Source organism: Chlamydotis macqueenii, chromosome 26 (assembly GCF_036417535.1).
Source record: "Chlamydotis macqueenii isolate bChlMac1 chromosome 26, bChlMac1.mat, whole genome shotgun sequence".
NCBI lineage: Eukaryota > Metazoa > Chordata > Aves > Otidiformes > Otididae > Chlamydotis > Chlamydotis macqueenii.
Window position 1 is genome coordinate 3998525 of NC_141581.1, and position 114558 is coordinate 4113082.

At 62.4% G+C, this 114558-nt stretch overlaps 10 protein-coding genes across 16 annotated transcripts; 3 read left to right on the forward strand and 7 right to left on the reverse strand.

Annotated features, from left to right (window-relative positions):
- Positions 1-2008: 2008 nt before the first annotated feature.
- Positions 2009-6103, reverse strand: FGF22 (fibroblast growth factor 22). 4 transcript variants are annotated; one of them, XM_086767143.1, is made up of 3 exons: positions 5794-6103; positions 2882-2981; positions 2009-2619 (listed from the first exon to the last, which is right to left on the reverse strand). In XM_086767143.1, the coding sequence occupies exons 1-3, from the start codon at positions 6035-6037 to the stop codon at positions 2397-2399; spliced, it is 567 nt and encodes a 188-aa protein (XP_086623269.1). In that variant the 5' UTR covers positions 6038-6103; the 3' UTR covers positions 2009-2396. The 4 variants fall into 4 exon arrangements, with proteins under 4 accessions (XP_086623269.1, XP_086623268.1, XP_086623271.1 ...); XM_086767142.1 differs by having other exon boundaries at positions 2009-2622; XM_086767145.1 differs by having other exon boundaries at positions 2878-2981.
- A 567-nt stretch (positions 6104-6670) lies between these two features.
- On the forward strand, positions 6671-24572 carry POLRMT (RNA polymerase mitochondrial). Its single transcript, XM_086767141.1, has 21 exons — positions 6671-6755; positions 7358-7450; positions 7968-8653; positions 8981-9111; positions 12387-12573; positions 13078-13227; positions 13386-13553; positions 13870-14040; positions 14502-14741; positions 14973-15752; positions 15981-16103; positions 18056-18178; positions 19101-19280; positions 20001-20087; positions 20367-20480; positions 21151-21200; positions 21494-21592; positions 21918-21990; positions 22491-22573; positions 23150-23220; positions 23974-24572. Exons 1-21 carry the CDS (start codon positions 6698-6700, stop codon positions 24021-24023), a joined length of 3717 nt encoding a protein of 1238 aa, XP_086623267.1. The 5' UTR covers positions 6671-6697; the 3' UTR covers positions 24024-24572.
- A 698-nt stretch (positions 24573-25270) lies between these two features.
- Positions 25271-37463, reverse strand: HCN2 (hyperpolarization activated cyclic nucleotide gated potassium and sodium channel 2). Its single transcript, XM_086767183.1, has 8 exons — positions 37000-37463; positions 31681-32104; positions 29648-29809; positions 28425-28643; positions 28079-28225; positions 27578-27818; positions 27234-27398; positions 25271-27117 (listed from the first exon to the last, which is right to left on the reverse strand). The coding sequence occupies exons 1-8, from the start codon at positions 37461-37463 to the stop codon at positions 26171-26173; spliced, it is 2769 nt and encodes a 922-aa protein (XP_086623309.1). The 3' UTR covers positions 25271-26170.
- Positions 37464-40100: 2637 nt separating this feature from the next.
- On the reverse strand, positions 40101-53702 carry BSG (basigin (Ok blood group)). Of its 2 annotated transcripts, XM_086767205.1 has the most exons (9): positions 53552-53648; positions 48893-49240; positions 47164-47320; positions 45533-45621; positions 44920-45047; positions 44419-44692; positions 42089-42113; positions 41602-41672; positions 40101-41120 (listed from the first exon to the last, which is right to left on the reverse strand). In XM_086767205.1, the coding sequence occupies exons 1-8, from the start codon at positions 53631-53633 to the stop codon at positions 41615-41617; spliced, it is 1161 nt and encodes a 386-aa protein (XP_086623331.1). In that variant the 5' UTR covers positions 53634-53648; the 3' UTR covers positions 40101-41120; positions 41602-41614. The 2 variants fall into 2 exon arrangements, with proteins under 2 accessions (XP_086623331.1, XP_086623330.1); XM_086767204.1 differs by lacking the exon at positions 48893-49240 and having other exon boundaries at positions 53552-53702.
- A 2427-nt stretch (positions 53703-56129) lies between these two features.
- Positions 56130-62067, reverse strand: CDC34 (cell division cycle 34, ubiquitin conjugating enzyme). The gene is made up of 5 exons (XM_086767207.1): positions 61759-62067; positions 58481-58567; positions 58083-58180; positions 57578-57712; positions 56130-57030 (listed from the first exon to the last, which is right to left on the reverse strand). The coding sequence occupies exons 1-5, from the start codon at positions 61933-61935 to the stop codon at positions 56820-56822; spliced, it is 708 nt and encodes a 235-aa protein (XP_086623333.1). The 5' UTR covers positions 61936-62067; the 3' UTR covers positions 56130-56819.
- Positions 62068-63043: 976 nt separating this feature from the next.
- TPGS1 (tubulin polyglutamylase complex subunit 1) lies at positions 63044-64997 on the reverse strand. The gene is made up of 2 exons (XM_086767203.1): positions 64708-64997; positions 63044-64534 (listed from the first exon to the last, which is right to left on the reverse strand). Exons 1-2 carry the CDS (start codon positions 64995-64997, stop codon positions 64003-64005), a joined length of 822 nt encoding a protein of 273 aa, XP_086623329.1. The 3' UTR covers positions 63044-64002.
- Positions 64998-65937: 940 nt separating this feature from the next.
- MADCAM1 (mucosal vascular addressin cell adhesion molecule 1) lies at positions 65938-68634 on the reverse strand. Its single transcript, XM_086767194.1, has 5 exons — positions 68586-68634; positions 67639-67905; positions 67211-67525; positions 66217-66885; positions 65938-66062 (listed from the first exon to the last, which is right to left on the reverse strand). Exons 1-5 carry the CDS (start codon positions 68632-68634, stop codon positions 65938-65940), a joined length of 1425 nt encoding a protein of 474 aa, XP_086623320.1.
- A 4015-nt stretch (positions 68635-72649) lies between these two features.
- On the reverse strand, positions 72650-87020 carry LOC104481113 (solute carrier family 71 member 1). The gene is made up of 12 exons (XM_086767193.1): positions 86807-87020; positions 84179-84274; positions 82385-82447; positions 81276-81403; positions 80202-80316; positions 79606-79824; positions 78794-78907; positions 78257-78328; positions 77726-77838; positions 77461-77558; positions 76731-76897; positions 72650-76642 (listed from the first exon to the last, which is right to left on the reverse strand). The coding sequence occupies exons 1-12, from the start codon at positions 86888-86890 to the stop codon at positions 76433-76435; spliced, it is 1479 nt and encodes a 492-aa protein (XP_086623319.1). The 5' UTR covers positions 86891-87020; the 3' UTR covers positions 72650-76432.
- Positions 87021-91352: 4332 nt separating this feature from the next.
- SHC2 (SHC adaptor protein 2) lies at positions 91353-96619 on the forward strand. Of its 2 annotated transcripts, none has more exons than XM_086767186.1 (13): positions 91353-91928; positions 92865-92935; positions 93290-93350; positions 93490-93609; positions 93701-93754; positions 93916-93967; positions 94134-94260; positions 94414-94594; positions 94680-94746; positions 94837-95001; positions 95323-95624; positions 95743-95878; positions 96306-96619. In XM_086767186.1, exons 1-12 carry the CDS (start codon positions 91353-91355, stop codon positions 95869-95871), a joined length of 1905 nt encoding a protein of 634 aa, XP_086623312.1. In that variant the 3' UTR covers positions 95872-95878; positions 96306-96619. The 2 variants fall into 2 exon arrangements, with proteins under 2 accessions (XP_086623312.1, XP_086623313.1); XM_086767187.1 differs by having other exon boundaries at positions 96321-96619.
- A 2738-nt stretch (positions 96620-99357) lies between these two features.
- On the forward strand, positions 99358-101165 carry C2CD4C (C2 calcium dependent domain containing 4C). Of its 2 annotated transcripts, none has more exons than XM_086767195.1 (2): positions 99358-99435; positions 99874-101165. In XM_086767195.1, the coding sequence occupies exon 2, from the start codon at positions 99890-99892 to the stop codon at positions 101147-101149; it is 1260 nt and encodes a 419-aa protein (XP_086623321.1). In that variant the 5' UTR covers positions 99358-99435; positions 99874-99889; the 3' UTR covers positions 101150-101165. The 2 variants fall into 2 exon arrangements, with proteins under 2 accessions (XP_086623321.1, XP_086623322.1); XM_086767196.1 differs by having other exon boundaries at positions 99379-99421.
- Positions 101166-114558: the final 13393 nt, after the last annotated feature.

The following is a 114558-nucleotide window of genomic DNA, read 5'->3' on the forward strand; positions in this document are numbered from 1 at the left end:
GGCTGGGCGCGGGGGCAGGCGGTGTCCTTGGAGCAGCACGCGTGGGTGGCTGCTGTGCTGGGGCTTTGGCAGCGCGGAGCTGGCAGGAGGAGCAGGGCGGCGGCGAGTGGCTCCGAATCGCTGGCCCGGGTGGCGTGGGACAGATGTCGTATGCTGGCCTGTTCTCTCGCAGGGACTTGGGGCCGTTGGTGGGTCTCCCTGAGGTGCGGAGCGGGTGTTTGTGACGGCGCTGTGCGCTGTGGAAGCCTGCTGTGGCACGCACCAGAGCAGGAGATGGGAACCTGCCCCTGTGGGGGCTGCCGGGTGGGACAGACGGAGGGTTCCTGCATCTCCTCCGGCCTTTTGGGCCCTGGAGGTGGCTGGGGAAGGTGGCCTCCTTCCCCAGGCGCTCGAGGTCCTGGCACCAGCAGAGTTTTGGTGCCATTTTCAACGCAGCCTTACCCAAGGACCTGGCCCTTCCTCCCGAGAGCTTTCTGGGAAGGGACCTGTCTCCCACCGGAGGGGAAGGCAGGCGGCTTGTTTGGCATTTCTTGAGCCGTTTCAGAATATGAGAAGGGAAGTTCTGTTGGAGAAAAATGTCCTCAGCGTGGATGGCAAGCAGCCTTTGCCAAGCCTGCCGGGGCTGCGCGGCCGGCACTGAGCAACTCTCCTGGAATGTTTTTCCTCCTTGGCTTTGCCAGCGTGGCCGGGGCATCCCGGCGGCACCTTTCATCTCGGCAGGCAGATGCCTGCGGGACGAGGGTTTATCTCAGGACTGGTATATCAGGGTTAATAGCTCATCCTCCCTCCGCCGGAGGTTGAGCCAGAAGCTTCTGCCACCGGGATCCTGGGCTTGGCAGGTGGGTGGCAGCCGGAAGGTTCCCGGCTGAGCCTGTGTGTGCCCATCGGTTGGGCCGGCGCGGAGGGAAGGCTTTGCTGTTTAGTCACCGAAATGCAGCCCAAGAGACCAGGACAAACCTTCCTTCTCCCACCTTTCAGCTGCAGCGTGGGGTTCCCAGCTCCCCCGGAGCTCGGGGGGGCAATTTCTCACGTGTGAGCCGTGATTGGGATGGGTTTTGAGGGGGCAAAGTGAAGCCTGCGGTGGGCGCGTGGCTGCTGCCGCCTGCCTGGCAGGGGTCCTGGCCGGGGCCCGCCGTCAACGCGGTGGCTGTTCCCTCTCAGACTTGTTTGGAGCTGGTTGGGTAAGAAATGGAACGAGTTGGGTGGTTTTTGCTGGGGCCATCGCTCACGTCTGACGTGACAAAGTGACCAGGCCGCAATGCCTCGCCGTGGCGGGGTGGTGCAGGAACGTGCCCTGGCCGCGGGGCTGAGGCACGGGTGCTATTTCTGGCCGTGCTTCCCCTCCGGGCAAGGGGCTGGTCCTTGCCACCGGCCGCCTTCCAGCTCCATCTCTGCTGGGAAGGATGGAGCGGAGCTGGGCTGAGGGGCTGCAGGACCAGCCTGGGCTCTCAGGCTCAGGGTCTGCACACGGGTGGGGAGCAGCATCCCAGCTCCCCCGAGACAGGCCCAGCCCCGTGGCCGTGTCTGCCCGAGGGTCCAAGCCAGCTCCTCCCGTGCCGCCTGGCTCCTGGTCCCGTAGAGCCCACTGCAACGCCGCAGCGGGATGCTCGGCTGCGGCCAGGCTCTTGCTCCAGCACCGGAGACCCTCTCGCCCTCCTCGCCCCCTCTGCTTTGTCCCTGGGGGTCCCCAGGGCTGCATCCCTTGCACAGAGCCTGGCACCTCCCGGGTGACGCTCCCCTCCGGAGCTGTGCCGCTCTGGCTGCGGGTCACGCGTGTCAGCGCTTTCCTGTGCAGGGTCCGGGCTTTTCCCTGCCGGCAGCCGCCTTTCCCTGCTGCCTCCTTTGCGCTGCTGAACAACCGTCGCTGTGTTTTCCCGCGGGATGGGCTTCGGGCTGGGCGCGTCTCCCACCGCACGCTCAGGTGAGGAGCGGGACGCGGCAGGGGACCCCAGGGGAGCCAACCCCACCCGGCCGAGCTCCAAGACTCCAAGACTCTTTCCCCGTTCCGTACCACGAACACAGCTTTAATCGCCGCGGGCGCTTGGACACAAAACAAATACAACCCACCAGCACGCCCCAGCCCCGCAGCCTCTGTCCCAGTCCCTCCAGAGACACCGTTAGCGGAGCGACAGCCGCCTGGTCCGGGCTGCGCAGGCAGGGGCGCGACGTCAGCAGCCCCGGCACGTGGTGGCCGCGCTCCCCGGGCTGCGCCGCGCTGGCTCTGCCTCGGCGGGACGGTGGGGAGAGCCGCGACCCTGCGCGGCTGTGGGCTGCGGCGTCTGGAGCATCTGCCTTCTGCCTCCGTCCTCCGCCGTGCGTTTAAAAATAAAACAATAAATAGCAAAAAAATAGATCTGTACATAAATAAAATAACCCTTTTTTCCATTTTTTTTTTCCTACAGGATGGTCCGGAGATGCCCGCGGGGCTCAGCTGACGAGCATGGGGAGGAAGTGCGTGGAGAGGTGCTGCCGGCGCGTCTTGCCCCCGCGCTGCGGCCTGCCCTTGCTATTGAGCGAGAGGAACATGGGGCGGCCGCGGTGCCGCCAGCGCAGCGACGCGTAGGTGTTGTAGCCGTTCTCCTCGATGCGCTCCGTGAACTTGCAGTTGGGGCTGAACTCCTTCTGGCAGGAGAGGGAAGAGGGTGAGGGGCGGCTGCGCTCGGCCGGGGCCGTCGTCGCCCTGCTCCGGCCGGGTCGGACCCCAAGAGCCGGGCAGGGCAGGACCCCGGTTCCTCCTCGGTCCCCGGAGGGCAGAGGGGCTCTGTGGGTGCACCTGGGCACCGGTCTGGCGGGTTTGGGACCCCCCACCCTGTTCCAGCTCTGCCCTGAGCCTCTGACCCCGGTGCGGTCCCTCCCACGCGGCAGCGTCCGACCTACCGACCCGTAGAGCCTCCCCCGCTTGTTCATGGCCAGGTAGAAGCCGGTGTGCACCGCCCGGATGGCCACCACGCCGACACGCACTGACCGGATCTCCACGATGCCTGCGGGACGGGGAAGCGCGGCGGTGAGCCGGGGAGGGACGGGCGACCTCCCCGAGGGGCCCTGCCCCGACGCCGGGTCTGTGGCCGCAAAGTGCCCCCCCTCCTCTGAAGAGACGGGGCCGCTGACCCTCGCCGGGAGCGGGATGGGGAACCTCTTCTCCGGGGAGGATTTGATCTTTACTCCTCTCCCGGGGCCCAGCTGCTTCCCAGGAGCCGGGCTGCGCTAAGCGATGCCAAGCGCGACCTCCGCTTGACCGGAACAAATCTCTGCCCGGTGCCGACCTCGCGTTTATCCTCCCCTCCTTGGCAGCTCTGCCCACCCATCTGTCCGGAACGCGCCTGCGGTGCCCCGGGGACCCGACCCGCCTCTCGCGCTCGGGGCACCAAGGCCAGCGCGGCCCTTGGAGGGGCAAAGTGTGCGCGGGGGTGGCAGCGGTGGCGCGCAGCCGCGGGATGGTGGACGGAGGTGCCCGGGTCGAGGACTGTGGGGGCAGGAATGGGGCTGGGACAGCGCTGCCCGCAGACATTGGTACCGATCGCCCGGCTGGCACAAGCGCGGACATGCGGCCCTGCGTTGAGCACGGTGGGCAGGAGGGACGTGGCAGCGCTGCAGGACGTGGGGACGAGGCCGGGAGGCAGCTGCAGCCGGGCTGCGGAGTCACAGCTGGGCTCGGCCGAGCCGTGCTAGCGAGCGCGTGCCCGGCCGTCGAGCTCCCGGCACAGCCGCTAATGGGAAAGGCATGCGGTCGGACCAGCGGCTCTGACGGGGGAAACACCCAGAGCACCGTCAGGGCTCCCGGATTCCTGCACCGCCTCATGCCCGCTGGCCCGCAGCACCGCTGCCAGCCCCGCTGCCCGCCGGGCCCTCGGTGCTGCGGGAAGGGGAGAAGGAATCTCCAGCGGGCAGAGATGCGGGCAGAGATGCGGGCAGGGCGCGAGCCACAGCGGGAGCTGCCCGTGGGCACCGCTGCCCGGGGCTGCCCTGGCCGGCCGGGGCGGGAGGACGCACCGAGGCTTTGGCTGGCGGCAGCACGCGCAGCACAGGGTGCTGCTGCCCCCGCAGCCCTCAACCCGGGCACCCCTGTCTACCGTACCGCGGCCGCGCGCCACCTGTGAAAGCCGGTGCGTGCCCGGTGGAAGCCCCTGCCCGGCATCACCCTGGCATCAGGGCGGATGGGGTGGGCATGGCACCGGGGCGGCGTGAGGGGTCCCGAGCGTTCAGCTCTTCGGGGGCGACGCATAAGAGGGGCTTCTCAGCCCAGCCGCCCCGGTGCTACCCCCAGCACCCACCGGCACCCGCAGGGCCTGGCCCAGGGAAGCCTTTGACGAGCGGCAGCCGTGGGGCAGGGCTGAGCGAATGCCTGCGAATCCATCCCACTTGATCACCGTCTGGAGATGCTGCTATTTATAACAAAGAACTGCTTTTCTAAAAATAACCCCCCGACGCCGTTCCCGCCGCCCCGGCCGGCTCTGCCGTGCTTTGCTCGCAGGTGCCCGGCCAGCGCCCAGCTGCGCGCAGTGGGGACGGGTCCCTGCAGACGCGGGGCGGCAGCCCAGGGGCAGCTCCCAGTGCTCCCAGTCTCACACCCTCAGCCCCAGCGGGGTCCCACTGAGCCCCTGCTGAGGAGCAGAGCGCGAGCCCAGGCCAAGCTCCAGTCTGCAGCACCCTTCTCGCCCCACACCCCGCCGGGGACCCCGGTGTCCCCACCCAGTCCAGCCCGGCACCCCCCTCCCCGTCACGGGGGCCACGACCCAGCGCCCGAAATGGCCGACACCACCGGCTCTGGCCGCAGCCGTTCTGCAGGTGCCACGTCCCCTCGGGACCTGTGACGCCGTCACTTGGAGGGGTCCGGGTGGGAGCGGGTGGTGGCAGAGCCGAGGCAGGACCCCAGTGCCGGAGCAGCCTCTCGGCCCCCACAGCACGGCTACCGCGCCCCACGCAGCCGAGGGCCGCGCCCCACTGTGCTGCAGCGGGGGCTGCCAGCCCACCCGTGTCCCCGCGGTTGACGCTCGCCCCGTGCCGAGCCCCAGCTCGCTCCGCAGGCAGCGGACGGGCTGCGCTCCCCTCCGCTCTCCCACCCCTCTGCTCTCCCACCCCTCCGCTCTCCCACCCCTCTGCTCTCCCACCCCTCCGCTCTCCCACCCCTCCGCTCTCCCACCCCTCCGCTCTCCCACCCCTCCGCTCTCCCACCCCTCCGCTCTCCCACCCCTCCGCTCTCCCACCCCTCCGCTCTCCCACCCCTCCGCTCTCCCACCCTGGCCTCACGGACGCTCGGTTCTCAGACCAGCATCGCCCCGAAGCTTCCTCCGTCCCTCCTCCTCCTCCTCCTCAGCCTTTACCCCTTGACAGGGAGCGATCCGATCGCCCCCAGCCCACGTCGGGCAGGGAGGCAGCACCCCTGACTGCGCCGGCAGGACGGGACGGGACGAGGGACCCCCAGGTCACCCCCGGCACTGGGCAGAGCTGGTGAAGCGACGCCGGCTCCCCGGCCAGAGCACGCCGGTGCCCGCGCACCCCTCGCCGCTCCCGCAGCGCAGCGGGCAGCCAGACCCCGGGAAAGGGGCTCCGGGGGCTCGGGCACCGAGGGAGCTGCGGGCCCCGGCCAGCCGCGCACGGGACAGCGGGGACAGCGGGGTCCCGCGGCTCCGCCCGACCGGAGGAGAGGCATCGGCGGAGGATTTTGCCGGGCCGTCCAGCCTCGCCCCCCGCCCCGTGCCCGCCTCTGCCGCAGCCCCGGCGGCCCTGGCTTCTCCCCCCCCGGGTGGGCGCGCGGCGGGACCCCTGGCTCTGCCCGGCCCCGGCCCCACTCACTGCCCGGCCGTTCCCTCCAGCGCGTCCCCTCCACGCCGCCGCCGCCGTCGATGAGCAGGAAGAAGCGGGTGGCGGAGAAGAGCCGCCGCCAGCGCACGTCGCCTTCCAGGTGCCCGTAGCTGCGGGGGGGCCGCCGGCCGCCCCAGGCGCCGCTGCCCGCCCCCGGCCCCGGCCCCGGCCCCGCCAGCACGGCGAGCGCCCCGGCGAGGCAGGCGGCCAGGGCGGCGGGGCCCCCGCGCCTCATGGCGGCGGGCGGCGGGCGGGCGGCGGGGCGCGGCGGGGCGGCGGGCGATGGGCCATGGCCGCGGAGGCGACCGGCCCCGACGGCGCGGGCGGCCCGTGCGAGGGGCGAGCGGGCGGGTGGGGCGAGGCGGGGACGGTGGCGGCCAATGGGCGAGGCGGGGCGGGGGGGGCGGGGCCGGGCTTCCCATTCATAAATCGGCGCCCCGACGGCTGTCACCGGTCGCTGGCCCCGGTTACTCGGCTACGCTCGTAGGGTGCCGGCCTGGGGGACCGCACGTCCCGGGCCTGCAGCGGGCGGAGGCCGGGCTGCGCTCCTCGGGCAGGGTTGGGGGAGAGGCGGCGGGGACAAGTGGGGATGTGTGGAGCTGCCGTGGCCCCGGGGGAGGTGACCGTGTGCGGCCCGGCCCGAGACGCGACGAGCTCGGGGCCGAGAGGGGCGCAGGGCAGCGCCGAGACCCCCGGGCTCCGCGACCCCCGGTCCCCGCTCCCGTCCCGTCCCGTCGGGGCCGCCGCGGCCGCCAGGGGGCGCGGGGGGGGGGGGGGAGCCGCCGCCGCGCTGCATCATGGGGGTTGTAGTCGGAGCGCTCGCTTCCCGGCGTGCATGGCGCGGCGCCTGCGCAGTGAGGCGGCGCGGCCCGGCATGGCGGCGTAGAGCGGGGCCATGGCGCTGCTGCGGCTGCGGGCGGCGCTGCTGGGCCCGGGCGGTCTGCGGGGCGCCGGTGAGGGGCCGGGCCGGGCTGGGGGGCTTGGGAGGGGGGGGGCCGAGGGAGCGGAGTCGGGGGTCCCTGGGGTCCTGCCCGTCTCCTCGCGGCGGAGCTGGGGCTGTGCGGTTCCGGAGGCCTCACCCCGCCCTGCGGTGCTGGGCACCCCCCCGCCCCTCCGGCGGTGGGGCTCCCCGACGTCCCAAACCCGCCACTGAGACAGAGCTGGGGGCTGTGAGGGTCGAGATCCCCCCCCCGCCCCCCCCCCCCAGCGATAGAGATGGGGCTGTGGGTGTCCTGGGGCATTGTCGTTCTCTGAGGGCAGAGCTGGGGCTCTCTGGGCTCCTGTCCCTGCTAGGGGACAGAGTTTACCCGTCCTGGGGTCTTGTCACCCCATACAGCAGCGCTGGGTTCACGGTGTTCCTGGGGTGGCGTTCCCTCCAACAGATTAGAGCCGAGGGGTGAGGGGGGTGTCCCTGTCCCTTGCTGGCCCCCGCGCCCTTCCGTGGCACCGCTGTAAACTGAGCTGAGAAACGCCGCTTGCCGGGGCGGGGGGCAGTGAGCTGCGTAAGGGGTGAAGCCTCCTCTCAGCTCCTGGGTTTTGGGTCTTCCTGCTGCAGGGATCCCGTGGAGCGTTCTCAGGAGCTACTCCTCGGCCAGCGCCAAGGAGAAGGCGAGGAATGCCGTCTGCGAGAGGACAGAGCTGCTGGAAGGTGAGTCGGAGAAGGCTGGGAGAGCTGCAGGGGCTTCCCTTGTTCAGTGTCCTGGGAGGTTTTTGAGGAGTCTTCCCGTTCTTTGTAGACATAGAGAAGATGTTTGGGACTGGAAATACCCACAGCCAAGGATGCGAGGCTTCCCTTGGGCTTACTGGCCTCCCTGGGCAAGTTCTGTCCCGTCCCAAGGACCTGGAGGCCCACCCCACCCTGAGCCCAGCGAGCGTTGGGGTGCTGTAAAACGCAGGCTGGTCCCGAGGGATGGCAGAAGAGTCCTCGCGGTGCCATTGTTGTGTTCCTTGGGATGCTGGGGGGGCCCAGAGCGTATGGGTGGCTCCCAGCCAGACAGTGGTGAAAGCAGCGGGTTGCTGGGAGGGGGGCTGGCCAAGGAGGGGCAGTGTCCTTGTGTGGACCCTCTTTTCCTGGGCGCTCTGAGGACGAGGCCCTGGGGTAGGACACAACCTTCTGCTGTGCCTTGCATCCCTTCACTTCTCCCTGGCGGTGTCTTTCCCGGCAGTGCTGAAAGCTCGCGTGAAGCAGCTCCAAGCCAGTAACGTCCCGGAGGTGACGGCCAACAAGGCGGAGCTGGCCCCGCTGGGGAATGACAAGAACCAGGACCCGCTGCGGAAAGAGGTGGCTCCCGGCCCCGCAGAGGAGCAGCCTGCGCCCAGGGGAAGGGATGAGAGCGCGGCCCGGCCCAGCAGCTGGGTCGAGAAGTTGAAGAAGGAGATGCACATCCGGCAGCTGAAGGTGGAGCGGAGGTTGTCCATGGCTGCCTCCCAGCTGGCTCTGGAGGGCCAGGCCAAGGCCAAACCGAAGGGCAAGGCCAAGGCCAAGGCGAAAGCGAAAGCCAAGAAGAGCCTGAAGACCTCAAAGGCTAAAGTGGCCGCAGCCTGGAGCCAGAGCCACGCTGGGCCCCGCGGTGTCTACACCCGCCGTGTCTACGCCCACGGCAAGCCCAGGGTGGCAGCGGTGAAGGAGCGTGCGAAGGCACAGAAGCCTCAGAGGGTGCTGGAGGACAAGGACGGCAGCCAGTACAAGATCCTGCAGCAGACCATCCAGTCCAACCTCGAATGCTTCCTCTTCTTGCAGCAGCCGGAGGAGGCCGAGAGGTTCCTTCTCTTGTACCACAGCTCCCCCGTGAAGAGAAGGCTTTTGGACGTCAACGCGTACAACGCCGTGATGCGTGGCTGGGCGAGAAAGGTACCGAGCCGGGGGCTGCTGCCCTCCTCCCGCTGTCGGGGGGGAGAGGGGAGGGCTGGCTCAGGAGGAAGAGCCCTCCGCTTGTGGTTTTATCCGTGTTTGTCACATCTGCCTTCGGCAAGTGTTCAAGGAGAGCTTGGCTTCTGCTCAGAGCGACGGAGCTGATAGGAGGTCGCTGAATCGGGCCGCTGATCCCTGTGAGGTGGCTTTGAGGGGAAGAAGGAGGTGGGCAGGACAGCCTAAATTTAACGGGAGCAGAGGGGCGTGAAGCTGTGATTTAGGGCTACCAGTGTCTGTGTCCACAGCCCCTTCCCATCTCCTCTGCAGGGCTGCTTGCAGCGCATCAAGCGGCTGTTTTCCATGCTGGAATCCGTCGGCCTCCGGCCCAACCTGGACTCCTATGCGACGGTGCTGGAGTGCATGGGTCGGAACCAGTCGTCCACCAAAGCCATCTGGAGGTAACGCGCTTCGCCTGCTGCAGGGCGCCGCCGAGCCTCGGCGCAGCGTCTGCGCAGCCTGCTGCTTCGCCGGGAGCTCGCGATGGGGAGGAGGAGGCGTGCAGGCCCGGCGTCGGGAAGACCTGCGCCCGCCGCGTGCGTGTTCAGATGCTCCGACCCATTTCTTGTGGCTGGAGTCCTGCAGTGGGCCCTCCTTGCCGCCCCCACCTGCTGGGGAGTTTCGAGGGAGTTTGTCTGAGATCTTAGAATCATGGAATCACAGGATGGGTTGGGTGGGGAGGGACTGTTAAAGCCCACCCAGTCCAACCCCCCTGCCAGGAGCAGGGACATCTCCAACCACATCAGGTTGCTCACAGTCCCGTCCAACCTGGCCTTTCCAGGGATGGGGCATCCACCGCCTCTGGGCAACCTGGGCCAGTGCTCCACCACCCTCAGTGTGAGAAATTTTTTCCTAATATCTGATCTGAATGTACCTCCCTCTATTTTGAAACCATCACCCCTCGTCCTGTCACACCAGGCCCTGCTGAAGTCTCTCCCCACCTTTCCTGCAGCCCCCTTTGGGCACTGGGAGCCGCTCTCAGGTCTCCCCGGAGCCTCCTCTTCTCCAGGCTGAACAGCCCCAGCTCTCTCAGCCCGGCCTCACAGCAGAGCTGCTCCAGCCCTCTCAGCATCTGCGTGGCCTCCTCTGGACCCTCTCCAACTGGTCCATGTCCTTCTGATGTTGGGGTCTCCAGAGCTGGACGCAGTACTCCAGGTGGGGTCTCACCAGGGCAGAGCAGAGGGCAGAATCCCCTCCCTCGACCTGCTGGCCACACTCCTCTTGATGCAGCCCAGGATGCGGTTGGCCTTCTGGGCTGCAAGCACACACTGCTGGCTCATGCTGAGTTTCTCATCCACCAGCACTCCCAAGTCCTTCTCCTCAGGGCTGCTCTCAATCCATCCCCCGCCCAGCCTGGATTTGTGCCTGGGATTGCCATGACCCAGGTGCAGGACCCTGCCCTTGGCCTGGTTGAACTCCATGAGGTTGGCACGGGCCCACCTCTCCAGTCTGTCCAGGTCCCTCTGGATGGCATCCCTCCCCTCCAGCGTGTCGACGGCACCACGCAGCTTGGTGCCATCTTGCAGGGACAGGAGGTGAGAACAACCTTGCTCCTGGACAGAGCTGTGTCTCCTCCTTGCAGAGCAGCTCCCTGGGCTGGGAGCAGCCTCTCTCCGGTCAGGTGCTCCTTGGTTCTGCACCCATCCCAGGCGTCTCTTTCCCACCGGCCTCTCCGTCACTGCCCAGTAGGAATGGCTTCTCCATTTCTTTTTACAGCACCTCTGTGGAGTTTGGTAGGCTCAGCCAAACGGCTGGTTTTACTGGGTGCCAGCTCTCTGGAGGAGCGTGATGAGGAGGTTCAGGTGGATTTTGTGGAGCCCAACGGGCAGAACAGGTGTCAGCCCCAACGTGAGGGGCTGAAGGAGCCTTGTGAGATCCCAGCGGGTCTGGCAGCACAGCCAGCTGCCTTGCCAGAGGATGGAGAAAGCTTTCTGGTGATGGGCTCATGCTGCACAAACACCCTCGGGTGGCTCGGGGGTTTTTCACCGCCCTGTGCGTCCCTCGGCTGGCTGACAGGCTGTGGGTGCCCCTGAGTGGGTGTTTTCTAGCCAGCTGGCGTTGACTTTCCTGCCTGGGTGTGCGGGCGTTGTGTCAATGCAGCAGTACACCTGTAGGGCTGTCTGTAGGCAGATGTTCATAGCACATCTGGATGGATTTGTCAACCCCAAGTCTTGCTGGAGCGTCTATGTTTCCCCACAACTGTTTCTGTTTGCTGGTGCTGGGAGGGGGCTTGTGAGCTCTCCCAGTGCTCTCCCAGTTAGCTGTGGCAGCGGAGTGGCCCGGAGCATGCGAGGTGGAAGTTGTTTCTCGCTCTGCTCGCAGGCTGCAGGGTCGCTTGGGGGGCGTAAGGTGGGGGTTGCTTGTTTTAACTGGGCTGCTGTGGAGTCGTTTTTGGGGAGAGCGGCTCTGCAGAGAGGTAGAGCTGTTCAGCACCTGCAGTTCTGGCTCAGGGCACTGTTTGCCACCCCTTGGGCTCTTCATGCTTTCCCAAAGCTGCCGGGGGCTCTCTCCTGTCTGTTTAGCTTTCTGTGGCTGACGGGGGCCTGGGCTGGGGCCTTGCTGGTGCCACTGTCACCCTGTCCTCCTTCCAGTGTCACCCAGTGCAGGCCAGGCCAGTCGGCAGGTGGGGCTCTGGGCTCTGCTGCGCGCAGGATCCTGACTCCAGCGCGGCAGAGCCAGGAGGATGCGGTCCCGCAGCATTGCCTGTGGGGCCGGGGAGCGGGAGATGTTGATGCGTGCGGGAGATGCTGGTCTCTGGCAGCTGCAGAGAAGAAAGCTTCCTCACAGGCGCTGCAGCCACTCCTGCTGCTCAGGCTGTTCCTCCTGCAGCTGCGCGAGCAGCGGTCCTGTGCCGGGGCCGCAGGCTCGGTGCGTGAACTGCAGTTCTCTGCCCTTTCGCTCAAGCTGTGACCAGCCCCCCGCGTTCCCTTCCCATGGCTCGGGCTGGAGGGGAGAGCGGGGTTATTGGAGGGGGAGGGAACCTGCGTGCTTTTGCTCAGTCTCACAACGGCAGCGGAGCTCGCTCTCCCCGCCCGGTGTGAAGGTGAAAGCCACCCGCTCAGCAGAGGTGCGGGTGAAGGGGTGGAGAATTGATCGCAGTAACCTGAGGCGGGTGACCTTGTCGGGACGGGTGCTGTGCTCTGGAGGCGGCTCCCACCCCAGTAGCTCCTGCAGCCCTGAAAGCTCCCGAGAGCTCCCGTGTTCCCGCAGGACGGCGTCCTGCTGCCAGGCTGCCTGACAGTCGTGCTCTTGGAAGACTGAGGCATCTGCCTTCTGTGGGTTTCCCAGTTATTCCTGTTTCTGTGCCATTCTTCCCCCTCTGGGGCTGGGCAGGCGTATCTGTGGTCAGGCACAAGTTGCTGCCCTGTGCCAGCCTCCAAGCCCTGCTTTGGGGGAGAGATTTGCTTTTGTGGCTGCCAGGGATTCGGGAGGGGTGGCTTTTTCTCCTGTGGCGTCTCACGTGAGGCTGGGTGACGCTGTTGAGGGCACGAGTGAGGAAGGAAATCCTGATACAGTCAAGGCTCTTGGATCCTCAAAAGGAGTCACCCCCATCTGTCTCCTCTCCGCTTAGTCTTCTGTTTAAAAACCTTGTTCCCTGCCTTGTTATATGCTGATTTTTGTCCAATGTGCACACTCCCCTGTGAAAGATTAAGCCTATCTTATCTGCTCTCCTCAGATATGTGCAGCAGCTGAAGAACGATGGCTTCCACCTGGATGAGCTCTTCCAAAAGTGCCTGTTTGAGGAAGATGAGAAGGAGAAAGTGCTGAGGGCCATCAGGGTTGTCCATCCCAACTACCAGCTGCCCCCTCCGCCTGTCCCCCAGACCTGCAAGTCTTCTCTGCTCCAGGACTTCTACTCCAAAGTAAGCCACAGAGCTCAGGGACGTCTTTGCGGCTCGGGGAGGTGTTGGAGCTGGCCAAACGGTATTCCCAGGTGTCCTCAGGTTCAGCCCAGGGCTGTAATGTGGGAAGAACTCTTGAGCCTGAGCTTTGCTCAACAGCCCGTGCAAATCATCAGGCAGCTCCTTGTTCTGAGGACGTGAGTAGCCTTACCAACAGCCTTACAGAGGAACGGAGACGCTGAGGACTGGCGGGGGGGGCTGGGGATGACCTCCGTACGCTGGAGAAAGAGGCCAAGGCCACTGATCTGGGCAGCTTGACCACGACAAGGGAACAGAGCAGCCTCTGGAGAGGCCTGCTACTCCAGACTCCTGAGGTTTGACATCTAAAGACCTCAGACCTCAGAGGCCCCAGAAAGGTGATTCAGCAGGGACTCAGACCGCGTGCCCCTTGCAGACAAGCTGGGAGAACGAGCACACCTTCTCTTCCTCTGGCTTTTGGCACATAATGTCTCGCTCTTCTTGCAGGAGAAGATGGTGTCGTACCCCAAGCTGGATTTCTCTGTGCAGGAGTTGAAGGAGCTCTTTCAGCAGCAGCTGGAGATGGAACTGGACAACACTGTCACCATCGAGTCCGTGGAGTCAACCAAACCTCTGACCCCGCAAGCCATTAAAGCGGTAAAGCTCAGGGAGTCTGGGGGCTGCACGTCCAGGGGGAAGGGAGGCAGTTCAGCCCTCGGGGCCTGTGGGAGAGGTGTCAGTGGCCTAAAGAGGGGGGCAGCTCCCTGGTGACACTCTCACGACAGCGTTACTGTTTTCTTTCTATTTCTGCACAGCGCAAACTGCTGGACACCCTTCGTTCCCGGTGGCATGACTCCATCCTCCAAGCCCTGCAGAAGTCGAAGCACAGCATGTCCAAGCTCAAGACGGTGTCGGGGTACAACATTCTCTACCCCTACCTGTGCCTGCTGCCGGACGAGGAGTACGTGGCCATCATGCTGCAGGTAGGACCCTGCCCTCGCAGGGCCACGGCAGTGGGGCTGCCTGAGCGGCCGTAGGGCTGCTACGAAGCACTGGTGTCCTACTGGGGCCAGATGAGCCTCAAGGTTTGCCCAGGTTATTAGCTGTAGGCTCTGCTCCCTGCGCTGAGCAGCCAGAGAAGCCCCTGCTCTGTCCTGGCAGAGCATCATCTGCTTGGCGTCACAGGAATTAGCATCTTCCTGTGCTCCGCACATGGAGCGTTTAACTCCTGCTTTGTCTCTCTGCTCTGTCTTTCTGTTCCTCCCTTCTGAAGACCCTCTTTGCCTTCCCCTTTCTCAGATCCTCAACACCCTCTCTCCGCAAGGAGAATCCCTGGCTGTCTTGGCCAGGGAGCTGGGCTCCAAAGTCTACAACAGATACGTCACCCAGAGGAAGCTGCGCAGCCTCCAGCTGGAGAAGGTGCGGGAGATCTATGAGGACTACATCCACCTGCTGGCAAAGGACAGCCAGGTAGGGTCCTGGGGGTTGCAGAGGAGCAGAGGAGGGGGTGCTTTGCAGAGCAGGATGGGAGGGGAGAAAGGGGCCAGGGCCGCTGATCTGGGCAGCTTGAGAGCCGGACGAGCCGGTCGTTCCCAGAGCCGCGTGACGTAGCAGGGGGAGACAGTCTGGGAGGGAGGGTCGGGATGGTGGGGACGCAGGGTGTCGGCACAGGAACGTGTTGAGAGGAAGGGCTTTGCGGCACCACTGTCCTGGCCTGCAGTGGAGGCAGATTCTTGCTGTTGGGCTTGCCCCAGCCACATCAGCAGTCCTTCCCCAAATCCCCCTGGGAGGGAGGACCTCGCGGGGAGACAGAGACAGGAGGGTCCTTCTCAGAGCCATGTTCCAGGTACCTAGGTCCCATCCGGCAAACCCCCTGGGACCAGCGCGGCTGGCCCCTCCAGCTGACCCAATTTTCTCCTTCCACCTTCCAGCCTGATGAGTACTTGCCGCGGGAATACTGGGAGAAGCTGGTGGCAGAAGCAGGCTTTGGGCCTTCCCTGAACTTGAAGGACTGCAGCTGGCCGTACATGCTTCTCATGCGCTTGGGCATGCACATGCTGGAACTGCTGGTGCAGGCTGTCAAGGTGCCCAGGAACATCCTGAATCCCCGCCTGGAGCCCAAGCTTATCCCCGTCCTCTACCACATCTACTCCTTCCAAAGCAGCTGGCAGGTGAGCCTCGTCCTGTGAGTTCTGGGACTGTGCAGGTCACCTCTTCCTTGGAACCTCTCCTTCCTTTTCCACCCTTGCTGCCTTTGGGACACACAGGGGAGCCTCTGGTTCTGTGGGGACAGTGTCAGCACCTAGCATGATTTTTATGCCATGGCTGATTGGCCCCATGCTCTCCCAGACGCCAACCTTCATCTTCTGCTGCTGACTTTCACCTCTCATTCTCCTCCTCAGGTTGGGCTGATAAAGCCCCATCCCATCTTCTCCCAGATTGTGTCAGATGCTGCAGAGACCTTGCTGACCTTTAACTCCTCCGCCATACCTATGCTGTGCCCCCCGGTGCCCTGGACCTCCCCCCACTTTGGTGCCTTTGTCCTGAATGACACCAAGCTGATGCGCTTCGTGGATGGGGCCATCCAGCACCAGCTGCTCCTGGAGCAGTGTTCTCCAGTGAACCTCCACCCCGTGCTGGATGCCCTGAACCAGCTGGGCAACTGCGCCTGGAAGATCAACCAGCCGGTGCTGGATATCATCATCTCCATCTTCAATGACAAAGGCAATGAGAAGCTGGACATCCCACCGCCCATCTCTGAGGTCCCCAAGCCCCCTGCTGCTCCTGGCAATTCCTCCACCTGGAACAAGTCCCAGAAGAAAGAGTTGTTGCTGTACAAGAAGAAGATAGCTGAAATGCACAGCTTGCGCATGGATGCGCTCTATAAGCTCTCCATTGCCAATTATGTCAGGGACAAGGTGTTCTGGTTTCCTCACAACATGGACTTCCGGGGCAGGACTTACCCTTGCCCGCCTTATTTCAACCACCTCGGTAACGATGTCACCCGGGCCATCCTGCTCTTTGCAGAGGGACGGCCGCTGGGTCCCAAGGGCCTTGACTGGTTGAAGATCCACCTCATCAACCTCACGGGGCTGAAGAAGAAGAACGCCTTGCAGGAGCGGCTGGAGTACGCCAATGAAATCATGGACGAGATCCTGGACTCTGCCGACCACCCGCTCACGGTAGGTAGGGAGAGGCTGGCAGGGCTCTGCTTGCTTTTGGGGTGGAATGGTGGGACCCTGAAACACGGGGAAACAGCATGGGTTCATCTGAAACCACGAGGAAGTGGCAGTACGGTGGAGGAGGTGCCTTGCCCAGTAGATCCCGAGAGTGCAGGGGCTCCTGCCATTGCTCTGGGGTGCCACAGGAGCACTGCCTACTCCTACCAGCCTGTCTTTTTGTTTTCCCAGGGCAGGAAGTGGTGGATGAACACCGATGAGCCCTGGCAAGCCTTGGCATGCTGTATGGAAATTGCCAAAGCCTCGCGCTCCCCGGATCCCGCAGCCTACATCTCTCACTTCCCGGTTCACCAGGTAGGAGCCCGATGGATCCGCGTGGGGAAGCAGGGGGAGGAAAATGAGCAGGGCAGAAGCGTCCACGGCTCCAGTGCTGCGTCTACTAAGCCACGTGGCCAGGCTTTCTTAAGAATGGGAGTGCAGTCTGCAGGCATCTTGGCTTGAGAACTCCAGTAATTTGCTGTTGTATGCAGCCATTAACGAGCCAGGATAGTTAAGTGCTGCTTTGCTTCCTTGGCTGGAGCAGAGCCCGTCTGGGAGACGGCCATCAGCCATCAGCTGCCCGCGTGAGAGAGCTGGGCCAATCTTACCTTCTCCAGCCCAAAATCAGCCCGACCCTGGCTGGGTGGGACGTGGTGTGGGTGCATAGCAGCATGTGCCCATCTGAAGTGCTTGGGGCTGTGCTGCTGCCTTGGGGCCTTTTTTTTTCTGCTCCTGTTCTGAGGCTGCGGCCAAGCAGCTCTGCAGGAGCGGAAGATGGGAGGTCTGGACCTCTGAAGCAATGGGTCAGAGCTGTTCTGTCCCTGCATTCAGTGACACGGCTGTCATTCACCGTGTGCGCTGTCCCTGCTCAGTCCCAGACGTGCCCACGCTCTGAGCAGGGCCAGTGCGATTGCTGGGGTGCTGCTCAGCTCTCCGAAGGCATCCGTCCTTCCCGGCCAGAGAGAGGAGCCCGGCAGCCGCTCCCGTTAGCCAGCACTCAGCCCTTTCTCCCTGCTGCGTCCCAGCAGATCTCCAGCTCTCTGCCCAGCCAGCTATCTGTCCGCACTGATAAATCCCCTTGCTGCGTGGGAGACAGTGATTAATTGTTTTCCTGGTGAGAGGGGGTTGCTCATTTATCTCGTTAGAAGATCAGATGGCACTAATGGTGGCGGGGGGAGAAGGGGGTGTATTCCGCCAGTAGCAGCGGTCTGGAATATGTATGAGACCGTCTAAACTGATCTTGTTATGACAACAAAAGATGGGGAGAGCAGCTGGGGGTGTGTGGAGGGTGCTGTTAATGAAATTCAAGCAAGGACTTCTTCTGGAGGGCACCAGAGTCTCCTTCTACCTGAGTCATCAGCGCCTGGTTAACAGAGGCAGCTCCGCTGCTGCGGCGGCTGCCGGAGCCCTGTCAATTCTCAGCGCTGCGCCTTGCTGCACTGCAGGCTGTGGGGAGGAGGGGGAAAGGAGAGGAGGGCTGATCCTGCCGGCAGCTGCAGACTGTGTTTGACCAGGCAAGGCGCAGGGATGGTCCAAAGCAGCCACACAGCTGCGAGAAGCGTTTCTGCTGGCACTGTTTGTGGAACAGCAGGACCTTCCCTTCGGTCCTGCCTGTCTCCTCCGGGCTGATCTTGGTCCTGGGGGGGCTGTCAGGGCAGCTGCTGTGACAGACCACTCGGTGTGCCTCTGGAACCGCAGCTTTGGGAAGGGCTGGGTCGGACTGGTTTCTGTCAGAAGGATGTTTTCCTCGGGAGCAGAGGCAGCGCGGCTAGCTGGAGCCCCCGTCAGCTGCAGCGTGCCGAGCAATCTTCGGCTTGGCCTGCCTCTCCCTGCCTCTGCTCCAGCTCCTGGGCTTTCAGAGGTTGTTTTGACTGCTGGCTCTTGGGGCTTCTGTGAGCATCCCAGACAGATTTGTTGTTTTCAGAATTTTCAGTGTTTCCGCAGAGCTCTGATATCTTTGAAAATTCATGGAGAGGGCAGTGTGATGTGAGGTTTTTTTTTTTGGTTTTTTTTTGGTTTTTTTAACCTCAGAGGCAGCAGTTGTTATTGATGAGACCCAGACAGGAAAACTGGCCAGAAGGGAAGTGGAAACTGATGCAGCCCTGGCTACTGCTGGGAAATCAGCTGCAAACCTGTCCAAAGAGAGATGGGAGAATGGCAATGTCCTTCTGAGCCCAGGGCGTCTGCCCTGTTGAGTGGGGTGGGTGGGCAGGGCTCCATCCACACACTAACACCTTGTTTCCACCCTGCTCTCTTCCCACGCGCAGGACGGCTCTTGCAATGGTCTGCAGCACTACGCAGCTCTTGGCCGGGACCTTATTGGTGCCATCTCTGTCAATCTGATGCCCTGCAATGTCCCCCAGGATGTCTACAGTGTGGTGGCCCAGCAGGTGAGGCACAGCGGGGACGTGGGGAGGTGTCCTCTTGGATCTGCCTCCCCCCGCTGTCAGTGTGTTGTACAAGGTCGCTCCAGCTCCCATGGAAAAAGGTCAAGGTGAGACCAGCATACAGAGGGCTGGGAAAACATGAGCTGGTCAAAGGCAGAGCCTCTCCCTCCCTGAATGGGAACCGCTGCAGCCACTGCGGTGGGGACATCTGTCCTGACAGAGGTAGCTATGAGAAATCCACTGGGATTTCTGCTGTCCTCACTTCTCCTGAGTGAAGTCTGGGAGAAGTAGGGTAGAGAGGTGTAAGAGAGCAGAGAGCGTTCCTCATCTCTTGGTCACAGCTGGCTGGCCTGCGGGTTATGGGATTTTCTTTGAGCTGGGTAGGAGGGAGGCAGGAGAGATTCAGCCTTTGGCTCTGCTGCTAAGTCTTCAGTTTTCTTGGCAAGACATGATGTGAAATAAGCCTGCTGGGAAGCGTGCTGAGATCTACCAGAACTCATTCCACTGGCATTGAGCCCCTTGCTCTCCCTTCTTAGGTCTGAGCGTGTTTTATCCAGGCAGAGGGCGGGAGGAGCACACGGAGGGTGCGTGGGTTGCTCAGAGTTATCACTGGGGGTGGCAGAGGTGGGAGAACCTGAGTCCAGTGCCATGTCCTTGTGATGTCCAGCACCACCCAGCTGCCAAGCGACGCTGCTCGGCTGCAGGCATGGTTATGAGATGTGGATGCCCCTTGATTCCTTCAGCAGACGATCTCTGTTAACCAGGGCGCCTGAAAATGGGCTGCAGGGTTGCTGATGGGAGCTCAAGCCAGACAGCGCAAAGGGAGGGAGGATCTCACATGGTTCCCCGGACTCCCCCAGCCATGGAGGGGGCTTGGGTCAGCGTGGCTCGCGGTGGGGCTGACCCCCTGGGGTGCTCTTCTCAGGTGGAGGAGTTTCGGAAGAAGGATGCTGAACAGGGGGTGAAGATTGCCCAGGTGCTGCAAGGCTTTGTCAGCCGCAAGGTGGTGAAGCAGACGGTGATGACGGTGGTGTACGGTGTCACGCGCTATGGCGGGCGGCTGCAGATGGAGAAGCGTCTCAAGGAGATTGACGACTTCCCTGAGGTAGCCTGCCTGCCCTGGCCTCTCCCAGCAGCGTTTTGCTCAGCTCTCAGGCCCTGCGGGGAGAGATCCCTTGCTTTCCTTCCTACCTTGCTCTCTCCTTACCCCCAAGTCTCAGCTAGCAGAGGGACGTGCAGGACCGAGCTTGTCCAGCCTGCGGAGAGCTGTCTGCCAGCACTTGTGGGTGGGGAGGGCTTCTTCAGGTGGGGCTGCTTCTCATCCTTCCTGGGCCCAGCTTGGTGGCACGACAGCCTCAGCTGGTGTTTCGGATGCGAAACAAAGTTTGTGGCTGTGGCCCTTGTCTCTAGCAGAGCTCTCGGAGGCTTGCTCCTCCTGATGCCTCTTTCTTCTTCTGTGACCCCCGCTGTGAGCCAGCCCTTGCTGAGTGGGTGACTTGCTGTGGCAGATTGGTGCTGGGAATGTTTCTGCTGTGCGTTACGTTCCTGAGGCAGCAAGAGCCTCCTGTTCATCCAGGGACGTTACGCATGGATCAGCCTGTCCTCGGACAAGGAGCCGTCGGAAATGCTGATCTCAGCCTCCCTCCATCACAAGGCCCAGCCATCTGCAACAGCTCAAGACGTAGCACAGTCTGTGATGGAGGCAATTCTGCGGCACTAGAGAGCAAGGAGATGCTCTGGCAGCTTATCCCAGCTCCCGTCGCTTTGCTTAGCATCTTCTGCTGCCTGTTTGCCTCACCCCTTGCTCTGCCTGTGGTCTGTGCAGGAATATGTGTGGGAAGCGTCTCACTACCTTGTGAAGCAGGTGTTCAGTGGCATCAAGGAGATGTTCTCAGCAACTCGAGATATCCAGGTGAGGTGCCTGTTTCCTCTGTCTCTCTCCGCTTTTTCTTCCCTGGCCCACACATACATAGACCAGGGGATGCTATGTGGGGAGAGATGGTTCCTCTGGGCCCTGGCCCAGGGAGGATCCTCCTCTCCCAGCCCAGAGGTGTGGGATTGTACCTGCTGCAGGACCAAACTCTCCTGTAAACACTGGAAGCCCCTCCTCTGTTGTGCTGGGAGGGGATGGGGTCTCCCAGCTGCCCAGACTAACTCCAGCCGCTTTCTTCTCCACTTGCCTCTGCTGAAGAACTGGCTGACAGAGAGCGCCAAGCTCATTGCCCAGTCGGGACGGACGGTGGAGTGGGTCACGCCTCTGGGTCTCCCCATCGTGCAGCCCTACTATCGGTCTAGGTCCACCGTGGTGAGTATCTGGTGTACGGGACCCACCTACCCCTCCCTCTGGTGGGGAGCAGGGAGAGGGCAGCTGGGCATCGAGGCAGCATGCGAAGTCCCCGCAGGTTGGCATTGCCCGTGGGTGAGCCCGCAGAGCAGGTAGGATTTCTGTGTGAAGGCACATTCTCCAGCATCGGTGCTCCCTGCAGAGACTGGAGTGTGTGGGTGGGCTGCTGAGGAAGCTCTGCTGCTCTCGTCCCACTCAGGCAGCTGGGGCACAGGCCCGTTCCCTGTGCTGAGGAGCCTTCCTCGGGGCTCGCGTGATTCAGTCTCGCTGCTCTCGCCTCCCACACGCCGCTGCACTGACTCACGTCTCCCCAGCCTGTCTCGTCCTCGCAGGCACTCACCTCCAGGCGCCCTTCTCTTAGCTTGTGTGGGGGTGAATCAGTGTACTGCTGGGAAGGGGTGGGGGAGCCCTGCCAGCATCCTCGGGAGGGGAAGCAGGCAAGGTACCGTGGTGACTGGGATGCCCTGGAAAGGTCCCTGCCCAGGCCCCTCATTGCAGCCAGAGGCGTTTCCTGCAGAGTAGCTTGTGGTCGGCACGATCCCCCTCTCCAGAAGTACGGGGCAGTGCTGAGGGCCTTGTGCTGGCTGGGCGGTGCGGTGTGACAGCTGATCCCTCTTCTCTCTCCCCGCAGCTGAGTTGTGGCATGCAGAACTTGAGTGTGAAAAGCTCCAACAGCAACCAGTAAGTATGAAACCACAGTCTTTACTGAGCGCCTGCTGTCCCTGGTCTGTGCTTTGGGGACAAAGCCTTCCCATCAGTGGAACCTGCCATTGAGTGCCAAAGCTCCTGGTATCCCCCTGAGCTGCAGAAAGCCAGCTGGAGGAGTGGAGCCTTGTGCTTCAGCAGGGCCTTGGGGCTCTCCAGGGCCACCCCCATCAATCCCGGGTCTTGGCTGGCACTGTCTCTGTGCTGGTGCTCTCATCTTTGTCCCTGGAAGTGCCCCAGCTCCTCCTGTCTCCCGCTCTGTGCTGCAGGAAGCCTGATACAGTGAAGCAGAAGAACGCCTTCCCACCCAACTTCATCCACTCCCTGGACTCCACACACATGATGCTTACAGCTCTGCACTGTCTCAGGTAGGGACCGGGCAGCCTGGGCTCTTTGTGGCTCCAGGACTCACTTTTCACTGAGAGAGCATCACCAGGGCAAGGCGTGCGATGTGGGAAGAGGTTTTTCCCTGGAGGGTGGGTGTTTGGGCCTTCTGGCAGAGAAGGGATGAGAGGAGGCAGCAGGGCAAGGACAGGGTGATCGCAGGGTCAGCCATCTCTGGACGTCTGCAGGGAGCCCCCCTCCTTGTGCAGTCCCTGCTCATGTCCCAGCAGGAAGATCTACATGGGGTGGGAGACACCGTAGAGAGGGGGCTCTCAGCACTGCTTCATGGCACCTTCTGCTCCTTCCCAGGCAGGGTCTGACCTTCGTTTCAGTCCATGACTGCTACTGGACTCACGCGCTCACCGTGGACATCATGAACCAGGTAGAAGTGTCCTTCTGCGTCCCGTGTGAGCAAGGATCTTGCTGACCTGTTCCCTGGGTGCTTGCCAGCCCTTGCTTCCCCTGGGCTTCGCTCCATGGGCTGATTTACTCACCCGGGCAAGGTGTTTGCTGGCAGTTGCAGCTGATTTCCCGGTGCCATAGCCCCATTTCCTCCCACCCTTCAGGGAGTGTGTAGGGGAGAATCTGTGCCCCTAAATCAGCAGTACACAGCGTCTAGCGGAGTCAGCGCCTCTGTCCTGCCCTGGGCTGTTTGCCCTGGAGTGCTGCGAGGGCTGTTGTACGGTGGATTGATAAATGGGGATCAGGCTCTGCTTCCCACCTCCCTAAGCTTATTCCCATCACCCTTGTCTGGCAGTGCCCCCCATTCCCACTCTTGCCCGCTGCCTTCCCTGCGCCTCGCCTCTGACCTGTCTTGGCTGAGAAGCGCTGAGGGGAAGGAGGGCAAAACGCTTGTTAACTCACCATTGCTCCCTGGATCAGATCTGTCGGCAGCAATTCGTGGCTCTGCACAGTGAGAAGATCCTGCAGGATCTGTCCGAGTTCATGCTGGAGAAGTACTGCAGGTATGCCTTGCCTGTTGGCGAACCCTCACCACGCTTCTTCCTACCAGCACCGATTCCGTCTCCCAGGGGTGGTTGTGCCCAGGTGCTCATCTGCCTGGGGATTGCTCTGGGGGGAAGTTGTGCTTCCTTCTTGACTGGCACCCCGGTTGCCTTAGACCTCACTGTAAAAACCCCCAAGGTGTCTGCATCCTTTTTGCTGTCGAACTGAAGTAGAGTTTGGTGCTTGAATCTCTGGGTGGGCCCGGGGTGGGCTGTAGTATCTGTGCCTTGAGTTCCCCGCTGTGAACGAGGCAGAAAGGAGCGGTGAAGACGTGTGTTGGGTCGTCCCAGTGTGCAGCCCTCGGTTACCACCGCAGAGCCAGACAGCACAGACCAGCCCAGCGCTGGGCAGGTGCTGGAGGAGCCTCAGGACCTGCCTAGAGCTGCTGTGGCAGGGGCTGAGCTCCTGCTGCAGGGTGTGTGATGTGTTTTGGAAGAGCTCAGCCCTGTTGTCAGGGGCTTGCACTGGGGAGCGGAGGAGGGCGCACCTTCTCCCAGAGCTCCCGCGCTGATTTGCTTTCCTTCTGGTTCTCCCAGCCCCGGCAGAGAGACTAGAGCCCTCTGGCAGAAGAAACTGATGGAACAGCTGTCCAACGTCCCCAAGACAGGTAGGAGCACGGGACAGGAACTGCAAAGCTCAGCAGCAGTTTGGGGATGAGGGCAGCGAGATGGAGAGTGGCCCCCAAAATCACTGGGCTCGTGTGACGTGGTGGGGGTCTGGCCCAAGATCAGGTTTCCTGCCTGTGCCGCGCTGCGGAGCCACGGGGTGGTGCCTGGAGATGTTCCCGTGTAGCCTCCCTGGGAGCAATCCCTGCCTTCTCCGGAGCTGAGCCCCTGGGATTTCCTCCAGGCTGACCCAGCTCATCCCGTCCCCTGTCGTCTTGTTCCTCTCCCATCTGTTTCCAGAGACATTTGCCTGGAGCTCGGCGTGGTAATTGCCGGGATCTAGATGATACACATGCAATGGGATTAAGGCAATTAGTTTAACTCCTCCTAATCTCTTAGCCCTGCCTCTGCCAGCCCATCTGCCCAACCTCTGCTCTGCCTGCGCAGAACGGAGCAGGCCAGCGCTGCGTTGCTGTTGAGCGGCCACCACGGCCGGCCCCAGCAGCAGCACGAGCCCTGAGGCCTCTTCCTTCCCTGCCTTGCTGCTCTTACGCTCTGCTGTCTTGCTCTTCCTACTGCTGTCCCAGATAAATTTGGGGGGACGTCAGGATCAAGACCCCTGAGATCCCCGCTGTCTTCACCCACCCTGAGCTGACGTAGTTCTCTGCAGGAAGCTGAGGCAGGGCTCGGGGCAGCTTCTCTCCCAGTTGCCCCATCTCCCTGCTCTCCTCTGACCTTTCCCTTGCTTCCCCCAGGCGAATTCAACCTGAAGAAGGTGATGGATTCCACCTACTTCTTCAGCTGAGCCCCAGCAGCCAGCGGGGCTCTGGACTACCTCCGGACTGCCGTCTGCCTCCGAGGCTGCGGTAGGCGCTTGCCCTGTGTCTCATGGGGAAAGTGGGTAGGGCTGCCAGCCCAGCAAAAGGTACCTGTCCAACACTGAGATGCTGGGGCAAACTGGGACTTCTCGGAGCGCGGGAGCAGCCACGAGGGGCTGGTGAGGGACGGGGTGTCTGCGCTGTTTGCTGCTGTTACTGCCTGCGTCCCAGGCAAGGGGAGATGGTATCGAGCCCCAGGGAGGGCCACGTCTCTCTGGTGTGGGGTCGCAGGGGTGATGGTAGATGTCCTCACCCTGGAGCCTCCTGCCCCGCTCTGGGCCGCAGGGTGGGTGCTGCTCTCCATGCCTTGCTCCAGCTGCAGCGCGCCGTCACCACTTTCCTGCAGCGCAGCCTCTGCAGCTCCCAACTCTCATCTCCAGGGATCGACTTCACTTCTGCTCACTGGGTCTCAGGCAGGGGAAAAACCACTACCACAGGGGTGGAGGTGTACGATACTGTAAATAAAACGTTTTTTTTTTTTTTTTTTTTTTTGAAATATTGAGACTGAGAACCCCATCCTCCTCGGCATCTTTGCCTGAAGCCTGTGGGGGGCTAGGCTCTTGTTTTGTCTTCCTGGGGAGGTGGGACTGGTGCCTCCGCAGGCTGCTGCTGTTTGGCTGACTGGTTTCAGTTATTCAGAGGTGTCACATTCTGGAAATGCTTTTGTCGCAGAAACAGAGACAAAACTTTCCTGCTGCAGGGGGAGCAGGGCTGTCACAGGGGCTCGTGCCTGCTGCCCAGCCCTTGCATTTCAAGCTGGGAGCCTCTTGTCTTGTGGAGACTGTGCCTTTGCACCCCTCCTCACCCAAGGGCCGCGTGTTCGTGTGCTGCTCCTGCAGCAAGTGCTGCCTGGAGATCTTGCAGCGGGAGCTGCTTGCAGCTGAGCTCTCTAGACACAAGCTCCACTTTGCAGCTTGCTCCCAGCTCCTTCCTCCCTGACGCTGGATTAGGGACACAGCCCTGCCAGCAAGGGGCAAGGTTCCAGGAGGAGACTTTTCACCTTCTCATGTTTCTGGCAGGGAAGCAGCTCTTCAAAGGCCAAAGCTGCCTCCTGCAGCCCAGCCTGGGGCTGTGCCCCGTGGCAGGGCTCCTAGTGCTGGGCGAGGGGAGCGGGAGCAGCCGGAGCCGCGGCGGGGAGCGGCGGCGAAGGAGAAGCAGAGCCCGGAGTCGTGCGTAGCTGTGTCAGTTGCTGACGTTTATTGCACAGGATGGGCTGGATGGGAAGGTGGATGCTTGGAGCGGGGCCCTGGCCCACAGGCCGTGCAGCTACACGGCACTGGGCTTCGCACGGCCCCTCGCTCGCGGTGGCTGCGTACATTCAACATGGAAGTCGTGCTAGGCAGAGGCGTACGTGCGCACACACACACACAAGGCACGCTGCTACGCGCAGTGTGTGTCTCCCCCAGCCTTAAACCCGGGACTGCCTGTGGGGCAGCACCTGCCCCCTGTGGGGCAGCCCCAGGCCTCAGGGCTCCGGCGTCTGCCTCTGTCCCAACGCCGATTACGCGGCAGCGAGGCTGCGTTTGCCCCCCAGCCCCAGGGTCAGGCTGGGGGACAGCGTGTGCAGGGGTGCTCGTGAGCCTCGGGGTGACCCTCCATCAGACCCTCTTCCCTTGCCCCCCAACTTACCTCCAGTCCTGGACCATCGCCCCCCCGCCTTGCGGCTGTGGGAGGGGAGGCAGGGACGCGTGGCCAGGGTGCCTAAACCCCCAGGGGGGGTGTCCTGCAGGTGCACACCTACAGATAACGTATTCAGGTCATAAATATCATATACAGGGTTGGTCACGGGGATGGTGCAGCTGTGGCTTCTATGGGGCAGCCGGGTGCAGCGGGGCTTCGCCACGGGGAACGGGAGATGGGGCCAGACTTTGGTCGGAAGCGACGCAGCCGGGGGCTCAGCCCGGCTCCCTGCCGTGCCCCCCCGCGGTGGGTGGGTGCGTGGGGGGCACAGCGGCCCCGTGCCCACCTCCGGCAACTGCCTCGTTCAGCGGCGTGGGACGGGCGCGGGGTGAGACCGGACTCGCTGCTGCAACCCCCCCCTCCAGCGCGCTCGTCCCCGTCCCCGGCGTGAAGGTCACAAGTTGGAAGACAGCCTGGACTTGGCCGGGTCCATGTCAGGCGTGCTGGCCACTGAATCCTTGCGGGCCGCTGCGGAGTCCTGCGGCAGGGCGGGCGGCCCTGCGTGTGCCGCACCCGCGGCTGTCGGGTGGGCTGGGGCCCCCCGTGTGGGTGCCTGACCCCGCAGCCCGGCCGGGGGGCCGGGGCCTGGTGAGGCGGCGGCTGGGCCCCCGCCGATGGAGGTGCAGGACTCGCGGGCCGAGGCCGGGGGGCTCTGGGTGCTGCTGGCCGCCAGCCCGTGGGGCAGGGAGGGCTGCGAGGCCGACAGGGGCCGCGAATCCTGGCTGAGGCTGCTGGTGTGCAGCGCCTGTGTGCTTTTGTGGGCGGCCAGGCGCTGCGGTGAGCCAGGCGCCTGCTGCTGGCTGAGGGAGAGCTGGGAGCCCAGCTGCCCCGGGGCACCTCCGTAGGCGAACGTCCGGCCGGCCAGGGGGCTTTGGGACGGCGGGCTGGCCGCGGCGAAGGCGCTGGTGGAGGCGGGCAGGGTCGCGGGCTGCGCCTGGTCCTGCGAGGGCGAGGGGTTGGCGTGGGGCGCGGGGGGCTGCGGCTGCTGCGGGGAGCTCTGCTGCAACAAGACGGGGGAGACGGCGAAGGGGCTGGGCACGGCCTGGGCGTACTGCAAGCGGCGCATCATGTGGGGCGAGCCCAGGGCCATGGAGCCCACCAGCGGGCTGGCCATCTGCGGGCAGAAGCTCATGGCGACGGCTTGCTGGAGGGTGGCGATGGCGGAGGTGACCTGGGGCTGGACGGGGCTGTACATGGCCGTGTGCTGCTGCAGCTCCGCCTGCTGCACCATCTCCCGGTCGTACTTGACGATCTCTTGGATGATCTCGTTCTCCTGGTTGTTGAAGACGCCCGAGTTGAGGTCGTGCTGCACTTTGTGGAGGAGGATCGAGTTCTTCTTCCCTGCGGGGAGGAGGCCAGGACGGGGAGCACCGTGAGACCCTGCGCTGGGGCTACCCTGGCAACGGCCGTCACACGCTACCAGGACAGCCCCCCACCCCAAGGTCCCCGTGCCCTACCGATGCGGTCGAGGCGGTCGATGGCCACGGTCTCGAAGGCCCGTCTCATCATGGGGTACTCCTCCAGCACCTCGTTGAAGTTGTCCACCGAGAGCGAGTAGAGGCGGCAGTAGGTGTCCGCCCGGACGCTGGCCGTGCGCCGGCCACGGGTCAGCAGGCAGATTTCTGCAGGGGAATACAACGGTGCCAAAAATCAAACCATGGCCAGCGAGGATGGGAAGGTCAGGAGCAAGGGGTGAGAACCATTGAGAGGTGGGTGCCCCGGGACAGCACGGGCGCCCCCGTGGCTCTCACAGAGCCCAGGAGGGGAGCTGGGCTCAGCCCCCCGCCCCCACAGCGCTCACCTCCAAAGTAGGAGCCGTCGGAGAGTTTCATCTCCTTGTTGCCCTTGGTGAGGATGCTGACCACCCCGTGCTGGATGAAGTACATCTTCTTGCCGATGGTGCCCTCGCGGATGATGTAGTCGCCCGGCTGAAACACCTCGAACTTCAGTTTGGTCAGCATGGCCGTGACAAAGTTGGGGTCCGCGTTGGCGAACAGCGGCATCGAGGCCACCAGCTTGCGGCAGTTGAAGTTCACGATTTCCTGCAGGAGAAGAAGGTGAGAGACCAGGAGGCAGGGACGTGGCTCACGAACGCGGAGCTGTCAGCGCGCGCACTCGATTGCGCACGGACACGCTCACACCTGGAGCTGCAACATCGGCGCAAGAGGTGCTCGCCACCGTGCAGCAGCCGCCGCGACCCGCAGCCTCCCAGGGAGCAGAAGGGACCTCACTGTGGGTGGGACGGTCCCTGTTCCTCACCGCAGCGTCCCGTGGCCGGCTCTCCAGCCCCCGGGGTCCTTACCTCGCGCAGGGGCTCGTTGAGCTCCCCCAGGATGCTGTCCTCGTCGAACATCTTGCCCTGGTAGCGGTGCTCGTAGTAGTCGTGGATCTTCTGGCGGAAGTCGGCGGGCAGCTTGTGGAAGGACATGTACTGCTCCACCTGCTTGTACTGCGGGGAGAGGCGGCGTCAGCACCCAGCCGGGCTGGGGGGCCCGGACCCCCACCCCCATCTCCACTCCGTGAAGCGGATCCTGCCTGGGTGGGGTGGTGTCGATACGCAGCCCTCGCCCCGCCCGGCAGCACCCACCTGCAGCTCCAGGAGGGGATGCGATGGCCGGAGCCGCGGTCCCCGTCCAGCCCAGTCCTACCTTCTCCTGGTACTGGCGCCGGGAGGAGTCCAGCGACTGGATGAGGGCGGTGGCGTGGCCGATGAACATGGCGTAGCAGGTGGCCCCCACGATCATGCTCAGCATGGTCAGCCAGATATCCGTCATGCTCTCGGGCGCCTGCTTCCCGTAGCCGATGCAGAGCATGTGGCTCATCGACTTGAAGAGGGCGAAGGAGTACAGCTCGCTCCAGGAGTCGTTCTGCAGCGACAGGGACGGCAGCGGCGCTCAGCCCTGGCCGGCGCGCGGCTGCTCGCACACGCGTGTGTAAATGCACACGTGTGTGCACAGGCACGCGTGAGCACAACGCCCTGCATGGGGCCTGGCAGACGAGCTGGATTCTCTGCCTGCATCTCCCGCCAGCACACAGCAATGGGATTTTTTTTTTTTTTTTTTTTTTTGTGTGTGTGTGTTTCTTTGACAGTCTCAGGGTGCAGGTGAGATCCAAACAAACCCAAACACTGGCACGGCTGGGGGCTGCGGCAGTCCCGCAGCACGCCGCTCCTTCCCCACAGGTTTCTGCCCATCTGCCTTCGCTTTAGGTACTCAGTTTTGGTTTTGTTGTTGGGTTTTTTTTTTAAATCTGATACAGAAAAGTGCAGCCAGCCGCCGGGAAATGCTGTGACAGGAATGAACCCTGCGTTTGCGGAAGCCACCGAATTATTGCACCACTTGTGCTCCGGAGCCTGCGGACACGGCCGGGACGGTGGTCACCGGGCTTGGTGGCTCCTGGGGCAGGAATCCCCCGGCCCAGCCTCAGCGAAGCCCCAATTTCCCCCGGGACTGACGGAGCTGGGGAAGGAGAAATGGAGACGGGGAGGAGAGGAAGCCAAGCAGGAGCAGAGATGGAAACATTGGCAGAACAGGACGAGACGGAGAGAGGGAGAAGAGCCATTTGTAGGAGGCTGCAGGGCTGAGGGAGCAATTAGAAGTGTGGCCCATTATTTATTAATAATGGCTTTCTTGCTAATGAGCAGGAGAAGGCGGCAGGGGATGGGGCAGAGCGCCGTGTCAGCATCTCCCTCCCGCCCGCATCGATCGGCCGCCCCACGTCCCGCGAGACCTCGCCAGGGAGGCCGCCCGCAGCAGGAGTGGGGTGCCCGGCACGCCCCCCCCGCGCTCGCACCGTGGGGTGGCATCTCCTGGGGTGGGTGGAGAGAGGCCAGACGACACGGGGATGGACGGGGAGCGGGGCCGGCACTCACCACCATCCCGTTGATGGAGACCCAGCAGTTCTGGGGGAAATCCTGCAGCATGGGCACGAGGAACTGGAGGCAGCCGTCCCAGTGGCAGAGCAGCAGCATCATGCCGATGAGGTTGATGATCCTCATCACCGCGCTGGCCAGGTCGTAGGTCATGTGGAAAATCTGCGAGTGGAGAGGCGCCGGTGTGGGATGGCAGAGGGTGAGCGCAGGGACTGTCCCCCCTACTCGGGACATCGACCCCCCCGGCCAAGGTGGCACTCACGGCTGTCCCGTCCTCGACCCTCGCCGAGGCGGCTGCGCTCCACCTGCCTATTTATAGCCGGCAGGATGCCGCCACACTGCCGCCCCGGAAAGCGCTAATGGCTGCGAGCTTTGACGAGGATAAACCAGCGCTGGCGAAGGCGCAGGGGAAGCCAAAAGCTGTGGGCACAGGGCAGCCTCCCCCGGGACAGCGGCTGCAGGGGGCCGGGCAGCCACCGGGCAGCTTTTGGGAATCAGGGTCCCAGGTGCCCGCGTTGGGGTGGGGGCTGAAGGGAGACCCTGACCGGTCTCTCTGCTGGAGATCCCACCGCAACGGGGACAGGGCTGTGTCCCCCCCTCCAGGGCAGGTGGCTACCGGAGCACTGACCACCATCAGAGCCACCCTGGGAGAGCCCCCGGCGAGCCGTAACTGTGGGGACCCCCACAGCTCCCGTGAGAGCGGGGCTTCCCCTGGCCGTGTCCCCGGTCCGGCCTGGCCTTGGCATCCATCACCCCGTTCCGCACGGGGAAACCCCGGGGGCAGAATCCCGCGCTCCTGGCTGCAAACGGAGCCACGGAGGGCTCGTTCCTTTTCCTTTAATATTTTCAGGGTCCAGAAAAGGTAAATTTGAGGAGGGGGGGAAAAAAAGGAAAAAAAATAAGAAAATAACCCCCTTGCAATGAAACCTCCAATCTTCACCCCGCACCACGGAGCGACGCCTGGAGCCCCGCAGCATCGCACGGAGCAGGCGCAAGGCAAAGGCCGGGCATGGGCACAGGCAAGGACACGGGCACGGCGTCCCCGTCCTCTGCGCCCAGCGCTGGGCTCCGAAGCTGCCGGCCCAGGCAGGGCACGCGGCGCGGGCCGGACGAGGCAGAGCGATGAGGTGTGATGGGGAGGGAAGCGGGCGGAGCGCGAGGGGCTGCGGAAGGAGCAGCGCGAGGCCAGGCCAGGCAGGAGCAGCCCCCAGCCCCATCTCTGCTGGCCCCAGGTACGTCCCTTCCCCGCTCCGGCCGCGGTGACGGCCGCACGCCGCAGCCCCTCGCTGCCCGCCGAGGCTGCTGGGGGTGAAGCCAGGCGCGCGCAGCCCCCCGAAACGCTCCCGCAGTGTCCGCCAGCGCGGGCGAGGTGCCGGCGGGGATCGGGGCCGTGCTCCCCTCCCGTCCCCTGTGAGCGGATGCGATTACCGGGATAATCTGCACGGATTAACGCGTCCCCGGGGCTCGCCCTGCTAAGCCCCCTCCGAAAGGGAAAAGGGCGCGGAGCCAGGGCCCTGGTGGGGGACGGACAGACACGCTTTGGGACGGGGGTTCGCAGGAGGTGCCCCGCGTCTCTGTGGGCCCAGGAGGGTCCGGTGTGGTCCTCACGGCCACTGGAGCCCACGTCACAGCGCAGGTCCCCGGGGGGCTCTTGCCCACCGGAGCCCACACGGAGGGGACACCCGCACGCGCCCTCGCCCGGCCTGGGGACAGGCGGTGGCAGAGGAGCAGGAGGAGGGGGAGGAGGAGGCAGCGAAGGCACCGGCGCCACAGCAATCACCCGCACAGCCCCAGCCAGCGGAGCTGCCGGAAGGCACCGGCCCACGCGGCAAAGCCGAGCAGCACCCTGCCTCCCGCCCTGGGGACCCAGGGGTCCCACACACCACCCCGTCCGACCCACCCGCTCCTCAGTGAGCCCCCAGCCCCACCGCCCTCGCACGGGCCCCTCCTGGCTCCCACGCTCTCCGACCAGTCCCACCGCTGCCGGAGTGGGGACCCACGGGGGGCTGCGTCCCGTGGGACCCCCCCCTTACCTCCTCCCACTGGTGGATGTAGCGGATGAGCCGGGAGAGGCGGAGGAGCCGCAGGAGGCTGAGGATCTTGGTGAAGCGGACGATGCGGAGGGCGCGAGCTGTCTTGTACACCTCCGAGTCGATGCCCTTCTCCACAATGAGGAAGACATAGTCCACAGGGATGGAGGAGACGAAGTCCACCACAAACCAGGTCTTGAGGTACTTCTTCTTGATCCTCTCAGGATCCAGGATGATTTCCGTGTTGTCCTCAATGACAATCCCCGTCCGGAAGTTCAGCACCAGGTCCATCAGGAAGAAGGTGTCGGAGACCACGTTGAACACGATCCAGGGCGCCGTGGTCTCCTCCTTGAAGAAGGTGATGCCCACGGGAATGATGATCAGGTTGCCCACCATGAAGAGCAGCATCGTGAAGTCCCAGTAAAACCTGGGGAGCGAGAGGACGGAGGAGGAGGGCGTCACTGGCGCCCCGCAGCCACCTCCCGTGTCGAGGGGACCCCCACGGGACCCGTGCTGCCGGGGTGCCGTCACCCCAATGCCACCTCGGCCCCAGGCATCCCTCTCCTCTCCCCACATCCAGCTCCCCCCGAGCCCGCAGGCCAGCGCAGCCCCCAGCTCAGGCAGGGCTGTGCCAGCGCGGAGGGGGTGCGGGGCTGGGGGCTGCTCGCGGCGGGGGGGACTCTTCCTGCTGCACTGGTGTGGCCGGGGGTCTGCCCTGAACATCCAAATCTGGGCAGGTCCCAGGGTGAGGGGACAACAATGCCACCAAACGCTGCGGGGGGGCGGGGGAGACCCTCCTGCACCCCCGTGGGCTAGGGAGCACCCGCACCCCGAAACACACGGAGGCAGGACCGGCTCCCCCCCCGCCACCGCTGCCCTGGGAGCAGCCCCCCCACCCCTCCCCGCTCCCAGAGCAGGGGGACCCGAGGATGGGGGATGGGGACAGCCAGGGCCAGCCCACCCCAGCGCGTGCCTGGACCAGGCTGCGGTCGTGTTTTTGGGTGTGCAGGGCAGGGGGCCGCACGTCGGACCCTGGCAGCGCGGCCGCGGTGGAAGGAGCTGCGGCGGCTGCCGGTGCAGGTCACGTACAGCTGCAGCTGCAGCCGGCATCGCCCGCAGCCCCGCGCAGGCAGCGGAAGGGCCGGCGGCCGCCTCTGCCCCCTCCTGCTTCTCCCTTCTCTCCTTTCTCCTTCTCCCCATCGTCCGGGCCACCCGTGACCTTTCCGAGCGCCTGCAAGGTCACAGCAGCCCCATCCCGGCGGGTCTGTGGGGAGGGGACCCCGGCGCCCTGGCACGGGGAGGGCAGGAGGGGAGGACGCCCCTCAGCGCCAGGCGCACGGACACACGGGACCCCTGCCCACGCGGGACCCCTGCCCACGCACGTCCCCTCGGCCCGACCCTGCCCCGGGCAGGAGCCCCCCGGCCGCAGGCTGACGGGCAGGGGGGGCCCAGACCACGCTGCCAGGGGTGGGGGGAGAGGGGGGAGACCTCCCGCACGCGGGAACGGGAGACGGGCAGGATCCATCCCCCCAGCGCGGATTAGCGCAGGACCAGAAGGAGCCGAGCATCCCAGCTCCTGACCTTTCTCCAATGACACCTTCCCCATGTGAGACGTTGCCGTGGCAACCGGGAGTGATGTCACCGCTGCACAAGGATGACTTCACACCCAGGGCCGTCTCCAGGGTACCCTCGCTCCTCCGCACCCCACCACCCCCCACGGCCCAGCTCCGGCCACCGGCACCGAGCAGCTCCAGCGCCCGGTGACCACCCCCGCGGGCGGCAAGGCCACGGCGGGCCCCGCCGGACCCCCGGGCTCCAGCCGCACGGCACAACCCGCCGGGGCCACCGGTACCGGCAGAGCTGCTGCTGGGGCTGGGGGCATCCCGCGGCGGGGGCGTGGGGCTGGGTCTGTCCCGCAAACCCCCGGCAGGTCTGGCTGCGAGGAACGAGAGCCGTGAGGAACAAAGATTAAACAACCACGGCAGCTGGGCAAAACTCTCCAGCGGCACAAATCCCTCCGCAATCTGGCCCAGCCAGGGCAGACTTTGGCCCTGCTGAGAGGGAGAAACGGCTCCCGATCGCCCCAGCGGAACCGACCGGGCGATCTCTCTGCGGACCCGGGTGCGACGCCAACGCTTTCTTCCTTGGAGGGCGGTGTGTGCAGAGAAAATGGGGGGAAAAAAAAAAAAAAAAAAAAAAAAAAAAAAGATCCCATCCAGGCTACTAAAAATATCTGAAACAAATTAATTAGGATCCTCGGCACCCTCTCCCGTGCTTCTGACCCAGTTGAGCGACAGCGACAACGACAGAAGATGCCAAAAGCCCTGACAGCGGGGGCTGCCGCCTGCCTTCTCCATCGCCTGTGCCCAGGTCCTGGGCAGGACCCCAGTGGGAGCCGAGCGAGCCCACCCAGTCCCAGCCGAACCCACCGCACTCGAGACCCCGGAGCACGTCCCTGCAGCCTCCCCTGCGCCTCCAAAAACCCCAACGGAGCCCCCGAGGCCGGCGAGCGAGTGAAGGAGCCGACAGCAGAAGTTTGCCCGAGCTGAGCGAGCAGCGAGGTTCAGCGCCCAACGCCGCCCGTGCCCCCGCGTCCCAGCATGGCCAGTTGTGACGCTCGGCTGGTGCCGCTCTCTCTCCCCGACCCCCCCACCAGCGGGAACGGCAGCGAAAACCCGCGGCTCGGCCCCAGCCCCAGGCCTCCCCAGGTGGAGAGGATGCCGGTGTAGCCCCGCGGTGACAGAAACCACCGCCACCGCCGAACCATCCCCATGATGGTGCCTGGGCCAAATCCTCCTCCCGCGCTCACGCCAGCCTCTCACCGCGGGAAGGGATCGGCTGTGGAGCCGGAGCACCCGCCGCCTGCGCTCCCGCACCCCCAGCGAGCACCCGCTGCCCCGGGAACACCACCGGCCTCCTCCTCAGCCCCTGGCCCACGCACGCCCCTGCCCGGCTCCCAGCCGTGGTTGGGGTGTAAAGATGGGAGCCGGCCCAGCGCCGCGCCCCGGGTCACCGCTGAACGAGGGCTGGACGCGGCCCCCGGCTCCCAGTCCCGCTCCGAGAGCGATACCCCAGCTGCAGAAACACCAAAAGAAATAACAAAACAGGCGACGCCAGCTGGGGTTTTTTTTTCCTCCTACCAGTAAAGACCAGAAGCGGCGAAGACGGAGGAGACAACTGAGCACAGCACCCAAAAGGAGGTGGGTCTGCGCGGCGCCGTCCACCTCAGCACGCGACGTACGAGGTCTCCTTCGCCAGATTTGCCAGCTCCTGACCTCCAGCAGCCACCCAGGCTGCTTCCTAATAATTCAATATTTATGTCAATAGCAAGTTTCCTTCCCGGAGCACGCCTGCCCCTGAATCGGGCACGAATAATCGCAGCGCCGTGTCCGTGAGGCAGGATCTCTAAACGACCCCGATTATGAAATGATGTCACATATGCAGATGGGTAACGACTTTATCTTACGCCCGGGTTCATGCTCCATTATCATTACTAGATAAAAACAGTTGTTTTGGTTTTTTTTTTAAGGCAGGGCAATGTGGAAGAGACGGACGCAGATCCTCGACGCGCGCTAGCGGCACGGGCTCCGGGCTTTCGGCCCTGTTTACGTGCGCGTTTGCGGACCCGGACGATGCCGCGGCTCTGCCTGCAGCTCCTCCCCGCTGGGCAGGGAACTCCCCTACGCCGCTCGCAGCATCAAAACGCAGGCGGCGGCTCTTCCCCAATGGGTTTCAAGACTTGATAGCGACTCCAGGAGGGATGGAGCCAGCGCGGGGCAGGCCGGCCAGGGTGACTTCCCAAGGTCACCCTGGCACAGACGGGCGCCCGCGCCAGCCTGGGGAGCGACGCTGCTGCGCCCCGGGGAAGCCGCCGAGGCCTCGCTCCCGCTGCGGAGCAGGGAGACCCTGCTCTTGGCAGCACCGCAGGACCGCGGCTCGGAGTCGGCCGCAGGAGCGGGGCAAGTTCTAGCCCCGTGCCATCGTGGTGGGGGACGGCGGGCCCAGGCCATCGCCCCGCTCCCAGCCTCCCCCGATGGCCCTGCAGCTGCGGAGCACGGGCGGCACGGAGGGGCAGAGCCCCCCGGGTGCCAGCGGTCCGCCTGGCACCGTCACACCTGCCCAGTCACCCCAGTCACGGCGGGGACGACAGGGCTCCCTCTGCCACTGGACTGGCGACGGGTGCGTGGTGCGGCCGCCGCTCAGCCTGGCCCTGCAGCAGATCCGGTGCCGAAAAGCCAAGGAGCGGCTCCGACGGATACCTTCAGCAGGCTCCCAACGGGAACAGCTGCCACGAGGGTGCGAGACCCCGTGCCCAGCCCCGCGAGGAGGCCGAGGCCTCCGGCTGCTCCTCTGGAAGATGCCAGATCAATCAGGAGCAGCGCACGAGGGCGGGAGCAGGAGGTGCGGGTGCTGATCCTTGCTCCGAGCCCAGCTGGCCGGGGCAGACGCCACCGCCCACGGCCACCTCCACCTGCCCCGGGGACCCCCGCGCCAGTGGGGACCAGATCCCGGGGTCTGGCTCGGTGGCGCTCCAGCAAACCCTCCCCTCGAGCTTCCCCAAACCACGCACCGCAGCAGCAGCAGGAGGACTCAGAGCTGAGCCCCTCGCTGCCCCCAGCCCCTTCAGGGTCGCTGGACCGGGGGTCTCCCGACGGCTGGCTCGCCATCGAGGCTTCGGCCGCCTGCAAGGCGCCGCGCTGCCCGCCCCAGCCCGTCGAGCCGCACGTCCCCCCGGGGTCCAGGGGTGGAAGGGAGATGGGGAGCTGGGGCGGCAGAGCCCCCCTTCCCAGTTTTGCCATTCCTCGTCTGGAAGCCGCAGGGGCTGCATGTCGGGGACTCCGGTCCTCCTGGGAGCGAGATGCGTCCCTCCTCAAACTCCCAGGATCCCAGAGACAGGATCGGGCCTCCTTGGTTAGGGGGATGGGGGGGTGCGTTCTGCAGCCCAGCCCCCCGGCCTCCTTCCCCCGGCGCGGCTGCGGGGCCGAGCCAAAGCCCGGTGCGGGCTCCGGAGGGTCCGTGCGGGGCTGAGCCGCCTGAGGCCCCGGGAAGGAGGAGGAGAGGCCCTCGCCCGGGCACCTCCCTGCCACAGCGGGGGCTCTCGGCCCCCCCGGTGGGGGGGTGCCCGGCCGCCAGCCCCTCCCTGCGCACGGGCGAGCGGCAGCGCGGTTCAAGGTGCCCTCTTCTCCCACGGCCCGGCCCCGGCCCCGGCCCCACCCGGCGCCCGCCAGCGCCCGGCCGGGTGCTGCATCCCCGGGGATGCTCGGGCCCCGGCCCCACGCAGGACCGCGCAGCCTGCCCCGCCCCCCGGCGCCCCCCCCGCACCTGAAGTCGCTGTAGGGGTGGATGATCCAGGCCCCCGCCGATTTGACCCGCTCCTGCTCCCGCTCCACCGCCTTCTGCGAGCCGAACATCCGCAGCGAGAACTTGTTGACGCCGGGCTGGAGCATGGCCCCGAACTGGCGCTGCATGAAGCTGGCCTGGCTCCCGCGGGCCTCCTCGCCCGCATCCTCTCCCGCACCTTCCTCGGCCGCCTTGGCCCCGCCGGGGGACGCGGCCCCGCCGCCCCCGCAGGAGAAGGAGACTTTGGGTTCGCGGGGCGGCTCCGGGCCGGGGCTCCGCGGTGGATCCCCGCGTCGGCATTCGCCGTTCGGGGATCCCTTCCCGCCGCGGCCCCGCACCCGCCCCGCCGCCGCCGCCGCCGCCCCGCCGCGCTTGGCCGCCTCGGCCGCCGCCTCCTCCTCGGCGGCCGCCGCCTCCCCGCCCGCCGCGCCGCGGCCCGCCCGCATCCTGTCGCTGTCCCCGTCCCCGTCCCCCGCCGCTACCGAGGCCACCGGCGGCCGAGTGGCGCCCGCCGCCGGGGCGGGGGCGGGTTGGGGGCGGGCGGCGGGGCCGGGCCGGGGGCCGGGCGGCTCGGCAGCTCCCCCCACCGGCACGGCCCTTGGCCGGCCCCCGCTCCGCCCCGCTCCGCCCGACGGCGCATCCGCCCCCCCAACGCCGGGGCGGGGAGCGATTCGGCCGCTGCCCCGTGAAACGCCCCTTCGAATCCCTGCCCCGCTGCTGGGCGGCCCGAGCCCACCCCCGGGCCGGGGATGGACCCCAGAGCCCAGCCGGGCGGGGGGTTTTGCTCTCCCACAGCCCCGGGACCCGCCGCCCCCCCCTTGCCAGCCCCAGCCCATCCCCTCGCCCCCAGGGCTGAGCCCCCCGGGGTGGGCGGCAGGGACTCAGGACCCACACCCCGGGACAGGGCGGCTCCTGCGCGTCCCAGAAACATCACGGGCCAGCAAACCGCAGCCGGCCACCAGCGAGGCGGACACCCGCACCTACGCAGCCGGGTGCGATGCTCCGGGTGCCGGGAACAGGCCAGAGGGACCAGCACCCCCTGCCCTCCTCCCCACGAACGTGCTCTTTCCCCCTGCGGCTTCCCCGGGCTGCGAGGCGTCGGAGCACACCGGAGCGAGGAGGCCGGGGGAACCCCGAGCACCCCGAAACAGCCGGACACGGGAACAGCGCTGCCCCGGTGCGGGGTCATGGCTCTCGCAGCCTCCGGCTCCAAGGGCCACAGGCCCAGGGCAGGGCACGGCCCCTCGAGGTGACAGGGCCCCTCGGGGTGACGGTGCCCCTCGAGGTGACGGTGCCCCTCGAGGTGACGGGGCCGCATGGGAGACGTGGCCGCGGCGGGTGGCACCATCTGCTGCCCACGGTGCAGAAACACAGAAAGAGTTTGTGCGCACATCCTGCTCCCACGCCAGCCACGGCCGGAGCCCGAGCCAGCCCCGCTCCGTGCCGGGGTGGGGAGTGGGCAGCCGCAGCCCCTCGGAAGAGGACGCCCCGACAGCCGCCCTCCGGGCCGGAGCAGGCTCGCTCTGCAGCAAATCACCCCCGTGGGTTTGTGTCAGTGTCTGCAAGCTCATTTCTCCAAACCGCCCCCGCCAGCCAGCCCCCAGCCCACGGAGGAGCCCCCGATGAGGAGGCATCGCAGCTTAACCTGAGCGGGATGCTGAAGACCCCGGAGCGAACAAGCGCGGTGGCCGCTCAGGGCAAGAGGCCTGGCAGAGAGCAGCACGATGCGGCTCCATCCCCTCCTCAGCTCCCCGGGGCCGTTTCCCCCCTGTGCCAGCCGGGTCAGACAAAAGACACAAGCGATGCTTTGTGCCGCGGCCCGGCAGCCGGGCCAGGCAGGACCCATAATCCTCATCAAGGAAATTAAGCCACGCATTGATTTTTTTCACCAGGACGGCACCCGCAAGCACGAGGCCGGCTGAAAGGCTTGCATAACCCCCCCGACGTGCCGCAGAGCCACGCTGCCCCGGGCCAGCCCGGCTGACGGCACAGCGAGGCAGCAGGAACTCTTACCAGGAGCGACCCGGCCACAAAGGCTCCGGGCTGCCAGCGCCGCTGCCGGACCTGCCTGCCACCACACCACACCGCAGCCAGCAGCTCTGCCATTAGAGCTGTGCTCCCTCATCACCCCGTCCCGGGCAGGGAGAAGTGTTTGGGTAGAGGGCGAGGCCGCAGCGCAGGCGCTCGCCAGGACCGCGGCAGGCACTTGGGGTTAGTCAGGAGCGTGCGAGGGCTCCTCACCAACCCACCACTGCCTTGCTCCAAGGGCAGGAGCTCTGGCAGCGGGAAAGGGACCCCCTGCCCCATAGAATCATAGAATGGTTAGGGTTGGAAGGGACCTTCAACGGTCATCTAGTCCAACCCCCCTGCCAGGAGCAGGGGCATCTCCAACCAGATCAGGTTGCTCAGAGCCTCATCCAGCCTGGCCTTGAACGTTTCCAGGGATGGGGCATCCACCGCCTCTCTGGGCAACCTGGGACAGTGTTCTACAACTCGCATCGTAAAAAATTTTTTTCTAATCTAAATCTAACCCCCTCTATTTTAAAACCATCACCCCTCGTCCTATCGCAACAGGCCCTACTGAACAGCCTCTCCCCATCTTTCTTGTAGGCCCCCCTGAGGTACTGGAAGACCATTATCAGGTCTCCCCAGAGCCTCCATCCTCTGTCCTCTCCCCACAAAGGCTTCATGCCTTAGCTCTCCCCCAGAGGAAGAGCAGGAAGAAAAACAACTGCTTAGAGAAACGCCAGACACGCAGGCAGCACGTCCTGCAAGGGCTGCGGCTGATCCTTGACCCCGCAGCCACCAGACGCTGAGGAACGGTGCAGCAGGGTGAGGCGACTTGTCCCCAAACAGGCAAGCACAGCCCCACCAGCGGCGCTCCTCCGGGCTCTGCCGTCTCTTCACGAAGGCTCAAACACCTCACGGGCTGCAAATACTCGGTGATCAGAGCCAGCACTGAGCTGTGAGCGTTGGGTTTTACAGCCAGAAATGAGTCAGCAGGTCAGGCAGCCCCAGGGTCCAGGGAAGAGAGACCAGAGTCCAAACGAAGCCGGGGAGAAAAAAAAAAAAAAAAAAAAAAAAAAAAGAAAGGAATCATCTTTATTTGTGAAGTGTGTTAACAGAGGGGACAGTTCAGCGCTACCCCGCGATAAAGGTATTAGAGCACGTGGCTGCTCTCAGGCTCTTACGTCACACAAACACCACGATGGCTCAAGCACAAGAACACATGCCGTTAAACTGCCCCCCGCCCCCTCCCCCCAGCCCCTCTTCACTCTGCCCCTGTCCCCCACAGTAGCAGCTTGAGAAGAGACGCTAACAACCCTTGAAATAAGTTAACAGTGATCATTTCTCCAGTGTCCAGCTCCGACGCTGCCTCCTGGGCGTCTGTTTGCAGAGGGTGAGTAAAGCAGCTTCGGAGGAGCCGACTGAGGGGTCCTGGTGGTGTGGCACACGCGGAGGAACGAGGATTTGGCTCGTTTCCCCCCAGCAGCCGCACCAGCGGATGTGCCTGGAGGCCCTGGCCGAGGGGCTTACAGGACACGCGGCGCTCCCACGCTTGGGAAAGGCGCAGCCTTGCTCCGGGTGATGCAGTGGGAAGGACACAGAACTGCCTCCCTGAACCCTTCGGCCAGGTGGGGTTGTCTCCAGGCGGTCACCAAAGCAGCTCCTCCTCAACCCACACCACGAGGGCAGGGCGGCAGACCCGCTGGGAACGCGGGCCGTGCCAGCCACGTCCAGCGGAGCAGCAGGGCGTTTCAGCACGGACCTACTCCACACACCCTTGCTCTTCCCAGAGGTGAGCGAGACTTAAATTTTACTCCAACCCACCCACTCTGTACCCACATGAAGAAACCTAGGACAGAGACAGCCAGTGATCTAGACTACCAGCAACAAGGGATTTACATTTACAGGTAGAAAAACCCTCCCACAACTCTTTTTTTTTTTAAAAAAAAGTGTATTTTAGATTCTACAACTTAAGTTTCCTTAGAAAGTGAAGTAACTTAATCGCAAGGACACACTAGAATATTTCATGGTGCTATTTTACCGAAAAATTAAAAGAAAACAAAATTGTTCAGAGGAGTTCTTCATCTGCAGGTCACCTGGCAGGAGAGAAAGAGAAGCCAGTCAGATAACCCAGTTGTACCAGTAAGGCTGCATGGTGCTAGAGGGAGCAGTACAGGACAAGGGCTGCCCTCCAGTAAAGCTGTGTGCTAGGACTCCTCTCCCGCTCCAGTCCAGAGCAGGAGTTATCCAGCAGTCCTGACCTTCCCCATGCTTTAGAGCCCCACAGCAGAGTCCAACACTTTCTTCTCCCTCTGCCCTCGCCTGCCTGTTCCCCGCTGCAGCTCTGGCGGGTTCCTACCGAGCTTCTAACGGCCCGTGCCTGAGCTTCCCAGCAACGCTTCCCCTCGCTCTCCCCAGATCCCGCAAGCAGGATGTCGGGCCAGGAGAGTCTCTGCCTGCATGGATGTTTCTGCTTCTTCCAGAAACCCTTTGCAGCTGCAGGCACCTCCAGGCCACTGCTGTGATGAGCCTGGCGCAGCAGCCGTTCTCAGCTCTGCCCTCGGAAATGGCACTCACCTGGCCCCTGCTCTCAGTTAGCGTTTCTCTGGCGGACGTTCTTGTCCTTGTGGTTTGTGGCATTGCTTTTCCTGTAAAAGAGGAAAAGGGGCAGTGAGGAAAGGAAAAGCACAAGGCCCCACCCTACCCACTAATGGCATTCAGGTCCAAACAGACGGTCAAGATAAGGAGAGATTAGTTATCAGGAGAGCATCGGTGCTGGAGACACTGGTGCCATCCCCAGTTCTGTGTGGTTTGTAGGCAGGAGACACTGGTGCCATCCCCAGTTCTGTGTGGTTTGTAGGCAGGAGACACTGGTGCCATCCCCAGTTCTATGCGGTTTGTATGCAGGCCACATTAAATGAACCATGGGGAGAAAGCCTCCTGCTCAGCAAGCTAGCGTGTTCCTCCCACACGAGCTAGCTTTTCTATTCAGAGCAGATTCCCCGGATGGGTGGCACCTGCCAGTACAAATCTGGCTAAAGAGAAAAAAAAGCAAGGTACTTACAGTGGTGCAGAACCTCCATCATCATCTTCACATTCAGGACAGCGCAGAAAGAAAAAGAAGGAATAGCATTAGGAAAAAGCATGCAAGAAGTAATCTCTGCCACCTCTTTAAACCCTGGGGACCGGCATTCCAGACAGGTTCCTGGATGCTCTGGATACTGCTGCCTGCACAGAACTGAACCCAAAATGCCACCTCGCCCCCAGGACTCCTGTTTTTCCAGGGCCTGGCAGAGCAGGGGGCTATTTCTGCCATCCCCTGCACGAGTTAAGCTGCTTCTTGTCTAAGCTTAGACAAGGCATAAACTTAGACATAAGCTCCCATTACGCAGTTGATTCTGTTGGCATGGGGCAGGCTTGGCTCCCAGGATAACCCAGTCACCACCACCACCACCGAGGTCAGGCGTGGCACCTCATCAACCCTGAGGCACAACTGCGACCACCCCAGGAGGCCACAGAAGTGGAATCACACAGGGAAGCATCGCGCAGCCTCTGAAGCAGCACTGCTGACTGGTAATGTCCGTTTAACATTCGCACCCTGTGCATCCTCAGCACACCGGCCAGCCTTCCCACCTCCAGCACTTGAACTGGAAGAGAGCCACAGATCCACCCGGTGAGCCAGCTCCTGCTGCTCTCCTTCAGGTGGCTCCCAAATCTGACGACAGACTTCAACAGCAAATGAAGGGAAATCCAAGGAGGATGTTTCAGGAAGGAGGCTTTGCATACCAGCAGCAGCACGGTGTTCTTCCTTCCCACACGTTTTGTGAAACCAAAATAAACACACTGCACACCACATTCTTGCTACACGGAGAAGCACAGCTAAGAAAACATCTTTGCCAACACATGCCAAGCCCTGGGGCCTTTCACCAGCTCCTTGCAATCTGCCACCTTCCAACAGAAGGCTCCTCATCATCTCTTCCAGCCCAGGCTCCCCTCAAACCAGTGAGGGGACCACACTCTAAGCGCTGGGACTACCTTGGGCACCAAGATCTGCATACAGCTGGTGAGAGGACAGACGCAGAAACATGGCTGGAATCATCTTCTACTTACCATGTGAGGTGGCACCCAGCAGCAGAGAAGGGAAGAGTGGAAAGATAACACCAGCAAGGACAACACGCCATACACGAGCCAGACTCTCCCCATCCCAGGTAACAGGAGCAGCCAGTTCACAACCACGTACGCAAGGAAAGCATCTGTCTGAGCTGGCCCAGCAATGCCTTTACCTCCTCTCAAGAGGCGCAAAGCTACAAAGCTTTTTTTTTTGGGGGGGGAAAGACAACTACTTTACACCAGGAAAGTGTAAAGCTGTGCATGTCTGTTGAACAGACACTAATCTCACCCAGAAGCACTCGGGAACCTGAGCGCAAGAGCTCTGGCCAAGGAGAAGCAGGGCACCTCAGTACACACACCCTGTCTTCATCTGTCCAAGCATCTGCTGCAGCTCTGACAGGTCAGCACTCGACATCATCTGGACCAGGCTGATGCCGTCAGAAGCCAGAACACTCCACACAGGCTATAGGGGTTTTTTTTTCCTGCTGGAAGATGCAGCTTCAACATTAAGACATCTGCCTTCCAGCCAAGAGTGTCAGACCACAGAGCACCTGCTTGTAAAAATGCCCTGAGCAGAATTCCCCAAGCCCTGTAGCCAGGGGAGGGAGATTTCTTCAGTCCCTCTGCTTCAACTCGCACCGCTGGTGCTACCCGACGTGCTGTTCCCTAGCAGAGGGCTGACCCAGCCCGCAGGAAGGATACAACATTTACACTTCATTGTTAACTGCATCAGATAAGGGAGGGGCGGCTGGGCTAACACAATGCAGATCCTTACTGATATGGAAAGGGCGGAGCTGGTAATTCCAGAACAGATTACAGATAGCAGCCTTGAGGAAGTCAGAGCCAGGATGTGTGGATCTGAGGACCCAAAACAGATCCACGAACTGAATCTGAATTAAGCTAATCCTGGCTTTCTGGAGCCACTGACACAGGTCCCTGCTTTTGCAGCACAAGAAGAGCTCCACTAGTTATTCAGAAATCAGCTTCTCCAGGATGGTAACTGCCAAAGAAAAGCCAGTCCTGGAGACACTCACGTGAAAGCACTTGGGCAAAGTGCAGAGGAACTGGGAGACAAAGGGTCAGGCTAACCTGCAGGGAATCTTATCTCGCTCCAGAAACGGTGCAATTACACCTTCATGGCTAAAGTGGCCTGGTGAAGAGTCCTCTGGTTTTACAAGTGCCCCAGAAGCAGCCCTCAAATTAACATCCACCTGACAAAGGGAACTCTGCACCCCACAAGTTACTTTGTCTCATCAAAAAGATTTAACCCCTGACGTCTCTTACCATCAAGAACCTCATCTGGCTTCCTCCTCTTCTCATAGATGAAGATGATGGTGACGAGAACGAGGACTTCCGCCACAATACCCAGGAAGGGCCAGAGCGCTGCCAGCCGGCTGCGTACACGCAGGTTTACCACGGCACCACCGAAGCCCTTAGGGTTGGAGGCATTGCAGTGGTAGTCACCTGTGTCCTCCTCAATGTTCAGTTTAAGGATGCGTAACTCTGTCTTGTTGCCGCTGGATTTGATAATGTATCGACCAGAACCATTGACGATGGGCTGGAGGGAGGGAGAAAGAGAAGACAGCTCTCAGGGCAGCGCTGACAGGAGGGGAGCTGCTCACTTACCGTGCAAGGTTCTACCACTACAGAAATCCTCCTCACCATGGCACTGAGGAGGCTACTCCGAAATAAACAGCTAATTCTCCAGGGACGAGGTCCTCCAGCTCTTTGCTGGGAAGGAGGGCAGGCAGGAGGGGAGAAAGAGCACCAAACCACAGCACCTACCTCTTGACCATTTTTGTACCAGAACCAGGAGCTGACAGGGGGGAAAGAGGGATTCTTGCAGGTCAACACTCCTGTGTCGCCCTCATTCCCATGCTCAGACTTCTTGTACGGCATCACTTGGGGTGAAACTACAGCAAGTGAAAAAGAAAATCAGACATCTCATTAGAGAAAACATGGAGAAGATGTGTACTCCCTGCTGTCCACCCAGCCAGAATCAAAGTTACCCATAAAGATTGACTTCAGTTTAAGAAATGTGCGAGTCTGTTCCCCTCACTTGCCCACTGTTTGGCATTTTTTGAGAGGAAAGCACATCAAGCTCCTTCAAGAAAGGCTCAGATTTGTCCAACAGGTATTATCCCTCTCCCGCTATTCTTGTGGGAACATGCTTGCAGCAGAAGGCTGATTTAAGGTCTAAGAGCTGACCCCGCAGACACTTTAGCTGCCTGATAAAATTGAGCAAGTCTGGCAGCACGCAGGTAGAGTCCTGCAGCCTTACTAGTAAGGGCTAGACGGAGCTTTTCCAGAAGCTGAAAAGATACAAAAGCAAAGTGTTCAGGAGATCACAGCTTCCCCACTCTGGTCCTCAGACTCGGAATCAAGCATGTGAAGTTACCTGAAATATTGACTTCTCCTTTTATCACGGGGTTTGTTTTGTAGACACAGTCATATAAGCCAGAATGCTCTTCCATCTTCCCCTCGATTCTACCAAAAACAGGATGTCAGACAGGATTCAGCACAACTGACTTATCCACAAAGATAAGCAAACCCCAGACTCACAGAAACAGACGTCTGTAAGGGTCAGCAATCTCCTCCACAGGCCATTTCCCCCATTCCAGTGCCGATATTTACGCTGCATCGTGTACCCACAGCAACCCAACTCTCCATCCTTCACCCCACACACTGAGGATGTCAGAGGAGGACTTCATGTACACACAGGTCTGACACGGGTCTATCGAGGCAGCGATCACCAAGATCTCCCGATCTTGTGTCCTGAACCCTGAAAACCAGCAGCTTTCACTCCCTACCACAACACAATCTTGCCGTCAGGGCCTCCACAAAGGGAGAAAACTGAAGACCTAGACTGCTAGCCAGTACAGATGAAGAAAACCAGAAGCACCAGGACAACACTACACCATCACTTCAGAAGTGGCCAACTCCCATGCTCTTCCCTCTTCCATACAGACCCCAGGCTCATGAAAAAAAAAACAAACCAAACCCATCACACTCTACTGAGCAAAGCCAACTGGATCTGAAGCGCAAGAGAGTCCTCTAGCACAACCCAGGAGCTTAGGACAACAGATTTGGAGGAAGGCTGTTCTTCCCATGCAGAAAAGCCCACCAAAACACGGGGCAAAGAATCACCCAGGCTGGGTTACTCTGGATCGATCCAAGCGTAGGGAGAAAACTCTCCCATTTTCCTTTTCGTAAAGCTGCTGCAATGAGATCTAGTGGATTACGCTGCGCTGCAACAAACACCTCGTTCTGCAGCTCAGTAATACCCGCGCGAGGGAAGGGGCAGGCAAAGTTTCAGTCCTGCGGCTGCACCAGGACAACAGGCCGTTTGTTAGTTCTGCTGCGCGCGGCGCTTCCCACTTCCAAAAACCACTCAGCTAAGGAATTGAGGTCACGCGAGGGAGGCTGGGTTATAAATACTTTAATCCTTGTTCAGCTCCCTGTTGCTATGGGGAGGCAGGCACGTCGGCACTGCCACACAAAAGGACGCGATGCCTCTCCAGCCGCTGGGTGGGTGCCAGCCAGGCCTGACCGTAATCAAAAAGGAAAGCTCACTGCACTGTTACAATACGGCTGCTATTCCCACTTCTGCTCTGCAAACGGTTTCTCAGCGTTGAGCAGAAATTGCAGGCAGGTTCCCAGCTCATTCTGCCAGACTTCAGACAGGTACAGAAAACCCAAAGGCAGAGAAAACTACACCGAGTCGCTCACTCCACACGCGGCCTCAGGGGAGCAGGGGTCCCTCAAAGCTCTCTCTCACCAAGAGGGTATTTGTGGCATATCCTCCCCCTCCTCCTTTTTGCCCCCTCCTCCCCATAAACAAGAAAATGTTGGGCCTTACCACAACTTTGTTTCGCCCATCTTACATTCTAAAGTTTAAATGCCTGTATTTTCAGACTGCGAGCGCCTAGCTTTGGGTTCAGCTGATAGGAAACGTTAACTGCCTCTGGTAAAAAAAAACAACGCATCCCCTGTGTTCAGATTCTTATCTGGCCTGGCCCCAACACTCACGTATAACTGGTGAAAGCGCTGGAGTCGGGGTCTGTTTGGAGTATCTTGTCGCCACGCATCCACTCGTGACCCTTGATGGCAGGGTAAGGCGCAGTCATGTTACAGGTCAGGATCAGCTTGCCAGCATCTTCTCTTACATGAGTTTTGATCTCTGGACCTGCATTCGTAAAGAATTTGATGGCTGTTAACACGTGGCACTGCAGAGGTCACACACGCCTGCCCGAGAACCTTTCAAGGCAAACCCCACAGCTCCTTGTCTCTAGCATCGCTTTCACTTACCTTTGCAAACAAGTTTCCTACCAGAACTGACCACGCCAGCGCAGGAGAGACTCAAAAACCAGGCAGCTAGGGCCTGACTGCACCTAGCGAGAACCGATGCTGACCCCCGGGATCGCTGCCACGTGCTCTGGGTACTTTTGGGTCCCCGCTGTCCCCACAGCGGGTGCAGCTCCTGCAGAGCCGAGTGCTCAATAAGCAGTGGAAAGGGTCACGCTGTGAAGGGCAGAGTACGGCGCTCTGCTTTTGCGAGCCACTACAGCACTCGCTGCCCAAGCCGCGACCAGAATTTGAGATTTGGACACCTCCAGGTAACGTAACTGACGGCAGCCGAGCCCCTGTGTCGTGAGGGCCCCAAACAAGGCCTCAGGCGAGCAATAAGTGCCTCACCTGACGCAGCCCAAGAGGTTCCAGTCGGATTTATTCATGGAGAACACACAGAACCACGACTCCAAAAGGTCCTGGGCCTCCACATGCCGAGCAGCAGCAAATTCTGCACGGTAAGATGACTCAGGCGTTTCTACTCATAGGAGGCAGCCCAAAAAACCATTAGCCGCCATTAGCAGCACCATCACACAGCACTGGTGGGACTGCGGTTCCTCCCCCTCCACCCCGTCTCCGTCTCTTGGAAGGAACAATGTTTGCAGAGGCGTTTTGCTTTTTCTCCTACCCAACTTCCACTGGAAGAAGGTTCTCCTGGAATTCTGTATTCCCCAGTAGGTTTATACTGAAACGACCGCTACGCTACTCTGCTAGCTTCAGGACTCTGGCTAAGACCTTAGCAGGACGTTAAATTCCCCTCACGCTCGCCCAGGTTCCTATCACCCAAAGCAGCTGCCCGTTAGCTCCAGAGCTCGACCGCCAGCCCGGCAAGTAGAGGGAATCTGGCCACTTCCACGGGACAAGCAACGACATCACACTCAGCGTCGCACACAAACACGGCCATTTCAAAAACGGTTGCATCTCGGGAAACTCAAAAGCGGGTTTTGTTCCCCACAGCTTGTATCACCAGCAAGAGGGCGAGCTCAAAGCAAGGCTGTTCACGGGAGCAGGAGCCGTACGAGCTGTAGGGAAGGGCCGGTTTGTCAGTGGTGGTTAGGGCAGAGTCTACCGCAGAATCAAGGCTCTCAATTCTGCAAGCCAGCACCAGGACTCAGAGGCACTCAGGAATAAGCGGTAGGTTCCAAGTCTTTGGCTCCAGAAAAAGGCGCGGGATTGCCGGAGGGTGTTTTGGTTGGGAAGCCACAACCCTTTTTGAGCAGGGCCATTTCGGGTGAAGTCACAGGTGGTGAGGGAGATGACAGAGGGTGGGAGTCTCTCGGTTCTACGGCTGGGGTGGGAGGGTAAGGGGAGCTTTCGGGAGCCACAGGACACAGGTGCGGGGGTGAGCATGGCAGGAGACTCAAGACACCGGTGTCCGAGCAAGTGCCAAGGCCTCAGCGTGGCCACTCACGTTCGATGACAAAAACGTTCGCCTGGGAACGGATCCACTTGATTTTGGGGCTCTTCGACAAGTGGTTGCGGTCAGGGTCGTTGCTAGCGCGGCACTCGTACATGCCCGAGTCGTCGCTCGTGAGGTTTGCGATGTGGATGGTACTGGTAGAGTGTAGGTTGTAGGTGGCGTTGATTTTGACACGGTCCTGCCGTGCACCATCCCAGAGCTGAGCATAGGTCTCGTTTGGCTCGTTGCCCTCAAACCACCACTGGATCTCGGGGATAGGATTGCCAATCGCTTCGCAGTACAACTCGACGCTGTCCTGAGTCAGTCTCTTTTGAGACAGCGGTGACTTTATAAAACCAGCTACGAGTTGAAGAGGTATTAGTGCAAAGTGTTAGTGCAAAGCAAGAATTCACCCTCTACAAGCCAAAAAAAAAAAAAAATTCAGCCATTGAGAAGAGGCCATGCACAATCTTCAGATCAGGGTACTCCCCCCTGTCCCCCCGCCACGCTCTCCAAACTCTGCCCAGCTCGGACAGGGCTGTTACGTGGAACCGCCGCACCTCCAGCCGACAACGCTTCCTGCGACTCCACTGCGAAACCAGAGCGCACAGACCAGCACGCGGCGTTTGCCGCTGGCCAAACAAGAAACCCGCAGCAGCCACAGCATCGCCCGACTCCTGAGGGATGGCATTCCAGCAGGATGCTCATCGGGGCAGATCAGGAGCCCAACACTTCCCTGGTCTCCAAGCACCTCCAGTTCACAACGAAGACAGCAACAGATTTTTCTCGCAAAAAAAAAAAAAAATCAAATTCTTTTTATTTTCTTACCCAGCCTCGTAACTGGGAGCTGGCCAGGTCCCAGCTGTGCGGTGACCGGAGGACACGGCGCACCGCTACAAGTACCGTACCCTTCGCTGGCCCCCTCTGCCCCGCTGCTACGCACTTGTTTCATCGCTCTGCTCACCAAGATGCCCAGCTGATAATTTTAAGCACAGAATTAAGATACCAGCTTGTTTTGGGGGAAGGAAGGCCTTGTAGTCTGCAAGGTATTGCCAGCCAGGTGAGGAAACGCGTAGCACTCATCATACAAACAGTGAAATCAGCCTTTTCACCTCAGAAAATATAATTTTGCCAAGCTAAATGAGTAATAAATAGATTAAGAGCAAGAAAAGCTGCTGCAGGACAGAACTACAGTATTTTTCGAACTGCTCCTGCGGCGAGAGGCTGGGGGTTCAGCTTTTGAAAACAGCCAGTCCAAAGGTTAAGCCCGTGAGCCACCGGCCTGCGGAAAGCTGAGCTGCCAAACGTCAACAGGCTACCAGCCAGGCGCAGCGCGGCCAGGGCCACCAGCGGTCCCCAGGAGCAAAGCGCCGGAGTCCCCGCGAGGCGGCCGGGAGCAGGGCCGGGGCCCAGGGGAGCCGTGCCTGGAAGGGGCAGGAAGGGCGGCTCCAGCAACAGCGCCTCAGGAGAAGCCATCACGCCTGGGTCAGGGTTACTTAGGTGACTCAAGCTCAGTCAGACTTAAGAAGAACTAGTTAAGCTTGCGACACGTCCTTCCCGCAGGCTGACGGCGTTTCGGATGTGCCAACAGCAGGCTCACGGGCATCCCGCGCACCAGGGCCGCTTCCAGGAGCGTTAATTTACTCTGTTATTAAGCACTTAAAGTTCATCATTACATACAACCCCCCATCCACGTCCCATGACCTACAGGCACAAAGGAGGGGGGTTTGGGAGCAAATTTTGAGGGTGGTTGTTTTTTTTTTTTGAATGCCTGAAGATGTTGTAATAAGAAATGCTATGACTATTTTTTGTGAGCATCGAAATAAATCAGTGTCACAAAACCAAGTCTGCCCAAGCTCAAGAAAAATACAAGTAAGTCTGCAAGGTAAGTTTCAGAGTCCTAAATAAATCAATTCCACATTTCTCAAAGGAAAAAATTAGGTCTGAGTAACTCAAGAGCTGAAAAACTCCATCCTGTTTCATACACCCACCGCAGTACTGCTGCTTAAATTCAAAAAAGCACCATTCAGCAACATTTCTGCAGAGGATTCAAGGTTTCCAAGGGACTCCGGGTGACAGAATTTTACCGGAGACACCAGAATAATCTTGAACCGATTTTTAAAAAGCTGTAGGTGATGGGGGTCCCAAAAGATGTATGGGGTATCAGCTGTAAGCAACCTCCTGATCAGAGTTTCACTTCTAGAAGAACTGACCTGTGTGCCAAACGGGTTTGCTTTTTTTTTTTTTAAACACCACAGCCCTGTGATTAAACACTCCGAACCACCTCATTTTGAAAAGTCAGACTGCAGCACTTGTAGAAGCCTGTCCCATTTAACCAGAGCCTGATTTAAAATGGGAGCTAGTAAAGATCAAGGGTTTTATTTACAGATACAAGGTGATTACTGTATGCTGACAAAATAAGCTCCTGCAAGGTTATTCGCTCGGAGTTAGAGGGCACTTCACGCAGTTCAGACAGGCTAAAAAGCTCTGGCGGGCAGTAACAACAGCAAGCACCCTTTGTATTCACACGGGATTATATCTCCTCTCCTCCCAACAGGAAAGCAGAGCAGGCAAAATCCTGGGCACTCAGGGCTGGGGAAAGCGCTCGCCAAGCCCAGGGCCAGCATCAACCGGCTGGGATTGATCGGAGCTACTCAAACATTTTCCAACTGGTGATGGGCTGCAAGTCGAAAGCAGCTCAGAGAAAAAAAATAAAGTTGTTCTTCGCAGAACTGAGCCGGCCGCTTCTCTCGGGCGCAGCGCGGTATCTGATCGGGCTGGACGGTGGAGAAGGCAGACGAGACCAGATAACCTTCTCCCGAGTCACCTTCAAACTAAAAACAACCTCTCCCCCCCCCGCCCACCCGAGCAGAGGGAGGAGTCCTCGCGGTGTAAACAGTGTCTGCGCCCAGCGCAGCCCAGCCTGGCTGGAACCAGCACCCTCCCGCGGGGCACGCTCTGCTCCCCGGTGTGACCTTTGTTTCTTGGCCTTGGAAGGGGGGCATATGAGGCTCTGATGCTTTTTGCCATTTCCACTAACAGCTGTAAAAATCTGCTCTCCCCTTAAGGTTCACATAAGCAGGCAGGCAGTACGCGAGCAGATCAGAGGCTTTCAGTCAGGATACCTCCTCCCGAGGGCACGGAGTCCAAGCAAACGCCTACCTCCGCTCCAGCCAGTTGTTCTGCACGCTGAGCTACCAAAAGCTGAGACACGGCAGCTTAAAACGACCGCCTCTCACGCAGTCTGCTCCATAAAGTCAAATCAAAACACTCCTGAGAGGTAAAAGCCCTCACTTCCCAGCCCCCTACGCTGAAGAATCGGCATCGTTGCACACCAAGCCCAAGAGCCCCGCAGCCGGGGCAGGGCACGCGCGTTACACAACCCACACGCCTGCGGAGCTGCTCTTCCTTCCGAGGCTTTTCGGACGGAGGACAGAAACAGCCTCCTCCACACCTCATCCGTGTCAATCCCTCGGAGAGATTGCTCATGGCAGGCCCCCGCCAGCGAGGGAGCGGGAAGCAGCGGACACCAGCAGCTGCAGGTTTAGTTTATGAAATTCACCTTCCACGCCAAGCGTGAAGTTCGGCGGGCTCTCCCGTGCCCTCCCGCTTCCGCGGGACTGAAACGCGACTCCTGTCGCTACCCCTGGATTTTTCAGAATCCTCCCACTCTTTCACCTTCAATCCTCGAGTTTTGGCTCTCCTACACTGAAGTAAGTCCGGTACCACAAACAGGCTGCAATTTTTTTTTTTTTTCAGTAGTTGACACGCTGAACGGCCAGAAACGGCAGCCTAGCGCTCGCAATCAGGAGAAGCCTTTACCACCAGCACCTCTGCGCCAGGTCCGAACCAGAGACCGCGGAGTCCTCCAGGCAAAACGCGCCGGCGTTCGCCAAGGCAGCCTGCTCACGCCGACGGGCCAGGCTCGGCTGCCAGCTCCAGAAGCGAGGGAAAAAAAAACCAAATCAAAAAAAACCCCGAAACGTCAGAGCAACAGCGCACGGCAAATCCCGGCTCGTTCGGGATCGCGCTTTTCCAGACCCAGCCAAGTCCCGGCGCCGCGCGCAGCTCCCAGCCGCCCCTCGTTAGCGGGCATTGTTCCCTCATTAGCGGATTATCAACTTAGGCATCACGTGAACATCTTTAAGGTTTTACAGCCCGGAGATCTCTTACCCACCCCCCCCCCCCGCCGTAAGCCTCGGAAAGGGGCTGCGAAGGGGGAAACTTTCTCATTTCAGGGGAGAACCGGGCCAGCCCCGCGGGAGCCCCCGCCGCCCCGCGGCTGAAGGGCACCGGCCTGCGCCACGTGCGAGAGCCCCCGGCCGGGGCGGACCCCGGGCCCAGTCCCCCCCCGGCTGCAGCGCGGGTTTGCTCCCCGCCCGCCCCCCCCCCCCCCCCCCCCCCGCGCCCGGCCCCGCCCGCCGTGCGACGTGCGGGTCCGCAGGGCGCCCGCGCCGCCGCCCCACTTCCCCCCCCCCGCCACCCCCGGCTGCGCGCCCCCGAGCCCCCGCCGCTGAGCCCGGCCAGGTCCCGACTGAGAGCCGCCTGCGGAACCGGCCCCCCTCCATCACAGCCCCCCCCCATTCCCACTCCAGCCGCTTCAGGGCCCCCCCCGGTGCCCCCCGGCCGCCTCCCCCCGCGGCCTAAAGCCCGCCCCCCGCCGTCCCGTACTTGTCCCCGCGACGCCAGCGGCCAGCCCGCCGAGGAGGAGCAGCGCCAGGAAGCCGCGTGGCCCCACCGCGCCCGCCGCCATCTCCGCCCGCGCTGCGCGCCGCACCGCGCCGCCCGCTATAAGCACCGCGCCGGGTCACGGAGGCGGGGGCGGGGCCTAGGGCGGGCCGCGCCCCCTCGGGGCCTCCCGAAGGCCAATCGCGCTACCACTCCGGAGAGCTGGCCCGCCCACCCAGGCCGGCGCGGCCAATCAGAGGGGCGGAGTGACAGAGCGCCCTTCTCCCCCCCCCCCCCGCCTTCCCGTCCCCCTGCGGGGAGAGCCGGTTCGGGCCGGTCCCGCCGAGGCCACGCCCACCAGCCGCAGGGCAGCCAATGGGGAGGCGCGGCGGGGACAGGCGGACGGCGGGCGGCGGGGGCCAAGCGGCGGAAGCGCTTGGGGACGCGCACGCGGTGTCCGGGGGGGGTCCCGGCCGCCTTGGCACCGGACGGCCCCCCCCGCCCCCCCTTCCTTCCCCAGCCACGGAGGCTCTTGGCCGCGGGGGTCCCTTGGCCACGGGGCCGCGGCCCCGCAGCGGGACGTGCGGGAAGGGAAGGGACGCGGGCGGCGCTTCCTCGGGCCGAGACAATAGCTCCTGCGAACAACGGCGGGGCCCGCGCCAAGGCAAACCGGCAGCCCCTGCGTGGCCGAGCCCCCTCGGGACAAAACCACTCGCGCTCAGCCCGGGCGGAATTTTCCGTGAGGCCAAGGGGATGCTGGGCCCCAAGGCCCCGGCGCTCAGCCCGGCTGAGGCCGCCCGATAACCCCGCGGGGCTGGGGCGAGCGATAACCGAGCGGGGCCGGGCGCCCCGGCCCCCATCGCTGAGGCAGCCGGGGCGAAGGGGCCTCCGCGCGGCAGCGGCTCTGGCCCCAGCTCTTCCCCGTCCTGGGAGCTGACCCTCGACTGACCCGGCCCTGGGAGCCAGGTGGAAGCTCGCGGCCGAGCGGGTCAGGAAGAGCCGAAACAATGGGGCCGGTGGCTCCCCGCCACGCTCTCCGTGGGGATCCGCCGGCTCTTGTAAACTCCTGAATCCTCCTGGAACGTGTCTTCCCCCAAGTTCTGCGTCTGTCCCCGGCAGGTCCTGCCCGGCCGCCCCCGGAGGGATTTTGCAGACGCGGCTCCTGCGGCGCAGAAACGGGGCAGAGCATGGCAGCCCACGGCGTTCTCTGCCCAAGGAACCGGCTCCGCTCCGGGCAGCCTGCGGCACGTCGCGTGGCTGGCGCTGCTGGGAGCTCTCAGCCATCCAGGTTTGCAGGAGAGGGGCCGTGCAGTACCCCAGTGCCTTCCTGTTACGGGGGGCCAGCGAGCAGCAGGGAAACCACCCCTCTCTGAGCTGCCCGGTTCTTTTGGGGCGCTCCCGATGCCCCAGGGCCTGGGGGGCAGTGCTGGGAGCACAACCCCATCACCTGCAGCAGCATGCGAGTGCAGCGGGGTGCCAACTGCCTGCGAGGAGCCAGCGAAGGCAAGGGGCACACGGGCACGGCCATTCATGGCCAGGGATGAGCCAGGGTGCGGGAAGCTGCTGGGGGCACGTGGAGCAGCTCCCTGGGAAGAGGAAGGGGAGCTGGCTTCGAGCCAGCAGCCAGGGCTGCCGACTGAGTGACCTTGGAAGCCGTTTGCCAGGCCTGAAGAAAACGACAATAATCCTGTTCACCTTTTAGCCTCATTTCCTCAGGCAACCAAGCACGTGCATTCGCCGCGTGCAGTCGCAGGTGTCACTCCAACCCTGATCCCATTTGCACCACTCCAGGCAGGGGAAGTTTTCCTCGTCACCACTCCGACCAGCCCTGCCCGGGGGGGCTGGGAGGCTCGCAGAGAGCCCCAGGGTTGGGTTTGCCAGGGATGCATCCCCGCCATGTCCCGGAGGTGCTGGCGGCAGAGCTGACCCCCCCCCAGCCCAGGAGGACGAGGCGCCGGCAATGCCCCTCGGCTGCGCAGCTGGGAGCTCACCGCAGCCCAGCAGCTCGCACGTCCCAGCCCGTCCTGGCCTGTGGGCTCGGGGCGCACCCAGTTGCGCCCAGATCAGAGCAGGCACGAGGGCCCTGGGCACCCGTTGGCCCCCGCTCTGCGCAGCCAGGCGCTGCCCGGGCACGTCTGCTGCCTGCGCCGCACGGCTGGTCTTGGAGGAGCAGGAGGGGAAAAAAACCACCATCCCAGTGCAGTGCTGGAGGATTGCGAGGGCTCAGCGGAGCCTGCTTCTCTGCCCAGACAGAGACCAAGCGTTGGCCATGGCTCCGGGGCAGAGACGGTGAATGCTGCACCCTCCTCTCCCCAGGAAGGGCAGAAACGCTCTCCAGGCCAAAGGCAACCCCGCCCACACTCCTGCCCGCTCCGCGAGGTCGGGGAGGGAGGGAAGACAGTTGCTGCAAGCCCCCCAAGGCCACCCTGCAGCCCCCACCCACAGCCCTGGGAGAGCAGCTAGCCCACCCACCCCTCCCTGCCGGGGCTGTGGGGGCAGGAGCCGGTCGAGAGCTGACACAGAAACCCCCGCAGCCTGGGCACAGAGCAGGGCTGAGCCTCACCCACACACCACAGCACCATTCCCTTGGAGTACTTTATTAAATAGTTTCCAAAAAAAACCAGAAGCAGAAAGACTCAGAACTACCCCGTCCCTCCCAGCCAGTTAAAAACTACAAACAGCCCATCCCCACGCCTCACCGGTGCCAGGCAGCCGCCGGGCACGTCCTGCCCGATGCCCCGGCCCTTCCCAACGCGCTCACTGCGAACACGGCTCCGGCGTTTTCGGGAAGGGTCCCGCTGGGGATGGCCCCACCGGGGGCAGAGGGCAGCAGTGCCCGTGCTGCAGCCCTTCCTGCTCAGACACCTCAAAGGCTGGCAAAAGCTACGCAACGCTCACACGCTTCTCAGCCAAAGCGCCACTTACCGGCGCCACAGCCTCCCCAAACGACGGGCAGCCAGCACCAGGTTTTGCCATCGCTCCTCATCCAGCCAGAGCCACCAGCTCCCCGGTTTCTGCGGATTCACGAACGCCCCAGTACGACTTCTCCCTCCCCACCCGCCCGCACCCAGCAAGTTTATAAAATAGGGCTTGTTTTTGTGGGTTGTTTTCTACAAAGACAGTGGTGGGATTTCCCTTGCAAGAGCAGAACAGTCTCCCTGCGAGGTAGAGAGTTAATTTCAGGGCTGACAGATCCTAAATGCAAACCAGCTTGTCCTAGTTGAGGTAAAATTCTGTAGTTCATAGCAAGTTTTGCAATGCCAGAGGGCCATCAAGATTCCTCATTGCCAGAGTCATCCTCATCACCGTAACAGCTGTCTGCTTCCTCCTCCATCTCATCATCCTCGTAATAGTCATCATAGAAGAGGTCTGAGCCCTCATCGGGGGCCGGAGTCTTGGTCTTCACACAGTACTCCGCCAGCGTGGTGGGGACCTTCACGCCATCCCGCTCAGCGTCCACCTTCGTGCCCAAGACTTGTTTCCTGGAGGGTGAGAAGCTGGGGGTGAGGACAGAGCTTTGCACGGCGCACGCACGTCACCATGCGCGGCTCGCCCCGCGGAGACTTCCCCTCTCACAGCCCAGCTCGCGGGTCGCTCACCCGCACAAGCCTGGTGAAAGGGCAGGGAGAGAGCGCGCCACGGAGCAAACGCGGCTGCGCTGTGACGTGCTCTGAGGGTCCCCCTTGCCACGCCAGGTCTGCGGGTCAGGAGCTTCACGTGCTGGTCCCATGAGACAGCCCTGAGAGCAAGGCTGTGCTGGCACCACCTCTGCTGTGAACCCAGATCCTCAGCTCTGGAGCCAAAAAGGTCCAGGACTCAGGCTGAGAGCAAAGCTGGGCACGTTACCCAGCCACGCTTCTCCCGAAAGCCACAGTCACAGCAGGACCCTTTCCTCCTACCAGCCTGCAGAGGGGACTCAACAGGGCAGGACATGCCCTCAAGATCTTGACATGCTTTGTGTCCTACAAGGTCGCAGCTTAGCGAGTCTTCTCCACAGAACCACAGCGCTGGGCTCAGCTTAGCACACACCTGATGATGTCCGTGTACTCCCGGTCCTTCCCTTTGCTCTCCTTCCACTTGCGGTACATCACCGAGGCGTCCACGTTGGCTGGCGAAAACGTGTTGGGTTCATTCAGCAGCGAGATCACGCTCAGGAGAATGGTCCTGGCGATCGAGAAACACGAGCAGGTAAGAGCTGAGGCGGGTCGGCAACTGCCCACGTCCCAGCAACGCCAGCAGCCTCAGTGTCACAGTGCCGCCCCGTCCCGTGGGTCAGGGGGAGAGCCTGGTGCTGGCCCGCCAGCGAGGGTGTTCCTCAGCGAGGTCATGCATGTTCCCATGCAAGTTTTTGGGTTTTTTTTTTTTGCTGTTTCCAGCAAAGCACACAGCTTGAATGCCAGATACTGCCTTTCAACAACCTCCAGGCATCTCCCGCTGGCGTTGGGAGCAGAAGGCAGCCCCCATCTCCCCGTTTCCCCACCCCTGCCCTCGGACGAGCCTCCTGCCCGCGGCTCCCTCCTCACGCAGCCCTTACCGCACGTTCTGGGTGGGGTTCCACCGCTCAGACGGGAGCTCCCCGCTCTGCGGGTCGTCCACCGGCGGGTGGAGGATGGAGATGCAGACGTCACCGGTCTGAAAGCACAGGTGAAACGGGATCCTTCTGTGCCCACCCGACACAGTCCGACCCACAAGCAGGAATCCACCGTCCCCTTCAAGCCTGGAAAGCCTGGCTGACCTGGATCCAGCTCCAGGACAAGAGACTGGCTGTCGTAAGCTCGTTAGCTGTGTTTCCAGTGCCAGGCACTAAATGCCAAAGGCACTGAGGTTCCAATGCCAGACAAAGACCGGTGTTTTCATCCAGTACCGCTGCGACAGACGGACACGTGCCCCCCTGCCTGTCCAAGACGCCCCACGCTGTCCCAGGCGACCTACCTCGTAGATGTTGGGGTGCCACATTTTGGTTAAGAACCTGAAGGCAGGAGGAGAATAGGGGTAGTCGATGGGAAACCGGAGACGAGCCTGCAGGGAAACAATAAGGAGAAGCGAGCGTCAGCTTGTGATAAGGAAGGGAAGGAAACCACAGCACTAGGAAAAAGGAACCTCCGCCAAGTCCAGCTGCGCTCCCGCAGAGACAGAGCCTCCGTGCCAGCCGGCTCCACAGGCAGAACGCCATCAGCGTGACCGCTCTGCCACCACGCAGAGGAAGGCGAGCGGATGGGCCCATGAGCTGCGGCAGCACCAGCTACTGCTTCCCAGCCGTCCCGCCCCGGAACCCCTTCTCCACTGGGGCCCGCTCCTGCTAACCCGGGGCTCTCCGCCGGCTGTCAGGACCACGGGACGCAGCTGACGACTCCTGGCCAGCGCTGCCTTGAGAAGGGGCACGTCCCCAGCGTGGCACCGCCCAGTGACCGCTGCCACACCGCCACATTGGCTTCCGATGCTCTAGGAAGAGCGGTGTGCTGGTGTTTGGCCAGAGCAGGAGGAAAACACCACTAAAGCGGGGAGGAAACCTTCAGGACCGGCAGGTTTGCCTCGATGGCAAAGCACGACAACGGCCAGAAAGAGTCTTCAGACAAAGGGACAGCGGAGCTGCTCGATGGCGCTGGCAGGGCCACGCGTCCCCGGCGGGCAGCTCCACTGCTGCTGGGAAAGCAGATGGGGCTGGGGGCACAGCTCGGGCCGCACGCCCAAACAAACCGAGCGGCGTTTGGAGCCAAGACTGCGAGTCCGGGGTCATCCCCGGTCCTGCTGTAGGGACACGAGAGCCGTGCCACCAGAGAAAAGGCTGTTTACCCTTCAGAGCTCGCAGGGAAGGAAGCATCAGGTGCTCAGTGCTCCGATTAACGCACTGAATCGCTAAAAATAACCCGGCACTGTTAAAAAAAAAAAAAAGAAAAAAAAAGACCAAGTCAAAAGTGGCCACAGCGTGTAACTCAGGTGCTAAAAATAAAAGCACATGAAGATCACGCCGCAGCCCATGACTCCAGCGCCAGAGACAACCGTCCCACCACCGGCTTCTCCTGCGGGCAACAGCCACAAAAACTGAGGGAGCAGGGCAGGCCAAAAAGACAGGCCCGATGTCGGCAAAGCCTGAGGAGGCACGGAGACGTACAGCAGCATCCTCATCCTCCCCGGAGAGCTGCTGCCCAGGCATCCCAGGAGGACGGGGGCAGGTTCTCCCCGCGTTGCTGCGCAGCCTGCGGTGATTGTTGGGGCTCGCAGGTGTTGCCAGGCTCTGGAAGCGAAGTTCAGGTGCCGCTCCCAAAAAAGCCAAAAGTTTGCGTATGCGAGAACTGAGACGCTGGCTCCGTGCAGGGACAGCGTGAACTAGCCCGGCTCTGCCCAGCAGCAGGGGACAGTGACCCGGGATCGCTATCCACCTGCGGAACAAGCGCGGCGCAAGCCCGATTCAGGAGGGAAACTGCAAACGGGGCTTCGGACGCTTCTGGAATTCAGCCTCGACAATCGGTGACTCTGCCAGACTCAGTGGTCAGCTTACAGCCGTTAAAAAATTCGCGTAGAAGGCAGGGAGGCATCTGCCCTGACCAACATCAACTCCACCCCAGGGTCAAACGCCTCCGCTCTCCGACCCCTTCCCACCCTGCCAGGCTCTGTCCCTGACCCAAGTCGATCTTCCGGCGAGTCCGAGGCGCCCAGGACGGCGGCAGGTCCGTCCTCACGCACGTTGCCACCTCGTCTCCCAGGCTGGCCCTTTGTCTGACGGCTCCGCGGCGCGGGACGAGGGGTGGAACGAAGGAAAAGCACGGCAGCAGCTGGGGCTGGATGCGTTTTGTGCGTGCATGGAGCTTCAGGCCGCTCAGGGCGGCACGCGCACGCAGAGTGACACGCAGCCCCGTGCTGGGCTCCGGCCAAACAGCTGAACTTCGCAGAATAATCCCCTTTGTTGTGCCAGAGGGGATCAGAACAAAACCGGCCACAGGCAAAGCGTTCCAGAAGGGGGCTTGGAAAGCAACCCGGCTTTGCCGTACACAAACAGGCCGATGTCACCACGGGCTGGACGAGGACTCGGCCCCCTCCCTGTTATGCAGAAAGTCTCATCTACTGCCACTCAGCAGTGAGTCTGGAAGCTCTCAGGCGCAAAACAGGAGCATGAGCTGCCGAAAGGGTGAGTTCAAAGGGCCTAGTGCCAAAAGAGGCTAAGGGAAAAAAAAAACAACTCCATTTAAGCGAAGAAATAAAACCTGACTCTGAAGCATCAGACTTGCCTGCCACTGCTCCACAGGAAAAACAAACCTGCCAGCTTCTCAGGCACAGCTGACCCTCAGGCTGAGTCACCCCCGGTGCATCCCCACCCTGCCAGCAACAGGATGAAGATAGAAGAGCTCGTAGCGGAGGAGGGAGGATGAGAAAGAGGAAGAAAACAGCTACGCAGGTTGCACAACACCCAGGAAGAGCACATACCCATCCTCCCGACAGGGACTGCACAGCCAGGCCGCGCACGCCATGTCCCCCATCTCAAACCCCAAACACAACCACGACGTTCGCTCCCCACCCAGCTCGAGCTGCTGCGCACTCAGCCCGAGCCGCCTGTGCCCGCACAGGAGAGTCCTTTGTCTCTTTCCTCTGGTTTGGTGGCGATGACCTCGATCCCCTCCAAGAGCAGGAACACCAGCGAGCCCGAGCTCTCCAGGAGGATGGAGGGGGCAGGAAGGAGAAATAACCCTTGGAGGCTGAGTGCCGGGGGGCCAAATCTCCCTTCAGATTGAAGGAATCCTTGCCCAGTTTGGCAGCAGCCACCTGCAGGCAGGCTCCCTTCCTCATGCTGGCTTCTCCTTGCAGGAACCCCAGGGCCACCCCAGCTCCCAAAGCCTCAACACCCCCAAGGTGTCAACATGCAGACTCGGGTCTCCCTGACCCTCAGCATCCCCTCGAGCCCAGGAGCACCCCTATTATGCCCCCTCAGTACCCAACTCAACCTCCCAAGACCCCCTCCCAGGGTCTCCCCACTCTCCTGCAGTCTCTCTCCCTTCCAAAATCCCTTCCCAAGGCATCCTCCCCCCAGTGCGTGCCCCAACACCACCTACTCTGCCCTCGCCCCTCCTCGGCCCCATGTCCTACCGCACACCCCTGCCCCCCAGGTCTCCCTATCCACACACCAAGCCCCCCCCACGCCCCCAGAGCTTCTTCACCTCCTCGAGAACTCGGTCCTCCCGACACCGCACGCCCCTCTGCGGCCCCCAACCCCTCACCTTGAAGTACCCGCCTTCGTAGTAGGTATTCGGGGGACCGAAGATGGCCACCTCCCAGTTGTAGAGGTCCCCCTCGTCCACCAAGTTGACCCGGAACCCTTCCACGGGCTCCTCCTGCAGCCCTTTGAGCTCCAGCAGCAGCGCCTTCTGCGAGCTGGGCACAAGGGGCCGCGCCATACCGAAGAAGCTGGGGTAGGCCGCGAGCGAAGCCGGGAACCGGCGTAGACGCGACAGCCGCTGCGGGGAGGGGGGCGGCGGACACGGGTCCTGCTGCTCCGCGGCCGCTCCGAGCGCAGCCGCGCGGGGCACGGCGGGAGCTGTAGTCCGCTCGCGCGGGGCGGGGTCGGCGCAGGCCCCTCCCACTCGGACGATGTCCGCCTATCAGCGCGCTCCGCCGGCGCAGGGGGCGGGGCGGGGAGCTGGCTCCTCCCCCGAGCGCTGTCCGCCTATCACAGCGCAGCGCTGTCCCGGGGCGGGCGCTGGTTCCCGGCAGGCCGTGCGGCGCGGCGGGCGCTCGTTCCCTCGGGCCGCGCCGCCGCCCCGCAGTTGCGGGGGCCGGGATGGCGGCGACCCCCGCTTTGGCAGCGCGCATCGATGCTCCCGGCCTCCCCCACCCGCGCAGCCAGCTTTCCCGCCGCGCAAACCCTCAGAGAGCAGCCGTGCAGGCCGGAGCGCAGGCCTCGGGCTCCCCGGTGCCCCCCCACCGGGGCCAAGACACCCTCAGCACACGGGCCAACGCTAAATCCCACCCCGGGCCGCAGCCCCGGTGCTCGCAATGCAGCCGCGCCGCTTCAGGTCAGCGCTGAGTGGGAGCAAAGTGGTTTGCACTGCAGCGGCCCATCGCACCCGCCAGCCAGGAGGAAGCACTTGGCACAATTACTACACCTAGGTCGTACCTCGCAGCATTTCACAAAGCAGCGTCTGGAATTCAAGCTGCTCCTGGCACAGCCCCAGCAGAGAAGATTTCTCCCACCTCCCCCCACGTCATAGCCTGTCACCTGCGCTTTCCTCAGGAGCCGCTGCCCGCAGCCTCACCCGGAACTGGCTCCAGGCAGCGCCCCTCCTGCCCGCAGGGATCAAAACATCCGCTCAGCAAAACAACACAAACAGCCCAGAGCGTGAAGGGCATCCTCCCAGCTTCTCTCTTTTTTTTTTTGGTAGCAACTCCAAGTGCTTTGTCCTCCCATCGCAGGTTGCTACGGGCTGCTGACGTCGACCCCCGAAGACAGAGACTGCCTCAAGGATCCAAGCGCTGCTGCAGGCAGTAAAGAAATTGGCCACTAAAAAAATAATAAAAAGCTTTAATGTCTTACAGTAAACCAATAATTGCAGAGTATAAATAATTAACACAGACAAGTTCGAATAAATAACACACGGTTCAACACATCTCTGTTCAAAAGCCAGCTGTGACCTCAGGGAACCGGCTTTGGCGCTGACCCGGCGTGCCACGTCCCAGATCCGCAGCGCTCGGCAGCTTCGCTTGAGGCGTCATCGCTCCGGTATGAGCGTCGATCTTCAAGAGTCCAGACCACAGCGGCCAGAGGCGGCGGGGTAAGCGGCGAGCGAGGAGGCAGCAGGGACAGCTCGTCGCCTCGCAGCCCGGCTGCCGGCAGAGGCAGCCCTTCCCAGCGAGGTTTGCTTCCCAGCCGGCCGTTCCTCACCCGCTGCGCGTTTAAAACATTTTGCTTAATAGAACGCGTTGTCTCGCACTTTGTACCAGCCCTGTATTTACGTGCGAATCCACACAGGTGAAACAAACTCAAAAGCAGAAACCAAGTTCCCCGCGGAAGCTGCAAAACGTGACATTGCCAGGGCTAGGCGGAAACCGCAGGAAATCTGGAGGTCCAGCCCCATGTTTACTTTATTCTGCCTCATTTTTAATGACTAACGCCGCCCTACAGTTTACAGGTCCCCTTGCAAGCCCCCAGTTAACGGCTAATAAAGATTTACTAACACCGGCCAGACCGGAGGAGCCGCGGCTGGGAGAGGCACAGCCCCATGGGGACGCATCCGGCGCTGGGGGTGGCTGGGCGCCTGTCCCGCTCAAATGAAAAAGAAGGGAGCACGGAAATGGGGAATCTCTTGTCGGGCAGACCCGGGCTCTCCGGGAAGCGCCTGACCAGTCGCCGGTGCTCGCCGTCCAGGTTAGCGCCGGGGTCCAGAGCCCGCTTCGCGTAAATGGTTCTGCGCGGAGCACTTGCAGAGGCCGAAGCGGCCGCAGTCAGCGTTGCTCCCAGCCGGGCGTTACTCAACGGGCTTCACTTTTGCGATGAACAAGGCGGTGGCTTTTTTCAGGAACTCCTCCCTGCTCATGGAGGTGCCCAGCTTCCTCTCCTGCAGCGCCCGGTCCATGGCCAAGGCCAGGCCGTCCGGCCCCAGCTTGGAGCCCGCCTCCAGGTAGCGGCTGGGGACAGAGCAGTGCCCGGCACCCAGCGCGTCCTCCAGCGCCCGCAGCACGGCCTGGCAGACCCTCCCGTCGGCGGCGCCGGAGCCGCCGTCCAGGACGCCGAAGAGCGCGTCTGCCTTGGCGGCGAACTCCAGCAGGACGAAGCAGGTGAGGACGCCATAGCGGAAGACGTCGAAAGGCACGGCTTCGTGGTCGCGGCAGCGGACCCGCCCCAGCAGCGCCGCCGCCGCCTCCGTGGGCGCTCCCCCGTGCTGGCAGATGCGCCGCAGCAGCTCGCTGTACAGCCGCCCGTCCACGCCCGCTTTCCGCCGCCGGCCGCCGGCGCCCAGCACCTCGTAGGCCGCGCCGGCGTTGCTGTCGAAGGCCGTCCTGTCGCGACACGGCACAGACACACACACGCGGCCTCAGCCCCGCCCACCCCGAACTACAGCTCCCAGCGTGCCCCGGGCGCCCGCCCGCCGGCGCGGAGATGGCGAAGCCGCGGGGCACGCCGGGAGCTGTAGTCCGCCGCCCCCTCGCCCCCCGCCGCCGGCCGTCCGCACCTGTGGGAGTGGTGAGCCAGCCGCACGTACCACAGCGCCCGGGCCAGGCGCTGCGGCGGCCCCGGGAGCTCCGCGGCGGCCTCGCCCGCCGCGCCGGGGCTGCCCAGCACCAGCCGCTCGAAGTAGTCGGCCAGGAAGGAGACGGGCTCCTCGGGCCGCGCCTCCAGCACCTTCAGCAGCGCCTCCCGCACCATGGCGGTGACCCCGGCCCGCAGCAGGAACTCCGCCTCGCTCTCCAGCCCGCTGCCCGCCGCCGGGGCAGCCGCCCGCCGCTTCTCGTACGCCGCCATCTTGGCTGCGGGCGGGCAAGGCGGGTTCCGGCCATCTTGGCCCGCTCTTCCGCGGGGGGCGGGAAGTTCCCGCGCCGCCATCTTACACACTGGCAGCCAATCGGCGGGCGCGAAGGCAGGCCAGGGCGCCGCCATTGGGTGAGGCCGCGGGCCGCCATCTTAGGTATGGGCAAAGGAGCCGCTCTGCCGCGGGGCGCCCCGGCCGCCATGACTACTCCGGGCAGGTGCCCCGCCCTTAGCAACCGGGCGCGCTGCGGGCGCTGCGCGGGGCCTCCCGCAGGCCCGGTGCCGCCGCGGGGCCGCCCCCGTCCCGGCCGAACAGACACTTGCTCAGGGTTGGGACGGTGTTTCCGCCTTTTATTGGAGCTCCGCGCCCCGCCCCGCCCGGGCCCTGCTCTCCTCCAACCGGCCATGGGCTCTCCCGCCCATCTCTGTGGCTACCGGGAGCCCCCGGGCCCCCTCAGCACCGACCCAACGTGATCCAGCCCCAGGACTGTCCCCGTCCCCCTCCTCTGCCTTCCCCCCGTACCCTTTCGCGGGGTCGCAGGGGCAGCCCCCAGCCTCTCCTCTCCCGCAGGACTCGCGCCAGCTCCTCCGAGCAGCGGGCTACGGGCCCCGGGGGCCGAGAGTTCCCAGGACAGCGCAGCCGTTGCCCTCACAACGCCCTCAGCGTCCCGGGCGGCAGCAGCCTGCGGCAGGGATGAAGCTTCCAGAAGCAGCGGCAGCTTGGAGGCCTCTGGGTCGCAGATCGCTTCCCGTGGGGCGGGGGCTGCTCTTCTCTCAGGTCTCACAGCAGCATCCCACACCCCACCAGTCCCCGCCGTGAGCACGGCAACTGGGGTCCATCCTCGTCCCAGGGGCTGGGTGAGGCCAGCAGCAGAACGGGCGACGGCAGGGACTGGTCCGGAGGGCTGTGGGTGTCTGTAGGCAGCTCCCGCTCCTAGGGCAGCTCGTACTGAGATCTGAATCGCTTCCACAGGCGATGAGATATGACACTGGTCACAATCAGTCCCAAGAGTGAGACCGTTGTCCCCGAAGCGATGGCAGGGCCTGCGCTAGACGGATCTGCAAAGACACAAGAAGGACCGAGAGTTGCAGGCAGACTCTGCCCACGGCAGCGAACACCCCCCAGCACCAGACAGAGCACTAACACAACTCGCTGCAGCCCAAGCCCAAGCAATGGGGGGTACAGGAGAGGGGGCTGCAGCCCACCACTCACCATCTGAGACCGTCAGCTGCAGACTAACCACCTGGGAGCGGTGGCCGAGCAGAACGCACTGGTAGTGGCCCTGGTGCCGGGGCTCGGCGCGGTCCAGCTGCAGCGTGGAGCTGCTGCCCGCCACCTCTTCCCGGTACTGCGAGAGAGCCACGGGGGTCCGCAGCCAGCGGACGGTGGCGTTCCCGGCGCACCACGCCCGGCATTCGATGCGCAGGGCCCTGCCTTGAGTCACGTTGGGAGGCAGCGACCAGATCTGCAGGCTGCAGGCGGGCGACGTCCCCACGGACGGCCCTGTCCCCGTCGCAGAGCTCCAGCTGATGCTGTCCCCAGCCGTCCCCTGCGCCTCAGCTGGGGGGCTCGCGGTGCCGGAGCCAGGGAGCGTGGTGGTGGCTGGCTGTGCCGCGGGACTGCCTGTTACGAGGTCCCAGGGAGCAGGGCGCTCTGTGGAGCGGGGTTCGGCACCAGCAGCCAGCTCCGGAATGGTCTCAGCGTCGGGCTCCCACGGTGTGGCGGTCAAGGCTGTGGCGGGACCGTGTGTGGGGACACTCGGCTCCGGGGGCAGCGCTGTGGTGGTCACGGGGCTGGCTGTGCTGGGGCTCACTGTCGTAGCTGCCGCTGTCTGGGGGCTCCCGGCGGAGGTGGCCGTGGCCACCGGCTGCTCCGTCACAGCTGTGAACACAGCAGGTCACGGGTGGCCTCGCTGCGCCTCAGAGCTGGGATGAAACCTCTCTGGCACGTGTTATCCCCACGGGGTGACAGCCCCCTCCGCCCACACCATCCTCCTCCACCCCACGGACGCAGCCCGCCCTGGGCAGGGAGAGGCAGTGAGCAGGAGTAAACCGGCACCGCTGGCACGGCAGCGGGGACAGGGATGGGGACAAGGGGAAATTTGCAGAGCGGTGCAGAAATGGGGGCTGCGCAGGGCAACGGGGGTCGGCTCCAGCAGACGGGGCAGCGCGCAAACCCGGGTCCCCAGCTGCGCACCGGCACTCACCCCCAGCGCTCGCCACCGCAGACGCCACCCGGGTGAAGGTCTCCTGCCCGACGCTCAGCGTCACCTCGCACCGGAACTCCACCCCTTCTCCCACCTCCGTCCCTGCCACCAGCAGCGTGGACGTGATGTCAAACAGCTCCTCGTTGGTCTCGGTGGCATCGAAGTCTGAATCCTCCAGCGCCTGGTCCCCGCGGTACCAGGTGAGCCGCAGCCCCGTGAGCGGGTACACCCCCTGGGCCGAGCAGCGCAGGCTGGCAGGCTGCCCTGGCTCTGGGACGGGGGGGTCTGCCTCCAGCTGCAGCGTGTCCGGGAGGGCTGAGAGAGGAATTGCAGCTTCAGCGGTGATTTTTGGCACCGCTGCTCGGGAGGAACGGGGGATGCAGGACTTTGCTGGGGAGGCAGTGAGGGACGGACTGGGGGACGCTTACCATAGACTTTCAGATTGACGGTGCGCTGGTAGTGTTGCCTGTGGCAGACCCCCTGGCAGATTTTGGTGCCCGCCATGGCGACCACGGCGTTGCTGATGTGCAGGATGCTGTGGGTGGGGAAGAAGGTGATGCCCGCCAGGTTGGTGTCCAGCCCCTTCCACTGCACCGTGCCCCTCGCGCAGGCCAGGGAGCAGTTCAGCTGCACCGAGCCCCCGTACGGCACCACCGGCTCCTGCGGCACCACCACCAGCTTGTCAGCCGGTCGCCCTGGAGAGAGGAAGGAGGAAACCGTGGGGTTTAGGGAAGGGGACAATCAGCAGAACCCGGTTGTTTACGAGGCAAACGGGGCGCCGGTTCCCTCGTTTGCTGAGAAGTGGACGGTCGCACTCAGGTGCCGCACAAGCTCCATCTCCATCACCGTGGAGGGGGCACTGCTCATTAGCGAGGGCTCGTTAGGGGCGGCCAAGGCTTCCCCCGCAATGCCACCGTCCCGGGGCAGCCGCTCACCGCCATCAGGAGTGCCACGGAGCCTGTGGCGATGGCCCGCCCGGGTCTGCTCCGTTGCAGGCATTGCCGCTTGATCCGTCTCGGTTTACCAGCAAGATTTTCCAGCCATTTCTTGGGGAAATTACCCCAAACACCCCTTCCCCCCCAGCTCTCATCCTTCACCAGCATCGCCGCAGTTCTGGCAGCGAGACAGCAAACTGCGGCCAGGCACGTGCTGTCGCTGGCACGGCGGCACGCTCCGTGGCTCTGAGCGCCGGGACGAGGAGCGCTGCAGCAGCGACGCACGTGGGACACGGCGGCTGTCGGGGCTCAGCAGCGGGGACACCCTGGGGACCCGTTGGCCCCGGTGCCATGCGGCAACGCGAAGAGAGCAGCGGGCAGGGCCGCGCAGCACGGCGGGTTAAGGGATCGGGACAGCTCGTGGTCCCCACGGCACTCACCGCTGCAGCCCCACAGCAAGCCGAGGAGGAGGAAAGGAGCCGGCTCCATCGCCCACAGAGCCAGCGGCAGGGTAGCGCAGCAGCAAGGGCTGGTTTTCCTTCCTTGCCTCCTTCCAGGGAGCGAACGCCGCCGGCCGGGGCTGTCTCCTTCTGGCCACCAGCCCCGTCCTCAGCCCTTCTTAAGCTCTGCAGGAACCGCCCCCACGAGCACCGGCCCCAGGGCCTCCACGACTTTCCAGCCCGAGGGGTATTTCCAGAGGGAGGTTTTCTTATTTTCTTCCAAGGTCAAGTCTTGCACAACACCCAGCCCCGCAGCCCCAAACTCGGGAGAGCCCTTGGTCTGCAGAGACCCCCATCACCCTCACCAGGCAGCCCCGCGCAGGCTCCTGCACCCCACGACACGGCCAAAATCCTGTTCCTTCCCCAGTTCTCACTGGGCTCCAGCAGGACCCCTGGCAAACCAGCCCTTTTCATGCCCCCAGCACCACCAGCCGAAAGGAACCTTAGTGGGACATGGCACTGCCGAGCAGACGGTGATGTCTGTCTGTCGGAGGGGCTGCCTGAGACCCCCTGCCCCAAAAGCAGGGCCAGGGCCCGTGTTCGGCATCGCCAGCGAGCACGGCTGCCTGCGGGGTGGAGGGAGAGGAGCCCACGGCTGCAGCACCTGCCCAGGGCATATCCCATCAGGATCCCTGTGGGAACGTGGGCCTCGGGAGCCAGCAGCTCCCATCGCAGCCCGGGCAGCAGCACAAAGGCAGGAAGATGGCCCTGAGCCCCGACTGCCCCGAAACGTGGGGTTTGGAAAGGTGCATCCCCAGGGCAGAGGGAGGAGGTGTCCAGCTCCAGGCTCTGGTGTTGCTCTGTACCACAAACATTTATTCCCACAAACAACATTTATTCCCAAAACCAGAGCGTTTTCAGGGATAAAAGTAGGTGTTCCTGGGAGCGTTGATTTTACGGTATAGAAGGGAAGTGTTACTACACGGAAGGTGTTGATTACCCCTCGTTATCTACCCCCAACGCCCTGGCACAGCCTATGTCGCCTGTCCGTGGCGGGGCTGGCATCGCATCCTTGCTCCTACCCAGCTCCGCGGGAAGAGATGGGCCTGGTTCTGCCCCATCCCATCCCGCCAGGCTGTGGCTGGGGCCAGGGAAGGTGCCAGCAGCACCTCCTGTGCCAGAATGTGGAAAATCAGCCGCACGACCCGGCCGTTTCCCATCCGGGAACTCTCTGGAGAGGCAGCTCCCGGCACTGGGCGCGTCGCGCATCCTTTCGGGATGCCGGGTAATTAATCCTCAGACGATTCGCGAGGCCTCCGAGCAAGGGAAGTGCTCTGTAAACAGCTGCCATCGAATATGCACATTCAGCTGAAGCCGGGTGATTAATGGCTCTGGAGGTTTTGTTCCTTCCATCCTGTGTTAACAGAGCCACTTCCCGGAGTTTCCAGCAGCCGCCAGAGCCCTGCCATGGGGCAAGCGTGGCCAGGGCTGCTCCACGCGCCGGCCGGGCTCTTCCCGGCAGCGAGCCGGGGACACACACGGTGTCAGGGTTTCCCTCCCCGTCCCGCTCCCACAGCCCGGATCCGCGGCGCCCGCCTCGCCAAGGCCCCGGGCGGGAACGGTCGGGGCTGCACAGGCTGCACCCCTGCGGTGGTTTGCAGAGAGGGTAAACCCCAAGCGATGGGTTCCTTCACTGGGGAGGGAGTGCTTTGTGATGTCACCGAGTTTAAAGAAGGGAAATACTATCCACACAGACTATGCTTGATGCTACAAGATTTTGGGGCAGGAGGGGCAAAACACAGTTAAAAAAAATAAAATATCCAAGCCCTGAAGCAGCCCTTGGCCAGGGTCTGGTCCGGCTTTCTGCTGGGGCTCCTACAATGCCGGACCAACACCCACAGGTCCCACGGGGAGCGGCCCTGGCTTTTCGGCACCCGCGCCTGCCAGTTCCATGCCCAGTACCAGGGGCTGTGGAGCTGCACATCCTCCGCCTGCGAGCTGGGGGGCAAAGCGGCAGCAGCTGTTGGGAGCCAGAGCGACGTTCCCACGAGAGGCGGCTCTCCGTGAGCCCTCAGCATCGCACCCCAAGCCCCAGGTGCCTTTAAAAATGGTGCTTCAGGTGAGAAAAAGAAAAACCCATAAATCAGCGTCCAAGGCAGACCTGAGCACTTACGGAGCAGACCTTTCTTTTAAAAAGAAGCTTTCCCGGACTGGTGATCAGGAAATTAATAGCTACCAGAAAGTGCAGCGCCTTGTGATGCACTTCCTCCGGTTCGGGGCTCGCAGAGCACTTGACGCCGCGAGTGCCTGGGAGCTGCCCCGGCCTTCGCCGTGCAAGGCAGACGGGCAACACAGTCGCAGAGGAAATCTGAGTTACGGAAACCTCATAAACCTCCAACTCCATGAGGACCAGCTCTGCTGGCACAGTTACGGAGCCAGGGAGAGGTCGGGGGACTCGTCCAAGCTCCAAGCAGCGTGGCAGCGGGCCTCCAAGGCGGCTCTGGCAGGTTTGGCCCCGAGCTCTCCCTCAGTGCAGTGTCCCACTGCCGTTCCCGCTCCACCACTGGCTCGGGATCCGAGTCTTTAACAGAGTAGCAGGACCTCCTCTCCGTCCCCGAGGCAGCTCTCCCTGCCCCAAACACGGCAAGGAGCTCACCAGGTTGCAGACGCAGGGCGGAAAGAGCAAGCTTAGGCACTGGGACAGTTTTCCACCCAACAGGAAACCTTTTGGGTCAGAGCAAAGGTTGCTGGTTTTCCATTTTTCCTGGAAGCCGATGGTGCTTCCTCCTGAGGGGCAGGAGCAGGGGGCTCTCGCTGGGCAATGCTCGGTCCAGAGGCATTTCTCAGGAAACAAAACAGTTCAGTGGGGAAAGACAAACCACAGAGGGGCGAGCGCTGGCCCCCGGCACAGGATACCCCCGCCGCGGTGCCGGAGCCCCTCGGTCTGGGGTGTAGCCCTGGGCTGTCATCACCGGCACTCGCTACGCCCAGGGCTGCAGTAGGTGCTGATGAGGATGGCTGGAAGAAGATCAAGGCTTTCTGCACGGAACAAAACAGGAATCCCACTCTGGGGGGGGACTCGTCCCACAAACCAGCTCTGCCTCTCGCCCGGCAGCAGCATCCCCGTCTCAGGAACGCCCGCCGCATCGAGGAGAGGATGGCCAACAACATACTGTCGTGAAATGCCTTCCCTTTTTCTCCAGTGATGCAAAGCGAGACAAGCTGAAGGTGCTTTCTCAAATAGAGTAAGCCAATAAAATAAAAATAAGCTCAAGTCCAGAGGAAATAAATACAAAAGGCAACGTATTGTATAATAGATGGCTTGCCTTTCCAGCGCGTTACAGGATATCGGCCATCAAACACCAGATCCCATCCAAGAGCTGACGGGGATGTGTTTATACTTCTGGTGATTATATTGTTCTCTTAGTACCATCCCCAACCACCCAGAGTGTTCAAATGAGCAAGATAAGATCTCAATTATGCCTGTCTGGAAATGAAGACAACGGAGTCCGGGATGCTAAAACCAGGGACCTGGCGCGGGGACCTGGCCTTTGTCTCGGGGTGGGGACGGGGCTGCCGGCGAGTCCGACAGCTACGGCACTGGCCTGCTACACACGGCAGACCGCCCGCTCCTCCAGAGCGTTTTGCTGCTCCCTATTTGGTCCAATATTGCAGAAACTGCCCCAAAACCACGTCCTCTTGCACAAGCACTCGGCCCCCACCCAGTACGACCAGCAGCGGGGTCGGAGCTCCACGCGTTTTACGCCTGAGCACCGGCGGAGTTTGAGCTGCGGGGGTAGCGCTGTTTTAATTCTCCAGTGGAAACCCGGAGAGCGAATTGGTTCCAAGTCCATTTTGCTCTAGAATACTTCAGTTTTAAGGAACTGGTAGAAATAGCTCAACAAGTCGTGCCCATTCGAGACAGGAGGTCAATCTACAAGACCTCATGGGTCATCTCTTCTAACGACCTCCAGCACGATTTACAAGGGTCCAGAGAGGTGCTGGGCAGGCTCGGAAAGCTGTCTCGAAACACAGGTGGGGGAGAAAAAATGAAGACAGAGAACTTCAACACAACAGGAAAGCAGCGGTTTAATAAATAATCCATCGGAGGGAGAGATTAGCCAGTTCTAAACACAACCAGAACTGAAATAAATACATTTCATCGTTAGCTTAAAAAAAAGAGATACAGAAACGCACGCAATAGTAAACTCTGAGAGAGCGGGGGTACTGCCGGCCTGCGGGGAATGTGGGCTGGCCACACGCCCACGCTTTTTAAAGATAATCAAAGAGGTGAGCAGCCATTCCAGTGCAGAGAAAAGAATAAAAACCAGTGAAGTAAAAAGTTACTACTTTGCAAAAGAGAAAGCAATCGTTTAATGCAGGTTTTTTAATGCAACAAGATCAGTTTAAACTCACTTGAACTGCTGCCATTAATGCTGGAACTGCAGAAGAAGGGCAGTGAAGCCAATTTTTGCCTTACGTTTGGGGCATCGCTGTTACCGACCTGAATTACAAGTCACTGCGGACAAATTCTGGGAATACTGGTGTTAAACAGCCAGGCTCAGGCACTACACAGCAGATCAAGGGGATTTTAAGAAAAGGCTCTTTTAAAAAAGTTGCGTTTTCATACAAAGTAACAAAAAATTGGCAAACTAGCTGAATGCTCCGTACGGATTTTCCAGTCTCCACATGGGATGCTGCAGAATTACCAGCCCTTCAGAATAAGACATTCTTCATTCAGGTCCAGTAATTTCAGCTCCATCACCGCTGGGCCCAGGTCCTCCTCCGTCACTTAAAGGCAGAACGGTGGGTGGGTCACATCCCTACGCTGATGGGGAGTTACCTGGGGCTGAGACCCCCACTGAACCAGGTGAAAGGAACTCCAGAACTGTGGAAAGCAATCCCTGCCTGCTCCCAGCGCCAGGAACGAGCGACTTCTCTGGGGAGGGCGAGCAGCCCTGCCCCTCAGAGAGCCCACCATCCCCAGAGCAGGTCCCCGCACCACGGGCGCCCGTGCTTCGTGGCTACGCCATGTCCCCAGGGCCAGTCCCCACGCAGGTGAGAGGGGGCTGCCGAAGTGACCGAAACACTCCGGGGCCACTACTCACGAACCAGGGGATGTTGGCATCGCTGGAAACTCGGGTGTCACGTCGTGAGGGACGGGGGCCGGTTAGTTCTGCTGTCCGAAGCGCAGGAGAGGCCGAGACGCTGCAGGCAGCAGGGGTGGTGAGAGGGGACGGGACTAGAAACACATTGGTTTCAATAAACTATTCAATAAAGGAAAGGACTTTAAAAAATATATCTCTATATACTTTATATCATATAAATTATGCTCGTCTTCTCTGTAACATTCCACTATATCCTACCCGTGAAGCTCCAGGCGCCTCAGTGTGAACAAGGTAACGATTCAGTGTTTTGTTTCGCTTCGTTTGGGTGCGAGGGCCAAACCTACTGCAGTTCACTTTAATACAGTGTAAGTAAACGAATCGCCAGACGTACTCGGCATAGCTCCAGTCTAAAAAAAGGCATTTTTGTGAGCAACACGGAGTTGGGATTGCCACCTGGAAGTTTAAGCGACCGGATTGGCTTCAGGAAAGAAGTTTGCTGCGCACACAGGGTACAGACCATCCCAGTAATGTTTGGGAATGTGGAGCGTCACCACAATGAGCTTGGGAAAACCGCAGTCACCGCAGGTCACCGAGACTTTCTGCTAGCTCTGCTCTCCAGTCCTGCAATTAGATCCACATCAGCAAACCCTCAGTCTCCAAGGCGGCTGCCCTCCGCACGGACAATAAACTACTCTTACAGTTCAGATTACAGGATCTGTGTACCAGGCTGGATTAATGTGAAACAAACTATGAATTATTTCACTTAAACGTCCACCTTCAATAACTAACTGGTCCAGAAAATTGGTAAACAGACATTAAATTGTTAGTTCAGCCCAGTCTAGGCAGGCAGTGGTTCTAAGCTGTTAATATCTGGCAGGCATTTAAGAGACCTACATGAAGCCGCAGCTCTCAAGCTGCCAACGTTACCAAGCCCTCACCGCCGAGCTCACAGAAGAGGTCAGATGCTGAACACAGCCTGGAGCTCAGGTCCCCTCACACCCCCGGAGCAGGGCGAGCTGTATCGCCAGGGCCGAGCAGGGGACAGGCAGCGCTCTCCCCTGCTTGTGCCGGTTGTGGGTCAGCGACTGAGCTCTCCGGGGTTGTCCCGTTGGTGTTTTCCATTAAATCCAGAGGCAAATGGCACTTGCAGTCACTCAGCCGCAAAGACCCAAGACATGAAGTGACAGTGCCATTCTCCCTGAAGTCACTTGTCCCAACCCTACAGAGACGGGGTCCCACCAGGGAACGACAGCTGTTGCACATACCCCGCTCCGTATCCTCAATTCCCTTAACAACTAATTTCTTAAGTGTTCCCAGCTTGGTCTTTTCTTCCCCATCACTGAGTGATTGCTCGATGCCATCCCTTCTGATCCTACTCAAATGAGAACAATTTTCCTGCCGACTGTCGTATCTCTATGTACCTATAAACAACCAAGCGTTCCCTACACGTTTGTCTTAGCTTCTTTCACAACACTCAAGTTCAAGTATCTGCCGGTCTTTCTAACCAGAGTTGAACCCTGCAGCAATTCCATTTTTCACCAAAACAAAAGCCTTCAGAACTGCTACACAGAATCCAAACCTGTAAGTTCTAATCAATAGTAATCATCAGCATCAGGAACTTTCAGACTGAGAAAAAACAAGCTGCAGTCATTATCTGGTTTTAATATCAGATGACAAGAGCCTGGGGAAAAATCAACATGCTTTAGAAAAGTGCGCAAGATAAACAGCTACTTCTTTGACCTTTCTCTCAGGAAACCACGCTTTATCAAAGTGCTTAGCAGGGTTTAGTTGTTTCTCCAACCTCTAAGAGAACTGAGTTTTCTAAACAACACGCACGGTTCCAGAAAAAGACTTCAGAAAAATCCTTCTCCCTACTACCTACAGAGGTAGCAAGAGATAACTGTTACACTCGTGTAACAAAAAGAGAAAAACCAAAGAGAAATACAAACGTTGTTGACCATCTAAGCATTTGTAATTAACATAGCTGCCCTTCTCTCATCCGCCCTTTCTCCTTTCTGTCAGTTGCAATTTTACTTCTTCATTTTCCTTTTCTTCATCAGAACATTAAGTCAGTAGAGTTTTTTTGAGGGGGTCTAAATTTCACTTGGGCCAGATTGGGAAAATTCATCAGATCCTCACGCAGCGAGGATCTGCTCACACTTGCCTACGCTATTTGTTCCTCGTACGGGCACACGCTTTTTCCTCGGTGTACAGTCACAGCACAGGCTGCACGTACTGCGCAGGACAGCTACCAAGCCTCTCCCTGGGCCGAGGTTGGCCAACCGAGCTGCGATGGGATCGGTAGCGAGTACCAGTTATAGAAGGGGATGGGGGCATGTAACAGGTGCCTTGTTTTATTCTGGCTGGCAACTCAGTTCCTATTAGAACAAAGACAATGCTAGCTCCTTAATTTTTCACTGGCAAGTTGAATATTTGGCAGGTCACACCATGAAGTTCAATATTCACATACAAGGGCAGGTTTGCTTTAAAGAACTATCCCTCCACGCCGAGCAGGTCAGTATCTCCCCATCCCATCAGCACCAGATGATACAATTCCATTTTTGCACCAGCTGGGTATATTTGGCTTGAAAGGAAACCCTGTCCCTTCTCATGAGCTGTTAGTGGCACAGTCTGTTACCTCGTTTCTTCTCTCCCCCCACCCTCCCTCCCTGACCTCCAACTGACTAAGTCCATCCTTGATCTGGAGTTGAGAGTAAGCCAAGTCCTTCTCTCCCAACCTCATACGCTGCTGTCCTCGAGCAGGGGCTCCTTGCCATCCGATCCTCCGGCCTGCGGGCTGTGGGTGTGGGTCTGGGCTCCGTTACTGTGCTTCTTGTGGCTGCCCGATCTCAGTGCAAGGTTGTGTTCTGGAATGAACAAGGCCACCAGGAGTGACAGCAGGACAGAACAAGCCCCAAACAGGAACGGAGGCCCTGGGATAATGCTGCTCTGTAGGGTGAAACAGAGGAACCGTTAATGGTCAAGTGCAAGGACAGAAGCAGCCCAGCAAACACAACGATAAAGCTGAAGAGGTTACCTCGTCTGTAGGGTTGGCCATGTTGGGTTTGGAGGCCTTACCCAAAGTTTCCACCTCAGCCATTTCATTCAACTCCACGTGAAAGAGATAGAAGACAAAGCCATAGAGCGCTGGACCCAGGCCGTTACACAGACCCCGAATTCCAGTGATCATCCCCTGCACCACACCTGGGGACAAAGCGAGGAAAGGAAGACAAGCTTACAGCTTTCTGAAGAAACCGGTTTTATTTGAGAAGGCTTACACATCTAAAGACAGGATCAAACATTCAGACCTGGACTGACATACACTCTACAGAGGAAGTGGCTAAGCTGGTGATTAGCTTGATTCTGTATGGGGTTTTACAAAAATCAGTAATGCTGGGCTTGCTACATCCGAGAGTAAAATAAGCATGGGCACATCAAGCAACAGCTCCAAACTGAACTGGAATTTAAGGCAGCCAAGTCTTCAGGGTGAAACCACGACGTAGGCAAACGATTAAGCAGCAGCCTGCCTCCTCTCTATCTCAGACAGGCAACACTGAACACCCACGTGCGTAATTTAAGAATTCCCTCCCCAGCATCAGCTCTGGTCAAAGGCAAGAGTGTAACGCTACTGGGAATAAAGCAACACTCCACAGTTGGCACAGATGCTCCTGCCCACCCTTCCACCACCAACGCTGAGAACTCAAACGTGTGTCAGCGTGCCCGCTGGGACAAACTCACTCGTTAAGCCAAATCCCCAAGCAACTCACCTTGTTGGTCGGGGTCTGCATTCCTAGACACCATGGCACTGATAGCTGGGAAGGTGATGCTAGACATGGCTGCCACAGCTCCTGCTGCCCACATCATCCTGGGGGAGAAAGGGGCAGCAGTTAGGAGGTAGGCTCCTGAGGGCTAGCCACCGGCCAGCACCGCAGCACGGCAGGATCTCCTCTGCCACGGGACAGGGAGCTGCCGCAGAGCCACCGGGCCACCGCGGAGGGAGAGACCTGCCGACACCAGGCAACAAACTCTTACCAAGGCTGCGATCCGAAGCCGTACCAGGCAAGCTGCAGGATCTGGAAGCCCAGTCCCAACAGGATGGTGTTTTTATTTCCTATGGAACGCATGAGAATGCCCAACACTACTGTCTGGAAAGAAAAACAGGGGCTTTCAGAGAAAGTGCAACGAAAGAAGACAGCGCTGGCAGACAAGAGAACGGGAATCTGAGACAACGCGTGCTGCTGTGAGACTGGCTGTCTTGCACGTGCACTCCTCCACTCTCGTTGTGTCAGAAACCAGCACATCCCTGTCCACGGCAACTGGAATGCAATCGATGGAGTTTTACAGAGCAACATGGGGCCACCCCACAGTTTACCACAGTTTGTTATTCAACAAACAGCAGCTACATTCAAAAGATAAAAACGAGGGACCGCAGGTAGCTGTGCACAGGTCCGACGATGTCTGCGTGGCCACAAGGACTCTGACAACTCACCGGCCGGGATTGTCAGAAATTGTGGACATTCTGATACCCAGACTGCTAGAGCCAAGACAGAAACCGCTTCTCACCTGAGCCAGAATAGAGAGAATTCCAACCACACCAATAAAGGCTGCCACCGTCTCTGAGGAAAAACCAATGACCTGTGAAAACAGCAAAGAGGGACTTTTCAGGCAAGAGATTAGTACCGCAGGAGAAAAGCCACTCCATCAGTGTCGCTGATGTTTACTGACATTGCTTATCAGGTACTTAAACATTAATCAACCGCACCTTCCGCTACCACCCTACTGCCAAGGAACAACATGGAAGATTTTCCTCTGGCTGAAGAAACAGCTTGAAATCACCGGGCTCACCTGAAATACCTGAAAGCGGCACAGACAGGACGGACAGGCAGACCACCAGCAAGAAGCCAAGTAAGGCAATGCCTACAGAGTGGTCACCAGGCTCCCATATTTTTTAGGAAAGCTGGAACAAGTCACTATTCCTTAGAGCTTCAACTTTACTAAGCTCTTGGCCAAGATTAGCTTCCTCAGGACATCCAACTAAGATAATATTTGTAGGCTGAGATTTCCTGCACTCAGAGCCTTCTCTCATCGCAAGAGACTGACCTGACGCAGGTACAGGAAAAAGCTGGAGTACTGGCCGGCTTCAGGAAGGTAGGAGAGAAAGACGGTGATACAGATGAGCAGCACTGTAGAATCCTGACCCACTTTCCGCAAGGACTGTAGGGAAGAGGTGTGGGAAATTAAAAGGAAAAAAAAAAAAAAAAAAAGAGTTAATACCCTTAAATGTTCTCCAGGTACAGAGACAGCAAAACCAAGTGCTTAAGTCACCGTCTTCTATCTAAGAAGTGAATGTTTACACGAAACCAGACCAGCATTTCAGAGGAAGATGCAAAGACTGCCACGCCAGGTGTACAATTGCATCAACTTACACCCTAGGATGAGGAATTTTTACCTTGAGTTTCTCAGATTTATAGCCAAGTGCTCAGAATTGTTTTTTCTTCAGACAGCCAAAATAACCTTCCTAGCAAGCAAAGGTGAGGTGAAACCGTGCAAAGCTCATCATCATTAGCAAAGGTCAGGAACGCAGAAGACTTCTCCTGACACAGTACTATGGCTAAGTAAAGGAATTTATATCAAACAACTGGGACATTTCCACCACGAGATGCTCTTGCTTCGGGACATCTGGAGCTGCTGTTGGATGGTTTGTAGCTATGTGAAATCGGGTAGAAGCTGCTAGACAGCTTGAGATATGCGCAGTCTGCCGTCCGTTGAACACTGTACCCTCAACAGGGTTAACCTAAGCCTCACATCCTTCACCTTTCGTGGAACGCATCTTCCTTTTGAGAGAAATTAGCAGAACTAAAGCAAATATACGCATTACCAGCATGGGGAAACACAGCAGCGAGATTACTTACAGCAAACGGGTCTGCTTGTTCCCAAGAGATTGGAGCTCCCCAGGAGACCGGGCGCATCTCTTCTGGCAGAGACTCTGGTACAGCCAGCAGGATGAAACCAATATCCAGCAAAGCAACCCCTGAAGCCAGCACGACCACCAACGTATCGCCGTAGGCTTGGGAAAGGTACGCCCCAATTGCTGGGCTTGTGACCAGACTAGCAGCAAACGTGGCTGACACCTGCAAACATAAAACATTAACACAGCCTCTTCTTCCCAGAGCCTATTTTCTCCTCCAGAGTAACCCAAGGGCAGCAGTTTTGTCACCTTTGATGGAGATAATCGAGGTGCACCTATCCTGGTGCAAAGAAGCTCACAGACCAGGCTGGTTTGAAGGCAAAGCAAAAATACAGCCGGTATTCAGGCTGCGTAGAAATTAGGTCTTTCCCTTGGTGCTAAATCACCAACAGAAGAACGGGGAGATTGTAATTATTGAAGCACCTATCATCTTTTCACTGATACTGTTCAGGCTTGTCAGTAAATCTCCCACCCTAACTGCATACCTGCAACCCCCCAAATATTTCTTTCAAGGGACAAGCTGCTTAGTCAGCTCCTTACCAAGCCATACGCCGTGCTGCGTTCATGTTCCTGCGTGATATCAGCAACGTAGGCAAAAATCACGGAAAAGGTGACAGCGAAGACTCCAGACATGGAAATGACAGCAAAATACCACCTGAAACAGGTATTGCCAAAGGCAGAGTTAAGGAGCAACCACGCGGCAGCCCACAGCTGCTGAATTAGCCCCTCTCCCTTGCTCTTCCTTCAGTTTCTCCTACTTCAATGCACCAGAAAGCAGTGAGGAACACCAAGCTTCAGTGTGATGGCCCGTGGAGTTTTATCACTTATTTTCCCCACATAGGAAGGAAACATCAACATGCCCTAACAGTGATAGAATCATAGAATGGTTTGGGTTGGAAGGGACATTCAAAGGTCTTCTAGTCCAACCCCCCTGCCAGGAGCAGGGGCATCTCCAACCAGATCAGGTTCCTCACAGTCCCGTCCAACCTGGCCTGGAATGTTTCCAGGGATGGGGCATCCACCGCCTCTCTGGGCAACCTGGGACAGTGTTCTACAACTCTCATTGTAAAAAATTTTTTCCTAATATCCAATCTAAATCTACCTCCCTCTATTTTGAAACCATCACCCCTTGTCCTGTCACAGCAGGCCCTGCTGAAGAGTCTCTCCCCACCTTTCCTGCAGCCCCCTTTGGGCACTGGGAGCCGCTCTCAGGTCTCCCCAGAGCCTCCTCTGCTCCAGGCTGAACAGCCCCAGCTCTCCCAGCCTGGCCTCACAGCAGAGGTGCTCCAGCCCTCTCAGCATCTGCATGGCCTCCTCTGGACCCTCTCCAACTGGTCCACGTCCTTCTGATGTTGGGGGCTCCAGGTGGGGTCTCACCAGGGCAGAGTAGAGGGGAAAACAGGCACCAGGAGAGGAAAGACAGACTCTTTCGTCCTGACACCAAACCCTCCAGCAGAACCAGGCAAGTAAATGAGTCTCTAGGCTGAGCATCCTTCTCCACTGGATGGACTCTTCCATCTCATTCTCAAACGCAACACCCACAAACCCTCATCGTTCAGCCTCGCGCTCGTTCCTCTCCTCAAAACCTCTCGCTTATACCAAGAGTGAACTCACCATGGACTGATCTTCATAAGGGGAATTGGTGCACACGTAAAGAAGACAGTGAGGAGGAGGAAGGATTTTCTGCCCCAGACATCAGAGAGAGCACCAATCAGTGGGGCACTTAGAAAAGAAAGCAAACCCTAAGAAAGACAGAGAGAAATTCAAATTTTGATTGTCGATAGCAAAAGCTTTTGACAACATCATCTAAAGATAAAAATAGGAGGAGACAGTTCATTCCTATTTTCTACAAGCAGGCAACATTACCAAAACATAACAGGTTGTTAAACTGCTCATATCCCTTTAGGGAGGAAAAAAATCCTCAACCACTCGGCGCTGCTGAACACTCCAATTACTTCCCGTTCCCTGCGACTGCTCAGCCGGCAGCTGTGGTCTTCCCAGGCACGCCCGTGCAGCAGGGAGGTGCCCTGCCGGTACCTAAAACGCTGCTGGCACAGCTCCACCACGTAGCCATCTGCTGCAGTTCCAGGGAAAGCTTTCTCTTTGAGGTGGAGACAAGACAGACCCGATGAGATGCCAAGGCCATTAAGCACAAATAAAATTGTTCAATGCCTTTCAACGTCTTTCAAACCCAAGACAGGCAGGGAAGAGCCCTTCGGTGTGCCCAGTTCACATCAAATCAAACCTCTCCGAGGCCAACTCTGCGATCCTCTTGCCAAAGCCAGGGCCTAACAATCTGTTTTCCTGAGTCAGAACACACGGCTACTGGTCGTTCGCTAGAGTTTCAACTTCTGTTACTGGTAAGTTCAGACATCATTGATTTTTTTATTCTGTTACGCTCTAGAATGTGGCTACAGAGCTGATCTCACGCTGATTAGAATATTTTCAGCTGAACCACACAGCTGTTACAGCCCCAAACCCACGCTGACAAGCAGCATGTTGTTCATACTGCTCAGTGAAATCCACTACACGAGCTACGCGATGTCTCCGCTCTGTCACTTCTTCATTTTGCGTCAGGTTTGCCAGTAGCACTCCAAACTGAAACACGACCATTTATCTGTCAAACACTGCTTGACGTCAGCAAATGACACAGATGACAATGGCTTGCCGCTTCTTGCGCTGACTGTGGATTCAAATGAAAGCCTGGAAGGAATATTCCTTACCTTGACTCCATGAATCAGGCCATTCATTAAGAATGTATGCTGAGGAAAAGTCTGGTGTAACACCTAGGGGAAAACAAAACAAAACAAAGAAAACAGAGCTAGCAACTTTTCCAAAATTTCCATAACCACCTGACAGCTAGATGCCTGGAAGAGCACCAAACAGGGAAAATGGGAATTACACTACCAACAATGCCACTGCTGCGCCTGCGTAAGGAGCTCTACCTCCCCTCTCCAAGACAGGCAGTCACTTTCTTAAATAATTCCCAGGTCTATAAATTATTCCAGCACGCTTGGGTGAGGCTGAGATAATCTGAAACATGTCCTTCTCCATCCCTGCGCCATCTGATTTCCCTCTGTTTTTACTTCATGCACCCACCTAACTTTTCTGTTGTTCTCATAGAATCACAGACAGGTTTGGGTGGGAAGGGACCCGTAAAGCCCATCCAGTCCAACCCCCTGCCAGAAGCAGGGACATCTCCAACCAGATCAGGTTGCTCAGAGCCCCGGCCAACCTGGCCTGGGACGTTTCCAGGGATGGGGCATCCACCACCTCTCTGGGCAACCTGGGACAGTGCTCCACCACCCTCAGTGTAAAAAATTTTTTCCTAATATCCAATCTAAATCTACCTCCCTCTATTTTAAAACCATCACCCCTCGTCCTGTCACAGCAGGCCCTACTGAACAGCCTCTCCCCATCTTTCCTGCAGCCCCCTTTGGGCACTGGGAGCCGCTCTCAGGTCTCCCCGGAGCCTCCTCTTCTCCAGGCTGAACAGCCCCAGCTCTCTCAGCCTCGGCTCACAGCAGAGCTGCTCCAGCCCTCTCAGCATCTGCGTGGCCTCCTCTGGACCCTCTCCAACTGGTCCACATCCTTCTGATGTTGGGGGCTCCAGAGCTGGACACAGTACTCCTCCCCTTCTGTACTGTCTGTATGTTCGATTTGCTTTTTATACGACTAAGCTAACTCTGTATTTCTAAAAGCCTTTGCATAAGCAAAGATTCCTTTTTCATAGTTACCTAGATATCAGGTCAAAAACACGCACACCACATTAGACTTCAGTGTGAGCTGGCATGCCACCACCAGAAAATGAGTTTTAAAAGTTAAGAATTCTTCCTGAACTTGCCAAATCAGAAGTTTACAGCTCCTTAACTAAAGGCAAATATCCAAGATGAGAAGTTTCCCTCTTGCCTTTGCTGCCTGCGTCAATCACAACTCGGTCAAGTCCTGAACAAGTTACTGGTGGGCTCTCCTGGAAGGAGCACGACTTGGTGGAGCAAGTCATTGCCAGGAGATTGTCTCTGTGCTTTGACACCCCAGACAACCATGGTGGTAGTTCAACAAAAATCTCTTTTAGCCCTAAATAAGTCAGTGTAGGCTAAAAGGTACAGTCTTCAGGTAAAAGGTCAAAGCTTTGTTCAACTTTCCTTTAGTAAACTCCCAAGTGCACTTTTTTTTTTAATACCTAGAAAAAAAAAAAGGCATAAATGCCAGTAAACTACCAGTAAATTCCAGTAACTTCAGGTCAGGTCTGTTACACCTGCTTTCTTGAAATCCAGCAAAAGCTTTCAAAAAATCTAACTCACGCTTTGCTCCAAGTTAAGCTACAGTAATTACAAGAATAATTGCCCAATTCCATTAAAAAAACCTGTAGCTCCAGCTTTTTTTTCTTCAGACCATTACATCCTGGTTTTTCCTTCCTATACTCCGAAGGCCTTTGTTTAGATCTTTACTCTCGCCAACCCAAGGTGAACTCTACTCTGCAAGAGCCAGTATGATGCCCAGGGAGACTTACTCACCGTTAGCATCGGCGTGGTCAGCAGCCCCCAGGCAAAGAACTCCAGGAAAATAACCACCACGGCGTGGTACACGCTGGGCTCTCCGATCCCCTGTCGCTGCAAAACAGAGCGGCGTAAGTAACAAAATACACGTCTCCCGATCTGCGATAGATTTGAGACGCGTGGCCGGACGCTGAAACTCCACCTCAGCCGCTCCCGAGGCGATTCGCTGCTGTCTAGCGCAGGTGAGCTTGTGCTGCAGCATCCTCTGGGGTCTACCAACACGCACCTCTCCTACAAAGCTGATTATTTTCTTTTTTTTTTTCTCCAAGAACCAATATCTTTGATACTACTGTGCTTCCTCTAAACTTACCATCCTTTTACTCCTCACCTTAAGGAGTTAGAAAGGAAACACCTTCATTCTCTGCTTATTTTGACAGCGGTATGTGCGCCATCCCAGAGAAGACTCTGGGAGTTTGGGACAGCAATAGAACTCCTCAGGACCAACTCCATCTACCCAGCATGGTGGGAAAGGCACAGTCCTTAGATCAGCTGTTAAAAAAACCCCACACCTCAAGGCCTTGCTCATTTTTCTTTTCGTAAACATTTCTCACGGTGCTTTCAGGGCAGCGTTTGTTCAGTCTCTTTTCCAAGCGCCAAACGTCAGCTGCTGGCCCGAGAGGTTTTTCTCCTGCCACGCGGGACGCACCTGCAAAGTCACGAGCTCACAAGGAAAACAAATCCCAAGGAACAGGAGGAAAGCACACAAGTCCCTGAATTACATCAGGGAACCGCACAGGCCCAGCGTTTAGTAGCATTTCTTATATTAGCCAACCACACGAGCTGAACTCACCAAGAAGTGTACTCCAGCCCTGATACATTATTAATAAAACCACCTGAAATGTCTGCAATCCCAGCAATTTAGACAGCTTCCAGCGGCTTGAAGAGTATCCAGAAGTTAAAAAAAAAAACTTCCATCAGCCGCACAAAGCTCACATCCAAAGGGATATTGGATTTGGTAGGGGAAACCTCAAATCCACGGGCACTTCTAGGCTAAGAGAAAGGACTCTTGCATTAAATTTCCTCACAGCTGACTAACATTTCTCCACTGTGCTCTTGAGACACAAACCGTTTCACGGACCAGACCAAAGATGTATCTGTATCAGTATCCAGCCTCCAGCATTCGCTACTGACAGATTCTCAGGGACAGGAACTCAAGAAACTCGGCATGGGGAGAGCAATCTTTTACCCAGTCGCATCCTCCCGGGTTTCGACAGAATAACACTGCATTTCAGATAACGAATACAGCTGCGAGTTATTTGAAATATGAGAGAAGGCAGCGAGAAACATTATTCTGCTGAAACGCTGTTGATGTTCACAGACTCCACGAAGACTGGCTCCCGCAGACAGGCTAAGTCTGCCTAAAAAACAAGTCAACATCATCAACGCGAGAGGCCCCCTGCCCGAGGGGGCTGTGGTCGTTACAATCAGCCACTTCCCTTGCACACAAATGAGATAATGTTTTGCAGCAGAGGGAGAAGCCCCTCTGGTGACATGAATCCAGTAATTAAGAGCAGAGCTATCACTACCCACCTCGCTCCACCGGTGTAAAAATCTCCCAGAAGAAAGCAGCCCCCTCCTCTTCCTCTCGTTGTCCCCCTTTACACCCTCTCAAACATGGCTGCAACAGAATTAACAGCCAACGTCTCTTGACACAGGAGGTCCAGATCTACCCGGTTCACAACCTGACGTCGCTCCTTCCACTTATCAACCATCTTATTGCGCTGGAGTCCTTAAACAATTCAGGAGAGCTAACCTCTGGCGCACGCGGTCACTCCACAAACCGCTCCTTTGGAGGATCACAGACTGGTTTGGGTTGGAAGGGGCCGTTAAAGCCCACCCAGCCCAACCCCCCTGCCAGGAGCAGGGACATCTCCAACCAGATCAGGTTGCTCAGAGCCCCGGTCAACCTGGCCTGGAATGTTTCCAGGGATGGGGCATCCACCACCTCTCTGGGCAACCTGGGACAGTGCTCCACCACCCTCAGTGTGAAAAATTTTTTCCTAATATCTGATCTGAATGTACCTCCCTCTGTTTTGAAACCATGACCCCTCGTCCTGTCACACCAGGCCCTGCCTTTCCTGCAGCCCCCTTCGAGGACACACAGCTGCTACTGCAAAATATAAAGATACTACAAGGAAAAAAAAGGAAAATAGATGGAAGAAGAGGCGAGGAGCCCGTAGGCCAGCCTGCGACCTCGCAACCAGGAGAAGTTTCTCTCAAGAGAGCGAGCCCGGAGGGAAGGAGCTCGCGTCCATGGAAGCTGAGGCGGGCCCGCTCCACGGCTGCCGCCCACCCGCGCTCCGCGGAGCCTCCACGGCGCTCGCCGCCCACGGCCGTGAAGGGACGGTCAGCCTCCAAGCCAACGTCCACGGCCAGCGCTGACCCCACGGCTGGCGAGCGGGGCGAGGGCGGGGCCGCCCCCCCCGGGGGGCTGTCAGCAGGCCCCGAGCTCCCCCCGCACAGCCCCGCACCGGCTGCCGACCCCTCCCGCCCACGCTGGTGGCCTGCCAGCCCCCCCCCGGCCTCGGCGCCCCCGCCCACCCCACGGCGCCGCGCAGCCCCCCCCCCCCCGGGCCCCGCGCTCACGCCGGCCCCGTCGCGGATGACGATTTTCTTGGCCAGCAGCACGCTGCGGTTGAGCCGCTTCTTCTTCTTCTTCTCGCCGGTCATGGCGCCGCCGGGCCGCTGCCTTTCGCCGGTTTCCGCGGCTCCCCCATCCTCCCTGCGACGGGCAGCGCCGCGCCGAGCCCGGGCCCGGACCCGGACCCGCACCGGGCGGGGGAGCGCCGGGCCCGGGGCTGCCGGGCGCGGGGGCGGCGCCGCGGGGAGAGGGCGGCGGCCCGGCTGGCGGAGGGCGGAGGGCGGCCCGCCCGCAGGCCCCGCCCCACGCACCTCGCCCCGCCCCCGTCGCCCGGACGACGGCGCTGACGGCCGCCGCCGCGCGCCGCTCCCTCGCGTCCCATTGGCCGCTCCTCCTTTCCCTGATGGGCTGAGCTGGCCTCTGATTGGCTGGAAGGGGCGGGGTGAGGGGGCGGGCGGGCGGTGCGGCGCGGCTTCTTCCGCCCGGTTGGGAGGGCGGTGCCGCTGACGTCACAGCACCCGCCGACGGCGGCGTGAAGCACGACGGGGCGTCGTGGGCGGGGCTACCGCGGAGGGCGGGGCGGGGCGGGGCCGGGCCTGCAGGGGCGCCGGTGGCGGCTCAGGGTCCGGGGGCCGCCCCACCCCCGCGTTAACGGCACCGGGCTGCCGGGGGCAGCGGCCCCGCCCCATCCCATCCTATCCCGTCCCATCCCGCCTCATCCCGCCCCGCTCCATCCCATCCCGTCCCATCCCATCCCGCCTCATCCCGCCCCGCTCCATCCCGTCCCATCCCGCCCCGATCCATCCCATCCCATCCCATCCCGCCCCGTCCCGCCCCATCCCATCCCATCCCATCCCATCCCATCCCATCCCATCCCATCCCATCCCATCCCATCCCATCCCATCCTGTCCCATCCCGCCCCATCCCTCCCCATCCCATCCCATCCCGCCCCATCCCGCCCCGGTCCGCTCCATCCCGCCCCATCCCATCCCATCCCTCCCCATCCCGTCCCATCCCTCCCCGTCCCGCCCCGTCCCGCCCCATCCTGTCCCATCCCTCCCCATCCCATCCCATCCCGCCCCGGTCCGCCCCATCCCGCCCCATCCCGTCCCATCCCTCCCCATCCCGTCCCATCCCTCCACGTCCCGCCCCGTCCCGCCCCATCCTGTCCCATCCCGCCCCATCCCATCCCATCCCGCCCCATCCCGCCCCGGTCCGCCCCATCCCGTCCCATCCCTCCCCATCCCATCCCTGGGGCGCCGGCCGCAGCCCAAGGAGGTGCCGGGCCCCCGCCGTCCCTCTCTGGGAGGATCGCGGCCCCTTTCCCGAACCCTGGCGCCGGGGGGAGCTGGGGAGGGGGCAGCCGGGCCCGGGGCTGGAGGGGCTCGGCACTGCCGGGGGGGCTGCGTCAGGAGAACGGCACCGCCGGCGAGCGGCTGTGCGCGCACGTGTTCGCTCCTAATTAATCCTTCACGGCTTGGAGAGCACTTGATGTCGATCCCCCTAATGCGGCGCCAGAGGTGTAAGGAGATTAATTAGGCACAGTTCGGAAAAGCCGTGCAAGTGGGGTGCCGCTGGGGAGCGGCGGCGTGGGGCCAGCCCTGCTCGCCCCCCCTCCCAGCCCGCGTCGGCTGCCCCTGCGGCATCGCTGGGTCCGGGTGCTGGGGGGCCGCTGGCCGGCCTGCGCGTGCGGCAGTTGACCCCCAGAGCCTCGAAGGATCGGCGGCGGGGCGGGACGCTGCCCTGCAGAGCCGTGGGGTGACGACGCTGCGCCCACGGAGCGCCCGAGGCTGCGGCCCAGCCTTTATCCACGGAGGCTTTCCCTTAAGTAACGACTAAAAGCAGCCGCGGGAAGGACTTCGTCGTGAAGCTGATTCTCCAGCGCCTGAGCGCGTCTGCGAACAAGATGAAAATAATCCCGGGCCACAGGGACTGGCGCGGGAGAGGAGAGCAGCTCCATCTCCCCCGGGCTGCGGGCAAACGCGCCGCTGCTCAGCCCCCGGCCGGCCCCGAGGGCGGCGGTGGGGGCTGCCGCTCTGCGCCCGGCTTTGTTCTGGGGCGGTGGGTCCCATCCCCACGCTGCGGGGTCCCCGCGGTCCCCAGAGCGCTCCGTGCGCGGCACGGGGTAAAACGCCGATGACCTTTGTGGGTCCCCCTGGGGACCTGCGCCCGGAGCCGCCTGCGCTGGGCAGGGACCCGAGTTCCCGCTGGAGCCGCCTCGAGGGCGCGGAGGAGCCCAACTCGTTCCAGTGCTCTGCGGCGGTTTGAAAACAAAACCAAGGAGGGGAGAGAGGAGAGAGAGCGGAGAAGTGGTTCCTAATATGGCAACAGCAAATGTAATTCTATTACCTTGATTTATTGATCGCACTTAGAGCAATTACCGCCTTTCACCCCGTCACCAGCCGGGGAGCAGGAGGCAGCGAGGGGAAGGCAAGACAAAGGCGGCCGCGCATTGCCCAGGGCACGGCTGGCCTCCGGGGAGGCTCCGGTTCTGTTTGTGCCGGCTGGCGTGGGGGGAAGCTCTCGCCCGGCAGCGTCGCCTCCATCGCCCCTCTGCGGAAGAGCGTCCTCCGCAGGCAGGGGAGCCGGGTGGCTGCCGCCCGCGCGAGGAGGCTCCTCAGGGAGCTGGAGCCAAGCGCGTCGGCTCTGCAAAGGGCCCGGGATGCCGGCAGCGCGGGGACGGAGCCCTGCTGTTACGATGGTTTCGGCAGCGGAAGGGATGCAGAGCTGGGGTGGGCTGCGGAACGGTGAAGGTCCCCGGGGCGCCAGCACGGCGGAGCTGCTACAGGCACTGCTCTGGGCCCGGGGGTGGGTTTTGGCCGTGCCAGGCTGGGGCGGGGGAGTCGGCATCCGTGGCAAAGACCTGGAAATGCCAGGGCTGAGCGTGAACCCAAAATGCAGAGGTGGCTCTGGGCTTGGTCCCCAGCTCTGCCCGGGCGGCGCTGGCAGCCAGCATGAGCTGTGCTGGAGCATCGCCTCGTGGGGACCCTCTGCCCTCCCGCCACCCCAGAAAACAGAGACCCCCAAGGCGAGTCCCTGGCCCTGCCCGCACCAGCCCAGTGCCCGTCTCGCACCCGGGGGGGACACGCACGGCCCAGCCCGGCTCTGAGCCCTGCGGGGAGCGGGACGCCTGGGTTGGGGCTGGGCTTGACGGGAGGTCTGAGTCCTTGGAACCGCTGGGCAAAAGCAGCGACCTCAGGGTGGAGGAAAGGGCGAGTTACCCGGCTGAGGTCAGAAATTCCCTTTAAGGTTTTTTTTTGTTTTTTTTTTTTTTTTTTTTTACTGCAGCTACTGGCAGAGAAGCAAGAAAATGATTGTGCTTTTTACTGCCTGAGCCCTCCAGACAGATATAAACAAGCAGGAGCCAGACCTGGCTTCGGAGGCAGACGAAATCAGAGCGAGCGGGACCCCGGCGCTGGGGGGCATGGAAACGGGGCAGCACGGTTGCGCAGCGAAGCCTGGCAAAGCCTTCCCACGCCCCCGGGCTCCCCGCAAGCGCTTCTCCGCGATGAAGATGTGACGGGAGCAGAAAACGTCCCTGTCGTTTTCGGTGAGGGCAGCGGCCAGGGGCTGCTGGCCACCCCGGCAAATGACAAAACACGAAGGGCGAGCAGCCGGCGCATCAGCCTTATGGCTCCCAGGGGAAGGCAGCAGCCCCCACTGCGCGCCCCCCAGCCCGTTACCCTTGCAGCGCCCGCAGCGACGCTGGGGACCCACAGGGCCGGTGCGAGCGCGGGGGGCTGTGGCTCAGCCGTGGGCCACAGCGAGTGGGTTTGGACCAGGGTGCAGGGCAGAGCACGGGTGGCTCCGTCCCCACGGGCTGCACTTGCGGGGGTGCACGGGGGCGGTGGGGGCAGCCCAGGGCTGTGCCTGGAGGTCGCTCGGTCCCCGAGCTCTGGCTGGCCTGGTCCTCTGCTCTCCCCAAATTCTGGGACTGTGCCTTGCCCGTTCCACGGTGCTGGGGGGGGGGGGGGGGGGCAGCACAGCCTGGGGGGGGGGGGTGGGGGGGTGGGGGGGGGGTGATGGGTGGGTGAGAGGTGGCCCGAGGATGCTAGGGCGGCTGTGGGTGCAGAATGGCTGGGAGATGTGGGGGGATGCTGGAGCGGCCCGAGGATGCTGGGGGGGCCGGTGAATGCTGGGGGAGCTGAGAGGCGGGTGATGCTGGGGGGGCGGGGGATGCTGGGGCGGGGGGGCGAGAGACCCCACGACCACGGGTGTAGAATGGCCGGGGGGGGGCTGGAGGGCAGAGGATGCTGGGGGGAGCCGGTGAATGCTGGGGGGGACTGAGAGGCGGGGGATGCTGGGGGGCCAGTGAATGCGGCCAAGGGATGCTGGGACAGCCGGGGGATGCTGGAGGGGGGGGGGAAGAGGCGGCCAAGGGATGCTGACACGGCCACGGGTGTAGAATGGCCGGGGGGACTGAGAGGCGGGGGATGCTGGGGGGGGCGGGGGATGCTGGAGGGGGGGCGAGAGGCTGAGAGGCGGCCCGAGGATGCTGGGGCGGCCGGGGGGGGGCCGGGGGCGGGGGATGCTGGGGCGGCCGCTCGCTCCATGACATCAGCGCGGCGCGGCCCCGGGGGAGCGGGCGCGGAGCGAGCGGAGCGGAGCGCGGCCCCGGGCATGCTCCCGGAGCCCAAGTATGACCGTTTCCGCGACGAACCGCTGACCGCCCGCATGCCCTCGCCGGCCCCCGCGGCGGGCGAGGAGCCCGAGCCCGGCACCACCTTCTGCGCGCTGCTGCCGCGGATGCCGCAGTGGAAGCTCCCCGGCCCCGCCGGCTTCCTCGGCCGCGGCCCCCCCTCCTCCTCCTCCTCCTCTTCCTCCTCCTCCTCCTCCTCCGCCGCCGCCGCCCGGGAGCTGCCGGCGCCGGGCCGGGCTGGCGGAGCCGCTGCCGCGGGGGCCCCGTCGGCGCTGGCCGCCGTGCTGGGCGCCTGCGAGCCGCTCTGCGCCGGGCCCTGCGCGCTGCCGGGCGGCGGGAGGGCGCGGGGGGCGGCGGCGGCGGGGCGGGCGGCGCGGGCGGGCGCGGAGGAGTGGAGCCGGCGGGGCAGCTTCATCCGCAAACCGGCGCAGGGCTGGCTGCACCCCGACCAGCGGGTGCTGGGGCCCGGCGTCTCCTACATCGTCCGGGTAAGTCCCGGCGCGGGAGGGTGCCGAGCCCCCCCCCGGCCCCACGCGTGACCGGGGCTGGGCGGTTCCTCCCGACCCTCCCGACGGCTACGGGCGGAGCCGCCCCGGTTCGGGTTCCCCCCCGCCACACCGGCTGCCCCACGCAGAGCCCCCCGATTCGGGTCCCCCCCCCCCTTCCCAGTTCGGGCCCCTGGAGGCAGAGCCCCCCGGTTCGGGTTGCCCCCCCGTGATTCATGTCCCCCCCAGTTGCCCCAGGGCAGACACCCCTGGTTTGAGCCCCCTCCCAGCTCCCCCAGGGCAGAGCCTCCCAGTTCAGGTCCCCCCGGCTCCCGCAGCACAGAGCCCCCCAGTTCGGGCCCCCCCCCAGATGACGCAGGGCAGAGCCCCCCCCCGGTTCCCCTTGGCTCCCCCAGGGCAGAGCCCCCTGGTTTGGGCCCCCCCGGGCAGCAAGGGCTGTGTCCATGTCCCCGGTCTGGGTCACAGTGCCATGACCGCAGCCAAGGGGACGTGGTGGGGGTCCCGTCCTGGGCAGCCACCCCCAGCACGCGCCGCTGGTTGCCTGTTTGCCCCGGCACAGGCGGTCCGGCCCCGTTCCGCTGCCCAGGTCGCCTGGCTCAGCCTGGGAAGGACACACGGCCCCCCGAACCGGCCTGGGATGGGGTGGGCCGGGGGCCAGGGGGCTTTCTGGACCGGGGAACCAGCCCCGGGACCCAGCGGCAGCCAGCCCCTACGAGGGCAGCGCGAGCCGTAGCGCACAGATGAGTTTGTCGGGTCTCAGCACGGGGCTGGGCATGCGATGGGGCGTTTTGGGGTGGAGGGTGCCACGCGTTGGGCTGAGAGCTCTGGAGCTGGCGTCCGAGGGGCCCTTTCTCACTGACCCCCGGCTCCGTCCCTCCTCTCCATCGCCTGTGTGACCGTGCCCCCCCCTCCCCCCAGTACATGGGGTGCATCGAGGTGCTGCGCTCCATGAGATCCCTTGACTTCAACACCCGGACGCAGGTCACCAGGTACGGCCCCACGGTCCCCCTCCCCGCACCCCGATGCCACCCCGAGCCCCCGGCAGCCCTAGGTGACTCCCTCCCCAGGGCCCTGTGGAGATGGTGGGTGGGACACGGAGCCAGGGTCTGGGGGAGCCCGGCCCCGCGGGGACGCGGACGAAGGGCACCGCTGCGGATCGATGGGTGGAAAGAGGAGAAGGGAGGTGGCCCTGGCTGGGATTACGTACCGCGGGCCTGTGACGTGGGGACGCTGCGGCTGCGGAGGCCGATGCCCCTGGACCCTGTGGAGCCGCGGGCAGGGAGGTGGCCGGGAAGGGGCCCGGGGGTCTGCAGCAGTAACCCAGCGGGGGCCGTGGTTTGCAGGGAAGCCATCAACAGACTGTACGAGGCCGTGCCGGGCGTGAAGGGCGTCTGGAAGAAGAAGGTGAGGGCCCATCCAGCCCGTCCCTCCCTGGGCTCCTTCCTGGGGCTGCTGGGGGTGCCTGCCCTCTTTGCCTCCTTCACCCCAGGAAGCCTGGTCGTGGGGGGCTGCATCGCCCCCATGCTCCTCTTCCCCCCGTCAGGCTCCCAACAAAGCCCTCTTCTCCATCCTGGGCAAGAGCAACCTCCGCTTCGCCGGCATGAGCATCGCCGTCAACATCTCCGTTGACGGGCTGAACCTCATGATCCCCACCACGCGCCAGGTGAGAGCCGTCCCTGGGGACGCAGCCCCACCGCCCAGCTACCTCCCGCCCCACGCTAACCCCCTCCGCGGGCCGTGTGTCCCCCCGGCAGATCATCGCCAACCACCACATGCAATCCATCTCCTTCGCCTCCGGTGGGGACACGGTGAGGACTTGGGGGGCTGCCCGTCCCGTGGCCGAGCCGAACCGCGGAGCAGCCTGGTCCCGCGGCAGGACGTGGCGCTGGGGCCGGGGCTGAGCCCTTCCGCTCACCCTGGTCCTGCTCCCCGGGGGGACGCAGGCCCTGAGCTCCCCCTCTGCCCTCAGGACACCACGGACTACGTCGCCTACGTCGCCAAGGACCCCATCAACCAGAGAGGTGACGCTGGCATCTGCGAGCTCTGCGGAAGAGGAGGGATGCGCTGGGCGATGAAGGCTGGAGGAGGGGCTCCCTCGTGGGGGGCAGGAGGGGCGGCTCAGGGGGTCCCGGGGAGGTGATGAGGGCGCGGGGGAATCACTCGAGCCGTCTGTCCGTCTGTCCGCAGCCTGCCACATCCTGGAGTGCTGCGAGGGGCTGGCGCAGAGCGTCATCAGCACGGTGGGACAGGCCTTCGAGCTGCGCTTCAAGCAGTACCTGCACAGCCCCCCCAGGGTGGCGGCACCCCCGGACAGGTGATGGGGCCAGGGGTCCTGCCGCAGCCCCACACCCCCTGTCCCGGGCAGGTCACCAGGCTGGGGGTCGTGCTGGGACCCCCCCTCCCTGCCGGGCACGGGGAGGGGTCCGAGCCGGGTGGGGTGTCCCCAGCTCGCCCGTCCCCGCTGCAGGGCGCTGGGTGCTGAGGAGTCGGCCTGGGGGGAGGATGAGGAGGGGGCCGAGCATGATTACTACAACAGCATCCCGGGGAAGGAGCCGCCGCCGGGGGGGCTGATCGACTCCCGGCTCCGGCACGGCGCGGTCTTGGGCCACATCCGCACTCAGCCCTCCGGCTCCGGCCCCCCCAGCCAGGTGAGCCCCTGGGGTCGCTGCCGGCCCTGCCGTGGGGGTCCTGGCCAGGTGCCCCCCCGACACCCTCGCTGTCTCCTCTCCCCAGGGTGGATTTGCAGCCAGGCGAGACCTCAGCAGCCAGCCGGGGCCACCCTGGGACCTGGAGAGCCAGGGTGGGTACCGCTGTGGGGGGGGGACACCGCGAGTGGGGGTCCCCGTGGCTCTGCCCTGCCCGGGCTGGCGGTGATGCCCGGTCCTCGCAGGCCAGCCCTGCGACGGGTACCTGCAGGCGGACGGCCACCCCCTGGGCCCGCGGGACTACGAGGAGCACATGTACGTGAACACGCAGAGCCTGGACGCCTGGGAGCCGGAGGCGGCGGCTCGCGGGGCGCCGGAGGAGAGCCCCAAAAAGGACCTCTTTGATATGAGTAAGCCGCTGGGCTGGGGGGTGTCTGGCTGCAGAGGGGCCGAGCCGTGCCGGTGGGCTGCCCAGCGCCGTGCCACGGCCCCGGCGGTGCCCGTGCTGGCTGCTGAGCCCTGAGCTGAGCACTGGGGGCCACAAATTGGGGCCCCATCCTCGCCCACCCCTGTGGAGGGAGCAGGGGGGCAGCGTCCCCTCCGTGCCTGGGTGCAGCGTCGTGCCCGGGGTGTCTATGGCGCAGAGGTGGGTCCGGCCGTAACCACACAGCACCCCAGCCCTGCTCTGTGGCCAAGGAGGGGTGACGCCTCTGCACCCCTGGCTCCCGCAGGGCCGTTCGAGGACGCCCTGAAGCTCCACGAGTGCATTGCGGGGAGCGGCACCGGCCCCCCCATCGAGGACCAGTGGCCGAGCCCCCCGACGCGCAAGGCCCCCGTCGCCCCCACGGAGGAGCAGCTCCGACGGGAGCCGTGGTACCACGGGAAGATGAGCCGGCGGGACGCCGAGCGGCTCCTGCAGACCGACGGGGATTTCCTGGTGCGGGACAGCCTGACCAACCCGGGGCAGTACGTGCTGACCGGCATGCAGAGCGGGCAGCCCAGGCACCTGCTGCTGGTGGATCCTGAGGGCGTGGTAAGGGCATGGCACGTGCGGTGGGCGACAGGCGACGGGCCGGACTCAGGGGTTGTGTGGAGACCCCATGGCGGAGGCAGCTCCGCTGGGTTCAGGACCGCTGTGCCTCCCCCTCAAGGTGAGGACCAAGGACGTGCTGTTTGAGAGCATCAGCCACCTCATCAGCCACCACCGGCAGAACGAGCAGCCCATCGTGGCCGCCGAGAGCGAGCTGCACCTGCGCCAGGTTGTCCGGAGGAAGCAGTGATGCCGGGGTACGTGAGCCCCCAACCGGCTCCGTCCTGGCGCACGGAACGGGTCTCTGGGTGATATGGAGCAAACGGGGTTGGGGCTGGTGCTGGGAGCCTCATCCCAGGGCTGCCAGGGTGGGCTGGGGCGAGCGAGGTTGGCGTGTGCGCATCCGTGTGCGTGCAGATCTGTGTGCGCATCCGTGTGCATGCGTGCACAGGTGCGTGAGGGGCAGCTGGGGGACCAGCCCCTTGCCCACAGAGCCTGCCTCTCACCCAGCGCTGCTGCTCAGGACCCAACTCCCCGCCTTGTTCCCCCCGACATCTGGGGGGGGTTCCCCTCTGCTTGGGCTCCTGGCTGGAGCCCCCAGCTTGGCTCTGCCCGTGAGGCTGGGCACAAACGTCTCTAGGAGGCCGGTCCTGCTGGATGTCCCTGTTGCTCCCGCATTTCCAGCTGGATTCTCCCCAGGAGCGGCTGCCAGATGAGGCTCCCAGCGGCCCCAAGCCCCTGCAGCCTTCCCCGGGCCGGGGCCAGGATGAAGCTGCCGCGGGGAAGGCGCAGAGCGGGACTGAGCCACTGGCACCGGCTCATGAGGCCGGGGCTGCTGGGAGGTGAGGGGTCCCACGGCCCCCGGGGAACCCCCCCGGCCGGCTCGGGGCTTCGGCAGGTTTTTACAGCGTACACGTCCCCTTCTCCAGCGTGTCCAGCTCTGGGTGTGGGTTCGTGCTTTGGAATACGTTTCTAATTAAACTTGGAAGTGAACAAGGCGCCTGGGTCGTTCGTTCCTCCCAGCCCCGGGCACGGTGCTGGGATGGGGCTGCCGCTGCCGGCTCCTGCGCCCAGGGCCTCAACGGGGCCAGGGATGCAGAGGGGGCTGGGACGGTGTCTCCATCACCACCAGCTCCTGGCCGGTCCCGCATTGGCCGTGGCAGCCTGTCCCGTTCTGGCTGGTCGCACTTGCCCCCGTTAATTATAATTAAAATACGCACACATCAACAGAATGAAAAAAAAAAAAAAGAATTCCCCGCACAAAATCAAAATAATATCCTCAGAACACCAACGGCGGGTCTGGCACCAGCCCCGGCACTGGGGCTGGCTCCGGGGTTCAGCCGGGTCCCCGCCGCTCGCCCTGCCGCAGGTTGGTGCCGCCAGCAGCGGGCTGGCCAGGCGCTGGCTGAGTCAACGAATAAAATAATCCCCTAAATAAAGCCCGGTAACGAATGTGTCATTTTCCATTGATAGCTGAATACCTACAGGGACGCGGCGCTTCCGTCTCAGCTGCTATTTTTTGTCATGTAGTAATGCGTCTGCAAAGATAATTGCGCCGTTCTCTCAATAGCAAAGGCGGCGAGAGCACGGACTTTCTTCTTTTGCCGCCGGAGAAGGAGCCCACGCCTTTCACCGGCTGCTGCGGGCGCTGCCGTCGGGCGCCCGAAGGGCTGCCGGAGGATTTCTCGTAGGGATTCAGCTGCTTTGGTTGAGGCTGGCGTGTGCTGCCAACGGCCACGGGCTGCGGGGCCGCTGCATGGGGGGCTCAGGGACCCTCCTGGAGAGGGTCCCGCTGTGGGGCAGCGCCCCACGGCCGGCGCAAGGGCAGGACCCTGCAGTGGGAGGTGGGCTGGGAGCTGCACAGCAGCGTTTTTGAAGAAAAAACGACCAATTCAAACAAATGTGAGGCCTTTTATTGAGTGAAGTACGGATGTGAATGATGCAGTCAGAGAACCATGGAGTGCTCCCATCTGAAATCGGATTTCTGTCCCTGTGCTCCGCACCTCCAGTGCGGCCCCACTCTGGACTGGGCCGGGGGCAAGGGAGAAAGGGTCTGGGGCCGGGCGGTGGTGGAACAAAGCAGATCAGCAACATGTGTGCTGGAACCGCGGGTGGCTGCTGGCGTGTTTGGAATAGCAATCTGTAGGCTCCAGAGTTAACGCCGGGCTGCAGAGGAAAGCGACTTGCCTCCCAGCGCTGCTCCTTCGGCCCGCGTGACAGCGGGGAGGCTGAGGGGTTTTGGGAAGGTTTGGAAGCCACAGAAGAGTGGCTGCAGAGGGACGTGGCCTCCTTGCTCTCCCAGGGCCTTGGGGATCTCGCTGCCTGACCACCCCTCCGCCTGTCTCCAAACGTGCTGACAACCAACGCTGCCCAGTTCAGTTTTTCTGGACAGAGGGGCAAGAGTCTCTGCCACTGGCTCTCAGGAAGTTTCGCAGAAATAACTCACCAGCTGGAGAAGAGATGTGTGCAGCACTCCTGCCCGTGCCCAGGATCCCGGGGGCCCTGGCGCCAGCCCCTTCCCCTCATGGGGCTCTCTCCTTCCCAGCTCCCGGCATGATGCCAGCTCCACCTGCCCTGCCAGCGTCCCCAGCATCTGGGACCTCAGCATCTCTGCCCAACCACTGCGGCTCCTCTTCTGCCTCAGACCTGGAAGCCCTGCCCCGAGCTGAGCCCAGGCAAACTCAGTGCAGGCAGCAGGCAGCTCCCAGCACCCTGCGAGACGGCTGGCCCCGAGCCGAGCAGGCAGGGCTGGCCCAGCTCTTTGTTATCTCAGGGGAACTCAACCATTTCTGCACCTTGTTTACCCATCCTCGTGCAGCGCAGAGGAAAGGCAAACACTGGCCTTTTGTTCACCAGCCTCCTCTTCCCGTAAGCCTCATCCTCTCCTGGGGCTCCATCTGCTCCCTTCCCCTCCACGGACCCTCCAGGGTCCAGCCAGGCCATCGCCATCCCCCTTTCCCTGCCGCTGCCCCCAAGACATCCCTGCCCAAACCCCTCCGGGTCCTGGCTCTTCCCGCTCCGTTCGGAGGGTCCCGGCAGCTTTTCCCAGGTGGGCTCCTGTGCCAGCGAGGGGCAGCCGTGCTGAGGGTCCCGCTGCCGGTGAGGGTCTGCCGTTGGCCTGAGCCGCTGCTCTCCACCTGGCAGAGCAACGTGCCAAAAAAGTCTGGCCCTCGCTCTGGCTCGGCTGTCGAAAATCGGGGTGCACCCACGTCCCCAAGGCCACAAATCCATGCGGCACCCGGCCTGGGGCCAATCACCCTGGTTCGAGAGTTGCCCCAGCAGCCCCGCTGCCCCCAGCACCACCCGGGCCGCATCCTGCCCACTGCGCTCCCTCACCAAGTGCGGGTGGGGGTGCGTGACTCCCCTCCCGCTGAGCTGCCAAACCCCACTTCACCCCCCCGGCGAGCCCTCGAGCTGCGGGGCCGCTCCGTACCCCGCACCCGGGACGGGAGGGCGCTGGGGGGCACAGGGCTGCTGCCGTCCCGCTTTCGGCTCAGGACCCCCGGTTCCCGGTCCCGGCGCTCCCGTGGGCAGGAGGGATCGGGCGTCCCGGGCCGGACCCCCGCAGCCCCCCCCCCCAGCCCCGGCCGGGCGCGGCGCGGGGAAATGCGGGGGCGCCGCGCTCGGAGGATTACGGCGGCGGCGCGGGGAAGGAGCGGGGCCGCCGCCGCCGCCGTATAAAAGCGCGATCGCGCCCGCCCCGCCCGGGCTGCGGCGGCGGCGGCGGCTCCGCTCCAGGTGCGGCGGCTCCCGGCAACTTCCCGCTCGCGGCGGCAGCAGCGGCAGCAGCGGCGCGTCCGGTAGCGGCTCCTCGGTGCGCCGCGACCGCCCCGTCCCGCCCCCCCCCACCGGGCTGCCCGTCCCCCGGGCTCCGCGTCCCCCTCGGTGCGCCCGGTCCCGTCCTGTTCCACCCCCCCACCCCCCCCCCACCGGGCTCCGCGTCCCCCGGCGCGGCCGGTCCCGTCCTCCCCTCCCACCCCGGGGTCCGCGTCCCATCCCCGTCACCCCTCACTCGCCCCAGGCTGGAGGGTCCCGGTGCCCATCGGTGCGGCCGGTCCCTTCCCGTCCCCTCCGCCCCCCCGGGGCTGGCGCGTCCCCGTGTCTCCCGACGCGGCCGGTTCCCTCCTATCCTTGTCCCCGTCCCCCCCCGGGCTGGCGGGTCCCCGTCCCCCGGTGCCGCCGGTTGGCCCCCAAGCTGACGGCTCCGGTGCGCGGTCCCCGGTGACAGCCTTGCCCCTCGGGTCTCTTCCAGCCCCGCGCCCGGCAACATGTGGCTCCTGGAGCGGCTGCGCGGCGTGGCGGAGAACGGCGGGGCCCGGGGCGCGGGGCAGGAGGATTCCCCGCGGGGGTCCCGCTACAGCAATGTCCTCACCCCCGACAAGATCCCCGACTTCTTCATCCCACCGAAGCTGAGCGCGGCGCCCGCCGAGGCTGAGGGCTCCGAGACCCCCGCAGCGCCCGCCCTGGGCCCCTCGTCCTCGGAGCAGGACCTGGCCGGACGCAAGCCCCCGCGCAGCCCCCGGCCATCCAGCCGTTCCCGCTCGCGGGCCGCCAGCCGCCACATCATCCAGATTGAGAGCGCCGAGGACTGGACGGCCGAGGGGGGTTTCGGCACCAACGTGGACCCGCAGGCGCAGACGGCCATGTCGCTGCCCTACGTGCCCAAGGCGCAGACCTCCTACGGCTTCGCCACGCTGGTGGAGAGCCCCCACACGCGGCGCAAAGAATCGCTCTTCCACAGCGAGCACAGCAGCCTCTGCCCTTCGCCGGCCACCTCACCCAGTGCCCAGCGCAGAGCCAAGCTCAACGGCGAGAGCGGGCCCCGGGCGCCCACTGACCTGGGCGCAGCCCTCATGCACCCCGTCCGCTACTTCAGCGGCGGTGAGAGCGACACGTGCTCCTCGGCCGAGTCCTCGCCGTTCGGCTCCCCGCTGCTCTCCCGCTCCGTCTCCCTGCTGAAGATCTTCAGCCAGGAGAGCCAGTCCAAGGTCATCAAGCTGAAGCACTCGGTAGCCCGCAACAGCTCGCTGTCCACCGACGACAGCTCGGCCGACACCAGCCCCAGCGCCCAGCGCCGCGCCAGGAGCGCCCCGGCCGGGGGGCAGCCGCCCGCCGCCCTGCTGCCCCTGGACCTGCCGCCGACCCGCGACCGGGAGCACAGCCTGCGGCTCAGCCAGGGCGGCAGCCTGCGCCTGACCGCCGAGTACGACCCCTCCAACGCCCGGCTGCGCGTGCGGCTGGTCTCCGCCGAGGACCTCTACGACGCCCTGGTCGACCTGCGCAGCATCAACTGCTGCGTCTCGCTGTGCCTCAACCCTGGGAAGCTGCAGAAGCAGCGCAGCACCATCGTCAAGAACAGCCGCAACCCTGTCTTCAACGAGGACTTCTTCTTCGACGGGCTGGGCCCCGGCCACGCCAGGAAGATGTCCCTGAAGCTCAAGGTGGTCAACAAGGGCAGCAGCCTTAAGCGGGACACGCTGCTGGGGGAGAAGGAGCTGCCGCTCACCGCCCTCCTGTCCTGCCTGTAGGCGCTTGCTGCCAGCCCCCGAGGGAGCTGCCTGCCCGTGGGGCTGGGGCGAGGGTGGGGGGCTGGCCCTGGTTTGGAAGGGCCCCTTGGAGGAGGGACGGGGCTGTGGCAGAGCGCAGAGGTCCCCGAGGGCTGGCGCTGCCATGGGGCTCCGCCAGTGCCAGCCCTCCCCGTGGCGGGGCAGGCAGGGCCGGCAGCGGCTCCCCTCTGCTCCCTCCCGCTCCTTCCCGGAGCCCAGCGGGGAGCCAGCGGCCCCGTCTCCACCGGGAAGGACGGATGTCACCTGCTGGGCTCTTCCCTCCCCGGTGCCCGTGGCCTGCGGCCGGCCAGCGCGAAGGTTGGAGGTGGGTAGATCTCTGTAGCATCCTTTCTGCTGCCTCTCTGAGCCCCAGCTCCTGGAGTCGGGTGATGGCGTCGCTCTCAGCTTTAATTTCAAAGACAAGTTTCTGGTCTTGGAAACTGCAGAGAAAATACTGCAGAGGTGACCCGAGAGCGGGCCAAGGGCGGTGACCCTGGGGGATGAGTCAGGTTTGTGGGTTTGAGCCTTTCCTGGGCTCTTCCCAGCCCTGCGGGACTGCACAGATGCGTGCGTCAGCTTGGTCTGACACCCGCAGCCTCCCGGGACGCCCTCACCGCCCACCCCCAGCCGTGTCCCCTGCTGCTGATCCTCTGTGGGGAAACTGGTCCCAGAGCTTCAGGGGCTTCGGGTTCGCCCACATCCAGGAGGCTCCCTGTGCCCGTCCCCTGCCCGCGGGGGAGGGAGCTGCGGGGGGCTGGCGCTGCCATAGGGGAGCCTGGCACCCCTCGCCCTGGGCACGCGGGTGGTCCTGAGCGGCGTCCTGGCCGACGTGCTTGCTGACAAAAGCCGAGGTGACGGGAGCAGCCCACCCTGGGCGCTGGTGGCATGGCTGGCGCTGGGGACATCCCCAGGCGGCGCTGGGCAGGGGGACGGGCTGTGGCCGAGGCTCCCAAACCCCCTGCCCTCCTGCGCCGGCGGGGGCTCGTGAGCAGCTGCACCCACCGGACAGCAGGCATGTGTCCCACGGAGCCCCTGTGCCCGGCGGGACCCGGCTCCCCGAGGGGACTGGCGGTTTCCCTTTGGGGCAGAGTGGGGGTGCTGCCACCCCCTCCCCATCCCTCCCTGCCGTCCTCGAGGGCCCGGAGGCAGCGGGAGCGGGGGAAACGGCGGCTGGGGCATCTCTGCGGGCGGCTAAAACAGGCGCCGTGTTGTTGCTTGGCGTGGTGTCGCCCATTGCATCGGGCTCTGCATGTTCCCGCGGAAGGGAGCGGAATTCGCGGCGCTCCTGTCCCTGCCCGTTGCAGCACGCGTGGCCGCACACGCACACGCGTGTCCCTCTGTGTTAACCTCTGTCGGTGGCAGTTGATGTTCCTTCCTTGTCCTTTGCAGCAGATGGCAGATTTCGGTGTTGGCTATTTATATCCGAGGCTGATCTTTTCCCAGCGTGTTTTACTCGTCTGTAAATCCGTTCCAGGTACGCGAGGCATGGTTCCGATAGCGCGGTGTTTGCATGTCGGGGGGATTTGGGGTGATCGTGGCTGTTTGTCGAGCTTGTGGCTGAAAACAAACCGTGCAGGACATAAGGAGCAGATGCGTCCCTCCTCCGCGGGGGATTTTCCCACCGCTCCCCGAGGAGCTGAGGCGGGGGATGCTCCCGGCCCCCCGCCTGCCCTGGGGGGGCTCTGGGGAGGGTGGGATGGGGAAATGGGCTGAGGGCCAGCATCCTGCCCATGAGCAGACCCTTCCCCAGCTGGCTGCTGCCCGACAGCCCTGTGCAGCCCTCCCTGGGGTGCTGCGGTCCTTGGGGTGCTGCACCTGCAAGGGGCTGGGGGGGACCCAGGCATTTCTGGGGCTGGGGGGCCCAGCAGGCTGCGAGGGGAGGGGGAACAGGAGCTGGGTGAAGATTATTTTTGGTGCTGTATGAGAGCGCTGGGGGGGTGACGCAGCCCCCACGGCAGAGCTGTGTGCCTTTGGCTTTGGGGAAGGGGGATGCTGAGAGCGGGGCCCTGGGGCTGCTCGCTTCCTTGGTTGGAGACCAGAGGCTAGGGGGGCTTGAGCTGCCCTCCCCCCCAGCCTCTCCCAGGGTTGGCGTTGGGGCGTGTGGGTGCTCGTGAGCCCCGGGACACGCTGCTGTGAGCCCCTCTCCCGTGATGGGCGGCGTGGGAGCTGGGACCGAGGCCGGGCTGGGTCTTTCCTCCCTTGTAGCTCTTTTCTACTGTTCCTGCTTTGATATTTCTGTGGCTGGATTTAATGATGCATTTTTGGAGTGAAACAATATATTAATACCTGAATGGAATGTCTGTTTACAGATGACTTCCCCTTTTTAGTGCAATAAAGTCATTTCTAAAAGAGATGCCGGTGGTGCTGCGGCTCCTGGTTTCCCCTTTGCCGTCCATCGCTGTGGCCGCAGCAGCCCCCGGCCCCCCGGCGTCTTCCCCGCTGGCTCCCCGTGCCGTGAGGGGTGGGGGGAGCGGAGCTGGGACCCTGGGACTGCCCAGCCCCGGAGCAGCGCCCGCTCTTCTGGGTTGGTGCTGCCCATTTCCCATTTTGTGGGGGCTCAAAGCGCTTCCCCGGTGCTGCGGATCCGCCATGGGGTGAGGCAGCGATGACGGATGTCACAGTGGCTTTGTGCTCCCTGTTGGGACACAGCTGGGACCCCCCCCGCCCAGCTGTCAGCGTTCAGCAGGTTACCCCTGGGTTTTTTTTTATTTTTTTTTCCATCACTTTCCATTTCCAAATCTGTTTTTAACCAGCCACTGCTGAAGAAAAGAGGGAGGTCTGTCTGTTACCTAAATGCCATTTTAGTGATTTCCACCATCCTAATAATTTGTCATTTTTGGTAGAAATAAAGGCTGGGAGCGCTAAACAGATCCGCCCTCTCTCCTCCTGCCCCCACAGGGGCAGCGAACGCAGCACGGCGAGAGCTTGGCAGGTGCCAATAATTTAAGCAGGGTTTTTTTCTAGAGGTGTAAAGCTAGAGCAGTTAGCGATAAAATGAGGCTGATTAAGTTAGCCTGAACCAGAGTGGATGGGGTCAGCCTGAACACACAAAAAATCCCTGGAAAGTGTTCAACACTCAACGCACTGGAAGCAGTCGGAGGGGTGGAGAGGGGCGTCTTGCGGGGGATGATTTAGCTCTGAATTTTTGAGTCAGCGTGGGAAGGAAACGCGGCTGCTTCTCTGCTCCCTGGGCTGGACCTGGGAGGGCTGGGGTCGGGCTGAGCCGAGCCTCTGAATGGGGAGATGCTGGTGGGGGAGCCGGGGGGGTGGGGAGGGGGGGGGATACCTCCCCTGGCCACAGCGCAGCCGCTCCGGATGGAGGGTGCTGGGCGGGAGCCTGAGGGCAGCGATGCCTGTGCTGAGGGATGCTCGAGCCCTGGGACCTTTCCCCCCGTGCTGGGGTTTCTCTGGTTGGGGGGCTGCCACAGCGGCACGCGGGTCGTGCTGGGGACGGCGTGGCGCGCGTTTGGGCGGCACGATCCATGCAGGAAACTGAGGCAGAGAGGGGAGGCGGCAGATGGAGAGCCGGTGGCAGCCGCTGCCTCCTTCACCCTTCTCTCCAGAGCGAGATCCACCTGGGCGAGGCATGCACGCAGATCTCGGCTATTTTTAGCCCTGTGTTCCCACAACGCGAGGACTCAACTTCAGAGAAAATTGCCTGCAGCTCATTTAGCTGCGTGCGATGGCTGGCGAGGGAGGGAGAGGGCAAATTAGGGGTTCGGTCTCGTAGGGGGCGCGTGGCGGGGCCGGGACTCCCGGGAGGGTTTCCCAGGGTGGAGACCAGCAGGGTTGTCCCTGCGGGAGGACCCCCTGTCCCTGCCCCGTCCCCCAGACACACAGGGGGGCCCAGGGCTGAGCGCTGTCCCCAGCCGATGCTCAGGATCCCCAGCCAATGCAGGGGCTGAGGCCGGGGCAGCTTTTCGCTGGCTGGAGTGGCAATGGCTGCTTCTCCTCTCCAGATTTTCGGGTGCTGTCAGGTCTGGGAGAGCCTTGAGTGCCCCCCTGGGCAGCCCCAACCCCTCTGGGCTATGTAAGCCCCCACACGACCCGGCTGCTGATTTACCGGTTTGGTCAGAAAAAGCATCTTCCCGTTGCCTGGCAACCCTCATCCGCCCGGTCCAGCAGCAAATGCGGGGCGAGGGGGGGCTCTCCACGGTCGGGAGCTCCCCCCACCTGCAGCCCCCGCCGTGCTGGGGCTGGAGGCGATGCTGGGGGTGAGGGTTCGTGGGGGTGCCCGGTGCCGGAGGTGGGCATGGCCCGTGCGAAGCCGCCGTGGTTTCTCAGGGTCCACGGCACTTGGGGGGCACGAGTGTCCTGGTGCGCTCCCGGCCCTGCGCCCGAGGTGTGAAACTGCCGCTTGCCATGGGACCACCGCTGCCTGGCACAGCCCCCCGCCTTCGAGCACCACGGTTCCCCCTGGATGTGATTCACCAACCGCATCCAGCTGTCAGACGTCACAGGAAAACCTCTGGGGGGGAAAAACCCGGCTCCCGCCCGGGGCGAGACCCCCGCAGCCATCGCTGCCCTGCGGAGGGGCGACAACTCCGCACGGCGTGGGCACGGTCCTGGTTTGGCAGCAGCCGCCCTTGCAACCCCCCCGGCTCCTGGGGATGGATGGAGGCAGCCCCCGCCACGGCCACGGCCTGGCTCCTGGCACGCGCCGTGGGAGCGGGTGGTGAAACGGCCCCGCGCCCACCGCCAGCCAGGCGGAGCGAGCGCGTGGGGGTTGCGCAGGGGTCCTGCTCCGGGGTCGGCCGGGTGCCTGCAGCAACTCCGCCACGCAGCTCCGGGTGCCCGGGCCCGGCTGGCGGGACGCGCTGCGTGCGGACCAGGCGTGCAGGGTGCGCGGAGCAGCGAGCGCGCCCCGGGCAGCACGGCCGCATGCGAGCATCGGCTTCCCCCGGCACGCACACTCCTTTGCTTTATTGCAAGCATTTGTCTTCCATGGCAGCGTGTCTGTTTTAAAGCGGAGAGGAGAGACTCCCACTGTTACTGGGAGGAAAACAGAACTTAATTGAATCCCACAATCCCTCGTAGCCACATCAGGCGATGGAGAGCGCCGGAGGAGAGCGATTCCCCCTGCCGCGCTCCTCCTGGCTCCTGCGCCCCGGGCCAGGCACCGGCTGTGCCACGCCAGCCCGTGGTCTGTGCTCTCGGGGGGACGCGGAGCCCGGGGGTCTGCTGGGAGCGGGGACGACCCGTGGCTCCTTGTCAGCCCCACCGCGCTCGGCGCTTCGCGAGAAGCCAGCACCGTGGAAGCAGCAGCTGCCGGGGGTCCCCAGGGCTGGTAGCGTTGCCTGTCACGGCCAGCCCCCCGCGGGCGCACGCTCCATCTGTTTTGCTTTTCAGGGGCCAGATCCTGCCGTCTCCCTCCCCATCTCCTCCGGCACTCATTAGCGCGAGGCCCTGGAGCCGGCGCGGGCTCCGAGGACAGATGAGGGCAAGGGCACAGCGAATCTCTCCCTTCCCCTCCTCTCAGTCTCCAGCAACCTGCTCTTTGCGAGCTGCCCGCTCGAGTTTTAAATGCCGCCTTTGAAATGTTTGCAAAATGCCCAAACTGTCAAATAGGCCCAGGTGGGAGGAAAAAAAAAACAGCATAAACAAAGCAGACGGGAGGATTTGTTAAACGCCAGCAGCTGCTGGCAAACGCTTTAATACCAGTGCAGACGGGCGCCAATCCATACGGCATCTGGGGCCGCGGGCCGGCACCCGCGCTCGCTGGCCCCACGCCGGGGCTGTGCCGCACAAGGATCCCACCGCAGAGTGGGGACAGACGCAGAGCGGCGAAGGCCTGGGAGATGCTCCGTGTGCGGCTGAGCTCCCTTTCTCCCTCTGCTTCCTTGCCCGGGGCCTTGGGACGCGTCTCCATCTCCCTCCCTCGGCCGTTCGGCTTGGCGGGACGTGAGGGGAGCGGGGCGCAAGCCGAGCGCGGGCCCACGTCTGCCATCGCGGCCGAGCGCGCCGGACACGCTGCAGGGAGCTCGTCTGGCATTGCCATGGTAATGGAGACAACGGCCGCTGCCAGGCGGAGAAGAGCGAGGGCAGGAGCTCCGGCGGGCTGAGCTCGCCTGGGAGATGCCGCCGGCCACACTCATCCACACCGGGGTCCCAGCCCAGGGCCCGTCACCCCGCCATCCCCCGCCCCGCAACAGCGAGCGCGTCCTTCGCTGAGAGCGAAACCCCCAGCGCCCCTCGCACCCGCGACGAAGCCAGAGGTTACCCCGAGCGATACGTCAAAACACAAATTCAAAACCTCCCATCTCGCCGCTGCCAGGCTGTAATTTGCGGCTCAGCCCAATTTCCCTCACGCAGCTCCCAATTCAATCCAATTGCCGGATGAGATTTCTGTAATCACTAATCTTATCAAGCACATCGGGGCGAGGTGAGAGCACCGCAATTAGCAGGACGAGGAGCAGCAGGTGAGCGGCCGCTCGGCGAGTATTTATTTCACCTGTGCCAGGAGAGGACGTGTGTTGGGGTGAGCGCCTGCCTGGGGGGGGCTGGAGCTGCTAAACCAGGAGAGGATGCTGGGGAAGTGTCCTGGAACTGGGCTGCCTGCGCCTTGGCCCCAATTCGGGGTTTCCTGGCTTCTCTCGCCATCGCTCCGGGTGCCGCAGCCCGGCTCCATCCCCGCCTCGCTGAGCAGACGTTGGCTCGGGCTGTAGGGGCAGGGGGAAGCTGCCGGTAGCCCGGCTGCCGTCACGCTCCTCTTGGCAGCCCTGGCTCCCCGTCCCGCTCCGGGCAGCGCAGGAGGGACCCGCTGGCGGGAGACAAGCCGTGCGTCCCACCCAGCGTGGGCACCCCCCTTCTTGGACCCTAGAGGAGCGGTGCAGGGGATGCCCCCATCCCCCCAAACCCTCCCAGCAGGCTCAAGCAAACGGGGTAAAAATCCCCAGGAGATCCTGCTCCGAGCTGCTGCTCCGGGACTGACGCGCTTTTTTGCGGACAATCTGTTCCCCTCCCACTGCCGCTGGCCGCCTGCCCGCGGCGTCTCCCGGCAGAGGCGTCGCGCGGTGGGAGCGGGTTTGGCCCCGGGGCCGATTCGCCGAAAGCCCCCGGGGAACAGGGAGCAGCCATTCGCCCCCCTCGGATCCTCCTCCGGATCGGGCAGGCGATCTTCAGCCGGGATGGAGGGGGCTCAGGTGGCTCCGCTTGTTTTGGAGAGGCTGAATTATTTGGGGTTTTTGTACCTGGGGCACGGGGAGGTGCTGAGCCAGCCGCGGGCTGCGCCTCGCCGGCGCCAGGAGAGCATCGCCGCGCGCCGTTCCCCGCGCGTGCAGGTGCCCCCGCGATGGCACACGGCGGGGAGGCGTCGGGGTGCCCGCCCTCGCCGCAGCTGCAGCGTCCGTAGGGTGGTGTTGCACGGGCACCTACCAAAAATTTCTCTCTTCGCCACCCCCAGCCGTCTGTCGCTGCTGACACTCACCGACGGGAATAAACTCCAACACCTACCATATGCTTTGCTACTGCTGCTGCCCGCGCTCCCTCGTTACTATATATTTCCAAAGCCGCGGCCGCCTCTACGCGGGGCGGCTGGCGGGCCGTGCCCCGGCAGGGCGATGCCTTGGGGACACCGGAGTTTCTGGCATTCCTGTGATGAGCGTGGTGGGTCTCTGCCCTGTTCCGTGGGGAGCTCCCCCTCCTCATGGAGCGGTACCGTGACTCGGGCGCCGGTGGGGAAGGCTGGGTGTGTTGAACGAGCTCAGCACGCCGGCAATGCCTCCCTGCCGCGTCAGGATCTGGCCCCTCCGCGCTCTGCCCTGGGTGCCCCGCGGCTGGCTCGCCGTCGTGCCTCGCAGGACACTGACAATGCTCCCGCCGGGTGGTGCGGCCGAGCCTTTGTCCCGCGGCCCCGGCTGGCGTCAGCCCGCGCCGGAGCTGGATGCGGCACCCGGAGCCGCGCTCGCCTGGCCGGGAGCTGGGCGCGCACAGCGCGGGCCATCCCCTGAGCTGGGACGGGAACGTGAGCCAGCGTGACGGCTCCAGGTTCTGCTCCACGGTCCCAAGGAAAACCATGGGGAAGGGCGTGGCGAGCGGCCCTCAGCGTGTCCGGAGGGCCCTGCGCGGGACGGCAGATGAGGGCGGCTGGGCGTGCAAGCAGAGCCCAGCGACGGCTGCCTGCGTGGCGTCCCGCACCTCGTTTTAATTGCACCATGCAGCTTTGATTCCTGGTTTTAATTGCAGCCTAACGAGGCCGGGGCAGCAGGAGAGGAAAACATCAAGCTCACGGGAAACAAATGGGGAGAGAAAAAGAACATTTACTGGTGACTAATGGGTCCGTGGCTCGGCGCGTGTGCGTTTGCCTGCCACAGCGCGGGATGTTGCCAGCGCGAGGAGGAGAGGGGATTTCTTCCACGCACTTGGCAAGCCAAGCCGCTCGCTGCGGCGCGAGGAGAGCAGATTTTTCCTGGGCTCGTGCCGTTTCCGCGTTATTTTTAACCCCCTTTGCGCAAAAACTGCCCCCTCCCCCGGTGAACGGAGTGGATTTTGCCTGTTTGGACAGGATGGGGCCGACGGGAGCGAGCGCAGCACAAGGGTCCCCAAATACGAGCTGGGTTCCTCGGGGGGAGGATGTGGGACCTCCTGCCCTGGGACGCCGCGGGGTCTCCAGCCCCAGGCTGTGCCGGAGCCCAGTGTCCCCAGCAGCCTCTGAGCCGGGGCCAACGGGGTCCCTTCGCAGGCTGGGACCGGGGAAGCTTTGCCGTCCTGGCGAGGGACGCTGGGGACGCCACCACGGGCAGGCTGGATGGGGACAGGGATGTGGGAACAGGCGGAGCGGTGGGGACACGCCGGCACAGCTCAGCGCCATCCTGCTCCTCTACCGAGGCCAGGTCTGCAGACGGGGCGGCCCCTTGGGCATCCGTGCGGCTCCGGCATGGCTGCCCGGCCTGTCCTCCCCGCGCCAGCGAGGGCTGCGATCTCGTTACCCAGCTCTTTGACTTTGAGCATCTTGGAAACCGGCGCTTGCTTAATAAAACAAAAAGGATGAGAGCAAACAAGCCCAGCCGCGGGAATGCGGCCTTCTCATCCAGCATTTTTTATTCCCCCACGTTCTCCCCCTTTCCCTCCTTTGCCGACGGATGGAAGCCGCTGTAACGAAATTATTAAATACAAAAAAAGCTGTAGCCCCCACCTCGATGTGGCAACCATGGAAACTGGATCAAGGGGACACCTGTACATTTCCATTCCGGGCTCCCGCTATCTGAATATACAGAGGAGCGCTAATTAAAAACCCGGCGCGAGCGGCGGGCGAAGGGAGGGAGCCGGCCCCGGGAGAAGGGGTTGGAGGCACGCCAGCCTCAGTGGGCACAGGGACGGGCCCCACCAGGTCTCCAGCGAGGCTCGGACGCCAGTCAACGCTCCTGGCTCCCTCCAGCTCCCGGGTGCCGAGTGGGCGCTCGCCAGCTGCCAGCCACAGCGTTAGGGAGGTGTCCCCAGCCCACGTCCCCCGTCCGTCAGCGCCGAGGGGCTCTGGGGACCCCATCCCCGCCCCGGGGACGATGCCCAGCGGGGCAGGGCAGAGCCAGGCCATGGGGCTGGCGGGTTGGGGTCTTTGCCCCGTGCCAGGAGGAGTCAGGCTCCTGCACCGTGGTGCTGGGTGTCGCTGGAGTGCAGGAGCAGCAGGGGGAAGGGAGCATCTCCAGTGGCATCCTCTCTCCTCCTCGTCCCATGGAACAGCCCCGAGTGGGCACTGGGAGCCGCGTCACCTCTCCCCAGCGACGGCACCACGGGCGGGAGGGCAGCGGGTGGCGGCACGGGGGCGAAGAGAAGTGCGAGATCTCACACCTCCCACGGGGAGGGCGAAGGCTGCGGGGAGGCTGCCAGCCCGCGCCGCCAGCTGCCTCCCTCCGCTGGCACCGGTGCCAGCGCCGCGAGCGGCACCGCCTGCGCAGCCCCAGCAGCTGCCTGGGTCTCTGCCGACCCCGACTCCGGCCATGCAGCTCCTGCATCCCCCTCCTCCACCCCGGCCGTGGCCGGGCAGGCGCAGGCACCCCCACGCACGGCTCCGGGGCTGGGGCAGCGGGGACGGTGCTCTGGGGCCGCGCAGGACGGGCGCCCAAGAGCAGGGCCGCTCTCTGCCCATGCCCCACACCTTGGGGCTTGGGCTTGATTTTAGGTTTTTAACCATTTCACTAGGAGGAAGCTCTCTGATCGGGCACGTGAGCACCCAGGAGGAAAAGGCTGTGTTTAACCTGCAGGTTTATTTTTACCGACAGTGAATGGCAGCGCCTGGAACATTCCCCTGCTTGGAGTTAATTTTTGCTGGAGCTTAGTTTTAGTCATTGTTGTCTAAACCTGTCTCCTCCACATTTATCCCATGGAAAAGCTGCCGGAGCTCAGCCCCCAGGATTTTGGTGACCCCAGGGCTGCGGTGCCTGGTCCCCAGTGCCCGCTCTGTGGGAAGGTCGGGGCAGTCCCTGGCTCCCGCTGGCCGAGGCCTCCGGCCGGGAGAGCAGCTCCACGCCTGCACGGGGGATGCGGCCGCTGCTGCGGAGCCTCCTGGGGCTGGGAAGATGGCGAAAGCTTTTCCCTCTCATCAGAGCAGATGGGCCATCATCTTCCCGCGGGAGGCAAGCGGAGCGCCGAAGCCCTCTGATTGCTGATGGACGGGTCTCAAATCGCTCCCCAAGTGTCCTTCCCAGAGCCGGCTCCCCCCTGTGCGGCCGTCACCCGCAGGGGCTCACGCGCCAGGGACCGCCGGGGCAGGAGCGAGGGCTTGGTAATTTTCCGGCAAGCCGCTCGTTTTCTCCGGCCAAGTGCGCGGGATGACGGGGTACGCTCGGCGGGAGGTGTTCCTCCTCCTCGGCCCCTGTCCATCCGTCAGGCCACCCCAGTCTCCCGAGGGAAGAAAGCCACCGCGGCGTGCTGTGCCGACCCCCCGCGCCACAGGCACGGACCACCGTGCCGGCCGAACCAGTAGCTCCCACCAAACGGGTGGTCCAAGCGGGGCTCGGGCGTCAGGGCTCGATGTGGGCAGGTGAGCGCAGGCATCGCCCTGTTGCCCGTCCCTGCCTTCTGCCGGCCCCGCAGCCTCGCAGCCAGCTCAACTTTGGGGAGAAGCAAATTTCTCGTTTCCATGGGAACCAGCACAGGAAAGTTTCCGGGGCTTCGGCTGGGGTTGCGCCAGCCGGACAAGGCAGCGGGACCCCAGAACTGGCCGTCTCCCCTCTCCACTCCCCGGCAAAGCTGGGTGCCTAGCCGCCAGCCCTGCCGCCCGCACCCCGAGAGGCGCCCACCCCGGCGAGGGGTGCGCGGGGGCTCCTCGTCTCCCCGCTCCCGCGCTGTGTCAGACGCGATCTGACATTTAGCTCTGCGGCTCGGCGCGTGGAGATGCAGCGATAGCTCTAATCTGCTTTTCTCCTCCTCGTGCTCTCCCCGGAGGCAAAAGCTGCTGCTGGGAGAGCAGCGGAGCTCTGGCAGCCCGGCAAGGAGAGCACCCACAGCGCCGTCCAGAGGGTCCAGGGGGTCTGGGGGGTCCGGTGGTGGTGCTGCCCTCCTCGCCCTGCCCTCCCGTCAGGCAGCAGCTGGCTGGCGAGGCCGGGATGCCAGCAGCAGCAGAAATTCTGGGTGGTTTCGGAGCACGCCGAGGCTCTCCGTCATCCTCTTCCCTCCACTCTCCCGGCTCTGGCTGCGCCCAGGGTGTCCAGGCCACGGCACCCCCTTTTCCGGCTGCAGCCACCCTGCCCTCCAGATGGGAACGCTCCGTGGAGCCCCGTCTCCCGTTCCCAGTGTCTTAGCTCCAATTAGCGAGGCCCCTATTAATTTCTTCTCTGCTCAGCAGCTCCCATCAGTGTCAGACCCGGCGGCGTGCGGTGCGGGAGGGCTCCTGAGATGCCGGGAGCGGCGGAGGGGAGACGAGGCGCTGGGATCAGCCGATTAACGAGCCCCACAGCCACCCCAGGGTGGGAACGAGCCCCCGGAGAGCGAAAGCTCGCATCTGCCCCCACCGTCCCGGCGTCCCTCCGCTTTGCCTTGGGGTCCCACGGCTCCACGTCGCAGGTGCACCCCAGCTCCCTCCTTTCCCGTAGCGTTTGCCCCCAGAGCAGCTTTGGGAGCCTGTTTTCAGCCGGGAGCGGTGCGAGGGCGTGGCAGAGCGGGCGCGACGGAGCCCACCACGCTGCTGCCGTCGGCCCCCGAGCTGCAGACCGGGCTCGGCAGGGGCTTCAGCCTCCTTTGGGGGCTCCCACAGCTGCACGCGGAGGCCGGTCTCCCCAGAGCCGGGGCCCCTGCGCGGGCAGCACCACGGTCCGGGTCCCACAGGGTGAGGCCAGGACCCCCGGGACCCCCGAGATGCCCCCCATTCCTTGGAGATTGCTTGGAGCAGGGGGTTAACGACGCATCCAGACCGAGCCGACCTTTCCACCTTTCAGTTTCACCTGCGGCTCCCTCCTCCCTGCCATTATCTGCACGGATGCCTGCGGATTTCATTTCCATATTCATGGTGTTTTAATGACCCCGTAATATCTTTATGTTCTGCAATTAAATGTGGAATTTTTTTTTTTTTTTGTCTTTTTTTTTTCTTCCTTCTGCAGATTAGCATCTGCATAGGATCATTCGTGGCATTTGAGCAGAGGAAGGGAAGGCTGCGCAGGAGGGAGACGGGGTTAATTAAACTTCAGAGATCAGCAGGCTCCACTGCCAAACCCCCCTCTTGCCAGTGGGACCAGTAGAGGGTGGGGAGGGAACAGCTCTGGGCTGCTGGGCCACCCTTCAGGACAGCTCCCGTGGGTGCTGGAGTGGTTTTCAGCCGTGCAAGCAACACGCTTGGACACACGTGGCCCGAAATCTGCGTTGAGATCCCTGGCAAGGGGTGCAAACCAGGATTTAGCTGCTGCTGGCGTCTGCCCGGGGCAGAAGGGTCCCCTTCCCCATCCCTCCGTGGCACCCGTCTCCAGCTCTCGCCAGGCTCTCCACCACGCAACGGATGGCATCAGGGTGGAGAGGTGGCACCGAGCGGGGCGGGGAGCTGGGGGCAGCCGGAGACACTGAGGAGGTGGGGGACAGAGGTGCCCCCCCCCCGTGCTCACAGCATCCTGCCAGCCCTGCGGCCCTGCTGACATCAGGGCTCGGCGGAGAAGCCATTAGAGCTCCTATCGCTTCATCTCCATTCCCCAGAGCTAATGGGCATCTCTGCCGCGCCGCCCCCCTCCCCGCGCCGGCGACCGGGATGGTAATTGGGTTTCAGCCCTGCAAGATGGATGGGGCTGGGCTGAGAGCACAGCAAGGAGGAAGAGGCGCAGAGGCAGCCGAGCAGGACAGGCCCCCTCGCCCTCCATCCACCTCCCGCCCCTTCGCTCGGCTGCGGGATGCCGCCAGCCCCGATTTGGCCCCAGACGTTGCCAGAGGCGTCTGGCATCGCCTCGCGACGCGGCTGGAGACAGGGCAGGCCC

Coding starts and splice junctions, on each gene's coding strand:
- FGF22 (XM_086767142.1), bottom strand. CDS start 6,037: ATGAGGCGCGGGGGCCCCGCCGCCCTGGCCGCCTGCCTCGCCGGGGCG. Junction 2,982..5,793: donor CTGGAGGGAACGGCCGGGCA/GTGAGTGGGGCC, acceptor CCCGTCCCGCAG/GCATCGTGGAGATCCGGTCA. Junction 2,623..2,881: donor AAGCGGGGGAGGCTCTACGG/GTCGGTAGGTCG, acceptor CTCTCCTGCCAG/AAGGAGTTCAGCCCCAACTG.
- POLRMT (XM_086767141.1), top strand. CDS start 6,698: ATGGCGCTGCTGCGGCTGCGGGCGGCGCTGCTGGGCCCGGGCGGTCTG. Junction 15,753..15,980: donor CTGCCGACCACCCGCTCACG/GTAGGTAGGGAG, acceptor TTGTTTTCCCAG/GGCAGGAAGTGGTGGATGAA. Junction 21,991..22,490: donor CCGTGGACATCATGAACCAG/GTAGAAGTGTCC, acceptor TCCCTGGATCAG/ATCTGTCGGCAGCAATTCGT.
- HCN2 (XM_086767183.1), bottom strand. CDS start 37,463: ATGCGGGCGGGCCGCGGCGCGGCGGGCGGGGAGGCGGCGGCCGCCGAG. Junction 28,644..29,647: donor TCTCCATCAACGGGATGGTG/GTGAGTGCCGGC, acceptor CTGTCGCTGCAG/AACGACTCCTGGAGCGAGCT. Junction 27,819..28,078: donor TCAACGAGCCCCTGCGCGAG/GTAAGGACCCCG, acceptor CTTCTCCTGCAG/GAAATCGTGAACTTCAACTG.
- BSG (XM_086767205.1), bottom strand. CDS start 53,633: ATGGCGGCGGGCGCGGTGGGGCCACGCGGCTTCCTGGCGCTGCTCCTC. Junction 45,048..45,532: donor AGGAGAAGTCAATATTTCAG/GTAACTTCACAT, acceptor CACTTGCTGTAG/TTTCACCCCAAGTGATGCCG. Junction 42,114..44,418: donor GCCAGATGAGGTTCTTGATG/GTAAGAGACGTC, acceptor CTGAATGTGAAG/ATGATGATGGAGGTTCTGCA.
- CDC34 (XM_086767207.1), bottom strand. CDS start 61,935: ATGGCGCGGCCCCTTGTGCCCAGCTCGCAGAAGGCGCTGCTGCTGGAG. Junction 58,568..61,758: donor ACGAAGGCGGGTACTTCAAG/GTGAGGGGTTGG, acceptor GTTTCCCTGCAG/GCTCGTCTCCGGTTTCCCAT. Junction 57,713..58,082: donor AACCCCACCCAGAACGTGCG/GTAAGGGCTGCG, acceptor CTCGATCGCCAG/GACCATTCTCCTGAGCGTGA.
- TPGS1 (XM_086767203.1), bottom strand. CDS start 64,997: ATGGCGGCGTACGAGAAGCGGCGGGCGGCTGCCCCGGCGGCGGGCAGC. Junction 64,535..64,707: donor CTGGCTCACCACTCCCACAG/GTGCGGACGGCC, acceptor GTGTCGCGACAG/GACGGCCTTCGACAGCAACG.
- MADCAM1 (XM_086767194.1), bottom strand. CDS start 68,634: ATGGAGCCGGCTCCTTTCCTCCTCCTCGGCTTGCTGTGGGGCTGCAGC. Junction 67,906..68,585: donor CTTGCTGTGGGGCTGCAGCG/GTGAGTGCCGTG, acceptor TCCTCTCTCCAG/GGCGACCGGCTGACAAGCTG. Junction 66,886..67,210: donor TGCGGTGGCGAGCGCTGGGG/GTGAGTGCCGGT, acceptor CTGTGTTCACAG/CTGTGACGGAGCAGCCGGTG.
- LOC104481113 (XM_086767193.1), bottom strand. CDS start 86,890: ATGACCGGCGAGAAGAAGAAGAAGAAGCGGCTCAACCGCAGCGTGCTG. Junction 80,317..81,275: donor CTTATGAAGATCAGTCCATG/GTGAGTTCACTC, acceptor TACCTGTTTCAG/GTGGTATTTTGCTGTCATTT. Junction 76,898..77,460: donor TGCAGACCCCGACCAACAAG/GTGAGTTGCTTG, acceptor CTTTGTCCCCAG/GTGTGGTGCAGGGGATGATC.
- SHC2 (XM_086767186.1), top strand. CDS start 91,353: ATGACATCAGCGCGGCGCGGCCCCGGGGGAGCGGGCGCGGAGCGAGCG. Junction 91,929..92,864: donor GCGTCTCCTACATCGTCCGG/GTAAGTCCCGGC, acceptor CCCTCCCCCCAG/TACATGGGGTGCATCGAGGT. Junction 93,351..93,489: donor AGGGCGTCTGGAAGAAGAAG/GTGAGGGCCCAT, acceptor TCCCCCCGTCAG/GCTCCCAACAAAGCCCTCTT.
- C2CD4C (XM_086767195.1), top strand. CDS start 99,890: ATGTGGCTCCTGGAGCGGCTGCGCGGCGTGGCGGAGAACGGCGGGGCC.